The sequence below is a fragment of the Barbus barbus genome (assembly GCF_936440315.1).
Source record: "Barbus barbus genome assembly, chromosome: 44".
In the NCBI taxonomy this organism is placed as follows: Eukaryota; Metazoa; Chordata; class Actinopteri; order Cypriniformes; family Cyprinidae; genus Barbus; species Barbus barbus.
The window spans coordinates 19763275-19871363 of NC_136722.1; the positions used below are offsets into that span (position 1 = coordinate 19763275).

At 36.1% G+C, this 108089-nt stretch overlaps 1 protein-coding gene across 1 annotated transcript; it reads right to left on the reverse strand.

The window, feature by feature from the left end:
* Nucleotides 1-15516: 15516 nt before the first annotated feature.
* Nucleotides 15517-92200, reverse strand: LOC306863633 (guanine nucleotide exchange factor VAV3-like). Its single transcript, XM_079407122.1, has 27 exons — nucleotides 91840-92200; nucleotides 75718-75834; nucleotides 56125-56183; nucleotides 55955-56020; nucleotides 53668-53776; nucleotides 53482-53574; nucleotides 52553-52621; nucleotides 52351-52454; nucleotides 52169-52268; nucleotides 51621-51716; nucleotides 47804-47872; nucleotides 46841-46927; nucleotides 45089-45174; nucleotides 44811-44943; nucleotides 42280-42389; nucleotides 39690-39791; nucleotides 37397-37491; nucleotides 34820-34842; nucleotides 34192-34225; nucleotides 31068-31198; nucleotides 28234-28299; nucleotides 27655-27689; nucleotides 27307-27423; nucleotides 26754-26841; nucleotides 26195-26297; nucleotides 19112-19263; nucleotides 15517-16556 (listed from the first exon to the last, which is right to left on the reverse strand). Exons 1-27 carry the CDS (start codon nucleotides 92041-92043, stop codon nucleotides 16512-16514), a joined length of 2493 nt encoding a protein of 830 aa, XP_079263248.1. The 5' UTR covers nucleotides 92044-92200; the 3' UTR covers nucleotides 15517-16511.
* Nucleotides 92201-108089: the final 15889 nt, after the last annotated feature.

Genomic DNA, 108089 nt, shown 5'->3' on the forward strand with positions numbered 1-108089 from the left:
CATTATCGGATGGGCAGAATTAAATATTAACAGCTATTGATGTCTGTTTGAGAGCTTGTTTTATGGAGTTGGTCTTGCCTGTGAGTAAACTGCCCATCTATCGCACGGGTTTGTTTTTAGCAGAAAGTTTTACAGCCTTTTTCATAATTATAAAGTGTGTGACAATACAGGCCTGCTAAATGATTCATTTTGAAGGAGATGCTCCTGAAACATTTGTCTTTATCTGCAGTGGCTATTAGTAACTGGGTGCTAATTTATGAATCTTGTGCTTGTGTGTGTTTTATGTGTTTGTGTGTCTGCTTTGAAAACAAAAGAAATGTTGATTAAGTAATGTTGCACTTTCATGTTGGTTATAAACCAGTCCACATCATATTTCATTCTGGAAATTCAACATAAGCAACCAAATAATGACACTTTGTCAGCTGTTACTTTACATTAGAGTGGCACTTTAAGAAATGGATGACAGTATTATTTACCAAAATTACAGTTGTTTTGAAAGAATCACTTAAACTTTCAGTAAGAGCTGAAGTGATATGGGCCGACCCAATATTTTACATCTTTATGGCAGAGCCATTATTATTTGCAATAGTCTTTGTGTTATCACAGGTTACACTGATAAATTACACAACACACTGAACTATTATTTCTTACATCTGTATGATAAAGAGCATTTTTCAAAACTGCAGGTCTATTACAATACCATATACAGGTGTATATATACATAGTTCATGTGTGTACATAGTTTCAACTGAATATATATATATATATTGAGTTTCAACATTGAAATGTTACTTTTTTAATAATACATAATGCACATTTTTATATATAATCTTTTTAATACATTTATATAAGTGATATAAAAATTATTTTTAATATTGTTTTTAACCATAGACCCTAAAAAAGATCAACTAGTCCAGAGATGCTCTTGTAGTTATTCCCTGGCTGAGAAAACTGGAGTTCACCGTGTGTGCATTTGTGTTATATTGGTTCAGAAATGCAACTTTCTCTTTATCAAGGCAGACATATGCAACACTGACAAAGAGAATAAACAATTCAGTGCATCTATATACTCAGCGCAGCGGATCCACTGTGTATTCAACAAATTCTTTGAACCAAGCCAACAAACAGGCTCAGCCGAAATCAGCTGCATCATTCCAGTTGTTCACTCCTATTTATAGGAGGAAAGATACTGCAGATTACTTTCTAAAAAGATCCAGTGAGTGTTTGTATTTCTGCATATTTTATTACATTTATTTCTATTTTTCTTAAAGCGATGTGTCAAACTTCTGGAGTTAATCTGCCCTTGAACAAGGCAGCCTATTGATTTTTAAATCAGCTTTTCCATGTGTTAAGAAGTTTAGCTTCAGTAAACATGATGATGTTTTACTTCAGGCACATTCAACTTTTTCATTGATAACAGGAATGAAAAACTTGAGGATTCATTTAACGTTGACCGTTTCAGGGTTTTGATTTATGGTTTCCTACTCAGGGTAAGACTTACAATGTTACACACACTTTTATCAGCTTATATCACAATGACACACATAAGAATATGTTTCTGGAATGACCCATTTGATATGATAATGTCACAACAACACAGAGGAAAAGTGAACTAATGTTACCCCAAGAACTGCTAAACTCAGATGACCAACTGGCTTCGGTAAGATCATTATCCACCATTCAACATCTCGCTTTTCTTCCCAGAACAAAAGCCCAACTTTGGCTCGGCAAAAGCCTTCTAAATCCTTCTCTTGGAGGAGTAACGATGATTATTGTTCCCTCTGCTGCTAATGGGAGTATCTCTGCAAAAACATAGGCTTTCTAAAGGGAGACCATGCTGCATTTGGTATTTGGCTACAAGAAGACATTCATTTGACAGATTTGATGGAATGGAGAAGCTCAGCCCATTGTATGAAGAGCAATCAAGGTGGATGGGTTCATGTTTGCACGCTAAAGGTAGAATACATGAATGAAGTATAGCACTGGAGAATGTGTGAGCGCTGGAGAATCCTGAAGGTCAAGGTCTTCAAGATTGTTTGGCATGAATTCATTTCAATAACAAAAAAAGTCATACGAATGTAGGTAGAAGCACCAGCACATAGAATAATGTGAAAGAACATTTTAATAGAACTCAACATTTATGGAAGTTCAAGAATCCCTACAGACCACAAGCGTGTGTGGAATATGAATAACCAAAACTTCATTACTCATAACCTTCAATGTTTTTAAACATAGGAGGCGAAAAAGGTGAGGAAAAAATAGGAGTCATATCTGAATTCAGTTAGAGTCTATTACAGCACTGTGCTCACAATAAGAAATATTTCTAGTGGCAATATACATTGATCTATTCGAAAGCTATTCAACTATATGAGATGAACAAAACGCAATGAACACTGAAACAATATTACAGTAATTCACTCTGGCCATCCAAAATGTAGATGAGTTTGTTTCTTCATTGGAACAGATTTGAATAAATTTACCATTACATCACTTGGTTACCAATGTATCCTCTCTAGTGAATGGGTGCCATCAGATGAGAGTCCAAACAGCTGATAAAAACACCACAATACAACATCACAAAAGTGAAAAGCTGCATGTTTATAATAAACAAATCCATCAAGACATTTTTACTTCAAACCATAGCTTCATTCTTGTCTGAATCAGGAGAGAAATATGCACAGATTAAATACTGTTAAAAGTGAAAATAGTTTAAAAGTTCCGAACGGTGGATTCACTGGATGAAGTATTATTATGGATTATGGACTCATAATTTTGCAAGAAACACCAGTTTAGTTAAAATCATTTTAATGATGGATTTGTATCTTAAAAACACAGCTTTTCACTTCACAAGATGTAAATTGATGGACCGGAGTGGTGTGGATTACTTGTGAATTACGTATTGTAATGTTTTTATCAGCCTTTTTGACTCTCATTCTGACGGCACCCATTCACTGCAAAGGATCCATTGCTGAGCAAGTGATATAATACTAAATTTCTAAATCTGTTCTGATGAAGAAAAAAATTATCTGCATCTTGTATAGCATAAGGGTGAGTAAATTTCAGCAAATTAATTTTGTCTTAATTATTCCTTTAACACTTTAGTCTACGATAACGATAAGTGCACAAGATGGCACCACTTAGGTTTAAATACAACAAGACGGTGTAATAAAAGAGACATTAAAGCAGTGCCGGTAAAGTAGTTACTCAGAGGAGTGGACTGATATACAGTGTTGAAAAAAAAACATGGGACTGCATTACACACTGCAACACCTGGACAGACCAGAGACTTATGTTACGATCCTGTTTGTGGACTTCAGCTCGGCCTTTAACACTATCATTCCAGACCTCCTCCTCCCCAAACTAACTCAGCTTTCCGTGCCCACCTCCGTCTGTCAGTGGATCAACAGCTTCCTGACAGACAGGCAGCAGCTAGTGAGGCTGGGCAAATACACATCCAGCACCCGCACTATCAGCACTGGAGCTCCTCAGGGCTGCGTTCTCTCCCCACTGCTCTTCTCCCTCTACACCAACGACTGCACATCTAAAGACCCCTCTGTCAAGCTCCTGAAGTTTGCAGACGACACCACACTGATCGGCCTCATTCAGGATGGTGACGAGTCTACTTACAGACAGGAGGTTAAGGAGCTGGCTGTCTGGTTCAGTCTTAACAACCTGGAGCTCAACACGCTCAAACCTGTGGAGATGATTGTGGACTTCAGGAGAAAGCCCCCTGCTCTCCCCCCACTCACCATCATGAACAGCACTGTGACTGCAGTGGAGTCATACAGGTTCCTAGGCACCACAATTTCTCAGGACCTGAAGTGGGACATTCACACTGACTCTATTGTGAAAAGGGCCCAGCAGAGGTTGTACTTCATTCTCCAGCTGAGGAAGTTAAACCTTCCACAGGAGCTGCTGAAACAGTTCTACTCTACCATCATTGAATCCATCCTCTGCACTTCAATACCTGTCTGGTTCAGCTCAGCTACCAAATCTGACCTCAGAAGACTACAGAGGGTAGCCCGGACTGCTGAGCGAATCATTGGTACAACCCTCCCAAGTCTCCAAGAACTGTACTTATCCAGAGTGAGCAAAAGGGCTGGCAAAATCACTCTGGACCCCTCACATCCAGCACACTCCCTCCTTGAACTGTTACCGTCTGGTCGACGCTACAGAGCTCTGAGCACCAGAATGACCAGACACAGAAACAGTTTCTTCCCTCAGGCAATCCATCTCATGAACACTTGAACTCTTAACAATAAACAAGAAACGCACAACACTATCATACTTTTAATTTTTATTTTACACGCATACTTATTACATTTCAAATTTGCACCTAACATACCTGTACATACCAAATTGTCTATTTTGTATATTGTGTTTGTGCAATTTGGCTCATTGTCCATTTTTGTATATTTATACATTATTTATTCTATTTTAATTAAAAAATTGTATAATCTGTGTCCTGTCCTGTTGCTGTTATTCTGTCGCACTGTGGAGCTACTGTCACTAAAACATATTCCTTGTATGTGCAAACATACCTGGCAGCAAAGTTCATTCTGATTCTGAAATGGAAAAAGGTACACTAAGTTACTTCTTTCTATGATTTAATGCATATTTAAATAGTGTTTTCATTACAGAAGAATTGTGGGCCAAACCGTTTCTACACTTGATCAGCTAATATAGCCCAGATTACTCCAGCACAACTTCATTAAGCCAGCTAGCCTCATGTGACGAATACATACAAATAAAAATTTAAATATTTCCTGGCACGGACGAGTCCCCAGGGCAGAGGCAGGTGTATGACTGAAGATTATTCTTGCCATTTTCCAAGTTAGTTTTTCACACCTCTCCAGAATACAAAACTCTGAGATCCAAATATACAAGAAATATATTGCTGTGTATCGCTCTCTCTCAGTGTCTCAGGGGTACACACACATACTGACACCTTAGCAGCACTGCAAGCATATTTTCTCCGGCAGTGGGGAAATAGACTTCTTTTGCAGTATGGCCAAGATAAACTAAAGATGTAATGCATTATTTAGACCTACGGCATGCCCTTTCCAGAGGTAGATAAGCAAGAAGTGTGAACACCAGACATTGTGGATGTAATTTCAATAGATGGATGTGTGCATGCACACACACTCATAGTTTTGAATAACAATGTGGCTCAGGGTTAGGAACGAACAGTTTATTGCTCTTCTCATTAGAGCAACTATTGAATTATTGTCATTTCCATTTAGTTTGTTGAAGTATTAAAATAACTCAAATTAAATAAAACTTAATAAAAGACCTATACAGACATAATAAATTCAGACATTATTTAACTAAAATTTATATAGATAACAAATACAAATCAAGACAGTATAGTTTATCAGTAATCCTAAGAAATAACACTGCCAAACACACAAGCTAAAAACAACAACTTACTTACACGTAAGAAATGGTTATAAAAATTGAAACAGAAGTGAGACAAGTAGTAGAAAAGAGTAGAAATAAAAAGCGATACTTATATCCTTTGCCGGTGTCCCTGCCCGGTGGAGTCGCACGGTAGAGTCGATGGTCTTTACACTCTTCGGTCATCACTGCTGCGACCGCTGCCGTGGTAAACTAAGCTTTTTTATACCCATATAACAAAATACTAATTGAACTTAGCTGGACACACTTTCCTTATTTTTCCACAACAAATGGCCAAGCAAGCGCAGACACTGACAAGATACGCGAGACAGAATGAGACCAAATGAGATATCAGCACGTCTCCACACAGTAAACAAAACAAGCCTTTCCTAGCAACGACAACTGTGCTAAACACTAATAAGACAAAAGATAAGATAAAGACTGCTTCTCTCAAAGAGTATTTCTTTACACTGTTTTCTGATGGCGCTTGAACACACTTTCCTTATTTTTCCACAACAAATGGCCAAGAAAGCGCAGACACTGACAAGATACACGAGACAGAACGAGACCAAACGCGATATCAGCACATCTTATGTAGTACCTTTTGAAATTGAACTTTTAAAAAAAATCTAATTGCTTATAATTGTTGGAAGTATTTCTATTTTATTTTATTTTATTTTTTTAATCATTTTAGTTTTATTTAAAGATAACAACAGTGGATTAGGACATAGAAATGTACTGAAAAATAGGAATAACCCTTATGTTTTAAATAGCCATGCGGCAGATATTCATAATTGCAATATAAATTTTGTCTTTCAGCTTTGCTGCAAAAAATGTTAAATAAACATAAGTGTGAATGTCGTTTAAATTATACATTATTCTGGATTTCAGTGCTTTTATCAGCTCTGTGTCACTTTAAATTAGTCAGACAGTCTTTGACCATGAAGGCCAAAGCAATCCTACACAACTAAAGAACGCGCCACTATAGAAAAGAAGCATGGGTTGTTTGAGTTCAGAAGAATTATAAGTGGTGTTTGCTAAGGAAAGATTTACTATTTTGTCCAAACTCTATGACCCACCCAAAGCATGTAGGCAACTACCTAGCAACTGCATTTGGGTTTTGTACAGGCAGGCACCACTGACACTTTTATTTATATATTTTTTAGAAAATATACCGGATGTGTTGGTTGAACATGATTTAATATTTTAAGCTTTAATATTTTAGGACATTAGGAAATATTAGGTTTTATTTTTATATTATTAGTTATTTTATGTTCTTTTTATGAAAATTATTTAGCTTTAGTTTTTAATGTAATTATGTATTTAAAAATTTAGTAATGCAGTTATGTTTGACCTTTCAGCAGGTTTAGGTGGGACAGAACAGTCCTGTTCATAAAGCTGATTGTCTTAAGAGCAGTACATCAAAAAGTAAAGGTCCTGTGTTGCACAAGCACAAAAATCCCCTTAGTTAATCAGAGGTCATCCGAGATCAGAGCCTTTCATCCTTCCTCCTGTCGATCCCTCTGATGAGCGCTTCTAAGACATCCCACGACAGGCATCCACTCAGCTAATGAACATCTCACCACTGTCCCTCTGCCCTCCCTGTAAAGCTGCTCTCCTCTCCACCATCTCCTTTGTTGATTTGACCAAAGTTGGATTTTTACAAAGTGAGAAATGACATTCCAGGTCGAGGACATCAAGGATGGTCAAGGTAATGAATGGCCACCAGATGTCCGTTATTAGGCTAATGCAGTCCTCCCTGCTTCTCTCAGGGGGAACGGCAGATCTTACTAGTGGAGCACACGCAGAGATACGACTAAAACTATATGAGCTGCTGCTGCAGGCCTGTGAAAACCTCTGGCCCAAATTTTATTTGGTGAATCAGGTTACACTTTCCCACTTTTGTACAGGCAAGCATCACTCACACTTATATTTTTCATATATTTTTAAAAAAGCTTTAATATTTAGGATATTAAGATATATTATGGGGGCAGTTTTATTTTAAAATGATTTATATTGATATATTTAATTAGCTTTTATTTTTATATTTTTTGTTTTTAGTCATTTTATGTTATTTTTCAATATTTTAAAACCTTTCAGCAGGTTTTCATGCTGATTTGGGGCTCAAAAAACATTTCTTATTATTATCAATGTTAAAAACAGTTTTGCTGCTTAATAGTTTTGAGTAAACCACGATACATTTTTTTCATCATTCTTTGATGATGCATTTATTTGCAAAAGAACGATGTAAAAGTCTTTACTGTCAGTTGATTAGTTTGAGCTGTAATTCAGCCTTGCTGAATACAAGTTCACTATTTCTTAAATATTATATATTTATATATATTTATAAAATTAAAATTAAATTAAAAATAAATTAAAAATATTTATATTGAAATAAAAAATGAGATAAAACAATCAAATGAAATAATTGTTTATATAACAGTAGAGCTATAGTGTGGATGACATAACTCATGATTTGGTCTTAAACTAATCTGATGAGAAATGTTTGAGTTTTATAGAGTTTCTTATTAAAATCTTTCTTATTTAAAAAACCTTTTCATTTTTAACTTTGGAATCTTACCAGGTCTAAACACATTTTGAGACATTGATGAGATCACTTTGCTTTCCATTTAATCACTTCTGTCTATGATAAAAGCACAAGCAAACACCAACGCCAGATTTACCAGCGGAACTGGCAAGAAACTAGCATTTGCTATCAGAAACTGGCTTCAGCCTTCAGAACAAGTCGAAAAGATACAGATCTTACCTTTAGTCATGTTTGGCAACGGGAGGTTTTTGGCTAATAAACCAGCTCTTGGCACTAAATACGAGCCATGGGGAATACAAAAACTGTAATTTCATGTGCTTCTTGCCTGCCAACACTCCCGACTGTGCAGTTGTTCTCGATGGATTTTGTATTATGCACACAGACAGATATTCAAAAGTGTCAAGAAAAAAGGAAAGTGGGTTTAGTGTTTTTTTCTGTGAACAACATATGGTGCAACCCGGGACATTATTATAAAAGCACATGTTTTTTCTCACAAATGTTGCTACTCAATGCAACAAAGAAGAATCCAAAGGTCACAGATTCTGAGCTGCAGATTTTAGTATAATCTTGTGAATATTAAATTTTAAATTTAAAAGTGTGCTACCACTATGCCAAGACATTTTGAGAGGACAACATGAACCCAACGGTGTTCTTGTACCGGTGATGTGAAATGAAAAGAAAATTCGAGGAAAAATTCACCCAAAAATGAAAATTCATTATTTACTCACCCTCACCTCATTTCTGTGTCGTTCCTTTCTTTCTTCTCTGCAACACGAAAGATTCTTTTTGGAGGAATTTTCTTGCTCTGCTTTTCAGTATAATAAAAGTGAATGAGAACTGAAGCTGTCAAGCTACAAAAAACGACATAAAACCATGATCTTTTAAATAATATACACAATGAAAGACTCACAGGAGCTCAAACAAAATAAAAGTCAAAGAAAGACAAGCTGAAACAAAAACTACAAAAAAAAAAAAAAATCACAACCAGTGCTTTAGAATTTTATTGTTTTGTAACTCAGTTTTAAAAACTTTTATAAACCCAATTCAATACAATAAAACCTTAAAGTGAAGAAACTAAAATAAAAGTGTTCCTCATACGCATCAACCTTCATAAACAAAAGCAAATGAAAATATTGGGCCTGAATGTAAACCAGTCGAACATGAGATTTTATATTGAATCAAGTATTTCATTAAAAAAACGCCAAATGTAAACCTGCTTACCTAGGCCGCAATGACTTCACAGGTCTCCAGAAGTGATTGGTGGATATTTTACTGTCAATGTCTTGCAGCAGTGTTATGAAAAGCTCTCTCTGTGGAGTTGAAGAGAATAGCTGATGCCATCATATTTCTGGATGACAAATGAAAGTAGAATATACCTGGAGGCATTCGGGAAGCGCGTGAGGGATTTGATACAGCCAGAGCGTCTGGTTTCTCAGGAACCAAATAGAAACGAGCATCTTTACCATCTCGTAATCCTCTTGAAAGTATAGAACTTGATCGAAACGCCTTGGACCGACAGCCTCAAGGCTAAAAGCATTTATATCACTACTTATAGATCCATAACGTTTAATGGCTAATGAATAAAGAAATGTCAGATCAACGTAGAACCGTTGGGTATGCGTATTTGTTTTAAATCATAAAACAACCTATTTTACTTTCACAATGTGAGGCATTTCTGAGCAAAAAGGTATTGAACAAGAAACAAATATTTCAACTTGACTTGAAATGCCTGTAAATGTTATTACCAGTCAATATCTCTGTTTTGAATCAGATTTCCTGGACTCTGCAGAGCAACCCATGTCAGGATCCGGTAGCAGATCAGACTGAAAGCATCTCTTTTCTCACCAGCTGATACGTGAAAACTAGATATTGTAAAAGGCAGGGTGAGAGATGGCACATCCCTCCACTGAGAGCTTCAGCAGATCACTGGCAAGATTCTGCTCGCTGCAGACAGCAGTTTCCTTTAAAAAACTGCGGAGATGGTCTTATCTTATCGGGTTCAAGTGCCGGATAGACGCGAGACTCTGTCGGTGTGTGATACGCAGAGATCTGCTGTTGATGGATTCTGATGAATTCTATCATGCTGTAAGTCCACGTGTATGTGTTGCTCAGCTCAGAGGATGCAGTATTAAATGTGTCCCGGGGACTTCAGGGTTTATTACAGTCCTTTGCAGTTATATTTGTGCTCAGGTCATGCTGAAATACAGTAAATATTGAGACAGACTGCAAAGCATCACACCTGTGAAGCCTAACAATGGAACAGTTGATTGATCCTTAGACTTTTTTTTTTGTTATTACCATATATGATACATCAGGCACTTACAGGAAAATACAGAGCTCATACTTGAGGAGAAAAGTCTTAAGTTTTATTTAGAGGCCCAAACTGAGCAAAAATACACAGTTTGGTGCAGTTGCTATATTAGTTTCTGATTAGCATTTTTTTTTTTTTGATGCAAGTACATTCAAATTTTGAGCCCCTTCCCCATAAATAAAATAAAATAAAACATTTGTTTAGGGTTTGTATTTTTTCTGATGAATAACAGAATATAAAACTGAATCAACTTTTTGTGAGTAGGCCTATATTGTTCTGTTATTCTCTATTTATTATGGGGGGGAAACATTTTAATTACAAAATAGTACAGTATTCCAAAATAAATTATTTCAATTTGATTAAATATCACTTATAAATAAATATTCACAATAAATATCCTACTATTTATTCATGTTCCTCCAAACAAGTATGACTGTTTCATTCATATAATTTATCACTAAAAGTGTGTACATAAGAAAGTTGAATGATGTAAGCCCACACCACACCATACAAGGAAAAAAGGCGGAGAATAAACAACCGTAAACAAACCTTATTGGTTCTCACAGCTGTTGTTGATGAAGTAGTGAACTTGAACAAAAAAAGTACACAATGATAGTGTCCTAACCATTCTATGAGAAAATAATCATCATGAAATAACAAAATAAGAGCTCTGTAATCTGTTGTAGCAGTAGTAAGAAACAGATTATTGGAGTGCATTTTGCAAGAGAATACTATTTAAGTCTTTCTACTCCAAAATGTCATGTTTAATGTGTACCTTTGTAATTATTTGTGAAATTTTCTTGCAATTTCTTGGAAATCCTACACCTCATATTTTTTTTCGGCCACGGTGGTGAGCATATGCGAATAAGAAGTTGTTGTATTTTTCTGAAATGGCTCACAGGATGGAAGAAAGCATTCAGATCAGTGACGTTGTTATTAATGCATCAGGGAACTGCATGCGGGTTTGTGGATGTGGGGCGCAGGGCTTGATATTTACACGTTGGCTATGCCTTTTCCTCTGATGGCTCCCAGATGGCCACTGCCACAAACGCTGCCCAACATGGATCTTTACCACGGTGGACAAAAAGCAAATACTATGAGCTTTTACCGGCGCTCCATTATTAAAAACAATATCCTCTGCAGATCGTTGTATAATAATCAAAATACCAAGAAGGGCAAAGGTACGGCTCACTCGATATAAGAAAAACACAAAAACAGAGTGCGTTTCGTTAAATGTCAAAGATGGTTTCATCTCAATGGAGGTGGGTATATAAAAGCAGTTTGTTTTGTTGATAGATGTCACTTTTGATGTGTTTTAACACACCTTGCTTTAGTTCTAGGCTTTCACGGATGAGTCTGGTTTCTTTACCTTTATACCAGCAAATGTGTTTACCTCAGGAGCCGAGAGAGGGAATAAAGGGGCTCGGGACTTCTGCCGCAGTCATGACTTTTCTGTAAATCAATCCTCATCTGCAGCTTTCTTCTGCAGGTGGGACGGGCAGACTCACATTGCTTTGAGGCGATAGATTGAGTCTCAGCAGACACCTCGAGCGCCTCATCACCAACCGAATGACCCCATCGTCTTCTTCAGAACGTGTTCTCCTCCTAAGCTCAAAGATGGAGACTGGCACTGTTTTAATCTCTGTTTTACACGTGCACGCTTCTAGATGAATATAAAAGTTGACAGCAACTTAGTTCTCTTTCTAGCCGCATACATGAATGTATAAGTCTGGCAACCTTGAGGACTGTCGCATATTTTTTGATCTAACTGAAATACAGAGGTCTCAAGAAACCTTGCATCGTGCATTAAAGATGTATTCTGTTGTTGTACTACCTACACCTAGAAACACAACACATTTAACTGTTAATTAGAATAAGCTGAAATAAAATACAATTTTGATAAAAAAAAACCACAAAATGAAAACTTGATGCAGCAACTAACTTAAAAAGAAATAAATAAAACTGATCTAAAACTGAAAACAAATATTTATATTAATGTTTAGAATTAGGCTACATGATAAAATTACAAAAATAATCTAAAATTATTATGAAACACAAATCCCATACTAATTCAAAATATTAATAAAAACAGTTTAAATAATGATAATTTGTGATAAAAATTATTTTAAAAAAATTGTATATAAACACTACACAAAAACTAGAAACTCCAATGCAGAGTTATCATTTAATAAAACTAAAACTATTAAAAACATTTTTTTTGTTGAATTAATAAAATAATGTATATTAGATAAAGCCTAAACTAAAATGTTGCCATTGCAACTAATTGAAAAAAAATAAAAATAAAAACTGTTTAAAATAAATAAAAATGAATAATAAATTAAACATAAATAATACAATTTAAAAACAAATCAATAAATATTTCACAAAAGAATATAAAATTACAAAAAAAATATCTAAAATTATGATGAAAATTTTAAATTAAAGCTACTTCAAAATACTAATAAAAATATTATAATAATATATAATACTAAAATAACACTGCTCCCACGTGGATGTTCAGTATGAGAATTAAAGTGAAAACTAAAGTTATATCGATTTTAATTCTTTAGACAAATAATTTATTGTTATATTTCTCAGTACATCAGTAAAAATATATAGTGAATATTTAAGTGTGGGTTTAACAAACCATTTGACACTTTTGTTTATATTATTAAAAGCAAACAGTTAATTTGCTTTCCCCAGTTCTTTCTGTTTTGAGTTAATTGGCACTTTGACTGTATTTTCATCATTTGATTAGTCAGATTAACCAGCCATTTGTACGGCATCTCACTCCAAGTTTTTCTACACAAAAGACTGCAAAACTATTTGCAAAAAGGAGCAATATACATTTTATTGTAACTTTCTGTACATATATATATACAGTTGAAGTGTGATACAGCAGCTAGGTGGCGCTGCAGGACACTCGGATTGCACTGCTACAGGTTAGGCCACTGTGGCCGTTTCCATTGCGGCCAGGCTTGTCTTTGGCTTGAGTGGACAACAGATCATTACCCATGAGCCCTCAGAGTACCGGCTTTCTGTTACTCAAGGTTGCTTACATACAGTAAATATGGCTTTTGGCTCATTTTGATAGCCCCGGAAATTGTTGCAAAATGCCACAAATGCAATTATTACACAAATACTATTACTAAAAAGACAGTACGGTTTAAGCATGGCACATTTAGAGACTCTTTAACACTGCAAATATTTGTTGACAATTGTATGCCCACAGGATGCCCTCAGCATTACACACAGAAGTTTGAAAGACATCTAGATATAGTGGAGAATATGATTATGAAGGTATGAGTGGAGAAAACATTGTGAGAGAGGAAATAGAGGCATAAATTCCTTTCCTTCGAGGTTAGAGATCGCTGGCTGATTAGTGGCCCACAACTCTGTGTTGAAACAGACTCTGCCGTATATAAATATATAACGACGTGTGGAAGCCTGTTAAACCCGTCCTGTCAGGGTTCATCTCTGGGGAGAGAGGAGTGGGAACAGATTACCGGTGAGAAAGCTTAGAAAACCAATTCTACCGCTCGCAGTTAGAGTGTAGGGAACCGTGCACCCAGCAGAAGACCATAATCTGCCTCGGGCACGGATTTCGCCCCAGATTTCAGTGCCAGACCAAAAATCCTCTTTCAGTCGATGCCCGAAAGAAAAAAAACGGCAACGCTAAAACCGACCTTTAACCTTTAGAAATAAAGGGAGGGAGAGGTAGAGGCAATTTCTGACTGTGCCGTAAACAGCTGGTAAATGTGATTTTCCTAATGAGAAGTTAATCTATCCGAATCCTCTGTGACATAACAGCGCTTCCTCTCAGAGAGGAAAGAACTGATACGGCATCACAGGAAAATACTGAATCTTTAAATATCACCGGGCCTTATGCTGCCTTTAAATCATGTCAGGATGATCGTATTTGTGAGTTGAGTGTACATCAAATTTATTAGGTGGGAAACTTTGAGCACAGAATTGCTGAATGTTAATGGATCATGGTGAAGGCTACTTTAATTAGTATTGAGCATGTTGAATGTTGACTGTATGCTTTTGTATGCATTTTAAGCTAAAACTAAACCATAAAACAATTTTTGTTTCATGAAATAAACAAACAAAAAAATTTCAGGTTGGCCAAAAAAATTAAATAAATAAATAAATAACAAAAAAATGATGCAGTGAAAATGCAGTGATAATAAAAAAGGAACTATGAGCGTAAAATGAAGATGAGAATGAAGAGAGAGAAGCACCTGGTAATGCTGCTGCCACTTAGTGGTGTTACACTGTGCTACATTGAGACAGAGTTCACACAATGAGACGAATGTACTCACATTATAAATTCATTATAACACACATAAAGACCTATAAATCAATAAATATTTACCCATTTACTCTACATATAGTTTCTCATTTTACAGGAATGAAAAAAAAAGTCTTGTTCACGTGACAACTCCTGAAGATTTTACAATACATTATATAGCTCTTTGGGAACACAAAAAAAAAAGTCAAACAATAAAAAGAGCCATCACTATGTTCAAAGCATAACGTGGAGAGAGAACAGCCAGTTATAAATGGAGACGCTTTACATTGGACTGCTTTATAGGCACATAGGACTGTATTTCTGTTCTCTACTGACTTGAAGCTTTTCAGTCATTTGTCGGTTTCCTTTGAATGTCTTTTCCTGTCAAAGTCTCTTCTTAGATCACAAATAAATAAATATTCCTTTGTGAGTGCACTTTTATCTAACCATTTGAGACTGTTCCCTGATGTGACCTTTCTCTGATTATGGAGTCTGTCACCTCAACACAGTCTAAACACGCTGAAAACTTCATTTCATCACAGTTTAGAGCCAGTTCAGATTGCACGCAGATCTACATGTAGCTGTTACAGCACTGGAACATCTTGTAAAAATGAGTCCCAAAGGCGAATGAAGCAGAAAGTGAAAACAGCCAATATCCCATCCAACAGCACAGAACAATGCCATATTTTGATGCAATGAAGAAATGACTTACAAACTCGTGGCCAAGAATTTTGTCAGTGACTCTAGTGAGCTAATCGACCGATATCTGTCAATTTGTGTCAGTTTCACTTAAGTAAATTATGAATAGAAATAAGCATTTAATTATAGTGGTCAATATCATAATTTAATACAATTACTAATTTTATATAGGTAGGTATATATATATATATATATATATATATATATATATATATATATATATATATATATATATTTTTTTTTTTTTTTTTTTTTTTTTTTTTTTTTCTATGAAATATTATATTTGCACAGCATTGGTCACCCTGCAATTTAGATATCGGACACGGACCCATATCAGTCGACCACTAGAGACATTCTTCAGCTTCTGATCCACTGGTGGATTTCAAATAGAATTATCTGGCTCATTGTTTTGCAATGTGTCAATTCTTCTTGCAAATGTGTGTAAATCCCCGTCATTAGCTGATTGCGAAGGCACTGTCTGCGCTATCTAGCAGGATCCCTTCTGGATGGGGTGACACAATGCTTTCGGGGCCGGAGGCCCCTGCTGAAAAAGCTGTTTACAGGCCTGTCACCGCGATCCCTTTTGTTTCCTGTCAACGTCTTGCTGCTCATCTCCCCGATGATGCGGTAGCGTGCAAATCAGATAAACAGGGCGTGACAAGCCCACAGTGTATCTCTGGAGATAAGCGCACGACGCACAAAACAACTGGTCCTTCCTTTAAAGTGGAAATCTGAAAATAAGTGAGATTTCATTGGATAGAAACAGGGAAGAGACAGCAATCAATTACTGCAGCCTACATGGCAGGGAGCTATGATCTTAATCGGAGATGAATAGCTGGGTGGGATTGTGGGCCATGTGTGAGAAGACAGCATCGCAGACACGGGGAGGGGGCGTCATCAGTAATAGTGCAGGCAAGGAGGACTCAGGCAAGGTCAGGACAAACATGTTTCCCCATGAGCAGACAAACTGAAATAGCTCATGGCATAACATCAGTCCGATTCCAGCGTTCCATCTCAGGCCCCGATTCACCCACAACGCTCCATCCAGACGCCCGGAAGGGTCTTTTAAGATGCAGTCTGGGGTTGTGTTTGATAATCTGCTCCCTGAGAGACAGTCCTTCATCTATCAAACCCCATGCACATCCTCCAGGATAGACAAACAAGACACAGAGAGAGCGGCCAATCGCTTGCCCTTTTTCTGACTCAGTCCGTCTGCTTTTTTCCCTCCGTTTCCATTCTCTTGTGCGCGATCGCTGAGCCGTTCACTCCTCGCCTTCTTCTACGTACGTGGAGGGGAACCAGCCCACCTGTGGATGAGACAGAACAGAAGAAATGAGTGATTAGAGGAGAAGGTTGCGGGGGGTATTACAGAGGATTTGCGTCACTTCATTGCCTGGATAACCTTGAGGATGCGCCTGCTGCAAGAAGAGGGGAGGAGGGTCGGCACTGGATTGTTTAAGCACTTCCAGTGGCTGCAGACGGGCCTGAGCAATAATATCCAGCAGGACAGTATGACAGAGCTGTTTTTCTTTGATCAACCAAATCAGGGAGGGAGAGCGAGGAAGATGGAGCGAAAAAAACCTGTATTGTTGATTCTTGTCCTATTCCTGCTATGGCCTACTATGACTATCTCAGTCATGCAAAATTTCTCACTTAAATAAAAAATACAAAACTCACAGTGATAACAAAACTGGGTTAAATTTTTACTAATAATTTAAAAAAATATAATTAAATAATATTACTTGCTAAAAGCAATATTATTAATAATAGTACAGTGAAATTTATGTTTATTTAAATCATATCTAATATTTTTAAATTATTATTATTATTATTATTTTTTTACTTTTTAATTAAAATGTTTCAAATGTTATTATTATTATATCAGTTTTAAAAAAATATATATTTTCAGTGAATGATTCCTTCAGTGAATGACATATATATATATATATATATATATATATATCATATATATATAATTTTGCATATATATATATATAAAATATATTGTTAACAATAGCATAATATATAATATAAAGTCAGCATAATTTGCAAAAACAATGTAGAATACTGTACATCACAGGAACCAAACATTTACATTTTGCAAGGCATAAAAATAGATGTACAAGATCAACTAATGACTCCATTCTTATTGTTGAGCCCTGCATTTGATATTCAAAATATAAACTATGTGAAGCTGGAATTTGGACCAATTAGATTTTACTGTAGGCTGGACTGTCCATCACTAGGCAACAAAAATAGAAACCAAGCATCCATCAAAACCTAATTTCATACACCACTCTTGACAATCACAGCTGGTTAAGACAAAACGCAGATTAACAAGAGAGAGATGTGATTTATTGGTTGACGTTTTATCGTGTCACACCTTGCTCACGCACACGAATATGCAACACATGAATACAAAAGCTACAAAGGCAGTTCTGTCCATTTCAGAAGGAGGCAGGTGAACCGTTCAAAGCACTGATCCCAAAATCTATTACTAGCATCCATAAAACAGCCCTGAACGTTTTATTCACTAAATTACACTTACAGCCTCCCTGATGAAACCATTATAAGACGGCTCAAGAGGCTCAAAAAAACATTTGACAGTTCGATGCGCTTTAAGTACAAATAAGCTTTTGGGCTCAGTATGAAATAATGCCGCTTAATTCGATAGTGATGCCACATTTTCTGTGCGCTTTCAGTTTTCTGTCATTCTTAGCAGGATGTCTGTCTTCTCAGATCAGAGAAGAGAAGCATGATATGAACAGACAGTATAAACAGACAGTACTTTCACATTTATTTAGAGTAAGCAGGTGCTCTGTGACTGTGCACTGAAAGCACTTTAAAATAAACATTATATATTATATTGTTTTTATATATTTAAAAACATTAAATAATTCAAATATACCTCCACTAAATATTAAATCTATTGAACTAATATTGTAAAGCAAATTATATTTAGCAATTCACGAGACGTACCAAAATGTGAAATATTGTATCCCATAATGCAATGCCCTCTGACCTTCTGTTTCCAATGTGACAAATTAATTGGAAGTAAAAACCTCCATGATTTTTAACATAGATTACCATTCAAAGATTTGAGTTTGGTAAGATTTTTGATTTTTTTTTCAAAGTAGTCTCTTATGCTTTAATCCTTTATTTGATATTTGATCAAAAATACAGTAAAAAGTAAAATATGGTTAAATATTATTACAATTTAAAAGAACTATTTTCTATTTTGATATCTTTTATAATGTAATTTATTCCGGTGATACAAAGCTGATTTTCAGCAACATTACTCCAGTCCTCTTCAGAAATCATTCTAATATGCTGATTGCTGCTCAAGTAACATTTCTTGTTATCATCCATGTTGAAAAGAGTTGTGCTGCTTAGTATTTTTGTAGAAACTGGATAGATGATAACTAGCTTGAGCACATTAACAAATAGAAAGTTTCAAAGAACAGCATTTATTTGAAATAAAAATTATAAAATGTCTTTACTGTCAATTTTAATTAATTTAATGCATCTGTGTTGAATAAAAGCATTAATTTATTTTTAAAAAATCTGTAGTGTACCTAACATATAAGGAGTTTTTATTTCGTTTTTAGATTTTTTTAATTTAACAAAATTTACTTTAAAATGCAAAAAAGCTTTTAAAGTAATCAACGTATTGTTGTATCAAGTGGCGATAACTTGATACGACACGATCAACTAAAGATGCAACTAACATGAAACTGTCACAAATTTGTAAGACACTGTTTGAAACATCTATCATTGCATAATATGCATCACATATGCAGTATATAGTACGCAGTATACAGTAAGCTAGTATGCATCCTATTACATCTACAAAAACACTCACCCGTCCATTGACTTCACCCCTCCACCAGCCATTGGCTCCAGTTTTGCTGTAGATCTTCACCACATCGCCCTCCTGCAGAGACAGTTCCCGCGTGTCCCGAGAGCTGAAGTCGTAGCGGGCGATCGCCACACCCATCACCTTAGGAGTGAACACTGTAGAGACAAGAAAAAAGAGTGAAGCGAACATCACAGGACAAAAAGGAAGATGAGAATCAGACAAAATTAACCAAACAAACAAAGAGAAGATGGATGCAGGGAGTACAGTCTCCCTAAGGACTCTTGTAATCACCGCACTCCTTCATGTGTTTGCCGGTCTTAGCACATCCACTCTAAATAAATGATTCTTGTGAATCTGGGACGGGTCCAATCACAGCTGAAGTGGCTGTTTTGATTATGTCTTGAGATGTGTCAACAGCATAATCTGCTGGGTTAATTACATTTCAGACGACTTTTCCCTCAAAAACGCAACATGTTCCTTCTAGAAGCTCACTGACGTTTTGTTGGACCCGTTTGGCTGTTCTTTCTAAATGCGGTGGGCCGAGGGAAATACGTGGTGGCGGATTCAAATGAGCCTTTGTTTTATCGGACTTCAGAGGCTCTGAGGACTTTGTGAACGGCAGCCAGAGAAGCTAGGCCTTCAGCCAGACGTGTGTTGATGAGATCCACCTCAGTGCCAGGACGCTTTCTCTTCAACTGTTTTAAAGTGAGCAAGACTTGTACAGACAGAGAACTGGCTGCCAGTTAGCTGCCGTCATGCTCAAAGTGAGAAGTTTGTAAAGGAGGGAGAGCGAGAGAGAGAGAGAGAGAGAGAGATGTCACAAAGTTAGCCCGACTCCTTTCTTTTCATCACGGCTCCCCTGACAAAAACCGCCCGTAATGACAGATCTAATAAGCTAACTGCCTGAAATGAGATAATGATGAGTCATATTGTCAGTCAGTCAGTGTCGTGAGGCTGACAAAGGACATATGGTGCATGCGGCTATGCGTTAGAGAAGATGATAGCGAGACACGCACAATGAGATGGGAGGCGGGGTTAAACGCAGGGGGTGGCGTGTAAACATGGCAGCCTCAGATATCCTGCGACCTTGACAAAACAACACCAATGGAGAAAGAAAACGTGTACCTGTACCTGACCAGAATGGGGCGGTAGAGGGGGGGACAAAGCTGTAGCCGACGGGAGTTAGAAAAGACAGCCCGCAGAGCAGCGGGGCTGAGGTGGGCGGAGGCATGGGCGTGGTGTGGCGAGGCGGAGTGAGGTAGGGGTGCGGCAAGGGAAAGGAGAAGAAAAGCAAAAGAAAAAGCATGTTTAAGTCAAACGCAATTTTTGCAAGCAAACAGAGCAGATAGTAAACAAATGCTAACTTCTTGCATCAACACTTGCCCTTGCCTTGTTCAGACTGTAAGTCCAAATCTGATCATATTTAACAAAGTTTGAGTGGAAAGCTGCACGATTAATTATTAAAAGATCGCAATCTTGATTCGAACAACCACACAATCTTATTCCAAAATACGAACATTCAAATGATCAAAGAATTACTTGAATGAATGTATATAGTTTAAATCCGTAATAATCCCTGTGCCTAAGAACAATAAAACTTATTGCCTGAATGACTATCGCCCAGTTGCCCTCACATCTATAGTCATGAAGGTTTTTGAGAGACTTGTAAAGAGCCACATATGCTCCTCCATACCTGATACTTTGGACCCTCTTCAGTTTGCCTATCGCCCAAACAGATCTACGGACGATGCCATCTCTCACGTCCTCCACTCTTCCCTCACACACTTGGACAGCAACAATGGGAATTATGTAAGGCTGCTATTCATTGACTATAGCTCAGCTTTCAACACTATAGTCCCCATCAAGCTGGCTTCTAAACTCACAGACCTCGGCCTAAACTCCTCACTCTGTGACTGGATTCAAGACTTCCTCACCGGCAGACCTCAAGTGGTGAAAGTTGGCCAGTTCACCTCAAACTCCATCACCCTGAACATAGGAGCCCCACAGAGCTGTGTCCTGAGTCCCCTGCTCTACTCTCTCTACACGCATGACTGCGTGTCCTCTTACAGCTCCACATCAATTGTCAAATTCGCTGATGATACTGTGGTTCTGGGCCTCATCTCCAACAACGATGAGACCGCATACTTGGATGAGGTAGAGAGACTCACATCATGGTGCCAGGACAACTGTCTCTCTCTGAATGTGAGCAAAACTAAAGAGCTGATCATGGACTTTAGGAAGAGACAGCAGCAGCCCTTCAAGTACCTCGGTGTAAACATCTCCGAGAACCTGACTTGGGTTACACACATCCAAACACAGGTTAAGAAAGCCAGGCAAAGACTGTACCACCTGCGACAGCTGAGGAAATTCAGGGTCTCACCAGCAATCCTGAAAACTTTCTATTCAGGGACCATAGAAAGTGTATTCACTCAGTGCACCTCAGTGTGGTATGGAAACAGCTCCAATCAGGACTGCAAAGCTCTACAGAGAGTTGTGCGCTTAGCTGAGCGCATCTCAGGGTCTGCTCTCCCCTCTCTGCAGGACATCTACCTCAAACGCTGCAAAAGTAGAGCTGTCAAAATGATCAAGGACTCAAATCACCCTGGTAACGACTATTCACTTTGCTTCCATCTGGTAAGTGCTTCCGTAGCCTGATGGCAAAAACTGAGAGACTTAGGAGGAACTTCTTCCCCCAGGCCATCAGGCTCCTAAACTCTAACTCTGTGTCATAACAACACTTGACTCCATGTAAATATCACTATATCAATAAGCTATTCATCATTTTTCTACCTCATATGCTGCTATTTAAATACCATGTACAACGTTTTTGCACATTCTTTTGCACATTCCTGTTATATTACTATTTATGTCAACAACATACTGACCTGCACATTTATATTTTTTTATCTTTTATTTTATTATATATTTTTTTTTTCTACTTTTCTTTTTCTTAATATTTGTATTCTATATAATTGCACTGTCCTTGGAGCGGACCTGACTTACATTTCACTGCTGGTTATACTCTGTATAATTGTGTATGTGACAAATAAAAATCTTGAATCTAGTTTATATATAAAAAAAGAGTCTATCAGCACGTGAAAGTAACTTGATGCTTTAAATAAAGATTATATTGATTCCGCTGTTGCGCCAGTAGGTGGAGACAAGTGACTGTTAAAAAATGTATTTATGTGACTGTTAAAAAAATTAATTTGTCATTAAATCATTCATCCAGTAATGAAGCAAGTGAAGTCTTTGTGAGTGAATCATTGAAGTATTCATTCAAGAGATTTGTTAAAAAATGCTGATTCATCCAGTCATGAAACAAGTGAAGTCTTTGTGAGTGAGTCATTGAATTATTCATTCAAGAGATTTGTTCAAAAATGCTGATTCATCCAGTCATGAAACAAGTGAAGTCTTTGTGAGTGAGTCATTGAATCTTTCATTCAATCATTTATATATATATATAGACTACAGCGATTAACATTTTGTCAGTCCCTCTAGTAAATTATTAGTAAGTTATTTTGTTGTCTTTTCGGAAATTGTGGGATAATCAAGATTTCTCTATTTTAAACAAAAAATAACATGAAATCTCTTTGAATATTGAGACTTATGGACACAGCAGAGAATACCAACACAACCTCATTCCATAGAAACCAATGCAGATATTTCAGAAAACAAAAGAGCACAACAAATCGGATCCAATCAGTTGTGATACACAGTGTGGATGTTGAATTATTTTGATCAGATTCCAATCGGATACAGAAATATACAGATCTAGAATGACATTGTGAGCACAGCCCAAGCGATTTCCACCAGCCAGAACACAAATGTCAGCTCTGGAATATTTCTATTTATGTCCCGTACCACCGAGAACTATCGGTAAGGTTTGTGTTTACTAAAACTCCAGGAGCGTCTGTGCTCGACTGTGGCAGTGAAGCGAGTTCCCCTCGCCATCTGATGCTCCATCTGATCGGCTCGGCCCAGAGCGTCACGGACCCCCAGTGTGTCAGGAACACAGTATGTTTGAAGGCAGTGTAACTCAGCGTAACTAACAACACGTCAATGAACATTGAACAATCTGATGATTAGGAGTTTGTACAGAGAGTCAGGCTTAACCGTTGTTTTAGCACGTGTTCCTGGCCTACTTTTAAAAGGTTCTGCATTTTTGGAGCATAATGACTAAAAAGAGCACCTCTAGATAAATTTTCACTTAATAAAAATAGTGCTAAAAATAATAATAATTTCAGACGTGGAGCTTCCCTTAAAACTATGACTATTCTATTTTTTTCTTTGAAATAATGTGGACTATGGAATATCCACAGTAAGATATAAAAACATATTAAATTGGGTCAGTTTTAAATTCATGATTGATTTTCCTCTTCCTGTAACTTCTTTATGGAAGCAGAATAATGACAATAGTTTTTGAAACATAAAGCATGCTGAATTCCACAAATAAAAAAAAAGATGCATTGCAATTAACAGTGCTTGCATTTTAATGCCTTGTATTTCCCGGGCTTGTATTTTTAGGTCCTGAAATTTAACATTGTTGTTTATTTAAGCTGTGAATATTTCAATTCAAAATATTTCACACACATTTTCATAATTAAAAATTCAATAATTCATATTCACCTTCCAGAATTCACTTAAAAAATATTCAGTCTGTTTAATAATACGATATATAATATTCGACAGGCAAATTTTGGTCATTTTATTTCACTGTCCAAATTCGCTGCCATAAATGCAGTGGTTAAAATTCAGCAGAAAATTCAGTGTTACACATCCGGGACCCGCAGGAATAGCAGTAGAGCACAGATGCATGATCTAAGTGATATTTAAGTGAATTCTGGAAGGTGAATGTGAATTTTTGCATTTTTAATTATGAAAATGTGTGTGAAATATTTTGAATTGAAATATTCACAGCTTAAATAAACAACAATGTTAAATTTCAGGACATAAAAATGCAAGCCCTGGAAATACAAGGCATTAAAATGCAAGCACTGTTACTTGCAATGCATCTTTTTTTTCGATTTGTGGAATTCAGCAAGCTTTATGTTTCAAAAACTATTGTCATTATTCTGCTTCCATACTTCTCATTCTTTATTTTCCCTCTGACTCGTCTGTTCGTTCTCTAGCAAGTGGTTCAACTCTGACTGGGTTCAGAAGCATCTCATGTCTTTCTTAAACATCTGTTCAAAGTTTTGAAGGGACAACCCAAGCTGAGGCTAACCGAGCTCATGAATTTATGCAGGAGCACATGCTGTGTGTCTCCAAAAGGCCTTGTCTCCAACCACTACCTAACCTGTGATGTCCGAGCCGCTAACGGGCACTTGAGATTCCACCCACATCACTCCAGGAAAACCAAACACCCATCCGCCCACTATTCTGCAAACTCTGCCAGGCTCAAACCTCCTGTCTTCAGCACGTCGTTATCCGTAACGTACATATTCAGGGTTATGGATTTGCCATCCCAACCTGCATACCTCGCTTCACATTCGATGGAATATAAGTAGAAACGAATCAGAGCTGACAGCATCTCCAGCACTTCCTGGATATAAATAAATATGAGGAAGGAAGGGGCACCCATCATGCAATTTGTTTTCCCTTCACCTGCGAATTAAAACCACGATTATTTCGGTGTCCAACAAGAACACTGGAGGTCACACTGTACAGACTGCTTCCGTTCTGCAATGCTGATTTTTATTTCTCTTGCTGTACGCTGCCTACGCAGGTTCAAGTATACACTTTGAGTAGATGCCCCTGATGCTCTGTATGTGGCGTTCCCCGTCTGCTAGCGTGGTTTAAAGGTCTCGTGCAGAGGTTTACATTAAAGACTTTTTGTCTTTTCTGTCTCAAAAACAATTGCGTGTAATTTGCATTTATTGGCACATAAGCAGATGCTGAGATGTAAAAAATGAAAAGAAGCTGTGCTGCATGGAAATGGACCTTGGGGGTAAAAGGAGGAAAAACATCAGCAATGCATGCTGGGAGATACATTCTTTGGTCAAAGTTGCTTTGTTAAAGCAGTGAAGTGTTTGAGTGACGTCCCCCCAGCTCCTCAATCTGCCAACATTTCCCAATTGTGACGAGACCCTCGCTGTGACATATGGAGCTACAATAAAATCTCATCTAAGCACTGATTGCAATGTGCCATAAACTCTCAGATCAGGCTGTAAGCACAGCTCAGTAGTTCAGGGTTTTTCTAATAGCCCACATTTGAGGTTTTTAACTCATTCCTCTCCCATAACTGGAGAACAACACAGATGTCTAAGGAGCTTTCATTATCACAAAGCCATGAACAGACAGAAGATGTCTAAAACTTATTTGGCCAGAAACATATTCAAGTGAACTTTTAACAGAAAAATGAGTCCTACATGCTTTTAATCTACTAAAATAAATTAAAATCAAAATTAAAATAATATAATATATATTTTTCCGGCGTGAATATCGGAGTGCGAATCCGTCATTTGCCGAACTTTTTTTTTTCTCCCTTTTCAAATTTCATCACATCGGAAAGGCATTTATGTTCAATAAAAAAATATATATATTTTTTTTAAATCTCACCTGTTATGACGTCAAGTTTGAGAAACTGCTATTTCCTTGTGGCATTTATAATACAACACATATTTGCATTCTGACATTTCCGAAACATAAAATGTGATATCAAAGCTAGAATCAAGCATACTTAGAAGTATTTGTGCTATGATAATTCATTTACAATTCATGAATTGTACCTTCTGGTTACAAAAAACGCTAAGAGAAATCATATTCCTAAACATCAAGACACCTGAGAACACATGTGAAGATTTAGTCTCAAATCTGCATCAAAGAGCTCAAAGACTTTCAATGAAGAAACACTGCTACCATAGCAACTGCCCTGGTGACCATAGCTACTGTCCATCACAACAATGTCACATGTTTTGAACTATTGAACACAAAATCAAGAACATCATGAATCACTCAAACTAAGATTAAACAAACACCCTGAGGCTTTTATGATGAATATAACAAGCGCATGTTTTGTTATTAATGAATTGTTCGTGTGAATCTGCAACTAGCAAGCTCTGTTTTTGTTAGCACGGTACATACTGTTGGCTCCATTCTCCGGCTCTCGGTAGGCGAACTGCAGCGTGGTATCAAGTGTCCTGAATCCTTCCCGCAGAGAGTGATGTTTGTAATACTCGATCAACTCCTGCATTAAACACACACATACGCTCAACATGATGCAAGCTCGCATTAAAAAGGGTAAATATCTACAGCCTTTAAAAGGGAAAATAAAAAATAAATATATGAACTGATTCAATATGACTCCAGCATTCGCAATCCAATAATGTTATTTAACTGGCATTTGCGAGCTCGAATCTAAAAGCACTTTCAAAAAGAAGCTGACAAAAGACATTTGATTTTCCTGCAGAATAGAGACATTAAGCAGCATGATTTCCTAATGCCCTTTAGAAGGCAAACAGATGACAAAACAAAAGGGATCGTAGAAATGATACAAAGAGATTCCAAACGTAATAAGCTGGTATAATGCAAACATTTATCTTTATTGTGCCGACCTTAAAAACATATGAGCGTAACATTTACTTTTCACTTTATATGATAAAGACGTTTTAATAATATTCTGGCACAAAACATTAGCACTTACTAAAATGCTTCTGAACTTCCTGTTTTCTGCAATGTGGAAGAATCCCTCCTTTGTTAAGATCTTGATGTGTTTCACGTCGTTGTTGTACCTGTGGGCCATGAATAAATGATGAGAGTAATTTTCTGGTGATCATTGCGATCGATGCTGCCTATCCCCTATGGGGAGCTGCCATAGTAATGCATGGGGCAAAGAGCTTTTCATGCAGGGAGAAGGGGTCGATAGCGAGGGGTGGGGCGTCTCCATTAGTCCTTGGATTAAAAGTTATGAGCTCACATTTTTTTTTAGAGAGAAAGCGCACAGGACCATCTAAAATCACTGAAAAAATGGCAACTCACGGGGCAGCTTTTGTCTTTTGGCCTTGCGCTTGAACACACACACACACACACACCATAGACTTGTTCTATTGTTGTTTGGGTTTTGTTGTTGTTGTTAATCATTAATATAGTTGTGGGTGGAATACTGGTCTTATGAAACTACTACCCCTATACTTTTTATACTATTTGTTCTTTCTAAATTACACGGTAAAATAACCAAGTGTGCTGTTTTAACTCACTTGATGCTGATGGCATATTCGTTAAACTCTCGGCTTCTGTGACGGACCAGGTATGTGCTGCTCCTCCTGTTGAGGAGCGCTGCCTCTGCCTGCAGCCTCTCCATTGGGCCTGCGAACCTGAACGAAAGGTCAGAGATGAGAGGTCAGGGGAGAAGACTTGATGGGCAATATATGAGCTTAATAGCTAACAGGGCAATTATAGTGCTGACCAGTGGTTGCACCCAAAATGAAACATGTATTTACATTTATATTTACTGTATTAGAGCAATATAGAAAAAAAAAATTGGTAGATGGTAATAACAAAAATAAAAATATATATCATTCTGGTAGTGAGAATGAAGATCATACCAAGGCTGAGAAGAGTAGTCAACAGGTTTGGGTACCTAAAAAATAAAAATGGATAAAAAAAGAGGTGAGAAACGGGATTAAAGAAAGAAAGTAGAGCACACGCTTTTGTTCTTGAAATTCAACTCAACCTGATTTCCATACAGTATTTTTAACTCACAGCTCAAGTCTGGGACAATACAGCTCATATTAGCGCTAAAATCTGCCCCACTTACCGTATCTTTTTACAACCACAATTGGTTTTCTAAATGCACTCATAAAGATAACCTAGCATATTTTTTTCTTAAAATGACTTGTACATAATTATGATTGTAAATCATCGTGCAATAGCAGGGCATGTGAACAGAATGTGATAACACACTATTCACAAGATAAACCAGTGTTGCAGTAAACAAACACACAATCACCCACAATGCATCTGTCATTCAAAGACAGCCCTGAAGTGGTGCTTTCATACCTAAACCATTTAAAAACAACAAGCACACAAGGACAAGTCTACCTTGCCTTGATCATATTTGTTTTGTCTGGCAGAGAATAGAGAATGATTTTAGCATTATAATGTAATCTGGTATTTGTACTCACACATGGGCAAGGCTTCACTGCGTCGCTTGGAAAGAAGCCAACCTCCTTAGTTGCCAGGACTTTACCCTGAAACCATGGCAGATAATTACATTACGTTCAGCTGGGCAACTCCTCCTCAATAATTCAGTAACAATTAGTACTTAACACGACACGCAACAAATTTACAGCCGAGAGTTCATCAGAGCTGAAAAAGTCTTGGGAGAATACAAGAGGAACACAAGGAGAATGAGGAAACAATATAATGCATCCAACAGTCTGTTTTTAAAATATCCTCTGCAGTGAATGGGTGCCGTCATGAAAGAGAGTCCAAACAGCTGATAAAAACACCACAATAATCCACAAGTAATTCACATGACTCCAGTCCATAAATTAACGTCTTGCTTGCAAATTATTGTGTTGTTTTTATCAGCTGTTTGGACTCTCATTCGACGGCACCCATTCACTGCAGAGGATCCACTGATGAGCAAGTGATGTAATGCTAAATTTCTCCAAATCTGTTCTGATGAAGAAACAAATTCATCTACAGCTTAAATTGCCTGAGGGCGAGTAAAATTTCAGCAAATTTTCATTTTTGTGTGAATTATTCCTTTAAATAATTGAAATTTAAGGTAATACATTTAGACGGTAGATGTTAACATGCAAATGCAAATAGCATGCAACAAGGTCTGTAATATCAAAATTCAATTTAATAAACTGATAGTATGTTGAAAATCAGAAGCGAGAAAATACACTCAATGCAATCTGCATGTTTATCTAATTGACAAATAATTTATATACAGCTGCTTCTAGAAATAAAATGATCTTCCGATACAGCTGTCACTGATTTAACAACAATTGATGGTTCTCCAGCCCAAAGTGCCAGTAATGCTCAGATCTTTCTCTTCCTCCTCCTTCTCAGACGGTCTTCCAGTGAGATGTAGAAAGTGCATTTCTGTCTCATCTACCTTTTCCTTAAACAAATTTGATTTGTAAGTTGATCCTTAAGCACACCCTACCACCCACCACCCCAATGCATTTAGTGCATTGATATTTTATCAGCACTCACGATGCCGCCCCACTATTGGTTGTTGCTCAGATAAGAGCCTAATAATGATTAAACTCATAACCCTGTTAGATCAAACAGATAGCAACCAAAGGCCCAAATGAAATTACAGTGAGTGATTGCGTTTGTCTAGGCACCAGAGCGGCAATAATTGTCTCCGGGTTACCAGGGCTACGAGGGCTCTGGTCGTCTTTTGCTCCGTCCGGAGCTGCCGCTGGATATTATGAGGTCTCAGGTGACACGGGCGGTGTAATTTTGCACGAGTTCAATTTGAATAAATCAACTTCCGGGTGCATGGGACAGCTGGGCGTTCGGAGCCTGCAGCGGACGGCGGTCTTAGAATGAGGCAGAACGAGATTAACATGTTAAAACAGGGCTGTGGAGAAGCTTCCTGGACAGCTGGACTCGTAGGATGGAGAGGGATGTAGGGACATTCGAGTGTGTGCCAGGCTCTGCCAGTTCTCTGGCTCTCTGGACAATCATTGGCTGGTTTCCTCATTGCCTTGACGCGTAAATAACCAGAGCAAGAAGAGCGGGCATCAAGATGGACTGCTTTGGCTTTTGTGTCCCATCCCAGAAGAACATTTGATTGCTCAAAAGTTGCACTTTTCATAGTTCAAGAAACATTATTAACTCAATTGTTTCAACTTTGTCTCAGGTGTGCCTCCTTAAGAGTATTAAATGCTGACTCATACAAATAAGACAAAAATGAAATTATTTGTAGAATTTGATTGGACATGCTCAATTAATTTAGTTTGTTTTTGCAAATCTGAGCACAGTGTGTGACTAGTCTTTTTATCACAAGCCTTCAAATTCAGACAGTTTTGACCATTTATATCAAAATAAAAATGTGTCTTTTTTCATTATTAACTCATATGCTTTAGTTCTGTGTTAATTGCTTAACTATTAAAAATCATTTTTATTAATTGAAATAAATCTGAAATCAAAACGTATGTTAGATTAAAAAAAAATTAATTAAAAGAATTAAAACTAAAGTATCACTGAAATAAATATAATTTAAAGCTAGAAATATAAAACAAATAAAATAAAAATGACAAGGAATATAACAAAATTACTAAAACAATTACTAAAATTAAAACTCAAAATATAAAAATAAAAGCTCATTCAAAATGTTAATAACTACTGGTTTATTCTTTGATTTAGTTATGGCACAGCCACAAATAACTATATGATGCATGCTAGCTACTTCCACTTTCTCATTCTAGACAGCAACTGATTGAACCAAAAAAAAAAGACTATTTTGATTAGTCTTCCAGGCAGAGAAAGACTGTAAACTGTAAACTAAATGCATATATCTGCTAAAAGTTTAGGAGCATAATAGGACAAATAGACACTGCTGAGGTTTACAGGAAAGTGATTAGCATTATACTCCAAGAAAGAGTTAATCATTCATCTGAACCCATTTCTGTGATTTTCTTTTGTGTGGCTCATGCCAGAGAACTGCATGTGCACCAACACCTCCTATCAAATGACAACGTGACAAATAAAATCCGTCATCAAGCGCGTGGCTGCTCTCTGGGCGTTGTGCTGGTCCGTGTTGTTTTGTATGGCTATGAAACCTAACTTACAGCTTTCTTGTGTTGACAAAGGGTTGGATTAGTTAGCATTTCACAGCGAGTCACGCTTAGCAAAGCATAACAACACAGCCGCTCGGCCTTTGCCACAAACACGAGAGGCAATCAATTAGCAGCTGAACGCGTGCTAGCATTATTCCTGCAGGGCTGTATGAAATGTTTATGAGGAGCAAGTTTAAGATGTAAAACTGTCTCACCTTCCACCAGCAGCTACGGATGTTTGCCTCTATCAACTCGATGACATCTCCAACCTGGATGTTGAGCGGTGGGCCACAGAGGGGGCTTGGAACCCCATAATAATTACGGATGACCGTCATTTTAGGGAGACCTAAAACAAACAAAAAAAGAAAAAATGTTAAAATAATGTATGTGTGTGTGTTCACCAACAAGCATGCTAAACTTTGACAGAGTGTCATTACTGCATGTTTTGACACTCTGCCACATAAAGAACAGGTTTATGTACGTGACGCTGTGATCGTAAATCACCACAGGTGACAGCAGAATTCCATCAATCCATCATAAAAATGTCAGCGAGCTCGTGTTTTGTCTCGAAAGTTCGTGCAGTCATGCATGCAGTGCATTCATGCAGACAGTCTGCTGCAACCTCCACAACCTAGCATTTAAATCATTGCTGGCCTTGTTTGCACCATTGCTTGATCATTTTAATGAAAAACAAACAAACAAACAAAAAAACTAGTATATAAATTAAGCTTATACTATATCTAGCATATAAAATAAGTTTAAAATAAATAAGCACTAAAATTACTAAAATGAAACAAAACTTTTAATAAAATAAAAATTGAAAAACTGAAAATATATACATAAAAGCACATTCAAAAAATTAACAAAAAGTCTGTAATATTAAAAGGCAGGCTGTTGCATCCTGCACAAAACCATAGCTGGCCTTGGTATGCCATTCCTTGATCGTTTTAACGAATCAAATACTAAACCAAAATCTAAAATAAACCGTGCCTCAGCGGACACAATTCATTCTTAGCAAATTTCCCCCAGAGTGTTTAAAAAGACCAGCTGACCACAAACATCAGCTGTTCAGTCTGGCTATTACCCTAATTAGTTTCAAGACCCTTTTTTATTCATTCAAGTAATTGGATGCACAGGTCTCATGCTGCAGGCAGAACTGTGCGGAGCGGACAGTCGTTCAGACGCTCTAGTGAGCTATGAATGAGTGTGTTTGTGTGCGCAGGGCTGCTTTGCTGAAGGGTCAATAGTGATGGTCTCAGCTGGTTGCTGCACCTCTATATATTCTGCCGTTCTGATGATGAGAGGCGAGTGGAGACTCTCTTAACGCAACCAGCTGTGGCTGAAGCCTTCCAGCCCAGCAGATCACCCAGGCCCTGGGCCTTCGAGCACAGCTGGCTGTCTTTGAAGACGCTTTATAAACAGTGTGAGCGTGTGCTTCTCTGTAGGGAAGCGTCTTGCTGGCATGCTATGCTAAGAACCTTTGTGCACAAAGGCAAAGTGTCAGCACCAATAAACACTAAAATGCAGTTTTGCATCAAAACACCTCATGAAAAGGTCTCCTAAATGTGCTAAAAGTAAACAAAAGAGCAGGTTTTGAAGTTTACAGTACAAAAGGGCTCACTATAACACACCTCTCCTCAAAAAAACAACACTATTTCAGGTATCATTCATGCATAAAGATATAAAGCGATTGCACATGAAATAAAAAAAAAGTCAGCTGAATGAACAAGCATTGTTTTGCAGTAAGGCTGTTTTTTGATGAAGACAAATCTAGCGGCGCTGTACAGGCAGGATGGAACTACTTTAATTCAAAAGGAGAGATTCCCATGACAGCAAACACTACACAGAGGCCTTCTCTCACCATAACTTTAATGAATCTACCGACCCCAATATTGTGTGGGATCAGGAGGCCTCTCGTGGCTCCAGTGGGCGTATCGTGATGGGAGGCGGTAAGAAACAACAACTTGCAATTTAGCTTGATTCACACATTTATTTCAAATATTCATGACGCTATTAATAACAAGGGCGAGGGAGGCGTGAGCGTGACGCTCCATCGGCACGCAGACATGCTGTCACTGAACCTGTATCCCAGGTAGACCTCATGGGTATTGATCAACCCATCAATGGCGCTGTGAAAACATAATTCCAGATAATGTGGCCCTCTTTACAACAGGCTGATGGGTGGAACGACTAGTGCTGAACACTATAAGTGATGGAGATAATACAATAATTCTCAGCAGGGTTTACTTTTTAAAAGGAATAATAGGGCATTTATTATCTGCAAGACAAATTAATATCTCATGTATATACGTAGATACATGTTAATTACCAAAAGAAAGAAAGAAAATTTAAAAAATAATAAATAATTCATTCACATTAATATATAACAAATCAGCATATTAGAATAATTTCTGAATAATCATGTGACACTGAATAGTGGAGTAATGATGCTGAAAATTAAGCTTAGATTTTAATGAATATTAAAATAGAAAAACGTTATTTTACATTGTAATAGTATTTTTCTATATTATTGATCAAATAAACGCAGCCTTGATGAAAATTCTTTAAAAAACTTACTGATCCCAAATTTTTGAACGACAGTGTATATAATAAAATTGACATTATTTAAAAAAAAACGTTAGTAGTGCTTGTTTGTTCAGGAAAGGGTGAACAACCAACCAACCGAACCAAATAAATAAATAAATAAATCATAAGCATAAAGGAAAATATTTTTTGAAAATACTGGACATGAGAATTAAGGCCTAAACATGAGACGTGAACTTTTTAAAAACTGCCTGTGCTAATAGTTTAAACTGAGGGTCTTTCCACAGCTTAAGACACCCACATAATACGATTAGACCGTGAGAACATACACTGGAAGAAGTGGGTTAAGTCATTTGCACCGAGGGGTTGTGGGAATTATAGACTGGATTGTCTACTAAGCGACTATCTTTGCAGGCAAAGCTAAACAATAGAGCTAAAGGGGTTAAATATTTTCCCGCTCATATCTGATTTTCATTTGACATCAAGTCCTTGTTACGTGTATGAGCTTGCCTTCACAGCAAATGACAACACTACAGACTTAAAATTCGCAATCTAGCTCAGATTGGAGAAGTATGCAATGTACACGACTATGTTTTGAAAGCATGAAACTCCACAGCCATAGCAATGACGAGCTTACCCATTTCAAAATAATCCTTTTGTGATCCACTGACAAAAGTAACAGCAAGCTGGTTTGTAACAATATGAGGGTGAATAAATAATGACAGAATTGTCATGTTTGGGTGAGCTGTCCCTTTAAGAATGCAAAATGTGACTAATTGTGTGTTCGTGATTTACCTGTGTCTCCTCCACAACCGGGTGTTTTTCCAATCTGTAATCAAAGTAAATAAATCGCATGATTCATACCGTTGCCAAACACAGAAATTGTAATGCATTAATAATTTGATGATTAAGTAAAACTTTGCACAAACATGCAATTAGTAAACACTGTTTGTCACACCACTGCACAAAAACACGTTCATCCTGTAGCATATGCACAAAGATGGAGAATTTCCTCCATGCAATTTACCATCAGTGTTGACCTGCACTCCAGGCTAATTGCATGTCAATATCCTTATTACATGCTATATAAATTACAATGGGTTTGTTATTGCAAAATGATGACCGTGCAATTAATAAAACTGGTGCGCAATTAAATAAATGCACAATCCATAACGTATATATCACTCTAAACTGCAATGAACTCTGGGCTAGAAACAATCTCATGTTTCCCCATAACCAGGCAATCAAACTTTAATAAAGTAATATTTCTTCAGTAACAATTCCATGAATGATGCCACAGCAACTTTAAAATGTATTGTGAAAGAGAATTTTCTATTTTAAATGGTAATCAATAGGAGTAAATGAGACCCTGAAGGGCACAACTAGATTCACAGATTCACTGGAAAAGGAACAGAAACCTCACCTGAGATCCGAAAGAACTGGAATCTGCAAGCATGTTGAAAACAGGCATGGTTAGAGTCAATCTACACTGTCAGACAAACACACTGTACAGACGCTGTCATTAGAGTGTGTGGAACACGTTATGCTGTGAACTTTTACCATTTGTTTTGTTATGCTGCAGATACCTGACAGCTGCGTGAGCTAAATTGACATGAGGGGCCGGGCTAGCTGGAGTTATGTACCAGGAGCCAGTCTCATTGGCTCCCGAGTGAGAGGCCGGGCTTGTACTTGGAGCATACATGCGAACTTTGTCCTGTTGCACTAGTGTACACCTCTAGGGCTAGTGACACACACACACACACACACACAGGCATAGGCACAGGAGTGGAACTTTGTGTACAAAACAACAACGAAGCCAGGCTTGACAAACACACACCCTCTGCATGGAGCTTTTCACACTTTCTTCATTTTCAGTTTCTGGAAATTTCCAGTGAAAACATCCTCATTTGTATTTAAGTTGTATTTTTGTATTGTGTTCACAAGAATTCTACAGATTTATTATTGTTCAACACCCCCCCCCCAAAAAAATCTCATTACCGTTTTTTTTTTTTTCAACTGCTTTCACACATTTTCAAAACTGCCTCTTTTAACACACAAATCCAAGAATTACACACAGGTTATTATAGTTTTTAATTTTTGAATTTATTTATTTTAATATCGTTTTCAAATTTGCTATAAAATTCAGTTTAGTTTTTATTAGTTTCATTAATAAATTTGTTAGTTTTAGTTTAGTTTTTATTTTGTGAACACATTTTTATTTAGTTTTTATATAGTTTAGTTTCAGTTTTAATGAAAGTTTAGCAGAATAAACAGATCACTTCCAGAGCGAAAGATGTAGGCATAATTTAACTTTAGTGAGGCAAACGTTTAGCGACACAAAAATGTTGAGATATTTAATATGAAAATAAATATAGCCTATTTTGGTTATATGTCTTTTTTCTTATTTAACCATAAACATTATATTGTAACTGTCGTGTCTTGTTCACTTTTCTGTGAACAGCCACGCATTAATCATAAGGGGAATCTGGGACTAATAAAATTCAATAATAATGGCAATCGCATTTAACAATAAAGGCTCATATTTGAATAAGTTATTTTCTTTATTTATGAAGAATTATAAGCGTGTGTAGGATTTGATTTAGCCTATGCATATTTGTTCGAAAGCCTGGAAGAGTGAGAACGTAATGATTACGAAAACGATTATTTTTGTTAATTATTATTTTATTTCAGTTAGTTTTTCAATAACTGTTATTTTCGTTTTAGTTTTTCAAATATTTTGACATTTTTATTTTATTTCAGTTTACATTGAAATAATTGTTTTTTCATCAATTTCATCGTTTTCTTCTTAGTTTTCGTTTATGAAAATAACCTTGGCACACACAAAATGCAAAATGCCTCACATCTCTTGCAAAATGAATCACTGCATTCAAAATATCACAAACACATCTCAAAAGCCAACATTTGCAAACACCTTTGCCATAATATTAATTCCTGTTAGAATTTTGTATCTTACATAGAGAATCAAGTGTTGTGTTTTGCATTGAAATTGAAAACTGAGTCAAAGGCAGAGAATTAGTGTATGGTTTTGCAGATTTAGTGTGTGGTTCTGGTGTTTGAGTGTCAGCTTTCAGAAATTGGGTGACAAGTAAAGATTTGGTGCATGAGCAGTTGAAAACAACCGTAAGAGTGAAAAAATATATATATATAATATTTTTTTTTTTAATGAAGAAATATTCAAAATTGGCAGGGCTTTTCAGTTTTTTTATTTTTATTTTTAATTTAGTTTTAAAATATGCATTTATATTTTTCAACTTGGAAGTCTAAAATACATTAAAACATTAATAAATTGAATAAATACATTATATCATACTTGCTTGCATGGTGATACCAGAATTTTGAGAGATTGAATCTTGAGAATTTTGAGAATCTACAAAATATATTTGACTTTCCATATCCCAGAAATCTTTTTATTTATATATTTTGCATATTTTTGGGAGGTGAAACCTATAGAAATTATGAATTTTTACATACATAATGAACTGTATGAATGTATTAAAAAAAGCTACACTCTTATTGCTAGCTGAAAGCACAATCAAATTAGCTAATGGGACATGGGATGTGCAGAACTGATGGGAGTTTAGAGAGAGCTCAGCTGTGCATAAAAACGGGAACGAGGAAATTCTACGGCAGCCCTGACTAATGCCTAGAACAATAAGAGCTGGCACTGTTGTCAGGCACGCACACACATGCATACATCATGGGTTCAGGAAGCCAACCAAGCCTGTTTGTCTGTTTGTCATCACACATCACGCTTATCTATGTGGCCTAGGTTGTTATTAGGAATCTCTGCATGTTGACAGCTTTTATTGCCCTGTCTGTTATACTACAGTGTAGGTCAATCATTAGTGTGCAGCGGGGTAAGACACCACATAGTGCTGAAACATGAGCCAGAGGCTCCAGCACAGCTCTGCAAATAAACGCTTCTTAATGTGTATGCACAGAAATTGCAAGATTTTGTTGTGTTGAATGCGGGGCTCACCGGCACTGCTTACACAGACGTCCACCCTACCAAGACACTCCTTATGGGCGCCAGCACCACATTTGGAGCAGCGGTAGCCTTGATAGAAGACTCCTCTGAGAACATGAACAAAAAATAGAACGATGGAACAATAGAAAGTATGACAGCACAATAGATATACAGGCAGGCAGGCAGGCGAACGATTGAGCGAGCGAACAAACAATAGATAGATAGATATAAATTGATTGATATAAAAACAAAAATGTAGGTTCATATGCAATTTTGTTTAGGCGTTATACCAAAAACAGCCACCGGGTGCCATTCAAACTCCATTGAATTTTTTTTAAAGCATTTCTTTCACATCACAAATCTATCAATTTCTCTCTCAATATTTAATCTATAACGAAATAACCACCAAATATGGAATTTTGAGACTCAGACCTTTCCAACACTATGCATTTTGTCAAGATTATAAAAAGTTTTGATTCTAAAAGACCGTAATGCATTTTGTAATACGACACTCCCGCTAAGGGGGAGGAGACCGCTAAAACATTTTGAAGCACTATTTCTATGGTAACGCAATGTCCGATTTCAAATTGGTTTTCACAAGATGAATTTTGAGATTTCAAGTTTTATAAAATAAATATTATAACAAATGCAGTATAAGCAAGAGCAGGAAGTCATGAAGTCACTTATAAAGAAATAAAAAAATAAGGCCAGACAACAGCCGAATGCTGAATTATACCTGTAGTCAAATACAAATTAAATAAATCGGTATAACAAATAAATAATACATTCAATATTTTGAAATGTTTAGATTTCATTTTAATAACTACATCGTTTAAGTTTTATCCAACACAGACTTGCTGCTGCTGTAGTTTTGTTAGTCTGAATAACTTAATGCACAGCTCTATTTTGACATCGGCTCGTCAGATGATTCATCCCGTTGCCACTGTCAATCATAGCAATGACCCGCGGCATGATTTACTGGATTCCCTCGTGTAAATTTAACATTCGTTTTTGTCATTCCTGAAACGGTATACGTGGAAGTTTGGTCCTCTTAGACAAACAAAACTTTTCTCCAAATTGTGAATGGATTATGTAGCGAAACCGAGCAAAGGGCGCTCCCCTTACAGCACAGTACAGTTGACCGGAAATGCCTGAGCTGGCTTATCTAAAACAGGAAGTAATTGTGCATATGGTCAATTGGAATGAAAAGCCTTAATCGATCCGATTGAGCTCGATCAGAATGAAATTTTGATCCGAATGAAGGAGGTGGTTTATTCCTTTTCTAATCCGATTGAGCGTGCATGTAAACACTCGATCGGATTGAAAACCGAAACTGAAAGGACTTAGCATGTGCAATGATGCAGAAATAGCGTAATGACGTATGACGCACGGAATGAGCGGTTCATCCTTTTGAATAAAGTGTTATAGAAATCTGTGTCCAGTCATTATAAAACTCTCCTTTCACTCGGCAACTGTAAAGTGGAGCAGGACAACTTCCATCAGTCCTTGTTTTGGATTCTCAGCCACAGGCAACCGGGGAGGGCGCGGGGAGGGGCATTTTTACTGCATGATAAATATGAGCAGCACGGCACAGTGATTTATATGTATATTTATCCAAAAATGGAAAAGTATTACTTCTGCAGTCAAAAACAAATAAAGAAACACTGTAGGAGAGTGGTTATTATGTGCAAACAGTGAGAAACTCTATATTTGTGGAGTGTGCACATGTAAAAAAAAAAAAATAATCCGATTTGAAGCCTGTGACATATAAACGCACACATCAACCCGATCGCTTTATTTAACATTCATGTAAACACTACATTCAGATTCATCAATCGGAATGAATTCAGTCCGATTTAACCAAGAATTGTGCATGTAAACGTAGCCAATGATAGAACGAATGATAAAACGATCAAATGATGGAATGAATGATAAAACGAATGATAGCTAGATAGATAAATAGAGAGACAGGCAGAGAGAAAGGAAGCGAGATAGATAGATAGATAGATAGATAGATAGATAGATAGATAGATAGATAGATAGATAGATAGATAGATAGATAGATAGATAGATAGATAGATAGATAGATAGATAGATAGATAGATAGATAGATAGATAGATAGATGCATCCATCATCTGCCAATTCATCAATTCTGAAATCACTGAAGTGATGATGATACATACACTTGATTTACCACTGTCACTTTCTTTCCCTTTCTAACTCTCTATAGGTGCAATATCGATCTCATTAAGGTGCATTGTGGGTAGACTGTGTCACTGCATAAAGCCTCTACGGTGAGCTCACCTCAGCAGCATTTTACACGAGCTGCAGGATGTGGTTGTCTCAAAGGTGTGCATGTGGAATTCATGGAAATTACTTTTCCCGCTCTCTGGACAGATGTTCGATCTGTTGAGAGAGAAAGAGAGAGAGAGGAAGTGGGTGTTAAAAACAAGCCTGAAGACCTTTTTGCATAACTGCAACTCACAAACACAGAACTGCTCGTTTCCATCTGTCGTCTGATCCCACCATCCAATCAGCTGTGACACATAAGGGTAACTAGACATTTGCATTTTCTGGAAAAAATGTCAGACGACCAAGTAAAACACAATACCACAAACCAGGGATGTTACTTATGAATTCCTGAATGTACAGCACATACTGTAAACATTTAAATTGTATATTCTAAATAATGATTTGTTTTATTATATTATGTAGTAATGTAGTTCTTGATCTTGCAATAAAATGATTTATAAATTGTTACTGAAGACAATAGACTCAAGGATCATGTGACACTGAAGACTGGAGTAACGGCTGCTGAAAAACATCAGAAATGAATTACATTTTAAAATAATTCAAAATAGAAACCAATAGTGATGCTGCTTTAATGTGCATTACTAATTACAGCATGAGCAGGAGTCATGATGTCGTCTATAGCACTATTATTTTTTTATAGTCCAAGACCCTCCACCCCCTTTCTGTGTCTTTCTCTTGATCCATCTCGAATAACCCTTGAGTGGCGAGTGCCCTCATAATAAAGGCTTTAACAAATGACAGATAACAGATCTGTGTGTGTGTGCTGAAGTCATGTCATTAACACTCAGAGTGTGCAACAGCACTGATATCCAATCAGCTTTCAGCTGCAGACTGATCTGATGACACATGACAGAGAGAAAGAGAGCACTGACTCGCCACTGTTCTCTAGAATTAATGAGCCCTTCAGATAAATCTGCTAAAAACGTGTTACCTAATTAATCAGAGCCCTGTCTCCTGTCTTTGGTGCATTACACTTTTTTTCTCCCGTTTTATTCTGAGCATTTGTTTTTTTGTGTGTGTGGATGTGCCCTTTTTGGATATGCATGACATCTGAAATTTTGTATTTTGCTTGTCTGATGGTTTATTGCGTTTTTCATCTACATTTTACTGATTGTTGCTGTCATCAGCCAGGAATTATAAATATATTTTCTCACTCTCTTTCTCTCATAGGTATGCTGTGGGATCACTTATTGCCTTAGTATTTCATAATACAAAGATTTACTTGAATCCGACTCTCCTAAGAATAGTAAATGGAATAAAATTAAAGTGAAGGAAGATAAAAAGCCTCTGGACGTGTATAAATTAAAAGAGAAATATCATAGAAAACAGGATTTTTTACACTTTTTTGATGTACCGTGTAGAAATAATATATTCTAATCTGCAATATCAGAAACTACCCAAGATTAAATATCAAAACAGATTCTTTATTTTCAGTTAACGTAGAAATCTTAAAAGTACAGTGCTTCAACAAAAACAGCATGTTTAAAACTGTTGTTCCAAACCCAAACAAATTTAGCCACTCTTTTTAACACTATTGCAATAAATAAAGCTTAAAAAAGAATGAAAGCACCATAAAATTAACAGAAAAGTGGTCCATATGCTATATTCCAAGTCGTCTAAAGTCTTATGCTAGTTTTAAGTGAGGAACAAGCTCAAATCTGGAACTATTTTCAATTGGCATCCACTGATTCTCCTGATCTATGTCCAGATTGTAACCAAACCTTTATTTTGAGTCCATTCTTTTTTAAATGACTCAGCTGACACAGGTTACAAACTGAATGATTCGTTCAGAAAGTAAAACTTAATGACTCAATGTTCCAGTCCCAGTGATTCTTGAGTTCTTAAGGCAAAGATTATCAATGAATAACTTTTTTTTTGATTGAAATTGGCATCTGTTTGTCACACAAAGCAATCATATAGTTTTATAAGACTTGAAATATAGTGCATGGGTCATATGGGCCACTTTTGTTATTATTCTTTTCCAGTGCAATATTCTCTGTCCCTATTCATTTTAGCTGCAAGATGAAACACAGTCATTCTTTATTTGTGTTCCACGGAAGGAAGGAAGTGATGCAAGACATGCGGGTCGGTAAATAACTGAATTTGGTGAGCTATTCCTGTAAACATCAGAGAGAGGGTGAAAATGGTCATATAACACTAAATTACAACCGGCTTTGGTGAAAGAAACATAATAAGTGGACTTCAGGGATAAAATATCTGCTGGAAAAGCACAGAATATATCCTCTTTAAAACAACCAAACTAACTAAAAGAAAAAGACTTGGTATATACTAGTCTATCTGCAAAACTGAACCAACCACTCTGATGGAATGAAAACCCTTTGGGTCACATTATGCTTTATAAGGTACACCATTGCAAAAATGCTTGGCTCAGCAAGTCTGTCCTCATTACTGTGTTTGTTCTGTAGTAAAAATAAAACACTAATCGTGTTTTAGGCTTGAATCAGGGCCAGGACATACTGTCATAGCTAAATCACGCGTTTGTGTCTGTTGTCAAGACAGATAACAAACCTGAAAAACAGGACAGTACAGTAAAGACCTTCAGGGACAACAAAACACTCACAATGCCATGCCAAACTGCTCCAGCCATTTCTTCTTCAGCTCCTTGGTTTTAAAGAAGAACTCGAAGCCGTTCTGACCCTGATTGTGTGTGAGGTAGAATCCGTGGCACCACTGGAAGAAAGAGAGAAAGCAAGAACATCCATGTTATAAATGCAAAACACACACAAATGCACAGATAAAGCAAAGACAAACACCGTCTTAAAGCCGTTTGATTCAAAACATCAAAGACGCTCCAACAAGTCTGAGACTACAAAGCCCTAGACCACATGATGGTGCGAGGGGGTCATTGTTGTTTATGTAAGACTGACGAAATGCTATTATCAAATCTATCAGAGTCATCCTGTTATCGTCTGATAGCACTGTGTTGACATTTACATCATATTGCAGCTGATGTAGATATTGACTGCACTGAACAAATGGATCAGATTTCATCATTTGCAAGATATGACAGTGTGGAGAGTCAGATTTGAAAAACAAACATCTATTTTGTGTGCAATGTGAACAAAAGCATAGAGAATGCAAGACGATAAGCAGTTATGCATCTGGACTCTAAGCATGTCTGTATGAAATTATTCAATTAATAACCAGAAGGGATTTGGTTGGAACATTTAGATTTTAAGAGCCATGTGAATATTATGTACACTACCATTCAAAAGTCTAGGCTCCCTTTTTCATATTTTTAAAAGAAATTTCTTATGCTCACCAAGGCTGCATTTATTTGATATACAGTAATATTGGAAAATATTATTAACATTTAAAATAACTATTTTCTATTTTAATATATTTTAAAATATAATTTATTCCTGGGATGACAAAGCTGAATTTTCAGCATCATGACTCCAGTCTTCAGTCACAATATCCTTCAAAAATCATTTCAATATGCTGATACTAATATAATAATTTTTATTATACATGTTAAAATAGTTTTGCTGCTTAATATTTTTTAAGATACTTTTAAGAATAGAGCTCTTAAAAGAACAGCATTTGAAAAACCTTTTTACTGTCACATCTGATCAATTTAATGCATCCTTGCTGACTGTAAGTATTAATGACATACACAAATAAATAAATGTAAAATAAATAGTAGTAATAAATAAATAGATAGCGTGAGTGGATCACAAGAGCCCAGTATGTTTTTTTTGTTTTTTGTTTTATTTTTGTATATAATAAAAAATCTGTTTGGAAGATAGGTAATGATGAGTTTATATCTCACAATTCAGACTTTTTTTCTCACAATTGTGAGTTTACATCTCACAATTCTGCCTCAGAATTGCATAATACAAACTCGCAATTCAGACTTTTTTCTCACAATTGCGTGATATAAACTCACAATCGTGAGTTATGAAGTCAGAATCACAGGATATACAGTAATCTCGCAATTGCGAGAAATAAAGTCAGCAATTGAGAGTTTATATATTGCAATTCTGACTTTTTTCTAACAATTCTGACTTTATTAGTCAGAGGGGGAAGTCGTGGCCTAATGGTTAGAGAGTCGGACTCGTAATCCAAAGGTTGCGGGTTCGAGTCTCCGGCCGGCAGGAATTGTAGGTGAGGGGAGTGAATGTCCAGCGCTCTCTCCACCCTCAATACCACGACTGAGGTGCCCTTGAGCAAGGCACCGAACCCCCAACTGCTCCCCGGGCGCCGCAGCATAAATGGCTGCCCACTGCTCCGGGTGTGTGTTCACGGTGTGTGTGCGTTCACTGCTGTGTGTGTGCATGATGGATGGGTTAAATGCAGAGCACGAATTCCGAGTATGGGTCACCATACTTGGCAGTATGTCACTTCACTTCACTTTATTACAATTGCATGTTATAAAGTCAGAATTCCGAAACTCGCAATTCTGAGAAAAATAGTTACAACTGCAAGATATAAATTTGCAATTCTGAGAAAAATGTCAGAACAGTTCACTTTTCAGGGGGGTTTTTTCTCGCAATTCTGAGTTATATCATGCAATACCGACTTTATAATTGCAACTGCGAATTTACATCAAATTGCGAGAAAAAAGTATTTTTTGACTTGTAAAGATAAAAAGTCGCAATTAACTTTTACCTGCAATTGTTGTTTTTTTCACTCATTATTATTATTATTATTAGCCAGGACTCTGATGAACTTCCCTCAACAAATCAGAAAATTTGAGGCATCATCAAAAGTACCCTAAAGGAACTCTAATAATAATAATAATGATGTTTACATTGCATGTGTTTACCAGCATAATTTCCCTTTCTTGCATGCACTCTCTCTGTCTTGTACATGTAATATTTACAGCATTATCTAACGAATAATCATCCTGGCACAGCAGCACGTAATGTAATATAACAAACGACATCATGTTTTCTAATTTAGCTGTGTCTGGTGTCGGCTGCGTTCGTTAGCAGTTGCTAGACGGTTTTTAATAGGAAACACCATCTGTGCGAATGAAAGCTGCTCTACTGCAGTAACTGATTATGGCACGACAGCATAACAGCACATTTGCTGCCCTCTGCTTCAGTGCAGCGAACTTTGGCGGCAATTAGGAGACCGGCTGCGCACCTTTCGGTTTTCTCTGTCTGAGGTCGGGTTGTTGGTGATCTTGAAGGAGTGGAGGTCAATCACCTCCTTCATCTCATAGTTATCTCCTCGTCGTTTGCATACGATCACGACAGCGTCAAACAGAAAGATGTGCCTGCAGCAGAAGAACGGCATAGATCAAACAAGAAGGAGAAAATATGAGAGGAGCGCTTGAGGGTGACACCTTCATAACCCTTAGGCCTTAGTAAAGACCTGCGGAGTTTCAGGCTGAGCAGAATTCCACACTTTAATCATCTCACCTGTCTTGTTTGGCTCGTTTGTCGACTGAAGCTACTCGCACTTCGCTGTCACCTTTTGGTCTCCCGTATTTACGGAGAGACTGATTCTGCAGAACATAAAAATGGTGCACATTCAGTGAAGACATGCTTGTACGCTACTAGCGGTCAATGCTCTTAAGTTAGACTAAAGTTCCACAAAACTGTTCAAAGCTTCATACTGTCTCTGCTTAACTACTTCGAGCAGTGTTGGGGAGTAGGCATGCAAATCAGTGCATTTTGCAATAGTCTGACACTATCTTGGGTGTTTTTAAAAAAAAGTTCAGCTTTTCCAGGAACATACAGTAGCATTTTTTTCAGCAAGTGTACCATAAAAAGGAACACACAGTCTTTTAACAAAACGAGCTAAAGAAATAATGAAATACACTTTCCTAAAAACATCTCTCTCAAGTTGCATAGCAAAGTATGATTCATGTTAGTAAACTTAATGGTTAATTATTCACTCATTTATTTTAATGATCTAAACAATGTTTTGTTTGTAGTGAAATATGCATTTTGTTAAATACTAAAATATTTTAATAAATTCTTTTTTTTATATTGTTTTATTAGATATATTGTGTATAGCACAATTTATAGTTTCTATATATAGTCTTTTACATTTTTTTTCAATTTATAGTTTTTTATATATGTAAATTGATTTTTATATATAAATATAAAAGTTTATAATTTATATATATATATGAGTGCATCAGAAAATCAGGTTGTAGTCATAAAACAAGTTGTTAAGGATAGAAGCAATGAGGGTGACAGCAGTGATGAAGAATAGGTTGTTATGGAAATCAGGCATTTGGGTACATTATTGTATGCCAGTTTGAAAGATGTGATCCATACAACAACCAGAGGTCAGGAAAGATGCCTATGTCTATTGGCATTACTATACTGACAGGCTATAGGGATGTATATATAAGGATGACTGCACAAGTCAACATCTACTTATGTGTAGGATACACTGAAAAAGAAGAGTCTTGTTGACTTTCACTTGTGCTACTGTAATTGATTTGAAATTCCAAGGTGAAACACAATGTTAAAGTTGTTTTAATGCTTTTGAAACACTAAGACATGGTTTTCAGGCAGTGAAATTGAATCCGAATTTGTATCAAGTTTTAGAAGTTTTCACGTGCGAGTTCCAAATCAAATATAGCAGCACAAGAAAAAAAATGAATGTTCATAAAGATTTTTAATGTTTTTTGAAACCGTAAGACCTTTTCACTTTTTTAAGATAGTGAAAAAGCATTTGATTGTGTGTGAAGTTTCAGACAATTTGGCAAAAATAATTTACCCTAATGGGACAACGTTAGTTATAAATGACGGAATCCCCCAAAAAAAGGTCAAAGGTCACATGAAGAAAACAAAGTTTGGAAAATGATTTTAATCCTAAATATATGTAAAATATAAAGTCAATTATTTTTTAAATTGTAAATTCACAATTACTCCTATAGAAGGTTAATTTTAGTTAATTTTATTTTTTTAAAAATGTCAAGGGCAAATTAAACAATTTAAGGCTTAAAACTACTCCAGTGCAATGGGGGACTTCATCTGAAAACAGTATTGGATGTAAATGATCTGGTCCCAGCGAATATTGAGGTGGATTTTTTTTTTTTTTTTTCTGGTTATAATGTAGCTATACTGTTTTAAAAGTGTAGTTTTTACAGTAGCTTCCCCAAAACTGCTTTTTAAATAGTAGTGAAAACAAGAAAAAAACAAGATTTTGCTCACAAGGTTTTCTATAGATTTCTGGTACTGGTCGATGTCTCGTAGAGTCTCGATGTCTCTTTTCACCTCGTTGACGTACTGAGCCAGATCCTATAGAGAACACAAACACAACACCATAACATTCAACACACTTTGACCTGAAGACACACAAGGAAGTCTTTCTAGTTGTGCGCTAAAAATAACAATACTTCCTCTCTAGCTTCCTTATTAACAATCTCAGCCCATGTGATGTTTTCAAGGGACTCATTTCCGTCTAAAAATGTAAAATAAGATTTAGTGTCTGAAAAGCGAGGCTTATTTGACAAATCTCATTCTGAACACTGCGAGTGGAGTTTAGCGACTCATTCATCATCACGTATCTAGAATAATCAGAGAGTGGGGGGCTGGATCGCCCACCGCGAGGATCTTTAAAGGGGAGCACTTGAGGAGGTTAACCGCGTTAGCCCGATACCCCAATCAATGCTAAGTGGCTAATTTATCCAAATGAAATCATCACAGCCCTCGGTGCAATCTGCACAATCTTTTCAGCTTGATTTGCCTCAATTACCGGACGGTTACCTGTCAAGATGCATTCAGCACCATCTTGATCATGTCTGAGTCAAGAGGGCCACATTGATTTTCAACAAAAGTTTTCTTACGAAAAAGTTGATGCATGAACATCCCAAAAAAAGCTAAAAGAGAAAGAAATTTGTCACTGTTGTAATTTCAAATTAAACAAGGCATCTAATATTAATCAAGATTGGTGATTAAAAGGCCTGTGATGACCTTAGATTTAGCTAAAAGCTAAATGTGTGTATGAGAGCAAATAACAGGGTCTAGGTGTCACACAAAGACTGTAAAAGGCCCAATGTGTCAGTTTATGGTTCATATGAGGGTTCACACTGGTCCAGACTTCTCAGTGGACCACTACCCAGAAGTCCCTGCAACAGACAGCTTATGAAAAGGATATTCAAATGCTCAACTCACCTTCATGGCATCCAGCGCTTGCCGTAAATTACTCTTGTCTGTGCCATCATGGGTGTGTTTCACCAGTTCCTGTCAGGAAGAAAGCGGGATATGAGTTTTTACGGGCCGTGTCTCAGTGTCTTGTTATCACCAGATGATGATGAACGCAGCAAACAGTCAGATGTACAGGAGTGAAGCCGTGCCGGAGGACATCTGTCAGTCTCGCACGCTCTCATAACTCCTACTCATTACCATGCAGATTGTTTACCAACAATATAGAGACATTTAGATAGCAATAATCTGAAATGTAATGCCATGCTCTTGTGTTTTAAATTGAGTAAACACAAGTAATTTTGTTATATTAGAGTGATAATTTGACTTTTCCTAATTCAGTGACACAGAATGGGACTTTACAAAATTATTGATTATTTGATTATTATTAAATTATATATATTTCGTTTGTCTTAATTTTTTAGAATTTGTTTTCATTTGATTACAGAAAACAAAAATAACTCAATTATTGCCCTGACATTTTTTTTATCCACTTGCATATTTGCTACATGAGCAGTATGTAAACCTATCGCATAAATTATTCCACTGAAATACACCTATTATAAATAAAATTGCAATTTCCGTTGACAGAAAAATATAATGTAAAATAAATTAATAAATGTATTAACCAAGGAATTGAACCCAGGAGGAAATGTTTTTATGGGATTGCCCATATTTAATATTAGCTGAGCAGGATGGTGCATTAATAAAGTGTTAATTTTTACTTCACTGTTACACTGAGAGAATTTTATTTGATTTCACATGTGTATTCATCAATCCCTGCTCCAAAAAAACAGGAGGTGGCTCTGATACAATTCAAAGAGTAAGCCAAAAATAATTAAATAAACAAGGTGATTGTGTGGCATGCATTACAATACAATGATAATACAAACATACACAGCATGGCATGTCTTTCTATCTTACTTTCTCTTTTGGCCACACACACACACACACAATCTGAAATAATATCCCAACCTACATCGCAGGTTCAAGAATTGAAATGAGAAGCAAAAGGTTTTTTTGGGGTTGAAATTGCCTTCCTGCTCCAGGATGAAGTAAACAAGACATCTGGGCCAGTCTGTAGGATAAGGGAGGGTGCTATGAATGTCCTTTACTCAGGTCTGATAAATGGCTTCCTTTTGGCCTAAGAGATATATTGCCATCCAGCACAAGCCAAATCCCCTGCGTCAGTCAAGCTGAACCTGCGCATTATTATCAGCAGAAAGACGGACATCACCTTATTTTTCATTCTCACTTCCTTCTGCCCTCACACAGCGAGAGAGATAGAAAGAGAGAGAAAGGAGGTATGACACGAACACAGAGATTACCGCAGAAATAAAATGCAGCCAATCTCTTATCCAAACATTTGCAGAATTCCAGGAGAATATCGTTCGAATGTGATTTCACAGGTCTGCATCGCAGTATTGTAATGTCTGGTCCACTTTGCACCTTTTTATTTCTAATAAATACCAAACTGTTCAAACTCTTCTCAAAATGTGTCACTTTGTTGCTATCATTGTGAACAACTCGAAAAAATATTACCACTTTAAACTGATATTTATTGGCTTAGTCAGAATATTTTCTTAAAAGCATAACTTTTTACATCCCCTTCTTTGTATGGTTACACTAAAAATATCATTTTCTAAATCTGGACATACACTATCATTCAACAGTCGGTAAAAATGTAAATTTCAGTAAAAAAAGCAATGCTTTTGGAAGAAGTATTATGCTCACCAAGACATGGTCCACTTTATATCAAGTGTCCTTAATACCAGTGTACTTACGTAGTAATTAGATGTGTACGTAGTATGTAACCACAGTGTAAGTACACATTGATACATAGTATCTACAGCTCTAATATTTCTGTAACTACACACATGTAAAAACCCTCAAAATAGTATGTGTAAGTACAAATGTGTAACAGGACATTGGTAACAACACTTTTTTCCCTTCACTAAGTACTCATGTAACGGAAGTATACCGAAAGGAAGTATATAACTACATTTTGTAACAACAGTATGCATAAGAGTAATTGGAACAATTTGATCCAGGGGGTGGAAACGGGTAGGTTTAGGGATATGTGAAGTGAGAGGAGCTGGATCTCGAGTTGGTGGAGTTGGTGCACCACTGTAATACCAGTGTACTTATATGGTAACTCCTCAGGAACTGTCCACTTAATATAAAGTGTAACATTCTGTACTTACACATACCATTCAGTGGGTTGTTACATATGTGTAGTTACACAAATATTAGAGCTGTAGATACTATGTATCAATGTGTACTTACACTGTTGTTACATACTACATACACATCTAGTTACTATGTAAGTACACAGGCATTAGGGACACGTCTTATTATTATCAATGTTGCAAACAGTTATGCTGCTTAATAGTTTTTTGTGGAAACTATTTTACATTTTTCAAAATGCGTTTATTTAAAATAGCAATCTAAAAGTTGAATAAAAGTATTGATTTCTTACACCCCATAAGCAAATAATAAATCAATTTAAGACAGAGTTACAATGATTTAATTTAATTTATTTAATTTAAATATTAGAATCTTTCATATTAGATTATTTATGAATTTTGATTATAATTCATTATGTAAAGCTGGCTTGCTCTTTCTCTCACTGGCCAAGGCTTCCTCCAGCAGAGCAAAGAGCAGAGAAAGACAGTCTGTCACACGCTAGCCTGCTCTCCAGAGGGGCAGCAGACAGACAGATGCAGCGCCCGCCTCACACACACACACACACACACACACACTCTCTAAACCCACAGCTGGCCAGATGGGCAGGGAGGTGAACTGAGCTGTGGACAGCCTTGCAGGCATGCTAAGTAGACGCACACACACACACACACACACACACACACAGAAAACACCTTCGCTTTTCTGTCTGCTGAGAGCCGAAAGGTTCCTGTAACAGCAGGAGGATCGTGGTGGCTTCAGTCCACACGCTATGCACATCTCCTTCTCTCCGTTTTTCTATTTCTCTCTCACCTTCGTTCACATTTATTTCTAAATCCCCTCATAGCTGGGTCATGCAGTAGACCTAACGTGTGATGGACAGAGACGCACTATTAAATATTCATGCCAGTCTGCGTGAGATGTTTGTGGAAAAGGGCCAGACCAAACATACACGACTGGATAAAGCATGCTGCTTGCTCATTATGTGGATTACACTGCCCCTATTGGAGGACTCTGGGATATATTGCACTGCCACCTACTGGTGGATTTCAAACATGCATTATGCTGCTTCCCTATGGAAGAGTAAAACATGGACTCCACTGCCCCTAGTGGACATTAACAGTAAAGCAGTCATTTAAGGACAAAATGAAAGAAGAATTTACCCTATTTTCTTTTAGATTTTTTTCCATCAGGGCACATTAATCAGTGCATATTATTATATAGATGATAGATTGATATAGTTAACTAAATGTAAAAATCTTAAATAAAATAGCTGTTAACTAAAATAATACATAAAAAACCAACCAAAACGGAAATATTTTTTATAAATAAAACAAATTACCTAATTGACAGACAAAAACACAATAAAGTTAAATTTGTACTAAAACTTTTAAACTTTAGCTAAATTAAACATGAAAACAGAAAAAATAATACTGAAAATAATACTATTATTAATAAATTTAAATTAATATATAATTTATTTATTTTTTATTTTTTATTACAATAGTATCTCTAATTCTAAAATAACACCGGTTTAAAATACTTAATGCTTAGGTAAAACATGTTGTTTTATGAACAGGAATACAGCTAAATGATTTCAGACCTGTAGAAGTAGATGATACTTCAGAACTCTCTGCATCGGAACCACCAGAAGATCTCTCAGAGTAAACTTCCCGTTATTGGCTCGTTTGGAACATAACTGAAATTAATAACAAACAAAAACCACATATGTGACTGTGCCATGACTGTTCTGTAAATACATGAAGAGAGCAAAAGGTTTAAATAAAATGTTCAAGAATGTTCTGCACCGTCTGTAACTACCAGGTGGCACTGTCTAACAGCAAATAAATAGTTTCACTTCAGTTTTGGTAGTGAAACATAAGAACTACTTTCATAAATAATTTCATGCTGTCCAAAGGGTCAAAATAATGTTACTTCCTCAGTGTCACGTTGTTTAGAAATGTTACATTATTTTTATAACGAGGGGAGACAAAATCATGTAATATGCAGAGTACATCCAAATCTACAATTAACTGAATACCAGTTAATTATACTATATTATTTAAATGACACTTTTTTAATTAAAATATTAGTTAATTGTTGTCAGCCTTGTTATGACCCGAGATGTTTTATGAATATAATCATAATTACCTCTATCATCTGCCTGATGTCCTCTCTGTTCTTACAGATGTCATCCAAACACGCAATGGCTGATTCTACTTGACTGCAGTATTTCCCATACAGAACTAATCTATCACACAGGAAAACAGACACGTGTGAGAAGTGGAAGGAGGGCTTTATTCGTTTAATAGCTAAAGGGTTAAATCAGTTACCTTTCTTTGTATTTTATAAAGATCTGAAACAGGTTACTGGCGTTATGCATGAGCACTGAATCCTGGACCTCTCTCAGAAGACTTGTGTGCACCTTCACAAGCTCCTGGTACAATACAGAACATCACAATATGAGGCGATAAGAACAATGACACAGTGATTCATGCTAAAATGTGTCCTCCATTATAAGCAGTTTTGACTCACTGGTATATTGATGAACACTTTTTCGATCTCCACACTGGACAGTGACTGTCCCAGAGGCTTCATAAAGAACTGTGGGTGAAGAAAATAAAAATTAAGAAATTGCTGTGGGTAAGCTAATGCACACAATAAAGTTATATTGCAATATAATAAATCTTTGTGGAAATTTGCTTTGTTTTTATCATAGTAACTATAATAGAAATGTTGTATAATAATACTAAGACTTAAAATAAATGAATAAATTATTATTATTAATATTATAAATAAATAAATACCAAAAACAACAATAAAGCTGTATTACAATATAATGATGCTTTGATCCACTGTGGATATTGACCATGGTTTTATTATAGTTACTACAATGGAAATATTGTATATTCATACTAATATTAAAAATACACAAATAAATTATTATTATTATTATTAAAACATAAATAGTACTACTACTGCCATTACTACTGCTACTACTAATAATAATAATAAGTAAATAAAACAAACAGCAGCAATAAAGCTATATTTCAAAATAATGATTTTTTTTTTTTATCCACTGTGGAAATTGACCATGATTTTATTATAGTAACTATAATAGACATGTTCAGACCAAGATTTAAAATAAACATTAATAATAATAGTTGTGATGATAATGGTGGCTTATTGTAAGCTACTAGAAGGCAACTGTAACAATAACTTGTATTCTATGGTATTTCATTGGTATTTTTCCAGTAACATGGGTATCATGGTAAAATATTGTACAGTGAGTTACATCTAAACATGGTAAAAAGATGCATCCATGATTTGACCTGTGGTTACTGTGGTCTTTATACAAATTATGTATTGTATTACATCTTACAGACATTTGGCAGATCTCATAAACTGCATTAAAGCTATAATATTACAGTAGGTCTGACTGTGCAGTTCTAAAGAGGCCTCACTTTCTCTATGGAGTCCAGCGTCTCTGTGTATTTCTCCTCAGTCTGTTTGATTTCCATCAGACAACAGATTCTGATGTCCGTCTCGGCCTGTTTCTGTAATTACAGCAGCAAGAGAGTGAAACAGAGAGCATTTTATGACTTGCAACCCAAAACATGTTTATATATAAAGCATTTCAGTGAACTCACCTGTGGTTGTACCAGCTCAACCTTCATCAGATCTTCATACACCTCTCCTCCCTCATCATCATCATACACACAGTCATAGAGATCTTCCTCATCCTCAACACCATTCTCACTGAGACACACGGACCAACAACATTTAGAGCTTTTAGTTTAGTATATAAATGTACTATCCGACTGCAGTTATTTTACAGTAAGCAGAAAGAAACAGATGGACGATGGAACAGAAAAACCTCTAAGAAAAAAGCATTTATTATGTTTAAATGCTTCAGCATATCCAATATACTGGAGAAAAAAGACCTCTTCTACAAAATTGTTCATGAGGGGTTTTAAAACGATAATGTTTCCCTCTTCTAAATTAAACACACAATTTTCAGCTACAGCAAAAGCCAGAGCCAAGAGACATTATAGCTGAGTCAGGCCTTAAAATCACTCAGATATGTTCTCCAGATGGGTGTAAAAGAGAACGATAGAGAGACAAACCGTGTTGATTTCTTTTCCTAATCATGTCTGTAGTTTGAATCTATTACAAAACGCCTTCAAGGAAAAGTCTCTTTCTGACAGGAAGAAAATCGTACAGGCACATCACCCTCCAGGGAAGAGCACTCAACAAACACATTTCATATGAACAAACCATCACATGTGGGAAACAACCCTCAGCTAGAGGGCCTCATTCATGTGTGGCTAAGAAACAGATGCGATGAGGTCGAGCCAAAACATGGCGACAGCAGCATCAATATTTGCTAAGCATAATATTAAATCCTCAAGCTCGTCATATGAGGAGAACAGACATGTATGCTGATGCTACTTGTTGGCCTACTCAACGGCTCAGCAGAACCACTTTTATTGCTCAAGAAGCAGTGTAGTTAGCAACTGTGATCTCAAATGACAGTGTGATTCAGCTAGTTTGTCCACATTATATAACGACATTCATTCACTGACTGACAAACACTGTAGGAGTGGCTTATGTGGCTTGAAATGTAGTGCACTCATAATCGAGAGATCAAGAAAGCATAACAGTTCTGGACTGTGGTGTGACAACATAGCAGATCAAGCGGCACCGCAGGGCTCTTCATGGTCCTGTAATCCTATGACTGTGTTTGTTGTTGCCTGTCTGCTGGAATAGAAGACCCTATACGTGGCAGCAGTGGAAACGAGAGGACACAGGCCAAAGGCAAAATCTGACAGTTCACATCTGAGGCTGTTAACTTAACAGCTGTACAGCTGCAATGACCCTTGGTGTGTCTGTGTATATATATATATATATATATATTATTATTATTATATGAAACAGTTGCTTTTTCGGGTTTTATGAGGTGATTTTTAAGTATTTTTTACAACATTGTAAAAATTCTATCATATAAACACTGTTTTTAAAGTATTAATCAATTTCAATGCCCCATCTCACCATAAATTAATACAATTTAATACACTGCTGTTCAAACATTTAGGGTTGGTATTTGCAATAAAAAAATAAGACTCACCAAGTCTGCATTTATTTGATCAAAATACAATAAAATAGCAATATTGTAAAATTTGAAATAATGAATACATTTTAAAATATAATTTGCTCCTGTGATTGCACAGCTGAATTTTAATCATTACTCTAGTCTTCACTGTCAAATGATCAATCAGAAATCATTTTAATATGCTGATTTGGTGATAATGTCTCATTATTATACATTTTGAAAACAGTGCTGTTTAATAATTTTGTGGAAACCGTGATTTTTTTCAGGTTTTGTTTGTGAGCAGAATGTTTAATATTACAGCATTTATTTGAAATTATTATAATTTTTTTTTTTGTACCAGTGTAAAAGCCTTTCGTGTCACTTTTGGTAACCTTAACATGTGCTTGTTGAAAAATTATTAATCTTAAATTATTAAACTATTTATGGATTATGAATTAATCTTACTGACCCCATACATTTGAATGGTAGTGTAAATTACATTTTAATATATTTTTATTGTCATGGTCTTGGTAACAGGGTTTAATTCAACTTAAGAGTGTCACTTTCTGACATGTAAAATTAAATTTAAAAATACAGTATTTAATAAAGACATAAACTAAAATAAAAAATAAAAACATTTGTTTATGAGTTAACAAAAAAGTATTTTTAACACATATGTAAGTGAGTGTGTCTATAAGTAGGACACACATTATCTCAGGACTCATCATGTTAACACTTCTATGTGCTTCAGCCTGAGGCTCCTATATCTAACAGAGAGCGTGCAGTGAGCTAAAGGTTAAAATATCAGGAGGAAGAGAAACACTGTAAGCAGAAAAATGACTCACTCTATCAGATCCTCTAGATGGTTATAAATGTCTTCATCCTCAACACTCTCTTCTGTGGGAAACGGCCTAGAATAGAAAGAGAGAGAGGCAGAGAGGGAGATAAAATATTAATTTTCATCTGCTGCGCTCTTAAAATAGTTAGAATTATTCATTTCTTCTTTTTCAAATACCTTATTCCAGTCTGCTGTGCAATGTGTGCATGAGAGAGTTTGGACAGTGTGTCCATAACCTAAGAGAATAAGACAAGAAAAAAGATGATTATTTGTTCATCAAGGGATAGTATATAATCAGACGGTTAGTATTGTTAACTACACTGCTACTTACTAAATAAATGGACATGAAATATTGATTAGAGTGGAAAATATATTACATGAGAAGCAAGATATTCACAGACTGGGTCAATAATCAATTATGCAGTTTAGCAGTCATTATACAAAATTATCTGACCAACAGATTTCACCATTATCAATCAGAATTAAGCCATATAAAAATTAACGTTCTCTATATACAGAATTTATTTTCATTATAAAATACCCATCAAGTACTATAAAATTAAATTTGTTTGTAAATGTTAAAGATGAAAGATATGATATACAAAGATTTAAACTCATAATCTTTAGCTTTGAAAAACAGCACCTCAACATTAGTACCAGCAGAGGTCAGTGTGCATCAATATTTCTTTATCAGCCTTTGAAAAAGAATGAAATTTATTATGTATGCTCTGTTATCACCAAGAGTGTTCACGCTAATGGGCAACTCTTCATATCATTAAATTCAACACATCAACACCAGACTTCCCAATCAGGTCATGCACAGGTGTGCATTTAAATGCAAACAGACACAAACAATTATATGCACAATTATAGCACAGTCAAAAATCACCAATTAACACTAAAACATAAAATCTGTGCCTTTTTAGAATGCATAATTTTCAGCTGTATTCAGATTTCCATATCTATGATGAGCACATGGGTAATTTGAGCATTCGAACTCATAGCGCCTGGGGAAGATGTGTTCAGAAATCAATTGCAATCACACCGGCTTAGCTGAACTCTGCTGTGTGCACGGCAACTGAATTACATTATGAATACAGAGCACAGACTGAGTCAAGCATGGAACCGTCAATCTCTGCACACGAAAGAAAGAAAGAAAGAAAGAAAGAAAGAAAGAAAGAAAGAAAGAAAGAAAGAAAGAAAGAAAGAAAGAAAGAGAAAGATGCTCATCTTGTCTTTCTAGATTTTAGTCTTTCAAAGAGATCCGATCCAACGCATATGACCTTATATGCAACCAGCCTGGCACGTTAAGGGGAAATAACTTATTATAATTCATCTGCTTTGTTGGGGAACCAGTCAGTATGGCCTTTTGACAACAAATGTGTCAGTTTTGAACCTGAATTTCACACAAGAAACACAAATGTAAAAAGGCATTAAATTATGTAATCAGTGTTTTAATGGTTGGACCTTTAAGATTTTCTTTCTTCAGTGGAACACAAAAGCAGAAGTTTAAAGGAAATCAGAAATAAATTGGAAAGATTTTGCATTACATCACTTGCTCTCCATTAATTCATCTACAGTGAATGGGTGCCGTCAGAATGAGTCCAAACAGCTCAATAACCCACAAGTAATCCACATAATTCATAAAATCCAGAAGCAACGGTTTAAAGTAAAAATGCCTTAATGATGGCAAACACAAAACATAAATTGATGGACTGGAGTCTTGTGGATTATTGTGATGTTTTATCAGCTGATGGCACCCATTCACTGCAGAGGATTTATTGCTGGGCAAGTGATGTAATGCTAAATTTCTCCAAATCTGTCTAAACAAGAGAACAAACTGTAAATCTAAATCTTGGATCATCATCTAAATCTTTAACAATGTTCACACTGTTCTTTTGCAATGAAATCTAATGTTGACCAGAGGATTTCAAGCTCCAAAAATGACAAAAAGCACCACAAATGTGCTATAAAAGTAGTTCATATGCATATAATACCATACTTTCCAAATCTTCTAAAATTATACAATACATTATAAACCACATGGACTACTTTTATGGTATTTAATGGTGTTTTCTTGTTATTTTTTTTGTTGATTGCCAGCCCACATTCAGTTTTATTGTATGCAAAAGAGCTGCACAAACATCCTGTTTAACATTTCTTTCTGTGCATTACAAGAACAGAAAATCCTACAGGTTTGCAACAAGATAATGGTGTTTTTCTTGAAAAAGCAAAAACTCTTCCTGTCACCTCACTTACCCAAAAACACACGTTGGGCGGAATATGAAACTGTCTGTTTATCTGTTCGTTCATGTCATATACGTAGTGTTTGGGAAATCTCAGCTGGGACTTCCACCCTCCCACCTTCATATCTGCATCTCGCTATAATGTAACACTTACGTTTCAAAAAGGAAATTACATGATTTGTATTCAGGCCTATCACAGTCTGTTCCAACAGGTTTGGCAGTAAACACGCTGTAAATTTAGTGTTATGCTTTTCACAAATACTGGATGCAGACACATCAGCGCTGATAGAAGACACAAATGCGAACACAGGAAATTATAATACAGTTAAAAGAAATGAATGGTTGGTCTGGCTTCCTGTTCAGGCGAGGAGCTGTACACTACGGCTAAAACAAACTGAGAAAATATCAAAGGTGCAAGTGTTCATTCTGGAAAACAACCTTTCATTGTGTTTCTCATTCAAACCGGCACAGAACAGGAAGACCAAAAACGGAGTTGGTGCAAACTAAGCACTGGTTATTTTCACTTTCAAGAGGTAATAGACCATCAGGCCATCTCTCGTCATTGCAGAAAAATAGCACAGAGCTTTTTATGACACAAAATTGAAACCTTTCTACGAGTGCTAGGGAAAATGTGAGCTCCTGACATGCTACTTTTAGAAAAGGGAAGATGCATTGGGAGTTTAAGGCAGAGGGACCATCAAAATAGAACAAGTGGATAAAGCATAGAGAGAAAAGCCTTTATTTCCAGGATCTGATTGCATCTGTATGGGCTTACATAACACAGTGAAGAAGAGGACAGGATGAAACCGTTTCTAACAGGTGGTGTGCTTCAAAGACCCCCTGTAAACCCAGCAAAAGTGAGTCAGGGTGGATCTGCGACCTCAGACTGTTTCCTGAGGATAACAATAACTGTGGGAATGTTTCTCTCTGGTTGTCTCTGAAATACAATCGGTCTGTTTCTTTTAAAAGTGTATAGAGATGAAAGTTTTCAGCTTGGTTTGTAGATGCAGATTCACTGAAGTGACAGAAAAAAGATTTTGGTATGACTCTTAAGTGTGCTAAGTGAGTCTAGTTTCATATTCTAAAAAAACATTGTGGCTTTTCTCCTATTCATAATTCAACACACAAAGATTTCATGAGAAATAAGAAAAATAAAAAATAAATTCAGACATTTTTTTGCAGAACTTTTTAATAATATTAAATCAGATCATGAGTTCCTTGAAAAACGGGGTTAATATTAAAAACTATTTAGCATTTTTGGGTCTTAAAAATGGAAATATAATATAATATAATATAACTGCATGATTTTTTTTTTTAAATATATAAACATTTTTCTTGTATTATTAGATTAGATATTTATTCATGTTTTAAGCCATGTTTTAATATTTTAATAGTATTTAATTATTACATTAAATATTAAAGAAACATAAGAATATATGAACTGAGAGGCTACTTGATAAATGGACATGAAATATTGAATATTTGGAATATTTATAGTAAATGAGAAGAAAGAGAAAAAGAGACAACATGAAACTACCACAGCTATGCAAGATTTTTGTTGACTGGGTCAATGACCAGTTATAATATTTAGTGGTCATTACACAAAAATATATTTAATAAGTAGCAGTATTCACCTTTTAAGTCCTAAAAATGTCTCTTAATAACTAAATCAAGTTGTTTTCCTCCCCGTTTTTACTTTAAAGGAAAATAGGCTCATTTTACAACTCCCCTAGAGTAAAACAGTTGAGTTTTACCGTTTTTGAATCCATTCAGTCGCTCTCCGGGTCTGGCGGTAGCACTTTTAGCTTAGCTTAGCATAGATCATTGAATCGGATTAGACCGTTAGCATCTCGCTCAAAAATGACCAAAGAGTTTCGATAATTTTCCTATTTAAAGCTTGACTCTTGTGTAGTTACATCGTGTACTAAGACTGACAGAAAATGAAAAAAGTTGCGATTTTCTAGGCCGATGTGGCTAGGAACTATATTTTCATTCCGGCGTAATTATCAAGGAACTTTGCTGCAGGCACAATGATATTACGCAGTGCCTGAAAGTAGTCCCCAGTTATATCATAACTAGTTACCTAGCTGGGAACTACTTTCAGGTGCTGCGTAATATCATAAAAACGGTAAAACTCAAATGTTTAACTCTAGGGGAGTTGTAAAATGAGTCTATTTTCAAAAAAAGTGGAGTGTTCCTTTAAATATATGTATATGCCAGGCAATGTGAACATACAGTACAAATCAGCTGGACAGTCAATGAAAAATCTGCCTCACAATAATGTCAGGTTTCCTGACGTTAGCTAAACTAAGTGGGTTGCAGGTTGAAGTACAAGTAATTAATGCAAATTAAGTAACCGCAGTCTCTGCTGTTGAATCACAGGCACCAGGTCCAGGGCCTTTCAAATTTACAGATGTCTTTAAACACCATCTGATTAAAACAAATATGTCAGCCTCTCAGCAGTGAAAGGAGGTGCTTAACCTAGAAAATGTGGACTGTCAGGGTTAGACTAAATGTTGTATTATTATAAAAATACATTATGTGGAAATGTCTAAACACAGTTTTATTTGTGTGACTTATTCTCTAGCAACAAAGCTATAGGGTGTTTAAAACTACTAGGTCATTTTAAAAGCAAATTATACCGTATTTGTGAAAAGTGCCACCCATATCATCTCCCATCTATCATCAAAGAGCAAAGCATGTTTCCTGTCTGTCTCTTGTCTTGTCTTTATCTGTCTCAATCTATTCCCTACCCTTTAATGTCTCAAGTACAGAGCATGACACAAATAAACTAATCAGATAGTCCTTGTTTGGCATGAGCGGCCTATATACAAGGTCACTGGCAAGATCCATTCAAACACACTTGAACAAGTGCAGGTGTACATACAAACACACACAGATGCGCAAGTACAAACAGATTCATATTTACTGGAAAGCCAATTAATATGCAAATATTAGAAAAGTCCTGACTCCTACTTAAATCTATGTAAAGCATCCACACATGGGGATCTGAGTGAGTGTGAAACAAGTGGGAGGAAAATGTGGATCCTTTACTTCTAGTCCTGTCCATTTGTTCAGTACAACAGAAGAGTGAGACAATTAATATGCAAAAATTCATAAGTAACAAACAGCAAATCAGATAAAGTTTATTAACAATAAATAAAATAAATTAATTTTCATTCACTCTGGATGCTCTGTCTATTTACTGTATTTTGTGGTATTCTGTGTAGTTTTATGATTACTCATTTACAGAATGCATTTGCATGTGCATCATTTTTGAATCACTCTTGGATTTTGCAACCAGCTAAAAAATACTCGTTTCAACTTATTGATTTTTTTGCACATATACTGTTGTATCCAATTTTATATATCTAGATCAAGATTTCAGGTTAAAATTTAAATGAATGCAAATGGGAACAGTATAGCACGGCACTAGCAAGCAACAGGGCCCTGTGAAATATGCTATATTATTTTCTCAAATTCTCAAATTTTATTTTACACAAATTTTTTATTTTTTGTTTAGATTTTTCAGGATTCAATTTTAGTAATTTAGTAATCAAAAAGCATGTATAATCCATTCGTGAATCTATAACTGCTTGAATTGATTTATTTTCTGAAATTATGTATTATGTGTAATATGTAACTTTTCTGGATTTATGATTTAATGCAAATTTATCATCAAAACTGGGGTAAATCAAATGAAGGCATACAACATTATTTAATCCTATAAAATAAAGTAGACAAAACAGCGCCATTCATTTTCATGCATATCTATCCATGTCTTTTGCCGTTCAAAATTCACAGTCACTAGTCCATATTGCGATTTTGACTAGTGTCCAGCATTACTTTTGATTTATCCATCCAAAATTCAAAATTCCATGACATTTTTTATCCATAATTCTGTCCACGTTTTCCACACCATCATAGGGCCTTACACTATGCTCTCGTGCTAATTTGCCCTGTTTAGTAAAACTGGCCCTATGTATAGTTTGCATGCACTACTTTGCTTCGGATAAAAGCATTTACCTAATGCATAAACATAGCCTAAATGTTAATCATCTTTAAGTCTCCACTAGTTCATGTCCTGTGGTGTGACAAATTAAATTTTAAACAGAAAGTATAAATAGTCCATGTAGTCAGTCATTTATTATCAGGTCAAAAAAATAAATAAATGAGCAATTAGCTAAATAATGCTTCATCTAATGTGCAGTAATAGCATGTCACATCAGCCTTCTAAAAGTATAGATTGTATCTACTCAGATGAATAACCTAAATACATGTATCATATCTAAAGTCAACAGAATCAGCTTTATTATTTTTCAAGAAATGAAGGTTTTGCAATGGTTGTGATTTTACAGAAGCTTTATACCAGTGTTTCCGAACTCCAGTCCTCAGGACGCACCAGCCAGAATGATTCAGACATTGAGAAACACTGCTTTAAACTGCTATATTCTGTGTTTCTCTACATTTACATTATTATAAGACAAAACCACATATCTCAGCCAATAACCAATACCATGCTCACTACATTCTGACTTAAACATCTTGAATCTTGAAACTTGTTTATATTATGCCAAATACTTCAGCCATTTCTCAACGGTTTTATCTTTCACATAAAACACAGACCACAGAGAAAGTTTAAATACTGTAAATATTTAAAACTAGTCTCAAAAACTTAAATTTGATCGTAAAAAACGGTGCTATAAAACATCTCTATTCCCTGATGCTATTCTCCATAATGACACTGTACTGTAATTTTACATTCAGTAAGAGTGAATGTTTAATTATGAGCCTCAATCAAATGTTAAAGTCCCCCAGCAGCCTTTGTGGTCTATTTCTGTGTCTCTGTCTAAAAGCAGACAAGCATTGTTTCATATAGACTCAACTAAGAGACCATTATGGCTTACAGACTTTTATAGCCACTCTCTTATCTCTCCCTCTTTGCGGTTTTCCTGAAGGCACGCTCCTGAAGCGTTCCTTACTTTCAGATTCCACATCAGTGATTGTGGATCACTGGAGCTTAATATAATGCCATGCAGAGATCTCAGAGGAACGCTGACTGACACCGGTATGGAAGCTGTTTAATGGGTCCCGTGACTGTCAAGGTGATATAGAACATGACAATGAAATTAATTTTTAATCCAGTTACAATTTTTTTCCATTTATATGCAAATTAATTAATTATTAACTGAACTCATCTGTGCTTTCATGGCTGTACCGTAATTAAAGCAGAGCTCAGAGACAGTACAATACTGCCTTATAAATAAAACAGCAGCTGAAAGCAGAATACACTTACAGATGTTTTAACCTGAGGAATGGCATGACCAGCCACAATGAGGGGTCTGTAATGACTGAAACTTATCGGCAGTCATTTGCATATTTAAAAACACTAATTTGTTCAACTGCATTTATAGATCTTCAGGCCATAAACAGAGAGTCTGCTTTCTTCAACACTTGAAGTCCACAGCCCTCAAAGCGTACACTGAAAGCTCCCATTCAAAATGTGTGTGCTTTCAACAAAAACACTCATCTAATGGAATAGATATAACATTAAAATTAACTCTCTGACTCGATGATCAAGTCAGATTTGTTCAGATTTAGAGAAATGTAGCATTACATCCCTTACTCACTCACTCTGCCGTGAATGGGTGCCGTCAGAATGAGTCCAAATAGCTGATAAAAGCATCACAATAAACTCGTGAAGCAAAAAGCTGCATGTTTGTAATAAATAAACTCATAATTAAGACTTTGACTTTAAACCGTTGCTTCTGACTAAAATACAAATCCTCTACATAATATTGCCTTCTTTAGTGAAAAAAGTCATCTTGTCTGAATCAGGAGAGAACTATGCACAGCTCAAGCACAGTTTACAAGCAAAAACAGTTCTAAACAAATACAGTTGATTTTGATGTGAGAGGACAACAGGGGATTGACTTTTTCACTGAAGGAAGCATTATTATGGATTACGGTATTCTGGCTAGAAGTGACAGTTTAAAGTTAATGCCTTAATGATAGATTTGTTTCTTTCAAACACACAACTTTTCACTTCATTAACTGATGGCCTGGATGTTATTGTGATGTTTTTTATCAGTTGTTTGGACTCTAATTCTGAAGGCACCAATACACTGCAGAGGATCCCATTGGTGAGCAAGTGATACTAAATTTCTGATAAAATTTACTAAAGATCTGATAAATAAACTCATCTACATCTTGGATAGCCTAAGAGTGTGCACATTTTGGGTGATATATTCCTTCAAGTTTCATCTTATTATATAACTTTTTGTTCCACAGAAGAAATAAAAACAGCTGGTTTTTGGCGTTCTGATACAATTCCCAACAGTTCATCTGAACATCTGCAGATCGATTCCTTAGCAAGACAAAACCATAAACTTCACGAACAGGATGAAATTTACTTTCTGGCCTTTATGACTGTGTTTGCAATAGCACAGTTTCTGGCCAGTTCATCCTAATCTCTACGCCAATGTTCTAGGAGATGAAAACAACACTGCACAGACAGAACCGGTGCTCACGTGGCAACATATTCACAACAAGTCCTGAGTAATATTGTGCTGAAAACCCCAACACTAACACTGATCTAAGCCAGGTGGATCCCACTTGAGAGGAAACAGCTGCTATAATGACCTACATAATGATCTCAGCTCATTGCTGTACTTCTTTTTATGAAAAATTCTAATTTTCTTGTAACGTGATCAGATTTAAACAGTATATCTTATCAGACAGCAAACGTTGGTCATAATAGAGAACCTCACAAACTTTATCACAGTATGAAAACGATAAATTAGCAACAGTATTTCTCAGTCTTTCACAACCAACTGAAACTCCTCTGTAATTGCTCAAGCGTGGAGTAAGCACACAGCTTCTCCCACACTCACACACTGCCCACACATCCGAGAGGATTAGTCCTCCTGTGCCCTGAGAGCCGGCATCCTTCAGCTTCGACAAAAATAGGAACGTTATTTAAAATATGCAAAGCAAGTGGAATTTCAACTGAATGTCACCTGATGATGAAATGAATCAAAAGAGTGACGTATAACCTTTCATGTGATACCATTGTGAGGCACATTCAATCTAAATTTATTCAGAAAGTGTGAACCCTGGATTACTAGTCCATAGTCGTTCATTGACAGCTATGCACTCTAAGAAAAATCTGTAAAAAATATGTATCCATATTTATTTTTCACATTTGTTTTACCTGTATGTTGAATTACGCATTGCATCGCATTGTTAAGCTTATGGACATTTTATTCAATGTACTAGTAATTTTCTGAGGATTTTTCTGAATTGTTTTTTTGTTTTTCTTACATTGTGACGCTAATATTATGCAAGTAATGTTAACTTATCAATAGTGTAAACAAAGGCTTTGCAATTGATTTTAAAACGTAAAGAAGTGCCCATAAAAAAAAGTATTGCAAATTATATTATGTTATATTACACGCATGTGGCAAAATCACAAAAGAAAAAAAACACAGTGGTGAGTGTGATATTCATTTTAAACAACAGTTCATTACGACGTTAAAATTGAGTAACCTCAATTTTAATTTTAAATTTACTTTGTTTTGAGTAAATGATTCATCCTGAATAAAACAGTGATTTTTAACAAATTAATTGGTCCGGTTTAGTAAATGATTCAACGACTTTCATTACTGCATCCTGAATGAACAAGCATTTAAAAAATAAAATAAAAGGATGATTCAGTGACTCATTTCTAACTAGGTTCAATCCTGAATGAATCAGCATTTTTTAAAAATTGGTTGAATTAATGATTTATTGAGTTAAGGCCCGTTCACACCAAGAAAGATAACGATAAAGATAACGATAAAGATGTAGTTCTAAAAATTGTTCTCAGTATTAAACAATAGCAGAGTCCACACCACAACTATAACGGTAAAGGCACAGAGAAACGATATAGTTGGAATCACTTTCAGAACGATTTTTTCGAGCCAATCAGAATCCATCCTGCTATCACGAGCTCTATCACGCTGGCAGATGAGGGTGTGCTTAGATTAAACAGATTAATATCATTATCTTTATATTTATCTTTCTTGGTATGAACGGGCCTTTACTCGTAAAGCCTTGCCGCCACCGACTGGCTTATCGATGCAACCAGAAAGAATATTTTAGTTGTTTAGTTAAGTTGATTTTGCTATATTTATTGTAATTTACGCTACAGTATATATTTTAGTAATATTAAACATTACTAGCACCTTAGTAACTTTCATTATACTACAGTTCGGTATACACAAATCAGCACACATTCTTATGCAGTACCCTCAACACATAAACAATACTGTGTGGCTGAAGTTCCTTCTGTGATGTTTTTTATAATGAAGTTATGCTAAAATATTGTGTGTATGTATTATTAAACAGTTCCTAAAAAATCTGTTCCTGGCTGCATTTCAGTCGCGTGCTTAAGACCCTCATGAAAGTTTTACTGGAGGACTCTTTAAAAGGCCTTGGGAGGACATCTTTTCTAAAGCACACAGCTTTGAGCTTCACTGATGCTGATGGGATCCAAACAGATGGCTCGGGGGTGCACTGGAAAAGAAAGATCTCTGCAAACAAAAATATCTCTAATTGGCTTTAAAAATGACACCTTCAGTATAAAGCCTCGTAATGCCACGCTTCCAAGGATCAAACATCTCATAAGAGCTCCAAGCATGACTTGGCTTTTGTGTTTTCGTACCAAGCGCCCCCTAACGGCACCGACTGAAAAAAATCAGTCTTTGCAGCCCACTTTGAAGAGATATGCAGCTTGAACATGATGTGTAAATAGGACACTAAGGTGGTACAAAGTGTTTGATGTTTGCAGATCTCTAAACAGAACCCTCAGCGGTTATGATGAGAGTGTTAGACGCGCTCTGCAAAAAGCTGTAATAGCGCTGACCACAGCAAGGAACCCTTCACACCAATACACACACCTGCCTTTCATCTTCTAAGTGAGAAACATCGGAGGGACAACAAGAAGACTTAGCAGTTCTGATTTTGAGGATGAACTTTTTTGCAGAACTGCAACAGTCAGAATTGTGAGAAAAAAAGTCACAATTACCTTTTTTGGCAGAAACAGGGTTCCATATAGATAAATATTATGTAAAATATATGTTTTTCATTACATTAAAGGCAGTGTGACAGTAACCTAGTCCAATATTTCAAGAGCCATTTTCATCCAATGACAGTAGATGTGTTAAAGGGTCTTGGTCTCAGGAAGGGTTTGGTGTTTAAACACACACCCTCCCCCTCCATCATGGGGCCCCAGGAGTCGACCACAGGAAGCATGAGTAAGCTCACAACTCAACCTTCAGGGAACGCCAAGTAGTAAGAGGTTGACGAGTCAGGAAAGAGGAAGTGTGAATGCTTTCCAGCAGTTTACAGCTCTCTGCTCGAGGGCATGTGACTCTGTGACACAGAGAGACAGACAGAGAGACACAGTCATACAACCAGGAGATCGGCTTCTGTCAAAGACCTGATGAAACCACCGCATGTATTTGTGGACACTTCTGCACACATACATATGCACAATGGTACATATATAACTATATACATGCATATATACTGTAGATATGGGCACAATAAGCTGTATGCAATAAATACACTTAGCTTGTCAAGTGGTAACTGCAACTTCCTGTTATTTCAAAAAAAGCATTTAACTTCATTTTACTTTTTCAAATACTGTAACCCTAAGTAATAAATGTTAAATAATTTAATTAAAAATAATAAAATAAACAAAAAATAAATAAATTATGCTACAAAGAAAATAAATTCTGTGTGCATATATGCTATTTTTATGCTATTTGTTTTTTATGTATGTGGATATGAATTATGTATGTTTTGTTTCAACGTATACATATGCGTATACAGTGTTTAGCGCATTTGCCGTTGCTAGGAAACGCTTATTTTGTTTACTAGGATGAGAGTTGCTGAAATCGCGTTTGGTCTCGTACTGTATCGTGTATCTTGTCAGTGTGTGCACTTGCTTGGCCATTTGTAGTTGATAAACAGGAAAGTGGGTCCAGCTGAATTGAAACGATCATTTGTTAGATTGGTATAATAAAGGTTATTATACCGCGGCAGCGGTCGCGGCAGTCGTCGTGTGAAGCCCTCTTAGTGTGAAGACCAAAGAGTGTAAAGACCATCGACTCTACCGTGCGACTCCACCGGGCAGGGACACCGGCAAGGGATAGTAGTAGCTTTTTATTTAATTTTTTCATTGATATGTTTATTATTGAAATGTTGTTGTTATATGCATGTGTTAATTTTATTTAATTTCTTTATTTTCTTAAATATGTGGGTAGATAGTATTTATAGAGTTGTAACTTTTTAGTTTTAGTTACTTTTTCTTATTTGTAAGTCGCTTTGGACAAAAGCGTCTGCTAAATGACAAAAGTAAGTAAAGTAAAGTACATATATTTGTATATTAAAAGTACGAATACACACACATATGCATATACAGTACATACAGTGTGTGTGTGTGTGTGTGTGTGTGTGCGCGTGGGTGCATGCATGTGTGTGTGTGTGTTTGTTTCCTAATATATACACATATTAGTATTTGGTTGCACATTCATACAGTATCTTCCCTGAGATCCCAATTCAATACAATATGTGCTGCTAGAATTGGCCACTCCTCGGCACAGTTCAGCGAGAGTGTGGAGATCATCAATGCGTGTCTTTCTAAAGACCCTCAAGGAGAGTCAGAGCACTTGACACACGCCTCCTCGTATGGTGTTTGTGTACTGTGTTCTCATTCTGAGAGCCCAACACTTCACATCACAGCATACTCTTGACTAACAGCAGATGTCAGATGCTGTAGTTCCTCTCAAAGAGCTCTGACACATCCTGACTTTATATCCCTCAGGCCTGAACTGCTCCTAACATTCAACTAAACAATGATTCCTGGCTACCATCATTCAGCGTAACACATCTTATACTCTGTGGTGTGATTATATGGCTTGTAACACCTGCTAACACCTGAACTTGTTTCCAAAACTGTCTGTTGTTAGCATATGTCGCTAAGATAACATTTTACTCTGATAGACACACTAAATTAATCAATTTCAATTAGACAGAACTAGTTTTTTGTCACCCGTTAGTACTGAATGAAATACTGTAAATGTATTTATAATTTTAATTTCTCTCAGTTTTTTTTCCACAGTTTGTTCTGTCTGCAAAGGATACTACCTTTTAATTTGTTAATCATTTTTGTGCCAACTTCTGAAGCATCTTACACATCAGAAATGTGCCTATGTTGCCTAAAAATAGGCAGCTCACTAGGTTTTGCCAGACAGAGCACCACCACCCCCATCAAATCCTGCAACAACATCCACTTAGCATCCATTATTAAAAAAACCTTGTCACTCGATACTCGATAAACGCCACATCCGCTCATAAACAAGAGCCTTGAAGGGCACTTCATCTTGCACACGTTTGTATGTCTGTATATTTATAGGCTTAATTGTGCATTCAGTGTCCATATAATGATAAAAAGTAGTAAAGACAAAGACAAATAAAGAGAGAGAGACAAGCTGGCAATGTGAGAGCAGCTATTGATTACAGTCTTTCTCCTTAGTGGCAGTGATATATTTAGCTGTGGAAATCCAATAGCAGGACAGATGCTCTACATTGTCTCCTTCTGAGTGATTTTCTGGCCTTCTGAGCTTCTTCTCTCTCCTCCAAAGCCCACAGGCACTTTTGTAAAACTTATAGATCTAATAATTGATGGTGCTAAATATGATCCATCTTCACTTTAGTAACAGTGCCGGTTTAAAAGCAACGATGTTTACAAGAACCCATGAGATGACCTGATGACTCTTTCGACACAATTCCTTAGGAAAATCTGACTTCACCACACCAGCTCAAGTTTACTGAACTAACTAACATTTAGGAGAACTTCACCCATCTGTATTTAATGGATCTAAGATGCCAAGTCAGCTTGTGCACTAAAATGCAGAAGCAAATATCTAATATGTCACATTTGAACTTATTTCCATTGGTTTGTCAGCAGAATGTGGCTCAGAATAGAACAGAAGTGCTGATGATAGAATCACATGACTGATGTATCAATAACAACATGGGACATGGCACATCGAGTGTAATGATGCGAATTCTCAGTTATGACATCAAAGTGCCTAAATCTAATCTAGTCCAAATAACTTTTTTCATGAAACAAATACTAACTTTCAAATGTTTTTGAGCTAGATTAGGGATTTGCATTGCGGAATTACTGTATATAAGATCCGTAGAGTTCCAAAGACTAAAGTCTCAAAAAAAAAAAGATATTCTTAATAAAAGTTAAAACTCACTCACGCCTTCCTAAAACGCCTCATTTAAACATGCCCCCACATATCTACATCACTGTGTTGGAAGTTCCCTTTCGAAAGCTACAATCGATGCTGCGCTGCTCAGCGCATTGGGAACGCCTTTAGTCGTGACCAGCTGTGAATATTGTGTGTAACACGTCAATAGAATTGACCCGGAGGTAATATAGCCTCGGTCGATGACGTCATCGGTGTGCGCCCGCAACACGAGTCTATAAAAAGATGAGCCACAGGTGCATCATCAGGTCTTTTGTCTTCAGACCATTCTGTGCATGTGTGTGTCGAAGAAACATTCTGGCAGGTTTGCAAATCTTTTTTCTCTCATGTTACAACAAAGAGAAATGAGCCAACAAATCAGTAAGCGTTGTGTTCCTCCATGCTCCCGTCCCATGTCTGAGCTGGATACACACGATTATTGTTTTGTTTGTTTGGGGGAAGAGCACGCGGTTCTGGCTATAGAGAAAGGCGGGTGCAAGCATTGTGACCAGCTCACAGTTAAGATACTTCGCTCCCGTCTGAACTATTTCCAGTCCGCACCCGCATTACCATCGTGGGGCTCTCGTATGGATCTGCATGACGAGCAAGAGACGGGTCCGTCCCTTTCGCTTGCTGCGTCACCAGATCCTAACATCCCTTCTCGTGATCTCGAAGTGCGCTCTGGTGCTTCTTCGGTTCAGGAGGGGGATGATATATCTCTTGGTTCTTTAGATCACGAGCAGCCAGCCTCTGAGCATTTCTCTCGCGAAAAGAAATCTGTCGAGGAATTGCTAGAGGTGGTTACTCGCGCGGTGGCCAGGTTACAGAATGACTGGCCACGTGAACAAGAGACCCCCAAACGTAGTAAGCTAGAGGATAGGTTTCTGTCCGGTGGCAGGGGGGAGAGACCACAACATCAGTCTCTACCCTTTTTCGAGGACCTCCATGATGAGCTGTCTAAGTCATGGAGTAAACCATATACTTCTCGCGTCTTTGTGCCTTCGACGTCGACTTTTTCGACTATCATGGGTAGGGCTGGGTATCGAGTTCGATACTTTTTAGGCACCGACCGAATTGCCTCGATACCACCGAGTATCGAAAAACGTCTTGTCGTTCGGTACTAAATTTCGATACCTAAGGGGTTAATCTCATCACCGTCAGTGAGCCAATAATCCTGCAGCACTAGGTGTGTTTGACTAGAAGCGGTGCGGCGCTGATTGATCAGTGTTTGACCTCCGCAAGAGCGTTTCGAAAGCGCACGGAGCAGTCCGCTCTCTATATCGCGCAGTTTGTTTATTATACACAGACTGCTCGCGTGACGCTCGCGGTGATTTCAGCGTCTGCCGCCTAACTAAATGAGGACATAAACACATGAACAACATCTCCAGAACTGCTGTGAGAGTCAATTAATGAGCATTTTACCGTTTGATTCGAGTAAAACTTGCGTCATATCATATACACACAGAACTGTAAAGGTATTCCTGGCAACCCGTCAAAATAAAAGTTTGGTTAAAAATGGGCAGAGGTTCTCCAATCTGTGAAAGAATGCATAAAAAGATGTGGAATACTTTAAAAACAACGTTCCGCAATGTCAAATTGCAAAGGCTTCGCAAATCTAATCATCTACAGTGCATAACATCATCAAAAGATTCAGAGAAACTGGAGAAATCTCTGTGTGTAAGGGACAAGGCCGAAGACCTTTGTTGGATGCCCGTGGTCTTCGGGCCCTCAGATGACACTCATCAGCACGATTCTGTCATTCACATTACTAAATGGGCCCAAGAATACTTCCAGAAACCACTGTCGGTAAACACAACCCGTCGTGCCATCTGCAGATGCCAACTAAAGCTCTATCATGTAAAAAGGAAGCCATACGTGAACATGGTCCGAAGAGCCGTCGTGTCCTGTGGGCCAAAGCTCATTTAAAATAGACTCTTTCAAAGTGGAAAAGTGTTCTATGGTCAGACGAGACCAAATTTGACAATCTTATTGGATATCACGGACGCCGTGTCCTCTGGGCTAAAGAGGAGGGAGACCTTCCAGAGTGTCATCAGCGTTCAGTTCAAAAGCCAGCATCTCTGATGGTATGGGGGTGCATAAGTGCATAGGTATGGGCAGCTTGCATGTTTTGGAAGGCACTATGAATGCTGAAAGGTATATAAAAATTTTAGAGCAACATATGCTCCCCTCCAAACGACGTGTATTTCAGCAGGGCAATGCAAAACCACATACTGCAGCTATTACAACAGCATGGCTTCGTAGTAGAAGAGTCTGGGTGCTGAATTGGCCTGCCTGCAGTCCAGAACTTTCACCTAGAGAGAACATTTGTCGCATCATTAAACGAAAAATACATCAAAGACGACCACAAACTCCTTAGCAGCTGGAAACCTATATCAGGCAAGAATGGGACCAAATTCCAACACCAAAACTCCAGAAACTCATAAACTCAATGCCCAGACGTCTTCAAACTGTTTTGAAAAGAAGAGGAAATGCTACACCATGGTAAACATACCCCCGTCCCAACTATTTTGAGACCTGTAGCAGGCATCAAATCTGAAATGAGCTCATTTTGTGCATACAAATTTAAAATTTCTCAGTTTAAACATTTGTTATGTTATCTATGTTCTATTGTGAATAAAATATTGGTTCGTGTGATTTTAAATTCTTTTAGTTTTCATTTAATTCAAATTTAAAAAACATCCCAACATTTCCAGAATTTGGGTTGTACGTATATATATATATATATATATATATATATATATATATATATATATATATATATATATATATATATATATATAAAAAAAGAAATATATATGTCCTAATTAAGCAAAGAGTTATTAAGTTTCTGCTCTGATTGACACATCGTTCAAGCTAAGAGCCCTGCAGCTCAAAAGCTTATTACTGGAGAGCAATCGTTACCATCTATCAGTCAGTGAGAAATCACAACAGGCAACCCCGACAATACTGCATCAACAGCACAAAGAAACAGAGATGAAAACAATCATAAATCATTTTATCTCTCAAATTTTAAATGCAATGAACTTTATATTAAAGACACATATTTTTTATATTAATATTCGTACTGAAGTACCATGTGTATCCACAATATTTAACATGCACTAAACACAAAAAAATGTTTTTCAAGCCTATTTTAAGTATATATTTATTTTACTTCATACAATATGTATTTTAATTAATTTGATTCCATTTATACATTTACAAATACATTTAATGATAAATAATTAATTTTTGTGACATATACTATAGCTATGTTACTTTATTCCAAATGTCCTTTTAAAAATGCTTTCAGAACATTTGTGTCCTTGTGATAAAACAAGTGTTGGCAGAGTTGCCCGTAGCGAGTGTCAGATGAATGAAACAGATGTTTTGCCAGTCATGTGGAAAAAATTGGTGATGTCTTCTCTGCGCGTTCTACAGAGGGCCGAGTGTGTGCCTGTGTCCATACACTTTCCCCTTCTGTGCTTATGAATACATACACAGAGATTGTGTGAGATAAGAGAATCAACAGATGTTTGAGTAAAGCAGGCAGCTGTGGACAAATCACACAACATGAGCTCTAATACATGTCTGACAGTGAACTAAACAGTGTCAAACCGACTAAACAATGCACTTTATATAAGAGAAGGGTCAAGTGCACATGAGCCCCTTCCATGCACAACAAAGACACACAACATTTATTTGACAAAAAGCACATTAGTGCTAACTTCAGCTTTTCAAAAAGCTTCTAAGAAGCACTTTTGATTTAACAATGAAGCCGCATCTATTTTTAAAGCATACTAGGATAAATGGGGAGGTGTAACCCCTAAAATGAGTGACAGTTCAATCAAATGGTCGATTTTGTCACTCCATTAGCAGTCTGGGCTCAGTCCAGACACAGCAGGAGCATTATATGTTGCAGCAAGAACTTTTAAAAAATCATCACATCAACATAACTTATTTTTCAGAAAGGTTTAAATCTGAGTGAGATATACAAATATTTAAAGAAATCATACATTTTTGAATGACAGGTTAAAATGAAATGAATTAAGTAATTATTATACGTTACATACAGCTACTGTATTATATACAATCTACCATATATATATATATATATATATATATATATATATATATATATATATATATATATATATATATATATATATATATATATATATATACTGTATGTATACATGTAAATATTTATTAAATATTTATTGTATATAAATATATATATTTGTTAATATATATAGTTCTAATTTATTTATTTTAATTAATACATACAAGCATAAATTCCCCCAAAATCCCAAAATACAATATAAATACTATTATAATACTGTTTTTGTGCACAGTTACAAAATATGACATAATCTATATTTATTCTGTCTTTTTCCATCTTTTTTGACAAGAGCCACATCAAAACCAGCTACAGTAAAACTGACAGCTTGCTGTTTACTTGTTTGCCACCCTGGGGAGGAATATTACATGATCTCTCCCAGCATCACACAACACTCAGAACTCATTTACTGTCTACCGCTCACATTTCACAGCAGGTGAGAGAGAACTGACAGGTCACTGAGTTTGCATTAGGACACCTGTTGTGGTTTAGGGGCCCTTGACTGTATTGATCAGTATCAGGCCTGGGGCAAAACATCTGCCTGGGTCAATTTGCTCACTAATACGCAATTCAAATTTAAATACAGACATGGTTTGACTTCTAAACACACATATGACTGCATGCAATTAGTCCAACAAGCATGTAACTGATTTGAAGATGTAATACATCCAGACAATCGCGCCACACCCTCACAGAGGGCGTCCACTTCCCCTGCCATCTTCCCCTGATCTTTAATTAAACATACTGAAGAGTGGATTAAATTACCAGCAGGATGAGACGCAGACACAGAGACTTTATTACAGCAGACAGCCAACAAAGAGCTCAGCATCTCTGAACATAATCAGCTGAGACACAACACCACAAAAAACACAGTCAGCTCACAGGCTAATGTCAGGAAACTTAAACACAACCACATGTGACTGATGCGACACCATAAACTCTGACAGATGACTGAAGCACAAGAACAATTCAAATTATACAGTTAGATGATGCTTGCAAACAGAAACAGAAGTAAATGTGTCATTAAATAAAAATTATGGGATGAGTGCAAAGTGAACGTGTTTCAAACAAGAGAATTGAAAGTTAAATTTGATCTTACCTTTCCGAAATCTCGAACGTCAAACAAATCGAAAGCCTCAAACAGCTCGCTCTTCTTCATGCCGAATATCTCTGAGCAGGCGTGCAAAAATGTTCTGATGTTCTTCAAGCAGAGAAACTAGACAGAAATAAAAGGCATATTTTATATTAAAGAACAATATTTAATATTTAACTAATTATTAATATTGATATTGATGTATCATGTGTTCACAACACTTGATCATTTATTTAAAAATAATTATAAACTTAATCTAACAAAAATATTATTTGATGATACATTTTTATGAATATTCTAAAGTATATACATATTTACATGCTCATATAAGGTTCACACAGTCATTTACATGCTCATGAAAAATAATATTAAATATTAAAAAATAGTTTTAATTTGTTATTACATCAAATCTGCCATGATAAAGTCATACAGTATATCCCATTTAATACAAAATCATAAGTTGTAATGAAAACTGGATTCTTCCCCATCTTCCACAAATTATTAAAACATTTTAATAATAAAACATAATAATAATTAAAGAAGAGGAAGGGACAAAACTTCTATATTCTTTGTCCGAGTGAAAGAAAAATAATTGCTTACAAAAATTCACTTTAAAAATCACCTTTCCAGAATAAAAGTCACTCATTAGTATATAATACTGATTATATAATGTAATATAATTATATAATACTACATAATATATGGCTTATTATTTTTAAACAGTCCCAAATTAGGCATATGAGAACTATAACTAAAAATCCATATTGGAAATCAAGACCAAAATGCAGACAAGCCTGCATCAAGCTTTTTTCAATTCAATTTTCCATTCTTATTTAATGCGATACTTTCAGCGAATCATGACTCATGAGTTTACCAAAGAGCGAAAGACTGGCGAACATCCAAACGCATTCATTTATGGAGTGAAATGAGACGAGTCCCCAACACAAGCTGTCATATTAAACAGACACCTGTGTTGACTCATGACCGCAGCTCTGTTACAAGTTTATCAGAACTCTAGATCCAGAATCTCATCAGCAGAACATGCTGTTCAACCACAAAACTCCACAGTAACTGCAAGCTATCAACAAACCATATTACACTGAATCATACTAAAGATTTGAATCCTTGTGGTCTTTTGAGTGAAAGTCAGTAACAGTAGTGAAATTAAAGTGGTATTTTGCATTATGATAGCAATATTGTTATTGTTCAGTATTGCTTAAACTATGCTCAAAAACTTGTTGTGTGTGTGTGTGTGTGTGTGTGTGTGTGTTTTATTCATAATTAATAATTGTTATTTATTTTTTTATTTAAATGATCAATTAGAACTTTTTTGTATTTGAATTATAAAAAACGATAACAAAAAACAATTATTCATTTAAAAATTACTAATAATTGTAAAATTGTACTAATTAAAAACTTTAACTCATTGAAAAAAATAAGAATGAATTATCACACTAAAATAAAATAAATCTAATTATTAATTTCATTTGTAAAATGAATTATTTATTAATTCTGTATTGTTAAAAAATCAACACACTAATCTGTACAATAGTTACTAGCCTGCACTTCAATTACTGGAAATAAATCTTGCACATTTCCTTTAAAAGAAGAAAAAAACTGTCCGTTTTGTAAAGTTATGATCTGTAATTTCCTTTCCCAGTATGTGTCAAATGCCAAAGTGACAACAGACAAAGGAAATTTACATCAACAGTGCAGCAATGTGTTCTCACAACAACCCAGAAAACAACGATTAGAATCTTAATGGATGGCCTGTTATGGTCCACAGATCAGCACCATTGCCCTCTCACCGGGCACGTTCACAAGAATGTGTCTGTTTCTACCAGTTATATTATCACCCTCCATCTGTTGGTGGCTGTACGTCGCCTGTCAAGCTCTTGAAAAAGACTTTCACATCTTGCTGCAATGCCATGTTTCTATCTTAAGCAACAAGAGGAAGTGAATTATATCAAAAGTCTCTGTGTTCTATGCGGCAGCTGCACCTGTGATTTCTTGAAACAGAAAGTGCACGCGTTATAATGTGAAACTGTAACCTCCGTGAGAGCAAGGACGCTCAACCCTCAGTCTGAAATCAGACTCGTCCTCTGTTTATACAATTATACACATATTGATGTGTATAAAACATCAGCCTGGCAAATTCATAAGGCCAGCTTTTTCTCACAAACAAACTAATAAGTCTTATCTGTGAGAAGCCTGCAGACCAAAAGCGTCACACGCACCGCCTCTCGGTTCCCATCCCCTCTCTACAAATGACTCCACCAGAGGCCTAAGGCCGCACTTATGCACAAATAAGACGAGCAAATGTTTAGCAAGCAACTGTTTTCAACACATTATCGGAAAGGCACATATCGCGCTCGCCCTGGAGTCTGGAGCCCTGCAAGGTTTGGAGAAAGCTAGACAAAAACAGAGAGGAAGACAAAGAGAGGCGATGAATGTTTAACACATGGTGTCAGTGCTGTTTTGTGCATTACAGCTGCTTTGGACCCAGTGGGTTTTATTGGAGAGAAGCCCTGCTCAACCAAACACGGCTTTGGAGGAAAACTGCTATTCCATCCACTACTGTACTGCTGGACCTCTGCGGGAGACTCGCAAATGTCTTTTCCTACTTCTCCTGAAGGGCATACTGAGACTAAGAAGGAACATAGTAATACTGAATGTATAAGCATTTCATTCATAATAAATAGCATGTGTGAAACAGAGATACTGATTCTGGTTTAAAGGGGACATGCCATAAAAAAATTATGGATTTATTTCTTGCTGTTTTGAGATATGACAGTGTCATACTATGTAGATTACATTTGGGAATTACACTGGAAGCTTCCACATGAAATAAAGAGGTTTGCTGATCATAATAGAGGTCTTCAAAGTAAAGTACAGTAGCTTAAAGACTCTGTTTAAGTATCAGGAGAATGTAACTACAGCACATTCCAACTCTTTTAGTGCAAGACACCTGGACTTATAATAAAAAGCTATAAAAAGAGTATGATACGGCTCCTTTAAAGTCCAAAGGCATAGTGTTCACACCAGTAAGGCTTTCAAGATAATGAAGCCTTAAAATCAACCTGGTCTCATAAAAACACGTACCTCTGGGTACTTTTCAGCAAGACCGTTTTTACGTACGTTACTGCACGTTTCACCGCAGTTTCAAAGAGAAATGTCCACTGAGTGGTGCTAAAACACGGGTTCAATACGTGAACCCCGGCACGTTTTTATTACGTTGATATAGGTACATATTTCTGTGTTTTTATTACGTTGCTTCAGGTACGTATTGCTGTGGTTCAGAATTCAAATATCCGGGGACCGTCGCTAAAAATGAATGCTCTATCGTGTTTGAAATATGCCCTACACCAAACACAACCCTAAACCTACCCGATAGTGTTTACAAATGCAAAACTGATATAAAAACGCATTTGTTGATGCAACCGTGCTATTTAAACTTCCTTATATGCAAATTTGAACTGTTTTGTCGAACCGTAGTTACACAGAATTCGAAACGGAGCTCCTCACCTCTCAGGTACGTCTCCGTACTCCGTGAGCTACCGAACAAACCAACCGTCTATGAAAACCCATAGATTTGAAGATGGATATGTGTGATGCTAATGTTCAAAAGCATCAGTTTTCAAATCTCCCAGCATATTAATATTGTTTTGAAGTCATAACATGATATTCTTCAAGTAATTGTGCGAAAATTACGCTTTATTAATCAAAACTCCATAAATTTGTGTGAAAAGGAATAAAGGTTTTTACTGCCTCTAGTGTTCATTTCTTTTGGAAACTGCAGTGATATGTACTTATTGGTACGTATTTTGCGTCTCGCTAAAAAGTGCCCCAGGTACGTTTATGCCACGAGACCAGGTAGCTTAAAATGATTCACTGAAATTGATTCTAGGAAAGTCTGAGTCCTGACATCCTCTTTACAGCAGTGGATCCAAAAGTACCAAAATCCTCATTCAGAAGAAATAGGAAGTCAAAGGTGTTGTAAATCAATGGCTTCAGACACTTTTACAGTGTTACGTCCTGTGGAGAGAGCACCAGCTGTAAGCCGTGTGCAGCTTTTAAACTTGGTTTAACCAAGCAGACAGCTAAACAAGCTGTCTTGTCAAAACAACGTGCTGGATGAAGCATGGGTCTGCAAAGATGCTTTATTAAAACTGCGTGCAAGAGATCACAGTGGGTAGAGGGTGACCCAGAGCATCAACTCGACAGTCAGCAGGGCATGCTAGCACTGAAGCATTCTCCATAAAATATTCTTTGTTCAATACATTTATGAGCTAGATTTATCTGACATCTGTTATATAGGTTGCAATGGTTTTATGAATTGTAAATGTAGTCTGTAAATGCTCTCCAAATCCACTTTAAACAGTCTGATGAAATCTCCATTTAGTGCTATCAATGCTAACAGCAATAGTGGAGTGTGGTTCAGTGGTAGTGAGTTTATGCACCATTTAGAATTTGTTCTAAATCAATTTCTGAATTTGGAAACAAAACAGAATTGATGGGTAAAGTAAATTATAATGGTCTGAATTCCAAAGAAATTATTTTAAATATAAAATCTAATTTTTAAACCCTGGACATGATAGATAGATAGATAGATAGATAGATAGATAGATAGATAGATAGATAGATAGATAGATAGATAGATAGATAGATAGATAGATAGATAGATAGATAGATAGATAGATAGATAGATAGATAGATAGATAGATAGATAGATAGATAGAGAGATAGATAGTTCAGCTTCCTGTGGGTGTGGCCAATTCAATTCAAATTTACACTCTTGAATTCAAAGGGAGTCAAATATTTGATTCTGAATTTTGCACAAACCTGGTTGTTACAGAGCTAAACTACAAGTTTAAAAGGTGTAAGTTCAAAACACAAGATCTGATCTACTGTATGAACTATCAGTATCATACCCTTGAGTGCTCCAGGAAAACTGTTCCTCTCATATGGGTGCTGTAAGTCGCTTCGAATAAAAGCATTGGCTAAACAAGTCTGTATACAAGGCAAATCTGTATACAAGGTAAGACCTTTAAATATCTCCAGCTAACTTAAAGGTTAAACTTACATTTTTGTTAGAGTCTTACATATTAGATGATCTATATTCTCTATATTAAATACTTGGTCAGATGTGCATAGCATTGTCTCATAGCAGTTTGGTGGTGAACAAAGCAATATTTGAACCCCAGATAAATCAATGTTGACCTTGGATACATGCATTCTATTGATTTTCTTAGCATATTTCCGATGCAACAACTGATTGTTCTTATTAAGGATGGATGCTCATGGCATCACGCTGTGTAAAACGGACAGGAGGGGCAGAGGATAAACACTGGCTGGTGGCTAAATTGTCATCACTAGCAGAACTGTGGTGAATTGCCCTTCACAGGGCACTGAACACGGGTTACTGCACACCACACTGGGAGAAATGAACCATCAGGACAATGTGAGAGAGGTCTGATGGTCAGACTCAGTATCAAACAGCCTGTGCTACTACAAACATGAGGCTATATCTCATATATACTATCATACTGTCACCAGCATTACTGTTCTGCAGCATTGCATGTATACTCTATGCAGATCTTCTGTATCCATTGAAGGCTACTAATTTAAAAAATGTGCAGTATATAACAGAATACAGTACAAGGAATACTGTCTCCCACAATGCATCATCATCATGATCCTTCCATTAGGAGAAACAAATAGTCCAAAAGCAATATCAACTGTATACATTTATTTTAATTGGTTGAAAACTACAGAACCCCTAAAGTGACATATGCAATGAAGACTTTTGCATGTGCACGAGAAATTTTCACATGCTCACAAGAAATGTTTCACGTGTTCATGAGAAATGGTTCGCATGTGCATGTGAAACTTTTCATATGCGCACGAGAAACTTTTTGCGAGCTCACACGTTACAGTTTCAAGTTGCAACACTTCTGCCATCATACAAAGAAGAAAACAATAGCAAGAGTTTTTAATAAGAAAACATTGTTTCTGTTCTTGCATGCTGACACAGATAAATCATCACTGAGCGGCATAAAAAAACTTTTGCATGTGCACGAGAACAAGTTTTCATTTTTTTATTTTTGCAAATGTCCCTTTAGACGCTCCGTATTCAACTATATATAGGGCTGTTGATTTAATACACTTATCTAATTAATTAGCTATGGGAAAAAATAACGCAAATTAAAAAATGTTACGCAACTAACACACCTGCCCCGACCCCAGACGTACGTACATCATCTTAAATTTCCGGTGTGTTCCGACTTGAAGGGCACTATGCATGTAAAAATGATTATTTAACTTAAATATGATCAAATGTGATGTGTCATCATTTTCAAAGTGAGGTTTTTTTTTTTTACTCACAAAAAATATTTCTACAATATTTACTGCATAAGTACATGCATTGTCACTGTAAATTATATTCAAGTTAAATTATAGTTCCAGATACAGTAAAAATGACAGCCATTTTTTACTGTAAATGGATCTATAATTTACTATAATTGTAATATATTATATGTCACCTTGTCAGAATGTCTGAATGCACTTTAACGGCACTCAAAACATCAGCTATTTGATCTCAGGAGCTTCATTTTACAGATGCATCAGCACTTTGAAATGCAATTTGATATAAGTGCTTCACTGCATCCTGGTGAAATTCTACCAGTGTCACTGCATTTTTACAGCTACCATTTATGGGCTATTTTTAACCCAACTGAGACAAGATAATGCTCATTTCATTGTGCGCTGTGATGTCATTGCTCCGCTGAAGGTCTAAAGTAAAGGCTGCTGCACTGCTGCAGGATGTGTGCATGCATTTACGAGAGAACCACTGATTTATCGTCATCTACGTGTCATCAAAAAGGCCATTTTGCCATGTTAGCACAGAGAAGGATATCGCTGTTTTTATTGGCCACTTAAAAGGATGCACAATTGGATACTACAATTAAATCTCATCATTAATGACCGTCTCTGTTCAGTTTAATGTCATCAGCGCAGACGGTAAATGCTTTTACAATGTCCAGAATACAATTCAAATCTCATAAGAGGGGCTGGATAGGTTTTCCAAACATAATAATCATGGATTTTCTGCAACAAAAGAGCTCTGCCTGAACATGGAAATGTCTGCATTCATTTACAAATCCTAATGCATGTGTGTATCCCTTGGTGACCAGCATAATTAGCACATTACTGTGCAAAAATCCATCTGTGCAGTTCAAAAGATGAACTGTAAATGTGTGATTCACACTGTCTTTAGAGAGTCTCTTTATTCCTCCTGATCCCCAACCATTTACAGTAGAGCCTGTTACCTTGGTGACAGAAGGAAAGGTCAGTCTCAGAGAGATGCACAGAGAGACAGAGAGAGAGATTTGGCTGGACTTACTAGACCTTGTAAAGATTTGTGCATCCTGAAAATGTACATTAATATGCATGCCATGCTGTTTCTGCATAGTTTTGTTTATGTAGTGTGATGTAGTGACTTTCACCGTTACTAATGAACATACTTTGGGTTGGGGATCTGAACAAAGCATCTAGTCTACTTATTCAATTCTGGCATGTAACGCTGCACAATATGTGCTACTGACACAAATAAGGCCTCAGTACTTACCAGTACATAACCACCCAGAACAACAGAAACCACCTAGAAATTCCATAGAAGGCAGCCAGCAACAAACAATTAGGTCTGGGGGAATAGTGCAATTTTTAATAATCTTTTTCGTGTTAATATATTTTGTGAAAAAGGTTAAATTATTATTTTACAAAATACAAGTATTAAACTAAATTAATGTAATATTATTATATAATATTCATTTGTAATATTTCACTGTAAAATAAAAAACCAAGTGTTTAAGAAAAATAAAATTATATTTTAGAGTGCAATAAAATTATTAACATTATAAAATGAAAATATGAAACAAATAATATGTAAATGAAATTTAATATAATATAATAAAAAATATAATATATTTATGTATATATAACATGTATTATATTAAATGAATATAATATTAATTTGTAATATACAGATGCATCTCAGAAAATTTGAATATGGTGAAAAAGTTCATTACATGTAAAGTAAAACACTTCAAAAGTTTTTTTTGTTTTAATTTTGATGATTAGAGCTTAAAGCTCATGAAAGTCAAAAATCAGTATCTCAAAATATTAGAACATTTCCTAAGATCAATCAAAAAAAGGATTTGCAAAGTTCTTTAAAGTATGTTCATTTATGCACTCAATACTTGGTCGGGGCTCCTTTAGCATAAATTCCAGCATCAGTGAGGAATGGCATGGAAGCGATCAGCCTGTGGTTCTGCTGAGGCACTATTGAGCCTTTAGTTCGTCTGTATTGTTGAATCGACTGTTTCTCATCTTTCAAGCACAGTAATATCATGGTCAGCAAAGCACTTGGAAGTTATTTTGGTACTGTGGGCAGGTGCTAAAGTCATGCTGGAAAAGGAAATCAGCATCTCCATAAAGCTTGTCAGCAGATGGAAGCATAAAGTGCTCCAAAATCTCCTGGTAGACGGCTGCATTGACTCTGGACTTGATAAAACACAATGGACCAACACCAGCAGATGTCGCGGCACCCCAAATCATCACTGACCTCGGAAACTTCACACTGGACTTCAAGCAGCTTGGATTCTGTGCCTCCCCAGTCTTCCTCCAGACGCAAAATTTACTTTTATCTGAAAAGAGGACTTTGGACCACTGAGCAACAGTCCAGTTATTTTTCTCCGTAGCCCAGGTAAGATGCTTCTGATATTGTTTCTGTATCAGAAGTGGCTTGGTAGCCCTTTTCCTGAAGACGTCTGAGCGTGGTGACTCTTGATGCACTGACTCCAGCTTCAATCCACTCCTTGTGAAACTCTCCCAAGTGTTTGAATCAACTTTGCTTGACAGTATTCTCAAGCTTGCGGTCGTCCCTGTTGCTTGTGCACCTTTTCCTACTCAATTTCATCCTTCCAGTCAACTTTACATTTAAAATGCTTTGATACAGCACTCCTTGAACAGCCACCCCTTTCAGTAATGACCCTCTGTGACTTACCCTCTTTGTGGAGGGTGTCAATGATTGTCTTCTGGATCATTGCCAAGTCAGCAATCTTCCCCATTATTGTGGTTTCAAAGAACAAGAGATACCCAGAATTTATACTGTATGGATGGACATTTATTGAAACTCAAATGTAAATATTAAAATATTTTGAGATACTGATATTTGACTTTCATTAGCTGTAAGCTCTAATCATCAAAAAAACTTTTGAAGTGTTTTACTTTACATGTAACGAATCTAAAATACATGAAAGTTTAACTTTTTGAAATAAGTTACAAGAAAAAAATAACTTTTTCACCATATTCGAATTTTCTGAGATGCTTCTGTATACAATTTCACGATAAAATAAAAAATCAAGTACCGTATTGACCCGAATATAAGAAGATGTTTTTTTCTTGGAAATGCATCTGAAAAAACGTGGTCGTCTTATATTCAGGGTCTAGACTTGACAAGCCAATAATACACCTGCAACAATAGGTGGCGCCAGAAAACGCATAAAACGAGTGTGCCATGAAATATGTAATGTAATGTGTGGTGTAAAGATGGTGCGAGAAAAAAGAAAAGCTTATAGTGGCATGAGTCGTGACTGTCATGTTAGCCTGATGGGAACAAACTTCCTCTGTAAGTGATTTTAAAACATAAGACAGTACGCCGATTTGATAAACTACAATAAGATTTCACTTCTACTGTTAATGACATTTTGCTAGGCTACTATGAGATGGACAGCCTAATTGTTATATAATTCAGATGGGCTACCTGTTATTTTTATGGTTTATCAAAAAGTGTATATTTTAAACAGTAATTGGTGATACTTTTTACCAATATTTACCATACTTTCAAAACAAAAATTTAAATAGGAAAAATATGCAATATGAAAATAATTTAAGAAAAAAAGACAAGATTTGGTTTTCAAAAAGCCTTTTTCCAAAAGGTACATCTTGAAAAGGGGGGTCGTCTTATAATCAAGGTCATCTTATATTCGGGTCAATATGGTATTTGTAAAAGAAATTAGGGCTGTAGCTATCGAATATTTTAGTAATCGAGTATTCTACCGAAAGTTCCATCGATTAATCGAGTAATCGGATAAGAAGTACTTTTTCTTTACTAAAGAGCAATAATAAGACAATAAGACAAAAATAAGACAGGTCTCTTTAAATGAACAAGTAATTTGTTTCCTTTTTAGAAAAATTTAATTTTTATTGCTGAAATTGCATATATTAATAATTGTGAAAGCTAAACCCATTTAGTGCATGTAATAATATTACATTCAAAATGCAATATAAAAATCAATTTCAAATAACTTTAAAAAAGGTCAACATAGTACAACCTAAAACTCGACATAAATCAACATAATAGTAATAAAAAAATAATAAAACCTAAACAATGTGCAACTTAACTTTCAAGTTTCAGCCTAACTACAGCTCAGGCATGATATAAGCCTTTACTGTATTCTTAGAAGGCTTTGTGGCTTTTGTAAGAGGCAAAAATTAGTGTACAGGAAGCTAACATGGAACAAAAAAAGAGTCCATACACATAACATTTTTTAACACATTTTTCAGCAACATGAATTTAAAGTTATGTGGAGAATGAAACCTCTTAAATGTCTCTCTGCATACTGGTGTGTGTGTGTGTGTGTGTGTGTGTGTGTGTGTGTGTGTGTGTGTGTGTGAGTGTGTAATCCTTTAAAGGAGCATGTAGTTGCAAACACAGTGCTCCGTATGCAGTTACAGTAAATGGTAGGGATGCACCAAAATGAAAATTCTGGGCCGAAACTGAGAATTCTGGATGTGCTTGGTCGAAAACCGAAACCGAAAATGCTTTGTAATAATTATTTATTTTATTAAATAACATAAAGTAATTTTGTAAGGCTTTTTAATTTAACTAAATTTTAATGACACAGAATTTAAAAAACACAAGCCAATAAAATAACCACACTTTTATTTAAAGAAAATTGGACAGAAAATATATTAATATTAAATATCAATGTATTATTTGTATTCAGTTCTATGCGACAGAATCAGACATAACTGTTGTTGCAAACGGTTTTTCCTTTCTCAAAATTTGGTCGGAGGTGGTACCATCCTGATCATGTGCACACAGTTTACACACCCATCAACTGGCTGAAACAAACACTTTTTAAACGCAACATATTTTAGGTGTTATAATATTTGTAGCTATGATTAAAGAAAATGACAATTATAAAGTTATGTTTTATTTTCTCCCACCTAATGTTTTATTGTTATTCTTAAAATAGCCTTATGAAATGTTTTCTTTTTCCTCAGAAATTCTGTGTTGTGTATCTGGTTCTCAAATAAAGGCATAAAACATTAATTTAATTTATCTTAATATTACTGAAAATTAAACTTTTTGGCAAACAAAGGGGATTTACTATTAAAATTAAAACATGGAAGAAATGTTGTGTGATCATTCCTTAAAAAATAAAGTTTTCATAATTTTAGTAGTGGTAGTATGTACATGCTGCTGAACAAATATATTTCTGCTGCAATGTCAAACGGAGCGTCACACGGCGCAGTGCTGACGGCTGGAGGAGAGTGAAACCTGAACACTGATTTACGCCAAGTAGAACAACGGTGAAAATTCAGTGCATCACTAGTAAATGGACTAAACAATTATTCGAAGCACATAATTTGCCTTGATGATTTTTTTGTATTCGAATTACTCGGGTTACTCGAGGAATCGTTTCAGCCCTAAAATAAAATAAATAATAATAGTGTATTTTTACAGTGCAAAAGTACAATACCAATATACTTATTTTCATATGTTAAAAAAAAATCAAACTCAAATGACTATTATAAGCTAAAATAACAGCACATGCAGAGATGAGTTTGTGTGGATCAACACACAGTGAACCAAAGCACTTTGAAATACTGAAAACATCAGAACATGAGCTGCTCATGTGTAAACGATTACAGTGCTGTGCTTCCCTATGAAACATGCACTGCATATATTTATGTAATTAAATCGCAGCCTTTGTAATTTGATACTCACAAAAAGTCATATCACAGTTTTGATTTTATTTTGATTAATCGTACAGCTCACTGACACGTCTGAAACTGCATAGAAAGGCCTTGACAACTATGCTAACATCAACGACTTCTGCATGAACAACCACACTCATATTTACTTCAGAAAACGTAAATGTCTAGTTATTCCTCTTGCACGCTACATCAAATCAGCGGATTGCTGGAGACCAGTGCAGCCAGTCCCAGTCTGAAATGTACAAATCCGTGGCCTACAAAGTCGTGGCCTAATGGTTAGAGAGTCAGACTTGTAACCCGAAGGTTGTGGGTTCGAGTCTCAGGTCCGGCAGGGATTGTAGGTGGGGGGAGTGAATAACCAACACTCTCTCCACCCTTAATGCCACGACTGAGGTGAGACCCTTGAGCAAGGCACTGAAACCCCAACTGCTCCCCGGGCGCCGCACCATTGGGTGTATGTTCACTACTGTGTGTACACTTGGATGGGTTAAATTCCAAGTATGGGTCACTATACTTGGCCACACACCACTTCCCCTAACTAAAACTAATGGGTGTTTCAAATGTTCAAACACGCACATATGCTGCCGTGACCAGTCTCTGACCTTTCCCAAAAGGAGCTTTTAAAAGATTGTCTATGTAATATATAGTATGTGTATTATTCAAAGACATTCTCAATGGACACTACATAAAAAATGAAAGTATACACTTGAAAAACAGCCCAGGATCTGGCATGCACATTGTGTCAATCACATCGTATTACAGTAAGAAGTCAAAAACTGAGACAGTGTTCAGACAGGAGCTTGTTGCTTGCGGTTTCACTGAAAAAAGAGACAGATCTGAGCCACTGGAGGTTCTGATGTTTCACCACGGAGCAGTCAAGGGTCTTTAGAGGACGTTTAGTTTCATTTCCTTCCTCCATCCCATTTCGTCACTGCTCAGAAACTATCTGCCCAACGAGTGGGCGTCAGCATTTGTGTTTCCCCTCCAACCTAATGATGAGACAGTGACGATCTGGCATTACAATGACTGTGAAATAACTGCTCGCTGGTGATTTTGCAGCAAACCAGATACAACTGGGTAAAAATATGGCTCAAGTGCATTATATGCATTTTGTAATGTAGATAACTTCACTGTTTGATAATGAAATCTTGCATACATAATTCTCACTGACATCTGTTGATATCTAAATAAAGTTTTGAGGCCCTGCCAAACACCTGTTGCCATTTCCTTCCACTCTTCTCAATGTGCACATGCGTTAAACGGAAGAAACCCATAAAGCAACTGTCTGATTGACGCAGTGTGTGAGAAAGATGCTTGCCTTTGTGGCTTCCTCAAACTTGCACTTCCACCTTTCATGTTTCAAACCTGCCCAGAAGCTTCTGTGTTCTAAACCTGTACTGTATGTAGGCCTAAGAGAATGCACCAACTGCTGCTTGCATTTTCTATGCTAATTTTGAAAAAAAAAAAAAAAAGCTATATTTAGATATATTATTTAAATAATATAAAACTACATAAAAAAACTGTAATTTTACATTGCAATATTGCAATAATATTTTACAACATTACTGTCTTTAATGTATCTTCAATAAAAATTTTACAGACCCCAAACTTGAACTAATATATATATATATATATTAGGAGCTTATATATATAGTTCAACAAAAATTCATTCTCTGATGACTAGAAAGTTCAGAAGAACATTATTTATTTAAAATATTTTTAAAACAATGTAAATGCCTTTACGGTCTCTTCAATGCATTGTTGATAAATAAAAGTATTATTTTGAAATATATGCATACTTATATATTTTTTTAATTAATATATTTATGTAGAAAATATTCATATTTATATATTAACTAAATATTAATTATTTGATGAATAGAAAGTTCAGAACATCATTTATTTAAAACAGAATTTTTTAAACAATGTAATTGCCTTTACTGTCTCTTTATTAATCAATGCATAGTTGATAAATAAGTGTTTGTGTATATATACAGTATATAAGAAGTTACAGTTTCATCCTCAAAACTGCTTGCCTATATGTAACTCTAAAACAGTGTAACCCCCTCTTTCACACACAGAACACCCCCTTGCCTGTCCCGAATATGAAACCATTAATGACATTAATTCAGAAATTTCATGGGCGAATTCAGCATTATATTTTAATTATACGGCTATCGTAGGGTGAAGGGAAACCCAAAGGGCCCATTGGGCCCCTGGAGGTGCCCTGATGATGTGGGGACTCCGGCTTTTAGTTTGCTCTCTTCACTGCTTTTGTCTGAGCTGTTCCCCTGAGACGCCCGCGCATGTGTCCCATGTGCTGTAATGAGTCTTTGATAAAATAGCTGCCAAAACGTCATGAATAATTCATGCAAGGATTCAGATGCTGCCCTTAGAGATGGAAATTTCACCTCTATGCTCAAAACACTGATTTACACAGACCATTTGCTCATTTTCTGTTCCCTTTTTTTTTTGCGTATGTTAATTCTCAGTGGATAAAGCCGCTTGGTGAATGGAGACACGTCTACATCAGTGCACATGGAAATCAAATACGCAAAAAGAAACTATGATATAACAAACCAAATGAAAACAAAGAAGCATATCTGATGTAATCAGAAGCAAAGCCTCAAAGCCAAAATGATGTATGCTGTAATTCTGATCAGATACGTCCACAAAACATATTTGTCAGTAAACCAGTGAACCAAACAAGGCCTTTATTTAAAAAACTAAAAGCAGACTCTATTGACTTTTTATAAATGTTTCTTGGAATCAGCTCACTGAGACCGCACCACATTGACAAATGTAATGCAAAGATCTATTCTCATCACAAGGTGCACGTGTGCCTGTCTAGACACTAGTTAGTGTGCATCTGTTTCCTTAAAAATAAAGGTCAATATTGTGAATCTGTCCTGTGAAGCATCATTGTTTTGATGGCAGCTTTCTCCTCATGTGAGAGGGATGTGTAATCAAGTCCAGACTTGGAGCAGATGGTGTTTGACAACACAGAACGAGAGATAAATATCAAAGGCCGCTGTTTTCAATAAAGCAGCTTCCCACGGACAACTAATCCTGTTCTCACCTGACAGGGTACAGCGAACGAGACCAGACTAAAAAAAGCTTTCGTCTGACCCTGATCCTGACCAGAATGCTGTAGATTCATGGTTTTGACCAAATTATGTATCAGAAAGCACTTTGTCCTCTTTGGTTTAAACAGTTGGACTCATTTCACATACATTTTCTTTCATAGTTATATGTAGGAAGTGAAAATTCTCCTTAAAGGTACACTCACTAATTTTTGGGTTGTGTTAACCAGCTCTTATTTGTCCCATATAGTGGTTTTAGAATTTATACTTTTATTTTTATGTTTTGAAAAACATCTTGTGCGCTGACTGAAAGGACTACATCAAATAAACATATTAGCCTATTACTATTGTCATTAGTACTAATAGCAGTAACTCAACTGCATGACCCAGCAGCTAACAGGGAACATTCTCAGAACATTCTGCCAAAGTTATGAACAAACATTCTTCCAATAATGTTTATAGAACATTCATTCAAAGTTATCTGGTCTTTAATAATGTCCTCAATAGGTACAAGCACAAAAAAACATTGTTCATGGTATGTTTTTTCACAAATGTTTGGAAGTTGGAAGTTCGTCTAACATTTTGTAAATGTTACTAATAGTTTCAGAATGTTCAGAGAACTTACAAAAGCAACATTCCCATAATATTTGCAAATTTGCCTTAATGTTAACCAAGAAGAGCATTTTAAAAACTGTACATCTAGAGAACATTCAGAAATAAAATTTTCATAACTAAATGGAAATGTCAGCAAAACGTTTAGTTAGCTGGGTCATGTGATCTCAGCACTGATGGCAAAATATCAACTTTCTGTTGCAAAAATGTTGGATGTATAAGTACGTATACAGCAGTAACTCCACCCTTTTCATGTACATAACAACATATGTTTATAAAAATGTTTTTAACCCTCAATTATTGAGTTTAACGTCCATTCTTACTGTAAACACAGAACTTCTTGCCTTCATGTCAGGCTATCTCTTACCTGTGACATCTGAGGTCTCAGGTTGATCTCCCTCAGGTTGATGGACTGGGGTCTCAGGTTGTTGAGGAGCTGGCACAGGAGGACCCCATCCCGCAGGGTCTGCGCCAGGTCGAACACCTGAGCGGACTCCCATGTCACCCGATGGTTCGGTGGCAGCACCTTACAATTGATCAGCCATAACGCACATTGTCTCCAATGCTCCATCCTGTCCAGTGATGCACAGTTAAGATTTAACACCAATCCGAAACCAAAGCGCAAGTGGCGTCTCCTCGTCCGATGCGCATAGCAGAATAACGGGCGATGTAATGACTGGATGGGGTTTCCAGGACTGGAGCACCAGAGGATCCGTGTGCTGCTGCTCTCCTCACTCGCTCTTTCGCCTCTTATTTTCGCCCTCCCTCCCCGCGCCCACCTACTCTGTCTTCCTGCTTCAGATGTCTGACACCCGGAACACCCGGTACGTAGCCTATTATAGCCTACACGTCAGGGCGCGAATTATGAAATAGCATAAGTTTTAAGCGTTTGAAACCATTTCATTAACCACAGAAATTAGATTCACAAGTTAGCTAACAAAGCTTCCGCGCAGAAGTCGCGTTCGCCTGCAGAGGTAGCCATAGCAGCAAGTCCTGTCATTATTTACCAAATCATTTACATATGTGACCCACAAAACCAGTCATAAGGGTCATTTTTTTTTAAATTTAGATTTATACATCATCTGAAAGCTGAATAAATAAGCGTTCCATTGATGCATGGTTTGACGATATTTGGCTGAGATGTATCTATTTAAAAATCTGGAATCTGAGGGTGCAAAAAAATCTAAATATTGAGAAAATCGCTTTTAAAGTTGTCCAAATTAAGTTCTTAGCCATGCATATTACTAATCAAAAATTACGTTTTTATATATTTATGGTAGGAAGTTTACCAAATTTCTTCATGGAACATTATCTTTACTTAATATCCTAATGATTTTTGGCATAAAAGAAAAATCGATCATTTTGACCCATACATGAATGCCCACATGGAAAGAACATATATGAGGATATATGCGCATATATGAAACCTATATGCAGTATATATGCACATATATGATAACATATATGCTGCATATATGCGTATATGCCACATATAGGCAAAATTGAGGTGCATATATGTGCATATAAAGGCCATATAGGTCTCCTGTATTGCTTCTTTATATCCACATATAAGCCCTATATGTACATGTAAATGTTAATTTCGACATTTTGGGCTTTTATTTATGTTGTCTAGCAGCTATGGATTTTAATAATTTTACTAATATATAGGTAAACATATAGGTGCATATATGCACACATATATATACATGCATATATGTACCTATATAGGTACATGTATGCACGTATATGTGTACATATATGTATGTATATATGTGTACATATATGTACGCATATATGTGTACATATACTGTATGTGCATATATGTACATATATGTACATATATTATAGGAAAACGGCCAATTTTATATATGTCACATATATTAAAAACATATATCAAAACCTATATTAAAACATATATGTTTATATAGGTTATTTCCGTGTGGGTGTATTGTTGGCTATTGCTACAAATATAGGCTACCCGACCTACTTATGACTGGTTTTGTGGTCCAGGGCCACATATCACAAGCATATTGTGTTCTAAACATTTGTCAATGATTAAAAGATAAACTCTTCTAATTTGAGGGAAATGTAAGTTAAAGTTATTTCGGTCACACAAGTTATAATAAGAGTCCATTTCTTAGCCTATATTAGTGAACGTGAACTAACAATAAAAATACTTACGTATTTAGGCTATTAATCTTAATGTTAATTTCAACATTTACTAATATATTATTAAAATTAAAAGCTTAATCTGTTAAAATTATTAAATTGACCTCAGCTAACATACACAACTCGCAATGGACAGTTTTATTAGTATTAGTAAAATGGTATTTTTATGAACTAATGTTAACATATTGCTCATTGTTCGCTAATGCAATACTTAATTTATTTATTGTGAAGAGTTAGTTCTATCAAAAGTTTTAGGAAGAAAATTAATAAAAACGATTGCATATGTCACTTGGCTTTATAATTTGTCCAACTAAGGACATTCAAACACAATGTTTAGTGTTTGAATACATTATGTATGATGATTAAATCATTCCATAACCACAGTCTAATATCTTTTCAAGCTTTGAAAATGGTATGAATTATATTTGTTTCATATTCCAAAATACAGAGTAGATAACTCAGAGGATTTGTCATTTTGGGTTTTGAGCTTGCAGAAATAACACTCCGCTTGTGCTTAAAAAAATACATTTTGATTTGAACTAATATGTTTTTGTTCGTCAGACTTTGTTAGAGACACTCCTTCCACATCCAGCAGGCACCACGGTGGACCAGGGGGTCTTGAGCATGCCGTGACAGTAAATTAAACCATCTGTCTGTCATAACCAATGTGTGTTAGGAGCCTAATAAGCTCTGTAAGGAATTCTTTATTTATTTTCCTTATGTTAACTGAGGTTAGCTCAGCTGGGGTGATGCAGGATGACCAGACAGCAGACCAGATTTCCTCAACCTACACTGCTTCACTCATCACCCAGGTTGTGTTTCTGTCCCATTTAACACTGGTATGGAAGGGCTGGACGTTGTCATCAATCACATATCAATCCCCAGAGAGACCGTGAGACAGAGTAATAACACGAATCAGCTTTACTGAGACCGTTCCTCCACAGTGGGAGGGGCTTATCTGTAAAGCAGTGTTTTGTGATTGGCTGCAGAAGAGAAAGAGGAAGCCTGACAATGTGGGCCAGCGCAGGAAGGAAGTGGAGAATGCAGGATGTTTGGAGCCAATGTCTATCTCTGTTTCCCTTCACAATTTTAGAGACTTGGCACTAGGCAGATAGCCCCCTCTGAGCTGACAGATGATCAAAGCGTTACACACTTGCCAAATGCTCAGAGAGACTTGGGCCCTGCTACATTGCTGCCATTCCAATAACTGCCATCCTTGTCATGACCCGCATTGTGTTGGTAATTTATAGCTTGACGCGGCGTGCTAATGACAATGCTTCTGGGGACAATACCTTGCTGGGCTCTCTGCACAAGCGTCATGATTATATTTCACAATCAAAGATCAAGGTTGTGTCTGAAATGTAATACAAAGATTACACAGTCATGTTTTTTTTTCAAAACATCTATTGTTAAAAGAATATTTTTGGTTCAGTAGAAGTTAAAGGAATTGTTCAAGCTGAACATTTACTCAACCTCAGGGCATCCAAGATTTAGACGAGTTTGATTCTTAATCGGAACAGATTTGGAGAAATTTAGCATTACATAACTTGCTCACCAATGGATCCTCTGCAGTGAATAGGTGCTGATAGCTGATAAAAACATCACAATAATCCGCACGACTCCTGTCCATCAAATGCCTTGAAAAGAGAAGCTTAACAATGAAAGAGCTTCTTGGAAGTCAGATAATGTCAGTACAGTTAATATTTTACACATTTAACAGCAAATCGTTGTCTGAGAGGAAAAAGTAATGGCCCTTTACTAATATCTGGACAAAATCATTTTAGTTATAACCCTTTGTAGAAGTATTGATCCCCATGCACCAAGTCCACTGCAGAAATCAATAACCTGGAGACCCCAGGAGGAACAGAGCCAGACATCTGATAGGGTTTCACGGCGTAGAGCTGTCAGCTGTGCAAGGACAGGGCAAAGCACCAGATGATCAACAAAGAGGAACATAAGATAGAGACAGTTAAAGTCACTAGGGTCACCGGTCTGTAATCGTGAGCCACAAGGCAAGTAACTAAATAACAGAGCTGCACAGAACACACATTACTATTCAAAAGTTAGGGGTCGGAAATAATTTATGTTTTTAAAATAAGCCTCTCATGCTCACTATGGCTGCATTTATTTGATCTATAATTCAGCAAAACAATTTAAAATAACTGTTTGAATATATTTAAAAATGTAATTTATACCTGTGATGCAAATCTGAATCAAACCTGATCACTGATTGAAATGTAGCTGCTTAATATTTTTGTGGAAACATTTTTTTCGTGATTCTTTGATGAATAGTAAATTCAAATAAACAACATTTATTTGAACAATAAATCTTTTTTAACATTATAAATGTCTTTACTGTCACCTTTGATCAATTTGGTGCATCCTTTCTGAATAAAACCATTATTATATTTTAAGTCCCCAAACCAATGGAGTACTAAGGAATATTGTAGTTTTTTTTTTTTTTTTTTGTATATAATTATTACTATTATATTATGAGTTACTAAGAAGTGCTCCCTCTATTGGCTGATTAATATAACTTGAGCTAAATATACCATGCTTGGCTTAATCCTGTGCATAAATACATAAGAAAAAGGTATTGGGTGACCAGAGTGACCAGATATCACAATCACGGCTTTGAGTACCATATAAAACGCTCTATTAAATAATAAAAACATTGAAGACATAAACATTCATTATAATGTTTCATTCATACATGACAACGATTGCAAGTCATGCTATATACAGTAAGATCACTGGGTGTAAACTTGCAGATGAGGGTGTGGTTAATGTACTTGACATCATGTTTACCAACAATATCTCAGAATAGCATGTGAAACAGTAGAAAATATAGAGAGTGATTTTGATATGCATAGAAACACTTTTTTATTATTATTTGTGCTCATAAATCATATGTGTGTTCTGAAAGCCGATGCATCTTATGAATCAGGTTATGAGAGTCTGTTTTTGGTTTTGGTGTCGCAGATGGTCTGCACCCTGGTAGACAGGGCGGCTGGTGCCATCAGTGGCGTGACTTGGACAAAGTCAATATTTAAAATTATTCAAAAAGAATGGCTGTATTAAAGACAGTTTGCATGTGTATTTGCTGCAAATAACTCCTCTTTTGGGTTGTTGTTGTCTCTGTGTGTGTGTGTGTGTGTGTGTGTGTGTACACACTACCAGAAAAAGGAGTTATTTGTAGCAAATACAAATGCAAACAGATCATTACTTATTTTTCCTTTCTTTTTATCATTTTATATATATCCATTTATTACGATATTAATGCCTTTCCCTCTTTCAGTTTCATAATTAATAAAGTAAAAACTACACATTTGCATTGTTAAAGCAGAGCAAACTGGAAAAAGGTAAAACAACAAAAATAGTACAAATGGAGTAAAAATGAAATAGTAACAAATAAAACAAAAGCAATAGTGTATGAAACTAAAATAAAATAAATAAAAACATAATTAATAAATTTTGTCTCCCTTGATCAATTTACTTCCCTAAAAAACACTTACAGTCATGCTATTTTTGAGTTTCTGTTTGCCGAAATGTCACATCAGAGGGCCTGAAGATCACTCTCGAATGTCTATGGAGAAGAGGAAGGAACATGAAATCTAGGAGAGAAGAAAGCAGTATAAAAAATAACTTTGTGTACTACAGTATAACACATTTTAATCCCATTTTGTCTTCATATGTAAAGATCTAAAGACCCTCTGCTTCCACAGGATATGATGTAAATTGTCTCTAAACTGGCTACAGTGGTAGCACTGTTCACAGGAAGGCCAGAGATATTGGACAACGGAGGCAACAGTGTGTGTGGTCGTGACTCTTGCTGAAGCCAGGTACCCACAGAAACATTCAGGTATCATTAACTGACAGGAAATTATTAACTAAAATGCAAAGTACAAACAGTGAAACTCTACTTTTTTCTTATTAGATGCAAACTGCGTTGTATCTTGTTTTGAATGGTTCACCCATTTGTTTAAAATGTATTCACGCTCAGGTCATCCAAAATATAGATGAGTTTGTTTCTTCATCAGAACAGATTTGGAGAAATTTAGATTCAGTGGATCCTCTGCAGTGAATGGGTGCCGTCAGAATGATAAAAATCGCCCTGATGCCAGTTTTCTGGACTGTGTGTTGGAGCAACTTAATAACCCCTACATGAAGAACCCACAGGATTTGGACAGAACATGGTAAATGTCCTTACTCGTCCTCTCCGTGCACATACATATATGTGATGAAATATATCACTAATGTGCAAAATATGAAATCAAACAGACGGATGTGCTGAAATGTGTAACAGCTTGTGTGGCATATGCTACCACGGTTTGTTTAAGAGGAAAATACTGGTAAAACCAGAGTCCAATCACACCATTGTTCCTTCATACTCATTTTCTAGGGCATCCGAACCAGATGAAGCAGAACTTAGCCAAGACTCTCCAGGAGCTGATACCTGCTGTGTCCTCAAACACATGAGGTGGGCTGCAGTGCCAACTTCCCACCACCAGAAGAGCTCCACGCTCTGCCCTGGTCCACCTGCCTCTCTCTCAGTGCAGCCAGATCGGCTCTAGGGAGGATTCCTCACCTGTAATCCTCTGTTAGCTGCTCTGAAGAAGAGAGAAACACAATGAGACTTGTTCATGTGCAAAACTATGTGGCGAAATGAAAAGTTAGAGGCACATGGGCCTAAATAACAGAGGGTTCTACATGTAAATGAGGGGAACCAGATCACACAATTTTGAAAGATTTTCGCAGTCTAGACGTGACTAGACATACAGTATAAAAAATTAATCATAATTTTTATGGTAAAAGACTATAGAAATTCTACAGTAAAATATGTTAAATGGTTAATGGTAAGTTTTTCATTCATATAAATGTTTCTTCTTAGTTTTTCAGTTACATTTTATGTTGTTAAACTACTGTTTATTGCATTATTTTAGTGTCATGTGTTTTTGTAGAAAATCTGCTGAGCTTAGATTCTACATGTGGCTTTCTAATTACCCCCCCCACATTTGTTTGTGTGTGTGTGTGTGTGTGTGTGTGTGTGTGTGTGTGTGTGTGTGTGTGTGGTTGTCAGTGTGTAAAAAGAGGTTCATCACATCAGTTAATAAAATATATATTTTTTAAATATAAATTTTAAGTTCAATCCGTAAAACCTAAATGTTGCTACCATACTTTTTATGGTAACGTTTTTATGGTAACACAGCTGCTGTAGTTTTACTGTAAATTTCAAGACTGTTAAAGTCTTTCAAAATTGTATATGAAATATTATGTCAGTCGAAATATTGATATGGATTGAGATCATTAGTGATATGGGTTTTTTTTTTTTTTGTATGTGCCTGCTTTATTTCAAAGTCAAATGTACAATTCAGCATGCTGCATGAAGTGTTGCTGTCGAACTTCAGTGAACTTCACTGGCGTCTCCTTTATCTTCTCTCTCTCTTTTCAGATGAGAGTCTTGGAGGAGCAGAACCTTTGGCTATGCTTTATTGCTGTTGGCAAAAAGACTGTGAATCAGCAGACAGCTTAATTGTACCCGTAAAACCTCAGCAAATGCAGATCTGGCCAAATTCACTTTCCGTCTATAGTAATGGCTTGAGTGCTGAATACTGTTTTTTTATGTAAATGTACTGTATTTAAAACAGCAACTATCAGGGAACAGTTGACAAGAGATTGATTTGTCTCATCAACAGATACTTGTTGCATGTGTGCATTTATTAAAAATGAATCAAGCAGAAATGAAAAAGATGAAACTATATTACCACTGTAAACCACACATTTTAGCATCTATTTTTAAAGTAGTCACCCTGAAGTCAGTGCCAGCTCTAGTTTCGACTGAGCTGTGAGGTGTACTGTTTAGCGATGTGAATTTAAATAACTTCATCTCAGTGAGAGGATATGGAGAGATAGCATCAAGTTAAAGGAACAGAAACTTATTTTGTGCAAGAGGATGTTTCAACATTCATCTCACTTGGTACATAGTTGCTATGGGGAAAAGCAGCAGTGTAATAATTTACAGTTTGGAAACAGAATTCGCTAGGACTATTGGGCTTGTTTTATAATCAAAATTGATTAGCAAATTATATGTAGATACATCATAAAAGGTATCAGGAACGATGCCGTAAAGATGAAACCAAATCTTTGAGAGGGGAGTGATTCCTCAAAGTGGGAGAAAGCTGTGCCGCTTATGTCTGCAGTTTATATCAGCAGTAATGGGAAGACACACCTAATGCTGCAGACATTACATCAGAACGAACGGCTCTCACAGACACACAGAGAAACTCATACCGAAGTTATTCTGTGTGAGCCTAGTTTTCAGTAAATGATTCAGTAAAAGATTTTAAATTAACTAAAAGCACAAGTAATTTAATGAATTCTAGGGAAGAGCTTCATAGGATAGTTCACTCCAAAATGAAATTTCTGTCATTATTGTCATTCCTAATCTGAATGATTTTCTTTCTTTCTTTGGGAAATATAGATTATACATAAATCTAATATGTTTTTCAGCAAGCAGCATTTGTGTTAAATGCAAGCCGCTAAGTAATTTTCCAAAACTAAAACCTCCTGCTTTGAGAAATAAATCCAGAAAGCTATTCTGTGCAGTGAGTATTTCAGAAATGCTCCCCTGCTTCTATTCAAGTCCAGGGGCCCGGGGCAGTTCTGCTGTGGGCATCTCCGGATCACTGGCCCTTTATGCTAATTAACATCAGTTAGACAGTCTCCCATGATTCACACTGCATCAAGTCAAGTTCAAAGCAGCAAAGGGTTCAAATGAGGAACCTCTCAAACCAAACCTCTGCGTAAAGAAAAACAAATCACCTGTAGATTAGAATATGTGATATTTTGACGTCCTGTTCCTTGTGCCAAAGCTGCTACCGTTTACTGAATATGAACAGTAAAAACAAGGGTGCAGAATTTAGTAGGGACACAAGGGACACGTTCCTATCAATATCCAGCAGCCACTAAATTGTCCCTAGCAATAATTTTGATCAAACAATTAAATATACGTGTATGTAACCATTGTCGTTTTAATTTCGGCCCATCTGAAATGGGTCATACCGCTGATATTACCTGAGAAGTTCAAGAAAATATGCTAGGAAACCGCACGCCTTCAAGGACGCACATTTAATACATATAAGGTAGCCGAAGTGTTTAAAACATACGTGCACAGTTCAGAAGAATGATAAAGTTTACCCTCATTAACTTTGTGTTGATATGCTGTTTTGTGTTCATCTTCCATTTGCTCTTTTTACATTAACTATCAATAGACTAAAACAATCAGATACAATAAGTTCTCAAATACTTATTACTGTTCTACTCAAATATTATTTACTCTATTACTCTCAAATATTTATATTAATATATACTGATAAATTTAACATTCACTTCTATGGTATGACCGGATGCTTTGAATTGATTTCCTGTTGAACAGTAATCAACTGAACTGCAGAGGTCAAACTATCTAAAATGTAGTGAATTAAGCTACAATGTTTCCATCTATCATTCATTTTGAGGTGCGGCTCGTCATATTAATGGAGTGTTTTCACTAGTTAGCACTAGCAGTAACTGGTTACCACACCCGAATATGTTCATAGATTTGTCTTGCATGTTATGTTTATTTATAAACATCATACTTCCTTCACTTATTTCAGTTAATGTTATAAAACTAGCAAGCCAAGCCAGTAGTACCGTCGTGTAAACATGGCTGAATAATCGAAAAGCGGAGGAAGACAACAGACAAACCAACTCAATTGAGCTCCGATTGATTCAAATTTGTGACTTACATCATTCGGTTCAAGAAATTCACTTCTTAAAAAAAAAAAAAAAAAAAAAAAAAAAGAGATCAAAAGAGCATTTCATTTTTTGAATTTTGCATAATTTTCAGCAGTCGATTCACTGTTTCAAAATTTGATTCAGATTGGGACTTCAAAGCACATATCGCGAACCATTTTAACTGAATAATTTGCGATGAACGCTCTGAGGTCCCGGTCTAAAATAATAGTTCGTGAGTCATTTTTCAGATCGGGACTACAGAGAGCAGATCATGAAACAATTGATTTAGATCACAACTTTGGAGCAGGTTCACAAATCATTATTCAGATCGGGACTACATAGCACAGAACGTATATCATTTGGTTTAGATTGGAACTTCAGAACGGATTTGCAAATCTTTTGATTCAAATCGGGACTTCGGAGCACGGATCGCAAATAATTTGATTCTCAGAACGGGTTTGCAAATCATTTGACTCAGATCAGAACTTTTGGAGTGGGTTCGTGAATCTTTTGATTTAGATCAGAACTTTGGAGTGTGTTCACAAATAATTTGATTCCGATGAGAATTTCGGAGCGGGTTTATGAATCATTTTATTAAAATCGGGACTTCAGAGCACATATCACAAATCATTTGATTTAGATCAGGACTTGGTAGCGGGTTTGTGAATCATTTGATTTAGATCGGAACTGCAGAGCGTGTTTGTGAATCTTTTGATTCAGATCAGGACTTTGGCTTTAATTTTTTAATTAAACAGTACAAAATATCAGATCTGGGGAGCCCCGCACATGACATGCAGGGAAAAAAGTAAATCATGTGCACAATTTAGACTGCTAATTCTAGTCCTACACTACTGTAATAAAAGTTGTGAATTCCAGTTTATTTGTTCAATGGCTGTGATTTTTTTTTGCATTGGTACAGAAAGAACATAAGCTATTCACAATGTAACATAGGCCTACACATTCTGACTAGCGTATGCTAACTCAGTTAAAATGATTTTCTTTCTGAAAAAAATCAACAGTAGATTTTATTTAAAGGCAGTTAATTAATGAACGCTTCATTAACGCACGCTTCATTAAAGTTTTGTTAATGAACATTTATTTTGTCAGTAATTTTATTGAAATTAAAAACACCACTAAGCAGAGGTCGAAGAAACTAGACACTACTTACATTAGTTCTCAGGTTTTGGCTAAGTAGCCTATTTTTAATATTTTATATTTTACTAGTAATCGTAAGTTAGTTAAAAATAAAAGCTGAAATTATATAGTTTAATCAAGACTAACTGGAAATAAACAAAATTAGAACTGAACTAAAACAGAATAAAAGCAAATTAAACCTAAATAGTAATATAAAAAAACTAATATTTTTTTATTTATTAAAATGAAAACTGAAAGCGCAAAAAAAAAAAAAAAAAAAATATATATATATATATATATATATATATATATAATAGTATATTAACATTACTAAAATACCACTGGAGTGAATGATTGTATCAAACCTTAAACTAACACAATAATTCAGGATAATAACTTCTTGATTTGGACGAAACTAACATAAAATGGCCATTTTGAAACACAGAGAAGGTGAACAGTGCGATATATTATGGTTGTGACTCTGATTCAAAGCAAGTTGAAAGGACGGCCCCTGACCCAGACACAGTTGGCCTGTGAATCGGGGCACACAGCAGAGTCCCAGTATTGCGCTTTTTTCCTGACGGTTTCCTCTGTTCTGCCACGACTGCCCTCCACCTTTACCAGCCGAACACCAGGAGGCCTTTGCTGAAACAGCAAGAACCACGAGGCACAACACTGTAAAAGATGAAAGCCAACCAACTGACTTCACACAAGCTGCTAAATCAACACCAGAGTGTTTCAGTGAGGTCCTGAATGAGGAGTGTTCAAGGCTGCATTGTGGACATTAGCCCATATACTGTAGCTAGGAGTTTGCTTTCCTTTCTTTGTCTAATGTGAAGGCATAATTTGGAAATACTGTTGAAAACTGAGTGGGTTTACTGGTTACAACACATTTCTCGTCTTAATGCAAACAATTCATGTGTGCATGTTTTAGTAAAATAAATTCATGTTTATGTAATCTTTCATCAAAGCTTATAAAACTTTTTTTTTTCTGTATTCCATCATACTTAATACCAATGTATTAGTCTAGTTTAACTTGTTTAGCCATTCAGTTTAACTACCATTCATCTGTAGGCTACCTTTTAGGGCATTCAATTCAGCAATTAATAATCCAAAAAGGTAAGCAAAATGGTCTATTTATTAATCTATAAAATGTATGAATACATTTTAGATGAAGAATTGATCTCGTCCCTTGAATTGTCTGAAAATGTACAATAAAAATATGACAGTTGCATAAAAATACCTTTTGTGACACTGCCATCTAGTGGTTGAGTACTGTTGACTTGTACACTTAAGTTACAATCATAATATAATGTCTATGAATACACATAAAAATATTTATAAACTGTAAAATATGTTCCATAAATCTTTTAATTAACATTTGTTATGTTTTAAAATAAAAAGAACGAATAACTTATTTCCTGGCTTCTTTGATTAAATCCTGAGATAATTTCACTATTGTTTTTCCATTATAATGATGTACAGTAATTGGAAGAACAGTCTCCTAATAGTATACTGTAGTTATGTTCCTTACTCAAAGGCACAGTGGTGAATATCTAATTGGAGAGAATGCCATGTTAACTAAAAAATAAACCAAAAATAATGTAGAGATTCTACTGGGTTGAACACAGAGTTAATTAGAAAAATATAACAAATACCTACATACATATACAACAAAACCAGTGAGGAAGGCCGTAGAATGTTGGGGTTATTTAAGACCGGCCTATTCCAACAACAAGTGCTATTAAGAAGGCCAGGTTTCCCAATAAATACAGGACAAGCAGGACTGTTTAAATTATCTTAAAATTATCAAGTAAATAATAATAAAAAAATACATTAAGTGAACCTGACAATTCACTTAACTTATTTTTTTTAATTATTATTTACTTGATAATTTGAAGGCAACGGCTTTCCTCAATTTTTTAAGTTAAGTCAACTTATAACTTTTTACAGTGTAGCGTGTTGCACTTGGAGGTTGCCGCTGTTGTCCTTACCACAGATGTAGATGTCATCATTGCCCTGAAAACACAAATAACTCTTTAAAACATGAGAACATATTGCTGTCTCATTGTTCCTGGAAAGACAAAATCACATATGGGGTTTGCAGATGTTTTTTTGTGGAATGCATAATTGGTCAAAGCTGACAGAGGTAGGTCTCCAGATAAGACTCAGCTCAGTTAAGCAGATGTAGATCTCATATTTCAGAAAAAAATGATAAAATAATAATACGTCCAACACCTGTTTACAATGAATTGACACATAACTGATATCCAGGCCCAGACAGAGTCTGTGGAACACCATCAGTTTCAAAGTTCTACACACTTCATATTATATGCAGGCCTGTATATTCAAAATTTTTAGACAAATAAAGAGGAAAAGGCCTGCTTATATCTCATTTCCTGGTCATCTGAAAACCCAATAGCAACGTATCCATCAGCTTGCCCAAACATTTCAATCCTCATTTCTGATTGGTTAGATGATGTCTGAACTGCCATGAAGTAGCAGGCAGTGTTGGCAGTTGGGTCACAGCTGCTGGGATGACTGAAGCAGACTTTGGTTTTCCCACAATCAGGATTTGATGGAGCCTGAAATGAACAGAGCAATTTCTGCTGAATATAAATCAACATACAATACCAAATAGATAATTAATTTACCTGGTTTTCATGTAAAATAAAAGCTAGACTTACAGTCGGAGCTGCAGTTGCAGAAGTTCAGTAAAAAAAAGTTGTTTTTTTTTTTACAAATGTTGCTCTGAAACAACCCCAAATGTTCCATTACAAATCAAACTGAGAAATAAAAGTAATTAAAAATAAGAATAAGCATCATACAAATGATAAACAACACACTTAAGACATTAAAAATGATACCTGAGTTCTATACCCCCGAGCTGTCCAGATGTAGGGGCTGTCCATTTTGCTTCAATTTAACTTTTATTATGGTTTGATGTGTAAGAGTCGGCACTATTCTGAATAATATCATAATATAAATAATACTATAATATTAAAATGTTCTCACTGTTTAGTGTCAATAGTGACTCAACAATCTGTGTTAAAAAAATCATACATAGTAGTGTTGTGTAGTATACTACAGTATATATCATAAATGCATTACATTATATTTAGTAACAGAAACAGCACTTTTTAAATATGTTATTTTATAAGCATGTATAGCATCTGGTATAACATTTAATAGCAACTCATTTCTAAAAGTTAGTTAGTAGTATACTGTAAACATAACAATAAAATTATTTTACTGATAGCACTATATTATAAGGTCTCATTTATAAACATTAATACATTAGCAAACATTATGAGTGAAAAATATGAGCATTATTATTGTAAAGTGTTACCATTTAAATTATTATTTTTACTGATTGACTCTGAAATACTTCATTCTTATTAGTTAATCAGGGCATTCTGTAGTCAATTATTATTATTATTATTATTATTATTATTAGTAACATTTGTCCAGGAAGTGGACCTATTGTATAACTGACCTACTCAACTGTTGACCATTTCCACACCCCACCCCACATTTTAGAATTATAAATTCAACATCATTAAGAAATAACATAAATATGGAAATTATATCCACAACTTTGTCCACATTCAAGGTCTGCAACTTCATGAGGTAAAAACAGCTAGGAAAGATCTTTTCAGCTCTTGAAAGCAAAGTAGCTGCAGTAGAACACCCCCACCTGTGATTTGATCTCCCTCTTTAAAGGTGGTCTTGTCAGCAGTGACGGTGAACGGAGCAGAGCTGGACTGAGCGATGTTAGACCCGTGATTAGGCGTCATAGATCCACAAACTGCACTGATAAAACCATCACGATAACTCTGCACGACCCCACCACAGCACAGGAGAACATACAGTTCCTGTGTCATGTGTTCCCCACCTCTTGTTTCCTGTCCTCGTTGAGTGTGATTATTAGTTAATTCTTGTCCAGCTGTATTTCGTAATTAGCCTGTGTATTTAAGTTCCTGTCTGTTCAGTTAGTTTTTGTCCGGTCTACTCATTACTCCCGGTGTTCATGTGTGTCAGTCCTGCCTTGTCTTGCCCTGATAGGATTTATTAAAGACTGTTTGATTTGAGTTTACTCCTCTTCTCTTGTTCCTCGTTCTTCGCCGATGTGTGCACCCTGACAATAATGTCATTATATATTATAATATCATATTTATCGCTATAATGTAAAATGGCCAAATTCTACTCTAATTTAATTCATGTTTCTTATGCAGATTTATATACATTTATATGCTTGGATCTCCTAAAAAATAAATTGAGTGAATTATGTATTTTATTAATTAATTTCTTTATTTTACTTTGAAGTGCTACAACCCTTATTTTACAGATTTTGTTCTTGTTTAAATTACTATATTTTACTTTACTTTTACGGTTTTTGTTTGGCAGCCGTAGCTGCAAGTCATTTGACCATTTTTACGGGCCTTTTTTTAGTGTAAAACACTTATTTTAGGGTTTTACACTAAAACCCTAAAAAGGTTAAAGGGTTTTAGGAATTGTAGGTGGGGGGAGTGAATGTCCAGCGCTCTCTCCACCCTCAATACCACGACTGAGGTGCCCTTGAGCAAGGCACCGAACCCCCAACTGCTCCCCGGGCGCCGCAGCATAAATGGCTGCCCACTGCTCCGGGTGTGTGTTCACGGTGTGTGTGTGTTCACTGCTGTGTGTGTGCACGTTGGATGGGTTAAATGCAGAGCACGAATTCCGAGTATGGGTCACCATACTTGGCAGTATGTCACTTCACTTCACTTATTTTACAGATTTTTCCTAGATTATTACAATGAAAGCGCTAAATGTTCTACAGAGAAACAGTTATTTTACAAATCATTACAGTCAAAAACTTCAATAAAGTGTCAAAGAAATCTCAAGATGGTAAATTAACAGTTTAACAGTTTGTCATATAAAATAAAAATTTCACATTCCAGTTTTTGAAAAAAATACAGCACAATTAAATTTAAAATACTGTACTGATAAAACATAGAACATTTTTATCAAAATGTTGAATTAAATATTTCCAGAATAAATATTTCCTGACAATGTACTCACCCCCATGCCATCCAAGATGTTCATGTCTTTCTTTACTCAGTCAAAAAGAAATTCAGGTTTTTGAGGAAAACATTTCATTATTTTTCTCCATATAATGGATTTCAATGGGAGCTAACGGGTTGAAGGTCCAACTTTCAGTTTCAATGCATCTTTCAAAGGGCTTTACATGATCCCAGTGACCCTTATTCCTCGGCTGGGATCATGTAGAGATCTTTGAAGCTGAATTGAAACCTTTAACCTGTTGGCTCCCATTGAAGTCACTATATGGAGAAAAATCCTAGAATGTTTTCCTCAAAAACCTTCATTTCTTTTGGACAGAAGAAAAAAAGGCATGAACATCTTGGATGGCATGGGGGTGAGTAAATGATCAGGACAATTTTATTCTAGAATTGAACTAGTGCAATGTGCAGAAAACTGGATATTTTTTGTAAGGGCGACCCAGGAAATTACCATTTCATCTGTTTTCAATTTCAG

Excerpts from the sequence above, each read along its gene's own strand:
- LOC306863633 (XM_079407122.1), bottom strand. The coding sequence starts at position 92,043 with ATGGAGCATTGGAGACAATGTGCGTTATGGCTGATCAATTGTAAGGTG. Across the intron at positions 52,455-52,552 it reads AAGTGTTCATCAATATACCA|GAGCTTGTGAAGGTGCACAC; the intron begins GTGAGTCAAAAC and ends GTATTGTACCAG. Across the intron at positions 51,717-52,168 it reads ACATCAGGCAGATGATAGAG|TTATGTTCCAAACGAGCCAA; the intron begins GTAATTATGATT and ends TATTAATTTCAG.